Source organism: Colobus angolensis, unplaced genomic scaffold (assembly GCF_000951035.1).
Source record: "Colobus angolensis palliatus isolate OR3802 unplaced genomic scaffold, Cang.pa_1.0 Scaffold132, whole genome shotgun sequence".
NCBI classification, from domain to species: Eukaryota; Metazoa; Chordata; class Mammalia; order Primates; family Cercopithecidae; genus Colobus; species Colobus angolensis.
In genome coordinates this window covers 1,218,289-1,362,467 of record NW_012114400.1, presented here as the reverse complement: position 1 = coordinate 1,362,467, position 144,179 = coordinate 1,218,289, and the positions used below count along the sequence as shown (strand labels likewise).

The window sequence follows — 144,179 nt, the reverse complement described above, 5'->3', positions numbered from 1 at the left end:
GCTAACTAATTTTAGGCATCAGGTCCCAATGGGTCTCTGGGTTTGAGGAAGTTGAGACCATAGTAAAGGCAGAGAGGGCGAAGAGGAAATAATGAACTTTTGTTTTCCCACACCACAAGGTGTCTGTGCCAAGGTAGCTATGTGTGTCAACACCAGGAATCCCCCCCCGGGAGCCAAGAGGAAGTGTCTCAAAACTGGAAGAAAAGGTGTTTCCCCACATCAATCCAGCTTCGGAGACATTCTATTAGTGACATATGCCCCTTTCCCCGCCAGAATGAAACGTTCTGTGTGATAATAACACAGCTTTAAGAAGAGTAAGACAACGTTCTACATTTTTATAAAGCTCCATTTAAAAAAATAGTATTTCCAATTGTACGGTCACCAGAAGTACACAGTTATCAAAAATGCACACACTTCCCCTGGCATCTCCAGCATTGTCAGCTTTTTGTGCGTGGTCTGTTCTGGCATCTCCATTTTCTGCAGGATTATTTCCCTCCTTGCCAGTGCCAGCCTTTCCCTTTTTTCCTTTGGCATACCTTCTCTTCCTTCTTAGTAGGGGCCTTTTGGTGCTTGGGTTCTGGCTGTGGAGAAGCAGGTCTAGCAGACAACCTTGCCAGTCTTCTCGGTGGCTTATCCTTCAATGTGGCTGTATCTCCTGGAGCATCCCCTCAGCCTTTCTCCAGTGCTGGACGAAGGCACTGCATGGTGGGATGCAGTGATACCCGGGCTCTGGTCGGTCCAGGCGTCATTCTCACTTCTTCAAACTGCTGCTCTCTTCTTTTACTAAACATTAAAGAGGATGACAATGGGGCTCAGGGGACAGTGGGGACAAAGAGCATGAAGATACTTTGATACCTTGATCATGAAGGGGCTTAGGAGGAATGATAGTCCCAGGGGACACAGACTAAGACTCAAGCCACCAAAGCCAAGCCTAGCATTTCTTTCACAATTTTGCTGAAGATGTCCTTATCCATTATTGAAATATTTCATTTTACTGTATGCCCTAAATTCTTCTAGTTTGAAGATGTGAAGTTTGAATTTGGGGAATTTGTTATTTACGTTGGGAAAACAACAAGGTGAGAATATCAGCAGACGTTACTATTCCTTGCAGATGTTTAAGAATGTTCAGCCTCTAAGACTGTCTTAGTTGAGATTTCTGGGGCCTCTGTAGTAGGTTAAGCTATTAACCTATTATACTATTATTAAACGATTAACCTGCTACAGAGTTCATCTGGTCCAGGCAGGGACAGCCAATCAGGACATCTTTAGTTGGCCTGATGCTCAGATGTAGCCATCACCGACTGACCAACTCTGGGCTGTCTTCTGCTGTGCAGATCCTGAGTAACCTGGTGATGGAGGAGCTCCTGCCCACTCTTCAGACAGACCTGCTGCCTAAGATGAAGGGGAAGAAGAATGACAGAAAGAGGACGTGGCTTGGTGTAAGCAATGGTTTTGCTCCACAACTGAGCTACTCAAAATGGGAACATTCCTTTCACTTTTCTCTTAGGGCATTTGTTGTTGTTGTTTGATATTTCCTTCCCTGGGTGTAGAAACGCCTACCTCCAACCTGCTCAGTCTCACTTACACGAAGACTAATCCAAACAGACTCCAACTCTGAAAGAAAAATGGCAATGTGTGTGCAGTTCTGTTTATGTTATGATGGTCTGTGATGAAGGCTTCTCCTTCTGCTTGACTCCATCAGCACTTACACATGGCAGAGCCCTGATTTATGTGTTATTCCCTGTTGCAGCTCCTCGAGGAGGCCTACACCCTGGTTCAGAATCAAGTTTCGGAAGGATTAAGTGCCTTGAAGGAGGAATGCAGAGCTCTGACAAAGGGCCTGGAAGGAACGATCCGTTCCGACATGGATCAGATTGTGAACTCAAAGAACTATTTAATTGGAAAGATCAAAGGTCAGTGGAGATAATCCATGGTCTTACTAATTAAACAAGCTGTACACACAGGGATCCACCACATAGCAGGAATGCATGGTTTCAGAGGACAATTAAACTTAAGAAATTGGGTGGAGGTGATCGCAGCTGCAACAGGAGCATGCTGGAGGTACTATTGGGGGCCTGGGCCTTCCTGTGGCAGCTTCATGGACACAAGGCAGAGGAAAGTTTGTTTCTTGCCTTTGGCAGTGCCTGTGTATTCTGATACTGCCTGCACCCCAACCCCCATTGTAGCACCCCCGACACTGAGTTAGACTGGCTTCTGCTCCACCTCCTCTCTGCTGTAAGCTCTCAAAGAGCAGAGCCATGTCAACCTGGTTTACTCAAGTACACCCAGGGCCTGGTGTCATGCCTGGCATATACAGACTCAGCAAATATTCAAATCAGTTAACACATGGATTTTCCTCTAACATGAAAGCCTAAAATTTTGGCTTAGAGTCATACCCAGTCACCCTACAAACCCAATAAATGTGGGTTTGTAGCCCCAACTCCAATATTAGCCAGTCCATGCATACTTGGGGGGATCACTCAACTTCTGTTTAGCTCAGTGTCCTCCTCTGAAATTAGGAGGACCCACAGGAGTGGTGTTGGCAAACTGAAGCCCTTGAGCCATATTGCGCCACCGCCTGTTTCTGTAAATAATGTTTTCTTGGCACACAGCCAGGCACAATCACTTATGTATTGTCTGTGGCTGCTTTTGTGCTACAACAGCAGAAGTGAAGAGTTGGAACTGAGACCTTACGGACCACAAAGGCACAAATATTTACTATTTGGTCCTTTACAGAAAACAGTTTGCCTATTGCCATACAAGAGGCCTTAGACAGCCTCTAAGGAATCCTACAGAAAGAAATTCTATGGTTCTCCATTCTATCTGGGGCCTCTACAACCCAACAAACACACCATACCTAGTGACCTAGTGTCACTTCAGAGGAGAAGCTTGCAGGCTCATCTGTGATTGTTTATCAACAGTCTTGCTAGAGAGTTCTCAGATTATTCACTCACTCACTCATTCATTCATTAGAAACTATTCACTATGTGCTTTCCAAGCGAGACAATGGAGTTTTAGCGTGACTGAGGAACACCCTATTCCTGTGCTCAAGAGGCTTAGAGTCTCGGGGCTGTCTGCTTTGTGGATTATTCTCTGTGGTTCAGGCCCCCTTTCCACTGCAGCCCAGCTTACTTCAGGGTTCTTAGCACAGGTCCTGCTGAGAGGAGGTTTGAGGAGGCACAGCTCCAGCACAGGTGTGTGTCTGTGTATCTCTGTGTGTCTATTTACGCCATCCTTTCCAAAACCAGCTCTACATTAACTTCAGAGAATTTGATGTTTTCTACTATCTGTGTCTCTTATTCCTCCATTAGCACAACTAATCTAGAGTTGACTATATATTGAAATACTTTGTACTACTTAAAACTACCAATGCTCAACTTCTGTGCCAAAATTTCTGCTATCTGGTGCTAAGCTGGGCTTGACCATGGCCATTCTCATGGCTGAAACTAAATCGTCGTCCTTTGCCTAAATCTCTGTGGCTCCGGTGTATCTACTTATGATGGAAAAAGATTTTGCCCTGAATTAGTATTTATTTCCTAAAAGAAGCCATAAAAGAAAGTAATGATTGAGTCTTTTTAAAATGGAATATCAGTGTTACAGCTCTTTTAGAATTTGTCTAGCAAGCTTTCTAGTTTTTTTTCTCAAAAATAAAAAATAAATGAATAAAATGAAATATCAGAAACACATTTTAACCAGGCATCCAGTGCTCCACTTTTAAAACAAGGAAGTGCTCTTTAGGCTGCATTAATAAAGGGCTTTGTATTTCTAAAAAAAAACCTGGGGAGTATTAAATGGTGATCTCTCTATTTCCTCCCATATGACTCTTGGGAGTAAAGCCCCAGAGCTTTAGTTCTGCTGCACAATTATTTCTGCATTCAATAAGCATTTATTCTACTTCTGCTGAGTACAATGGCTGGAATGACTCAAAGAAGACAACGTGATTTTACAAGAAGAGGAGGATACAAAGCATGTCACAGATGCTGAGACAGAAGGAAAAACATGTTCCTACCAGAGGCAGAACAAAGAGCACAGTGGTTCCCAATACGAGCATAGATCCCATTTCAACCTCAAGAAGCTACGTGGGCGCCTCATAATGAGAGCACAGGTCTAGTGTCGGGGGACTGGAAAAAACAGTAATGCCAACAGGTACAATAAGAGTTAACAGTTTCTGAGTCCTTCCAAGGGGCCACTTCCAGAGTTGTAAGCACTCGTAATATAGTAAACTCATTTAATCCTCACCATAATTGCCTTTATGATCTCCATTTTACAGATGATAATATTGAGGTAGAAATTCAGTAACTTGTTGAGATTCCAGAGCTAGTTGTGGTAGAGTTGGGCTCCAAACCCAGGCCCTCTGGCCCTTGCCTTTCAGGCATCATCTCTCTGTTCAGCTCCTTCCTTCACTTCAGTAAGGCTTATGAATTAATGTATCAAACACATATGCATCACAGCAGCATCTCTGCATGCTTGAAAAATAGCAGCGCATACACAAATGGGACATGGAACTTATCCAGCCCCTAAGGAAACACCTGCAGACCCCAGCTCAGGAAGCTGTGTGGGAGTGCCAGGACGTTACGGTGAAATTTGAACTGGACCTTGAAGAGAGGAGTAGGATGTTTACTACGAACAGAGGTAGGGGAAGGAAGGCAAGGTAAAGGAACATTGAATGAAAGTGCAGAGAGGGGGTGCGAGCACACTGTGGTAAGTAGGCATAGAGGGAGAGTGGGCAGAGAGGAATGTTCCCTCCCACAGCCCTCCTGTGCCTATCTTGGCCCCACCCAGCAGGTGAAATCTGCCATCTGCTGCTAGATCTTTATTGCATATTACCCATGTTCAGCATTGTTCTGAAATTTCAATTAGATGCTTTTCAAATACTTCCTCTCTTTAAAGTTAATTAACTAATAATTAATTTATTCTCCTGACAAACAGTTTTATACTTCAGTATCAAGCAAGTCATTTTTGGAAGACTCATAGATTGTGTCATATTTGGATCATACAATTGAAAGCATTTTTTCTTAATAATTCTATGACCTGTGTAATATTTTACATCCCAAATATTTATGAGTGATTTGTAATATTAATAGTATTAGTCATTTTGAATTCTCAGAATAAGAGGCCATGATCTGGTCCTGCACCACTCTGTGAAATATTTCTGCCAGCTGAAATAAGAATGAAGCCATTCATCTCACTGTAAGCAAATTCCCAAGAAGAACTTAAGAAAGACACTTGAATGTTAGCCCTGCTCCTGTAAATTAGGGTGTCATGTTTGTCCAGTCATCGAACATCTCCAGGCCTCACTTTTTTCATCTGTAAAGGGGAGAGATTGGATACCAGCTCCACTTGTGCTACTGTTTTCAGTTCTGTGATTCTATGACAAGGCTCTGTGACCTGCCTCGATCCACAAAGCTAGCCTTTCAGTCCACGGAGCAAGCTCAGGCTTCTTCCAGCTCTGGCCTCCTTCACTCCATTGCGGCTTCCTAGCTGATCCTGAGAATTACCTCTGCTCTGAAAACAATGCAGGCTTCCATGTTCTATCCAGACTGGACCAGGAGCTTCACTGTGCTCTCCCTCTTCTAAATCAGAAAGCAGTACTTTCCTCTGGGGAGTGGAATTATAGTGACATTTTTTCATTCCTCTTCATGTTAAAAATGTACTCTACATTTCTGTCACTAAGCAAGTCATCTTGGTCAGAAAAACCTATTGTGATTTTGTTTTGTCTTGTTTTAATCAGGGATGGGGACAAACTGAATGGAATTTGGTTCCATTGGCCCAAGAAAAGAATGTACTGGAGTTCTTAAAAAGTATTTTGGGCCGGGCGCGGTGGCTCAAGCCTGTAATCCCAGCACTTTGGGAGGCCGAGACGGGCGGATCACGAGGTCAGGAGATCGAGACCATCCTGGCTAACACGGTGAAACCCCGTCTCTACTAAAAATACAAAAAAGCTAGCCGGGCGAGGTGGCGGGCGCCTGTAGTCCCAGCTACTCCGGAGGCTGAGGCAGGAGAATGGCGTAAACCCGGCAGGCGGAGCTTGCAGTGAGCTGAGATCTGGCCACTGCACTCCAGTCCGGGCGACAGAGCGAGACTCCGCCTCAAAAAAAAAAAAGTATTTTGGTGGGGATGGGGGATGGAATTATACTGAGTGATTAATTCCAAGGGAAATGAATTAAAACAATAAATTATGTTTTTAGAAGACAAACTATGCATCTTTAATGATGGTGATTGACAGTAGATAGGTGAATCACCAGCCTTTTCTTCTTTGTATGAAGAGTTGCATGTTCAGAGGGACCAAGCAGAAAAATGCATTTTACCCCAGGGCAGAGGGAAGCTTGGGGAGTGGATAGGTTTGTTCCAGTTCTCAAATGGTCCAGTGGTTTTTCTTTCTTGTGACCACCAGCACCGGGCTCATTGTGCTAGTCTATCATGGCCACTTGAGCTTGCCTTGCCTGTTAAATGGCTCCGTGGGGCACCATTCAGCTCTGGTCTGGCTCCAGTGCCCACAAACCCAGTTTTGCCATATGTCACAGTTTTTTTGGCTATTTCCTACCTCAGCGATGGTGGCCCAGCCGGCGGAGAAAAGCTGTGTGGAGAGTGTGCAGCCATTCCTGGCGTCCATCCTGGAGGAGGTCATGGGTCCAGTGAGCTCGGGATTCAGTGAAGTACGTGCACTCTTTGAGAGAGAGGTGGATGAACTCAGCCAGAACTTCCAGAACACCAAAGACAGTGTCCAGCTGAAGGAGGTAGGATACAGAGCTGAGGAGCTGGGTGTGAATGGTCTGCCTGGCTGCGTTTTCCATGGGGCTTTATCTGCCATTTCTCCCTCCCTTCCTCCCTTCTTTCCTTCCTTCCATTCTTCTGCCCTACCCTCCATTCATCCAGCCTTTCTTCCGTTCATTCAGAACCCCCATTCATCCATCTATTCATCCATCCATCTGATAGTTTTATTGATGGTTTTCAAGTTAGAAAAATAATAACCTGTTTGTACAAGTGAAACAATATACTCAAATATATATAAAGGCAAACTTAATCACCATGACTGATACCTACTAATCCTAATCCACCTCAGCCTCCTAGGCTACCCCCATTCCCAACTCCCTGAATTAACTAATAGAAATAGCTTGGTATATATTTTTGCTATAGTTTTTCTTTATTCATACAAGTATATATCCTCATTTGTAGAATATTGTTGGTTTGTTTTCAAAAATACAGACTCATGATATGAAATTTGATTAAAAAAAAAACTTCAGCCAAATTAAATCTAAAAGAGTTTAATTGAGCAACAAACTATTTGCAAATCAGCAGCCTCTAGAATCCCAACAGATTCACAGAGACACTCCAGGGGTGCCTCATGGTCAGAACAGATATATAGACAAAAAAGGTCAAGTGACATACAGGAATTGGAAGGGAGGTACAGAAACAGTGAGATTGGTTACAGCATGGCCTTATTTGAACGCAGTTTGAACATTCAGCAGTCTATGAGTGGTTGAAGTATGGCCCCTGGGATTGGCCAATACTCAGCTATTGTTACTACTGAGTTAGGTTTTCAATTTTGTCTTACTAATAAGCTAGGTTACAGTTCATCCACAAGGACTCAAATATATAAGTAAGGAGTCCTTCTTAAGCCATAGTTAGTTTGCATTAACAATTCCCCCCTTTTGCAAAGGATATGAACAGACACTTCTCAAAAGAAAACATTTATGCAGCCAACAGACACATGAAATAATGCTCATCATCACTGTTCATCAGAGAAATGCAAATCAAAACCACAGTGAGATACCATCTCACACCAGTTAGAATGGTAATCATTAAAAGGTCAGGAAACAACAGCTACTGGAGGGGATGTGGAGAAATAGAAACACTTTTACACTCTTGGTGGGAGTGTACATTAGTTCAACCATTGTGGAAGACAGTGTGGTGATTCCTCAAGGATCTAGCACTAGAAATACCATTTGACCCAGCGATGCCATTACTGGGTATACACCCAAAGGATTATAAATCATGCTACTATAAAGACACATGCACACATATGTTAACTGTGACACTATTCAAAATAGCAAAGACTTGGAACCAACCCAAATGTCCATCAATGATAGACTGGATTAAGAAAATGTGGCACATATATACCATGGAATACTACACAGCCATAAGAAAGGATGAGTTCATGTCCTTTGCAGGGACATGGATGAAGCTGGAAACCATCATTCTGAGCAAACTATCACAAGGACAGAAAATCAAACACAGCATGTTTTCACTCATAGGTGGGAATTGAACAATGAGAACACTTGGACACAGGGTGGAGAATATCACACACTGAGGCCTATTGTGGGGTGGGGGTCTGGGGGAGGGATAGCATTAGGAGAAATACCTAATGTAAATGACAACTTGATGGTTGCAGCAAACCAACATGGCACATGTATACCTATGTAACAAAGCTGCACGTTGGCACATGTACCCTAGAACTTAAAGTATAATAAAAAAATTAAAAACAATAATAATAATTCTGCCCTTTTGGTCATTTTCTCAAGTTTGAGAGATTGACCAAAGCCTTAGTCATTGATGTTATTAGCACTATCATAAATGTACTTACCTGGTTTTGAAACCCACTGGGAAACAGCAGAACAGTGAGTTTTGCAAGGAGGGAATAAGGACTGAGTAGAGGGCACCTCCTTATGCTGGAACATTTACAGGAGGAAAACAAAACCTGGTCTGTTCTAGGATCTATGTGTTTTCTTAAAGTCCTAGCTTGATTATGTCACATTTAGCAGAAGTGGCTCTATTTTAGTTTGGTTTGGTTTGTTGGGGCCTAGTGCATGAGCTTAGTCCCAAATAATGGCCTCCCATTTAAAATTTTGTTTAAAAATAATTCTCCCTTTTGAGCCAGGTTCTCACTTAGGGGAGAGTGTGACCAAAACTTAGGGCCTTAGCACCACTCTCAGTTACCATCATTTTGGGTTTCTGGTCTCGGCATGTCATTCATATAGGTTATGGAGTCCTCATGGTCACATGTTTCTTTCAGCTTTTGTCATTTCAGTTGAAGAGGGACCATTTGACTTCCTAGAGATGGCTGCATGCAAACATTTAAAACCTTTGAGAGAATACGGCACCCAGGAAGACTATTATTATGACTACTGGGAGGATAATATCAAGAGTTTGGAGTATGCTCCTTACCCAGGGTCCCCATAAACCAAATCACCTAAAATTAAATAGATTAAAGAATGAGCTAGATGAAGAGTCTACTCACTTGACTAGGTGGTCTTTTCATTAATCCCCTACAGCTGAATTTTTATAATCTACATATGATGCATTTCTGCATAGGCCACAAGTGTCAGCAGCTGCATAGGTACATTTCTGTTTAGCCAATTTTATTATTTAGCACAACTTTCACAAGAGAATTTAAAGTCTGTTGTGTAACAACAGCCTATAAAGTAGAATTTGCTGTAGGGCCTATTATGAGAGAGACATTTCTAACTATTGTCTTTTAGTCTAAACCATGGAGAAAGGACCTAACAAATGATGTCCTTCTAGAAGAGTGAAGGCCTCCTGGCAGTGTTCTCTTTAATCCATGATGCAGGTTAAGAGGAGTTTTGACTGATTATGAGGCAACGTATGTACCACTAAAGTTTCTCACCTACATTGGGCCTCAATCTGTCTTCTATTAAAGTATAAGGTTATTCATATATAAGGTTGGCTGCAAAATCCTTCACAGATAAAATTATACCCTATAAGTGCACATAATAGACTCCCTTTTCATTTATATTGTTCATAGAGGCATGCACAAGGAAAAAGTATTCAAAGATCAGAGTCTTGTGATAGCAGAAGTCTTGATCCATGATCTTGGGAAAAGCTGTTCACATCAAGGATGTCATCTTCTTCTGGGGAGAAACTGTCCTGGTTAGTTTAACTTAAGGGGTCCAGTGGGTGTACAGTTCCAGGACTGTGAAGCGACCCTTCTCAGTTGTGAGATTACGAATCCAAGGTTCAAGTCTCCAGAGTTTTGCTGTAGTATGGAGGGCAGTGACAGTCTTTCTGGATGTTTTCAGAAGATATAATCTTCAGGTTCTAGATTATGAAGGGATTGTCCTCAGTGAACCATAAAAAGCTTTCTTTACCTGGTGAAAATACATTGTAGCATAATAATCTACTGTTATAACATCAGCCCTCTTGCATGGGAAAGCTTTTATACAATTAGAAAACATACATTGAAAATGACAGTTGAATGAAATCCCTTTATAAATGTTTAAATGGCCCATCAGATAGCCAAATATACCTGAAGCTTTAATTTTTTTCCCAGGAATATGGAAGCAAATATTGGTTCTAAACTATTTCCGTAATTTATAAGTTACCACATCAGTAGATTCAATTTAGATTATTTTATCTTTTCCATGACGAGTCATGGAATGCAGAACCTTTAATAATAAAAGCTTAAGGACTCAGGAAGGACAAGGTGGCCATCCTGGTTCTTCATGGGTCCATGCTTAACATTGGGCTTATGTCCTCTTGAATACCAGTTGTTTCTCCAATTTAGGTGCACAGCACTGCTAACTAATGGGTTATCATAGGTAATTTGACTTAGACCGTGGAGTTCGTTCAAATTGTATGTTTAAACAATTTTAGTATTGGCTGATTTAGCATGATAATCTAGAGCTTGGTTTTGAAAGGTTTGTCAAATACCACAGGTTTTAAACATTGGATATTACAAAATAGAATCTTAGGTTACCTTCAGTCATTCATTTAGCCAAAATGATGATACAAAAATTTTTTAAAGAATGAAACATTACTCTGATAGAGAGGAGACCACCTTTCCAAATAAGATCCAATGAAGATAGCATGAGGCCAACTGCCTGTCTCCTTTCCTTCCCTTCCCCCCCCCACCTTTTCCTTTTGTAGTTTACTTAAAAGGTAAACAAAAACCTTTCATTATCTTTTAATATTATATAAAAATCCTTTTTAAAAGAGAAAGCCAAATTTTATGTTTCCATTAGTGTATTTTTAATGTTAAAGCTAGTTTTTAATAACATTTTATAAATATATCCAATTTTAATTACTTTGACCATAAGGTAAGATTTTTATAAACCTTTTATAACTCATTAGAATTTTTTTTTCTCAGAACAGAACAATGTTCCAAGAAAACTCTGTTGTGCTTTTATTCCAGTGTCCAATTTAGGGAAAAAATAATAATGCCATTTTATTTAGCCAATATACTCACACGTAGAATCTCTTACAGTTAATTTTTTATAAACCTTGCAGAACATGTTCAAACCTTTAGCTTTATTTAATTTAAAACAATCCTTTAACCCTCTAACCTAGGCAAAAATTTATATTTCCATACCTTCTTATAATCTCTTACAAAAAATACATTTCATTCTCCTTACATACCTTGCATGTAAACCTATTTTTTTAAGTAGGCTGAATTACATATTACAGTGTTAACTCGCAGCAACTTTTACTTTTGGTAAAAATCTTGTTAAGTAAGGGATTTAATTATGTACTAGGTGTGGAGCCTAGGACCCAGACAGATAAGGTCTGACTTATTCCAGAATCTAACTCCATGTGTCTCAGGCCTTACCTAGCTGTAAAGCAGGCAAACTGTACAGTTAAAAGTCAAAGTGGCAGTTTATGAAGCACCTTTAAATTGTACAACATTTCTGGCACAAATTCTTTTTAATAAATTATTTCACAACTTACACAGACCATGTATGACATGTTTAGACTTTCTGACTTGCCTAAACATCTCTCTTTTTAAACATCCAGTCATTTTACTTTAGGACAAGAATTTACCATACAACACCCTCTCTTATATAAAATCTCTTTTCTTTATAACCTTCTTTGCATGTCTAGGGGGCATGGTTAATTCCATGTATCCCCAGGCCTTATTTAGAATTTAATGTCTCCAAAATAAATTGAACAATTTTCAAAAAAGTCAAAGTTGTTTATGACCTTAAAGCATTTAGCAAACCTATTATCTGACCTGCATAATTTAGACAAAATGTCTTTATTTTATCAATAATCTTTAAAGCTGTTTTCATTTCCCAAAAATTCCTGAAGTTACATGAACTAAAAGGTATTTATTTTGCTTTCAATAAAAGTTTTTATTTTGCTTTCAAAATATTTGATGTAAGTGCTTATTTTTGTTTAAGCCAATTAATTAGAGTTCTTTTATATAAACACTATACACAACACATATATAATTACACAGATAGAAGAACATTATACAGTAGTTGTAAGATTTCTCATTTGCTAGTTTTTTAGATTCTTAATTGGTTATTGACTTTATGGTGGAGTCCTTGGAAGAACAGGGCCAGGAAAGGGGTCTCTGGTGCCTCCAGGCTGTTAGAGCTTGAATACCCACTTTTAATTAAGCTGACTTTTAACCATAGCACTCTTTAATAAAGTCTTCTTAAAATTTCTTTTTAACCAATTTTAGCCAGGCCAAATGGCTGATTATTTCTGGCTTTTGAAATTTACCATAGTAGGTAATCTCGCAGATGCTCAGAGAAAGGAAAATTTAAGATAGTCCATGGAGGATAAGAGACTAGACAAGGTTATGCAGATATTCAACCAGAAAGAGTTTGCTTCCTAAGCAGGGAATTGCACCTGGACCACCAGTGTGAAAGGGCAAAACCTTAGCTACTGAAATACAGCATGGGGTAATCTCTACTGCCCTTCCCAGAAGGAATCTAGAGTAGTTAACAGTGAGTTTGCAAAGGCTTTTAACTACTCAAGATAATTTTTAGAGCTAACTATGACATAAACTCTAAAATTCCTGTTCCCTGGAAGGCAAGAGACCAAGAGAAAGTACTGCTATATGATTACAAAGTCAAGCTCCTAAGAACATAAAACAAGATGGAGATAAACAGTGATTTTTACCATTCATTCAACTGTTTTTACAGAGAGAGAAGCCAGAAATCTGACTGGTAAGAAATTCTTACCTTTTGGCCAGCATGCCAGGCTCTGGGCTCCCTTTCCCTGAGTGGCTTTAGTGACCCAGCTTGCTGCACCATCACGCTGGGGTCCAAGCCGCATCATAAAGGAAAATTATTTTTTTTCACTCTGGCCAGAGCAAAATAGTAAAACATAGACATTAGCCACTCTGCTTAGCACCCAATATCAAACTGGCGAGGCTTAAATTTGCCCTCAGATGGCCCTCCTCATCTTTAATCAAACCTCCAACTAGGAGTTTCAAGGCGCGGTCTCTGGGCAAGATGGTTGCCTTGAGTAACGGAAAAGATATGAAAGGAAAATAAGATGAAGGAAAGTATTGCCTGTGGCATTGTGCAGAAGGTGAAGAGCTCAGGGAGGCCAGAGCAAGACCCATTCATTTCAGCGACACTGAAAAGTTCTGATGGCCGCTAGTTAGTAGCGAAAGGATCTTTTCCAGCAGTCTCATCAGCTCTCAGGTTTCCCTCTTTTTGGGGAGGGAGGAAAAAGTTCCTCATGTCCCACGATCCTGTACATGCCTAATCCTGTCACCCACAGCTATCAGCAAAGAGTGTAAGGCAGATTATTCCAAAGAGAATAGCAGTTGACATCCCATAGTGCCAAAACCGTTCCTAGCCAAAAGAGACTTTACTGAGAGCCCTCATGTTAAAAATGTACTTCAGTGCAGCCAGGCACAGTAGCTCACGCCTGTTATCCTGGCACTTTGGAAGGCCAAGGCGGGTAGATCACAAGGTCAGGAGATCGAGACCATCCTGGCTAACATGGCGAAACCCCATCTCTACTAAAAATACAAAAACTTAGCTGGGTGTGGTGGCGGGCGCCTGTAGTCCCAGCTACTTGGGAGGCTGAGGCAGAAGAATGGAGTGAACCAGGGAGGCAGAGCTTGCAGCGAGCTGAGATCCTGCCACTGCGCTCCAGCCTGGGCAACAGAGAGAGACTCCATCTCAAAAAAAAAAAAAAAAGAAAGAAAAAGAAAGAAAGTACTTCAATGCATTGTTGTTCATTTGGAACATTCCACTGTAAGTTATCTTTAGTAAGATTTTGCTGTTTCTGTAAGACTTCACTGCCTCCCAGGCCTAATGTGTAAGCCAGAAGGAACTTAGTTTTCCAGAAATTAAGGAGCCCATTTTTACCTAAAATATTGGCTTTACTCCCAGGTTCTCTTGATTAACTTAGCCAATGATTTTTCCTACCTACGCACACAAGAAAAATGAAAAAAGGGGTAGAACACAGAAATCCCTATGAATTTTCAAAAGCCAAATTTTATAACCCCTACAATATTACTGCTTACTACCAGTTCCTTTCTGACCCAGTCAGATATAAGAGGCCTCTAACTGGATCCAAGCCAGTTAATTCCCGGATCAAATCTGTTCCTGGACCCAGTCCAGTTTCTGTCATAACTACAAACCCAGTTTGGATCAGAAACTTGCTCAAAGAAACTCAGAGAACTCAAAATACAAATCCATGGAGCTCCAAAACCCTAGAGGGAGCTTACCCGCGATCCCCAGCCGCTCTGAGAGATCAATGGACACAGGTGGGACCTGCAGGTACCTTGTGTGTTCACTCAGCTCTCCTGGGGGTCACTAGAAGCTCCACTTCGGATTCTGCTTCTGACACCATCTGATAAAAGAAAAACTTCAGCCAAATTAAATTTAAAGGAGTTTAGCTGAGCAATGAATGATTCACAAAGTGGGCAGCCCCTAGAATCACAGCAGATTCACAAAGTCTCCAGGGGTGCCTCACGGTCAGAATAAATTTACAGACAAAGAAGGTAAGGTAATGTACAGGAATCAGAAGTGAGGAACAGAAATAGTGAGATTGGTTACAACTCGGCATTTGCCTTATCTGAACACAGTTTGAACATTCAGCAGTCTATGAGTGGTTGAAGTATGGCTGCTGGGACTGGCTAACACTCAGTTATTGTTACAGGTGCATACTACTAAGTTAGGTTTTCAATTTTGTCTGACTCTTACAGTTTATCCACAAGGACTCAAATATAGAAGTATGGAATCCTTCTCAGGCTATATTTAGTTTGCTTCAACAGATCAATATTTCTCAAAGTATAGTCCCCAGACCAGCAGGGTCATCATCACCTGGTTGTTTAAAATGCAAATTCTCAGGCCCCACTGATGATCTGCTAAATCAGAAACTCTAGGGGTAGTGCCAGGAGTTTGTTTTAACAAGACCGCCAGAGGTTCTGGTATACCCTACAGTTTTAAGAATCACTGACAAAGATATAAATTGGCAGTTTGGTTTTATACTTGACATATCATGATGAACATCCTTACAAGTCAGTAGATAAAACCAGATGCCTCTATTTCTTTTCCTTTATTCTTTATGCATATGTACACATATATAATTGTACATTAACAGACTCACTTTACAGATGTTTTGGGGTTTCTTATTGCAGCCTGTTTTGTTTTACTTGTCTTCATTCTCCCCCTTCCCCAATGCCACCACCTCCCCTCAAGCAACTCGTGTTAACAACTTAGCATATGCCATTCTATATTTTCCCCATTCTCATCTAACACATAAAACACACACTTAGAGGCTAGACTTTAGATTGCCTGCTTTAAGAAAAATGGGATTATATTTTATATATTACTCTGCTTATCAGTTTCTCATCCAAAAATACCTCATGAAACTGTTTCCAAGGTAACTTTTAGCTCTAAATCTTTCTTTGTAATGGCTGCATGATATTTCGTGTATGGATACACCATGATTTATTCATTCATCTCAATATTGCTGGCATTTTGAATAGAGCTGTAATAAATATATATATTTGTTACATATATATTTATATACATATATATGTATACACACACACACACACACCATATATACCCTGATGCATTTATTTCTATAGTATACATTCTTAGGACAGGATTGCCAGGTTGAAAGTACATTTCTCATGTTAAAAAATGTTTCCATTGCATTTCAAAAAAAGGATTTAAATTTTACATTTCCACTAATTGTGTATGATAGAGGCTTTCTCCCCCATATTGCCATCAGCAATAGGTGTTATCATGTGATTAAACTTTAGCCAATCTGATAGGAGCAAAGTGGGAACCCTTTTTCCCTCTCCTGTCTTCTTAATTGATATTTTAAAAAAATAGACACATTCCATTTTGTGAGGAGCTGCAAGTTCCCCAGCATGCTTTTGATCCTTAATTCCACTTCAGTGGACCTCTCCATAACTCACTTCATAAAGGGAGCAGTATTTTCCCTTTAAAGCATAATGCGAGTGGGCCCTTTTAAAATTCCTGTTTAGAGAAACCTAGAAATCTAGATTATCTCCTCTGCGTGAGCTGAAAGTCAGACAGTGCATCCTATATTATTCATATGTACCTTGCCTCATTCCCCAGTTCCCTCTAGACCCTCCATTTTTGGAACCTTTCTTTCTGCCTTCTTCTGCTCCACCCATTCCCCTGTTTATTTTAAACCTCCAGTATCCCCTTTAAAAAATGATTTTAAAATAAGCTTGGAAAACAGAATGCATTCTGTTGCAACAACATTTGTTGATAACACTTTAGGGCTTTAGCAGGTGAGGTCTGATGCTGGAAGCCCAATGACCTCATTGATTGAGTGCAAACTAGAGTAGGAGGGACACCAGTTCTTCAAACTGGATACCTCTCCCAGTTCAGGGCTCTGCCTCTCCACTTCCCATCCCTTAGCACCTAAAGCAACCTATAGCAGAGGGAAGCCCTGTGGGCCCTGGCAGAGCCTCATACAATTGTGAGAAACTCTGGCTTCCCTTCCAAAGTCCAGGAGTCCAGGGAGCATCCTGACCTCCCTGGGGTTTTTTGAGAGGAGTGTCACTCACTAAAGAAGATTTTGGAAGCCTGGGGGCCCAGCAGCAACCATGTGTCAGAGCCTACCTGCCTGGTTCTTGAGCTCTGGAAGTGGGAGCTTGGAGTTCATCAACAGCTTACAAAGACTGGAGTCCCCCTGGGTGCACCCCTGGGTCTTCCTGTCATCCAGTTGGTGTTTCTGCTGGTTTCTGTCCTACCATTACAGCTACCCTAGGAACCTACTGCAGGAGGAAAATAAGACAGTTGAAGGTGTCACAGATGTAGGGATCTGAGTAGTGATTCACTTTAACATGCATTTGATTGTTTAGAATGTATGTAATATGCAATATGTATGCAATACCACTCCTCGATCTGAGGGTGTTTAATGTTTCACTTCACCAAAATGCAGCATCTAGACCAGCTTATGAATCTTCCGCTGCATTCTGTGAAGATGGAACCTTGTTATACTAAAGTCAACCTGCTTCACGAGCGCCTGCAGGATCTCAAGAGCCGCTTCAGATTCCCCCACGTCGATCTGGTGGTTCAGAGGACACAGAACTACATGCAGGAGGTGGGTGTGGCAGGGGCATCCCTGGTGGATGAGGGTAAACAGAGAGCAGAGAAATGGGTGCTGGCCAGTGAGACCAGCTGCTGGTGTAGCTGAGGGAAATGCGTCGCATCTCTTTAGCCATCATGTTGAGGGAGGACATGTTCAGTCCCTCCACTGGCTTCGTCTTCCTTCCATGTAGGTGAACATCATAGACAAGATATAGCTCAGAAAAATAAAGCAGCATTAATTGATAACTACTCGATTTGTCAAATCAATGCTTTAACCTTGGCTACACGTTGGAATCACCTGGGGGAAATACTGATGTCCAGGCTGGAGTGCAGTGGCACAATCTTGGCTCACCACATGCAACCTTTGCCTCCCAGGTTCAAGTGATTGTCTTGCTTCAGCTTCCTGAGTAGCTGGGACTACAGGCATGTGCCAACATGCCTGGCTAATTTTTGTATTTTTAGTAGAGATGGGGTTTTACTGTGTTGGCCAGGCTGGTCTCAAACTCTTGACCTCAAGTGATCTGCCCACCTCAGCCTCCTGAAGTGCTGGGATTACAGGCATGAGCCACCACACCCAGCCTATATGGCTACTTTTTGATAGAATGTCCCTACCCTGATTCCTACTGCTTCTAATATGCAGCCAGGATTGAGAACCACTGGCTTAAATTAATTCCCTAATGTAATTAAGAGCAAACCAATCAATCAATCAATCATAGCTTCATATTTGAATTACTTGAGTCTGCTTGACAGGTTTCTTTCTTTTTTTTTTTTTTTTTATAAGGAACCTTTTCCCCAGTAACAGGAATGAATAGCACAAACTCCTTCCATATTATGGTGTTTCCTAAATGAACAAGGGATGTGGTCATCAACACTCTAAAGGACACCATGCCATTTCACGCAGATATTCTGAGGAGAGATTACTGTGGGCCTGACACTGTACCAGATCCCACTTCAGGGAGCTTGAGTGAGACAAATTCTTAGATAAATTCACTACGGTGTTGAAGGTATGATAAAGGTATATATTGTGGCCAGGCACAGTGGCTTACGCCTGTAATCTCAGCATTTTGGGAGGCCGAGGCTGGTGGATCACTTGAAGTCAGGAGTTTAAGACCAGCCTGGCCAACAGGGCAAAATCCCATCTTTACTAAAAATACAAAAAAATTAGCCGGGGATGGTGGTGCGCACCTGTAGTCCCAGCTGCTCGGAGGCCGAAGCACGAGACTCGCTTGAACCCTGGAGGCAGATGTTGCAGTGAACCAAGAGTGTGCCACTGCACTCCAGCCTGTGTGACAAAGCGAAACTGTGTCTCAAAAAAAAAAAAAAAAAAGTATATATTGGATGCTTTGGGATCACGGGCTTGGGGAAGAAAGGAGCATTTTTTTTTTTTCATAAAAGTTATGGACAGGATTAAGTGATACATTTTAGCTAACCCTTGAGTTGTGAGGGATGAAAGAGGAAGAAGGAACAAAATTGGGCAACAGTTTAGCAGAAGTCTCTTTCATAATACTGGACCCTGGTGACGGGAACACAGGCAAAGGTGCAGAGAATAAGATACCTGCACTACTTCTGCTTTCTGAGCCATGAGCGTGTCAGCCACTGTCCCCACTCCCTGACCTTCCTGCCTTCCCAGCCCTGCAGAGAGAGGGAGAGATATGCTGCGGAGGGCTTTACATCCACTTAAAAGTGGAGGTGCAGCCAAAAACTAGTTGAAGAAGGCTCCAGCCTCATCCCTTAATCAGTGGCTGCAGGTATCAAAGAATAGAAGAGGAGTACCCACAGGAGATGACAGAACGCTTGCTCAGTCCCATGGCCTTGGGTTTTTCCAACTTCTTCCTGCTCCCACTGTGGCCACGTGACCATTTGTTTCATAGTCTTGGTGATGGGGTCATGTTGCTCTGGGTCACCCCCAGGGTAACAGCCGAGGGGACTCATCTCTGATGGCCCCTACTCTCCAAGCCCACTTAGCCAGGCCTGTGGTTGGTGATCCCAGCCTCTGACTGTTGTCTGTTTCTGTGTCGCTTCTGCTTTCTAGCTAATGGAGAATGCAGTGTTCACTTTTGAGCAGTTGCTTTCCCCACATCTCCAAGGAGAGGCCTCCAAGACTGCAGTTGCCATTGAGAAGGTTAAGCTCCGAGTCTTAAAGGTAAAACCGTTCTCTTGTTTGTGGGAAGCATAAAATGAGAACATGACCCCTGTTTCTTTTGTGAAATGGAAAATACCATGTTCTCTCCTTCGCTCTAATCTTTCCCCACTCCTTCCTCTCCGAAGTCCAGTGACTTGTCAATCTGCTGCGATTTCTCCAGTGTGACTTCCATGCCTCTTCTGCCATCTAGTGACCACTGCTAGTCCTCAGTATCATTACCCACAGCTAGAGGCCCTGTGTCCCAGCTTTCATAGAGATCGAACTCGACAAACATTTATTGGCTGTCCACTATAAGTATTGTGTGGGATGTAAAAATAGGCAAGGCACAGCTTCTTTCTTCAAAGAGGTTACAAATATGGTAAAATCCATTAAACTGGCAAATATTTTATTGAAAAATCAAAACCTCACGGCAAAGGAAATACTCCAAGGAAAAGAAACCTACCATATGAAATTGTTTTAAATGTACTTCAGCGTAAGTGTATATTAAAATAGTTTTAATAATAGGAGCTTGCGCATATGTTATATTTTAAAACCTTTTACTTGATCCCTACAAGAACTTGTGCATTCACTAGAATACGCCCCCATTGTACAGATGAGGAACTGATTCTGTAAAAGCTAATATGACTTAATTAAGCTCAACAGGCTGGTCAATGGTGAGTTTAAGGATAAATGATCATACACCTAGTCCACTGATTTTTTTTACTGCTTTCTAGTTATCTTAAACAGTGCTTTGGAACAGAAGATCAAAGTCCCACAGAGCCTAAGGGTGATCTCTGAATTTCGGACTTGATCTTGATGCTTCACAGGCAAGAGGAAACTCTAGCAACCAATTCACTGATATTAAAAATGATACTGATCATGGTAACACACACAATAATGAAATTGCAATGGAACTAAAAAAAAAGATAGTGTCAGTGTCAAATGCTTTAGCATACAGAAAGAAAGGAAGAAAAATGTAGAAAGGTGTTCAAATATTAGGACCACAAGTTTGAGAGAGATTTTGAGTGCCTTTAGTTCAACTTCATGTTCAGTGTTCAGCAGATTCCCTCAAGGGGTGATCCCACTCGTGCTCCGACACCTGCACTGGCAGGATGCTTTTTGCCTCTCAGGATAGCCCATTTGAGTTCTTGACAGCAAGAACATGCTTTCTTATGTTAGACCAAAGTTCTCACCACTGGTCATTCCAGTTCTACCCACTTCATTCATAACCTTCTTCTACGTGGCAGCCTTTGGTTATTTGAATAAGTTATAATTTGCCCTAAGTTATTATCTCCAGTATAAACACCTTGGTCTCTTTAACCATTCTTCACTTGGCCTGACCATTCTTCTCACTGCCTATGACTGTACTTTGATTTATCTGTGATCCCCTTGAAGTGAGATCTAAGATTAAATCCTGGTCTCCATGTTGGGATGTCCAATGCAGAACAGAGAGAATCATCATCTTTCTTGTGCTGGATACTGAACTTCTTTGGTTAACACATCACAGTGTTTATGAAGCCACTAGCCAGGCCTTCTCTTCCCTTGTGGAAATCATTACAACCCACTGACCCTGCTTTGAGGATGTGGAGTAATAGATGATCATGGACCTACCTGGGACAGGAGTAATAAAGTACAAACTCACCCCCCAATTCTATCCGCAACTTCTTTATAATGCAGAAGTCACCACTCTGTTTTGATCTTGCCTCAGTTTCCACACCTGTAAAAGGTAAGAGTGAGATGGATCATTATCAGTTATAACCTGTGCCTGCAGTGCGAGGGGATTACATGGAAAGATCTCTGAGGCCTTGGAAATACAAGAGTTCTCAGACATTAGGGAAAAAAGAGAGGTGAAGTGGGTGGGTGAGTTTTTTGCACAAGCATAAGTCAACAGATTGTAATGTAACTATTTAACATATGTTTCTTTATTGACAGCAATATGATTATGACAGCAGCACCATCCGAAAGAAGATATTTCAAAAGGCACTAGTTCAAATCACACTTCCCACCGTGCAGAAGGCACTGGCATCCACGTGCAAACCAGTAAGGGGATGAGTTACCCTAAAGAGCTTGCTCTTCTTACCTCTGAAGTTCAAACAAGTTCTTTTGTGATGTGTACTGGCAAACAGCAGACTGGACCAGGGAGGGATTGGCAGACATTTTTGTAAATGGTCAGATAGTAAATCTTTTAAGCTTCATGGACTGCACTATTTCTGTTGCAACTATTTAGCTCTGCTGTTGTAGCACACAAACAGCCATTGACTATATATAAACAGACTTTATTTGCAAAAACAAGATGCTAGCCAGATATGCTGACCCCTGTACTAGACAAAATCCCAAAAGGCAGTGATCTGAATTTGAGTCAAACTAGGGGTTGACATAGAATACCTAAGGATACCGGGTGTTCCTCATTATAGTTTGACTCATAGGTCCAACATGTCCTCTGAAACTTGACCATTGCATCCAAAAAAGATCTTAGCTAACACGATTACAGGATATGTGTTCTGTTAAACCCAGCAATGTTGTTTAGCGAAATCAATGGAACCACTTAAAACCTCTACAAACATTGAGCATCCAGTGAGAGCCATGATTACGAGGGTGTGACTTCATCTGTAGAGCAGAGCAATGGGCCAGCAGAGACTGAAAACAGCTCTGTGAGGAGGTTGTATTTATATCCTCATGGTACAAATGAGGAAACTTGTGTGGTTAAGCCACTGAGCCAGGGCCACAGACCTGGTGACCACCAGAGTGTGAACCCGGTTCACACTTCCCTGTAACATGATAGGCACTCAGGAAATTGTATCAAGTACTGCTACCACTATTATTATTACTACTTCTGCATTTCAAAAATGATCTATTAACCTGGAACAAGGCCTGCTCCCTCTTGGAGCAAATGATAAAGAGGTTTTTGGCAGCTCAGAGAGTCTCCAAGCACTGGAACATTAAAATCCTTTGCATGAGTTATTTTACCACAGACATTTCTTTGGTCATTTTTATAGTCTGTAAGTGTTGTTTTTCTTCAGATCATCATCAGCATATTAGATGTGTTTGGCATTTATTTCTGGGGCATAGTTCTTTAATAGGAAAGGATTTGATTAAGCCAAGGGATTGACCCTTGACCTTACATGGCAGAACAGTTCAGCAGCCAAATGATGATGGTGTCCACTGCTAGGTGGGTTTGCACGCAGATGTTCTGCTTAGAATTTTTTTTTTTTTCAATCACAAAGTCAGTTTGGGGGCCTCAAATCCACCTTCTTTCAGGAGAAAGGTAAGGAGGTTCTCCTTCTCATCAGCGCCCCTCTTTCCAAGCATCAACAGAGTGTGCTGTGCCCAATCTGTAAGAGGCTCTTGTAATTTTTTAATCAGGAGGCAATGATTTCAAAAGAGCCTGTGACCCAGCGTTTTTGGTAATGGAGGATATTATATCAGCTTCAAGAGCTTTTTAAAAATCTGGATTTGCAGAATAGATGAATGAGGGGATTATCTGCTTCCTAGAAGGAGTCTTTATTTTGCTAAAGTGCATTTCCCTTGGCTCTATAAGTAGCAGCTTCCTAGATCTGTGGTACTCAACCTCAGCCAGAGCTATGTATTAGAATTGTCTGGGGAACTGTGAAAAAATGATTCTGACTCCCCAACACCTACCTTCAGAGATACTAAATTAATTGGCCGAGGGAAGTAAACCTATGGCCCTGTTCAACCAATTCAATATTGAAGACCTGTTTTGTAAGTTGGTCACTTCATGACAGTATACATGTCCATAGAAAGTACTCCTTCTCACAGAATTATTTAGCTGGTTGAAAATTTAAAGATCTACTGTTTATTGAGTCAGCAAATATGTATTAGATGTGTATCACATATGATCCAGGCATTATGCCAGGCCAGCATCCCTGCAGTTCTGGAGTTCATGGTAGAGAGTGGGAGACAGGCAAACAGGACGCCATGTGAGGGACACAGCAGTTGCTTCATGGGGAAGAGTTCCAATGAAAGTGCCAAACTCTGCTTCTGCAGCCAGGAAGGACTTCCAGGGTCATGCTTTCACCCAGTCCTGAGGGATGAATGACAATCAGGGGAATAGGAATGGGAGACCACCTGGGAAGGATGAAAGGGTGTTGTAGGCATGAGTCTGTGCCTCTCGTTTCGCAGAGGAAGAGACAGAGGCACAGAGCAGTGATGTGGCTCACCAAGGTCCCATGTCTAGTCTAGGGCAGTCTCCAGTCTCCGGGGCAATGCTTTTCTCAAATCTGTGCAACAGTCCTGCCTCTAGACCCTCTAGGGGTCGTTAAAGCTCATGTCTCTTCAATCCTTTGTCTTTCTTCTTGGTTGGGTTTAAAGGAACCCATTATTACCCACTGTAATCTGGGCTACAGTGCCCCAAAGTCCTAGCACTGAGAGTTGTCTGAGGTGGTGCTTCTGATCACCTGCTGTAAATACTGTCCTTCCAGGCAAGAGACCACAAATCCCATGATAAGTCCCTGATTCTCTAAGAGCCGCATGTGGGAAGATGTGCCCCAGCACCACCAGGTGCAAGGATTACCGAATTAATCTCTGGGATATAATTTGGTACATTTTGATCCCTGCCCTGTCCTCATGCTTATAAAAGGCAAGCCATTTGGAAACCCTTGGAAAAGAGGGATAGTTAAGGGTTGCACCATGCCTGGGCTATCCTAGAAGGAATCAATGAATGTCAGGGCCAGTTGAAGAGAAAGAAATGTTTCTGAAGAGCCCTTGCCTAGAGATTCTCCCAACCCCCAAAGTGGCCCCATTCTAATAAAGTTAAGCGTACATCTACCCTATGACCCAACTTTACTTTTAGGTATATGCCCAACATGAACAAGCCCTTAAATCCACAAAAAAATATATGTACAAGAATGTTCACAGCAATTATATTTATGGTTGAAAATTGAAAAACAATCTCAATTTTCATCAATGTGAGTGCAGATAAACAATTTTTGTTTATCCATATAATGAATACCACTTAACAATAAAAAGGAATGAGCTACTGATAGATGTAACAACATGGATGAATCTCAAAAACAAATGCAAAATAATTATGATTTCATTTCTATAAAGTTCAAGAACAAGCAAAAACCAATCTATCATGATAGGTATAAAATCAGTGCTCATATCTTGAGGGGTACAGACTGGAAAGGGGAGTGGGGGAACTTTGGGGAATGACGGAAATGTTCTCCTTCTTGATCTGGGTTATGGTTACATAAGTATGTTTACATATTTAAAATCATTGAGCTGTAATTATCTGTACATTTTACTATATATAACATATCTTGGTAAAGTGCTGTTGTAATTTTTTAAAAAAAGGAAGAAGGAAACATCTTAGTGATGAGGGGAAAAAAAGGAGGCTCCAAACCTACTATTGAGGCCTTGAGATGATTTAAAAAAAAAATCAGTGCTGTCTTCCCCCATGAAGTGCATAAAATGCATGGCCAGTACAAGGAAAGGGAAAGGAATCACCAATGGCTGAGTGAGTTCTGCACTTTATCATGGACAGTAATAGATGTGTTGAGGTCAGGCATAGTGCCTAGACAATGAATTGAATTGAAGGGAACCCAGTAAAATATTGTTGAATTGAGTAATTTGCCCCTGGGCCAACATTGTCCTTCTCCCGTGACCTCCAAGAGAGGAATCATGAGTGGGAATCGTCTTTTCTGTATCTCCTCTAAGAACAGGCATCTCATGCCTTTTCATCTTTATCTTCTTATCTCTTGCTCTCCAGGAGCTTCAGAAATATGAGCAGTTCATCTTTGCAGATCATACCAATATGATTCACGTTGAAAATGTCTATGAGGAGATTTTACATCAGATCCTACTTGATGAAACTCTGAAAGGTAAGGAAGATTACCTGGTGCTGCAGGGACTCTCCCTCGAAGGGAGCATCCCTGAAACAGGATTCTGTAAGGCTAGTCTGGAGGAAAAGAGAAGAGGAAATGGACATTGGTGAGGTGGGGAGACAGTGAGGAGAGGGAAGGAAAGAAGGAAGGATATTAACCTTCATTGAGCATTATGATTAAGCACACACTAAGCTGGCACTTTAGATATTATTTTCCCTTTTTAATACAAAAATATGAATGCTGTGAGATGGGAATTTTAAGTTTCATTTTACAGATGAGAAAGTTGAGGTTTAGTGAGATTAAATCTCGGGTCTCTCATGAAGAGCTGTTTTCCTCTTGCTATTCCAGACAGAACAAAGGGAAAAGGGCTTTTCTTAGGCACAGGCTTATAACTGTCCCTGCCCCCCACTCACCAAAGCTGAGAACAGGCAATTCCAGCAGCAAGACTTGTTAATGGCTCTCTCAACACATTCCCAGCCTACACTCAGCCGGATAGAAAAAGGTGCAGGGTGATGACGCAGTGTCATGCGAGTCTCAGTAGGACCCTGGCACCCGATATCCTCAGGAATCCCTTGCCTGGGATTGGATTGTGGATAGGAAAACTTGTTAAAAATATGCTGGAGGGCCAGGAATGGTGGCTTACGCCTGTAATCCCAGCACTTTGGGAGGCTGGGGCAGGCAGATCACTTGAGGTCAGGAGTTTGAGACCAGCCTGGCCAACACGGTGAAACCCCATCTCTACTAAAAATATTTAAAAATTAGCTGAGCGTGATGGTGCATGCCTGTAATCCCAGCTACTCCAGAGGTGAGGTAGGAGAATCGATTGAACCCAGGAGGCAGAGGTTGCAGTGAGTGAGATTGTGTCACTGCACTCCAGCCTGGGTGACAGAGTGAGACTAGGTCTCAAAAAAAAAAGGCTGGAGAGGGCCACCATCAAACCGTGGGCCTGAAACATATCTGATCTCCTTTGGGAAGGTCTTAAGTATCACAAAAGACCTTCCTCAATGAAAACTGGCCAAGCACAAGCCCCAGGTCCCAGTAGCTAATTCTAGGGAATCCAATGAAGTCAGGAATATGAAGATGTCGGCGCAGTGTCTACACCAAGGAAGGACTCAGTCAAGGCCACTGCCAGCCCACCATGGGCACCTTTGGGTGATTTCGAAAAAGACTCCTTTCCTCCAGACACTTTATTGCTCTCTGTTAGAAAATTGTCACAATATATTGATTTTGTTAGAGAAGGAAACTCGGCAGCTAGCTGCTGAAAAGTTATGCTGAATACACAAATCTATACTGTCTTTGATATGAATGGCAGCCCTGGGATGTGATATTTTTGATCTGGGTTATGGTTACATAAGTAACCATCTACAGCCCCTGCACTGCCATAAGTAGGAGGCCTGTGGTCAAAAATGTCACCTGCTGTTGTTGTTCTTATTAGAGATTTGCCCCTCTGGTGGCCTTTGAAACTGAGCTAGATGCACATGGATCTTCATTTCGGCCCTCTCCTCTGCATGTGCAGTACCGAGTACCTATTACACATTCAGGACTGTACTGCAAGGTAAAGCAGAGAAGTGTAAGGCCTGCCCCTGCCCTAGAGGATTTCAGTCCAGGTGGACAAACTGAAGCCAGCCATCTTAGCAGCTAATAAAATGTGCTGGGGCCTCCCTGAGGGATATAGGTGATGCTATTGCAGACCCTGAGTGTCTTGAAAACAAAGGCTATAGTTTATTCATCTCTGCATTCCCAGGGCTTGTCTCACGTTAAATGCCCTGCAAATGTTTGCTGTTTGAATAAGTGCTACGGAGGCTCAGAGTCTGGAAACAGTTGACAGTCTTTGGTCATCAGGGAAGGCTCCCTGGATGTAAACTGGGTCTTGAAATAGAGAAATTTGGATAGCCAGAGAGGCTGAGAGAGGACTTTGGCGTCTCAATAAAATCAGAAAATCCAGGCTGACCAGGGCAGAGTGTTAATATCATGTTTTGTTTTCTGATATCTCTCAGTGATAAAGGAAGCCGCTATCCTGAAGAAACACAACTTATTTGAAGATAACATGGCCTTGCCCAGTGAAAGTGTGTCCAGCTTAACAGATCTAAAGCCCCTCACAGGGTCAAACCAGGCCAGCCCTGCCAGAGGAGCTTCTGCCATTCTGCCAGGAGTTCTGGGTAGTGAGACCCTCACTAACGAAGTATTCCAGGAGTCGGAGGAAGAGAAGCAGCCTGAGGTCCCTAGCTCGTTGACCAAAGGAGAAAGCCTTTCTCTCCCTGGGCCAAGCCTACCCCCAGGTGGGACTGAGCAGGTGATTATTTCAAGAGTGGATGACCTCGTGGTGAGTCCTGTGGCGGCAGAGGACACGGCAGGACTCCCGGGCACATGTTCATCGAAGCTGGAGCTTGGAGGGACCCTTGAGGGTGAAGAACCCATCCAGAAAGAGCCAGAACCCATCGCTGCCTCAGGTTCTTTGAAGGAGCTCAGAAAGTTGCTGACAGCGTCCGTGGAAGTACCAGTGGACTCTGCTCCAGCGACAGAAGAAGATACGAATGGGGAGAGTCACGTTCCCCAAGAAAATGAAGAAGAAGAGGAAAAAGAGCCCAGTCAGGCAGCTGCCACCCATCCGGACAACTGTGAAGAAAGTGAAGTCAGTGAGAGGGAGGCCCAAACTCCCTGTCCCGAGGCCCGTGGGGAGGGGTTGTGGGGATTTCCAGAGGTAGGCAGCCCAGCCTCTCCGCGAGCCAGTGGAGGCCTCACTGAGGAGCCCCTGGGGCCTGTGGAGGGGGAGCTCCCAGGAGAGGCTTGCACACTCACTGCCCATGAAGGAAGAGGGGGCAAGGGCACCGAGGCTGGGGAGGCCTCACAGCAAGAGGGCTGCACTTTAGGTTCTGACCCCGTCTGCCTTAGTGAGAGCCAGGTTTCTGAGGAACAGGAAGAGATGGGAGGGCAAAGCAGCGTGGCCCAGGTCACAGGCGGTGTGAATGCAGAGGAGATCAAGGTAGCCCATGTGCATGAGTGTCAGTGGGTGGTGGAGGATGCTCCAAACACGGATGTCCTGCTGTCACACAAAGATGATGTGAAGGAGGGAGAAGGTGCTCAGGAGAGTTCCCCAGAGCTGCCCTCAGAGGAGTGAAAGGGACCATTTGGCTAAAGTCTTTCTCTGAACAAAGCCAAAGGGTTATAGGGGTACACTTAGGGGTTGCATGTTACCAAAGTAAGCTGTTACCAAAAAATGTTTAAGTATTTTCTGAATTTGAATAATAAAACCAGAGGAAATGCACACAGGGCATGAGCAACGGAGGCAAACTTTGTGGAAATGAATTGTTCTACCATGAATTTTTGCTTTAGTATTTTAATAAGAATTACAAAGGCAATGGCGTACTTGGGGTGAGAGGGAGCTGAGGATGTCTGAGGAGGGAATAGTATTGCAGGGAAGACAGAGAAAACAGTAGGATGACAGTTTTGAATATACTCTTTACTTTTCAGTGGTGCAATCTTCTTATGCACTTTAAGGCTTTTTAATTTTGTTTGAGAATGCAAATGTATAGTATAAGTCTAGCTTTACTGTCTACTATGCCTACTTCACCATCGCTTAAGGACTCAGCATTTGTCCACAGTCAGGCTGCAAGAGAGGGTAGGTCATGAACAGTCACCCCTGCTGGCTGTAGCCTCACAGAGGCAATCACGCCCAATAGATTCAGGAGAAGCTAAGCGGAAATGGAGGGCGGAAGGTGTGATCTGTGGGACTCTCTAGGCCTGTTACTCATCCTGCTATAGATTTCTTATTAATTAATCTTGATGATTCTTATTAATTAATCACATTTTCAGGAAATTCAGATGAGGCAAGAAAATTTTATTGGCCTGGGTAAGCCTGAAAGCATTCCAAATTAGGCTTAGACTGTGCAAAGGGCTTAGCTAAGTTATCAAACTTAAAGCCCATCAATTAAACAAACATTATTTGAGCAGTTACTGCATGCCACGCACTGTGTTGAGCTTAGTAATAAAAAAAAAAAAAAGAAAGAAAAGATAAGGTGCTCGTTCTAGCAGAAATTAAAAGGTCCAAGGGAATTTAATCTGGAAGAAAACATATGCCAATTCTCAAACTATGACAGTGGTTTTTTTTCTCTTTCCATTGAAACAGTCCTAGTTCATTCCCAGAAGGGCACAAAATGAATGAATAAATAAAGACAAAAGCCAAGGTATATGCCCTCAAGTTCCAAAGATGTTACCAAAAGCTGCAATCATTAGTTTTGTCATTCAGCAAGCTAACTGAGTCTCTGTTATATACCAAGCACTGGGGATACCATGTTGCAAAAGAACTTTGTTCCTTTCTCTTAGAACTTACATTTTAATGGAAATAGACAAAACACATCTTCTTAACGGATGGTGACCTATAACCATTAATGTTGAAAGTGGAAGAGACTTACTTCCACAAGATTAAAAGGAGTTGTTCTTTTCTCCTTCAGAAAAATACCGGATCATTTCCTAAAATCTCCAGTCCCAGGTATTACATCTTGGTTTCCCTCCCCCACTTTTTATTTTATTTTATTTTATTTTATTTTATTTTATTTTATTTTATTTTATTTGAGATGGAGTCTTACTCTGCCGCTGAGGCTGCAGTGCAGTGGTGTGATCTTGGCTCACTGCAACCTCTGCCTCCTGGATTCAGGAGATTCTCCTCTCTCAGCCTCCCAAACAGCTGGAATTACAGCCGTGTGGCACCACTCCCGGCTAATTTTTGTATTTTTGGTAGAGATGAGTTTTCACCATGTTGGCCAGACTGGTCTCAAACTCCTGACTTCAAGTGATCCACCCATCTCGACCTTCCAAAGTGCTGGGATTACAGGTGTGAGCTACCTGGCCCCTCCCCAAATTTTAATATCAGATCTCAACATATTTGTTGAGAACTTGTTTAGATCATCATTATCAAGTAAATTTATATCAGTTCTTTAGAGCATTTGCTTCACACACAGTTCAACCATTTAACCAGAAATTAAAATATCACCCTCTTCAGCCCTCCCATGAAGAATTTCTAGGTCACAGACCTGAATAATAATATCTGTATAATATCATATTTAATTGTTGCAACTTTTCTTGGAGTGTTTAGATCCTCATGTCTTTGAGGGATCCCACCATAGGTGAAGAAAGTAAAGGCCACTTCTCCCCCAGTCTCTGCTTTCCGCAGTGCTCACTCATATCCTGGCATTTAGCATGGTGTGTTGAAATTAGGTTTACTTCCTGTCTCTCCAAGAGGCTCCTCTCTTAAAGGACAGAAACTAGGATTTAATCATCATCTGTGCTTCCTGCTAGAAACCCACAGCCTTGAATAATGGCTTCCTGCCTCCTTGAGTCACTTTAATACCCCTGGTGCAGAGGACCTGGCATGCATCAGGCTGCTCGGGAAATGTGGGAACTGGACACCCAGAACACTGCTGTGCTGGGGCTATTTGGGGCCTGCTGTTAGGCAGAGAGATGTTTTGAATTGAGCTTTCTGCCCTTGTTGAGTTTTCTCTTAAGTAAAGTCCAAAGTCCAAGGGGCAGATGGCCAGATGCACTGCCTAGTAAGGCAGGAAGCCAAAGAAGCAGTGCCCAGCCCCACAAAGACTGCCCGACTCCCTGAGACGGTAGTGTGGAGTCCCAGCCCAGGTGGACCTCACACCGGAGTTTCCTGGCTTCCTTTATTTGCTGAATGCAGGGCTTCTTGCACCCCCTGGAAAGCTAAGAGACTTTTTCCAACCCTAAAAGAGAGTACATTTCACTGCATTGGATGGATGAACATCAATGCCCTAAATTATTCATCATGTAGGTTAGGGAGGACTGGGCACTATTTGGTAGGATGTACTCCAGAATATAATCAAAGAATTTTCTGTACATATTTCACTAAAGACAAGTTATTGGGTTGGATGCAGTAGCTTACACCTATAATCCCAGCACTTTGGGAGGCTGAGATGGGGGGGTCACTTGAGCCCAGCAGATCTAGACAAGCCTGGGCAACATAGCAAGATCTCATCCTTACAGAAAATAATAATGGTGTGTGCCTGCAGTTCTAGCTACTTGGGTGGTTGAGGCAGGAGGATTGAGCTCAGGAGTTTTAGGATGCAGTGAACCATGATTGTACCACTGCACTCCAGCTTGGGCAACAAAATGAGACCCTGTCTCGAAAAAAAAAAAAAAAAAAAAACAAGTTTTCTAGAATAAGCAGGATAATTGTTAAATTTGAAGATGGAACAGGAAACTAGAGTGCATTTAAAATACTCTGTCTTCATTTTAACAAGATGAATGGAATAACTTCATATCACCATGAGTTTGTTTTGCTTTTCATACAGACTTGTACGGGTCATTTCAGTGGTTTCCAGATTGGAGCAAGGTTATTCTGATCTAAATGAACAGCATGAAAAGCCTCTGTGTGCCACTCTGGGGATCTCTCCTGTGGGCAAAGCCATTAGAAATGCATAAAACCTCGAGACATGGTTTTTGGCAAAAACTCCATGACTTTAAACTAGTTCTTTTACTACTGATCTTTCACAAAGAAAAAATATTTTCCTTGAAAAAAATTGGGTTTGTCATTTTTTCCCTTGTAGCTTTGAGCAGAGACACAAGTGCCTTGCATTACACATAGTAAACTTTTTTTTTTGCATTACACATAGTAATCTTTTCCAAAAAGATTTTGGAGACTACCAGGGTAAGATTCCAACTTGTACAAAAGTTTTCTGGCTTTACATTTTTTATTATAAAAATTCTCAACTCTGGTTTTGTAGTCTTCTATATCGGAGCTAGTGATTTCAAAAGGTTTCGCAATTCCCCAAGACAAAAGTGATTTTTGTTCGTTATAATAAGGTTAAGTGATATGTGATTCATAGCAATTTTGATGTGGAGAAGGGAAGGGCATCACTGACTTAATAATAATAGTTTCACTTGGTGCAACAGTTGGCAACATGTGCCTTCACACTTTATCATAAAGAGATGGGTTTGAGGGTTTGCCTTCTAAAGTCTGCAACTTCAAGAAAAAAAATCGACACCGTGGATTGACTTTTCTGGTCACTATATAAAGCAAATAAACTTAAAACACTTTGTAACCATGTATTTACTCTGCCAAGTGCCTATATTCCAATAAAATGTTCATCCTTGAAGAGCCGACCAGATGTCATTTCTTTGGAAGGAGGCTGGTTTCATCTTTTAAGCAGATGTCACACTTGAGTTGGGAGGTACGGCCCTCTGAAATGAAAAGGTAAGTCACTCTTGCTGTATCATGGAACTTTTACTTTTCTGTTGTCAGAAGGAATCTGCAGGGAAGCCATGTAATGTCAGGAGTAATTATGCTTTGATAATTCATATGCTTATGTCTCCAGGAATTGGATCACATTCATAATACAGCAGTGGGCAATTACTCTTGATGTAACTGAACTACTGTTCAAACTTAAATTTATTTTCAGTGGGTAACATTGAGCAAAACATTCATTCTTTCTGTAATTATATATAAGACAGTATGTATTTGCCATGTCCACAGTTGCTCATTTATCCGTGGATTCATTCATCAAAAAAATAATGACTGGTCACCTCTTATAAGCAGGCACTGCAGTGGGTGGTGGAGAAACAAGTGAACATAGTAGACATGATCCTTGATATCAGCAAACTCAAATTCTCAGTGTGGACCTGGCCAGGGAGAACCCCAAATGAGTATTCACTTCCTCACCTGGCCTACATCTTGTCTATAATCTCACCTTTAACTCTAGTCACACTAACAGCTTCAGGCAAGAGAGGAAGAAACATTGGAGAAATCAAGTCCACCAGTGAGGGGGGCACTTAGTGTGGCAATCATTCCTTCTCCCCCTTCCATACCAAACTTCCAGGATGCAAGAATCACTTTCATTGTGGCCCCCTCAGACTTTCTTCCACTTAGAGCCAAAATTCAGATTGGAATTAAGGGACAGGGAGTTGATTTGAAACTGTTGGCAGAGTTTTTTCTGAGGTCATATGTTTATTGGGTATGGCTTGGACAGGATCCATGAGTCTTGGGAGGGTCAACTAAAGCTATTCTCTCCTCAGCCACACTTGGAGCCGCCCCTGCTTGAACACCGCTGAATCTTTGCCACATTCTTCCTTTTGCTAAAAACATCTGGCTCTCTCATCTCCATCTGGCCAATTCCCACTTTTCCTGTAAGCGTCAGGGTAAGTCAGGCTAAATCCACCCTGCCCCCACAGCCAGTAACACTTTTCTGAACTCTCACCCTAATTTTCTTGCCCACTTCTGGTCATCCTCTCTCACTCTACTGCGGCATTTACCTTGCCTGTGCCTTTGGGACAGGTACCCTGTCTGTAATCTTTGTAATCATAGCGAAGGAATACAAAGCTCAACAGCAAATGTTTAATGCATGTTGAAGGGGCCAGGCGCGGTGGTTCACACCCATAATCCCAACACTTTGAGAGGCCGAGATGGACAGATCACTTGAGGTCAGGTGTTCGAGACCAACCTGACCAACATGGCAAAACCCCGTCTCTACTAAAAATACAAAAATTAGCTGGGTGTGGTGGCAGGCCCCTGTAATCCAGCTACTCAGGAGGCTGAGACAGGAGAATCACTTGAACCTGGGAGGTGGAGGTTGCAGTGAGCCGAGATCATGCCACTGCACTCCAGCCTGGGTAACAGAGTGAGACTCTATATCAAAAAAAAAGTTGAAGGAATAGATAAATAGCATCCACTCCAGATGTAGGAGACAAGTGGAGATATAGCTAATGACCCCTCAGCCTGCCATAAGTGGCTGTGAAGTTGGTAACTTTATTTACCCTCAGCCTACTGGGAGAGTTCCGTTTCAGTGATGAAAACTGACCATACGCTTATGTATACCCACATCTCTGGGAGGAGCTTCAGAGCCAAGTTACCCCCAAGTCAAGCTAGCTATCAATACTATGAGCTGCTTCCTAGTTCTCAGGGCAGTGGCTGCCACTGGATTTTCTTAAGGTCTCTATGATGTAATCAATGCAAAAAGTTAAGAAGGTCACCCTTGAATTGCACCCAAGTCTGCAAAACACAAGCAAATGCCCAAGAGTTCACGGACAGCATCTACCTCTGGCAAGCTCTTCTCTTGTGGATGGGCAGGGAACAGAGAAACAGATATGGTCCCCGCTTTTTAGGGAGCTCAGTCCATTTGGGAAGATTGAGAAGCAAATCATGGTTCTGCAAGAAGTGGAGGAAGGGTTCTGGCAGCACAAATGTAGGGCTGCTCCTGAGTCTACTCAAGAAATGTCAAGTTTGGTTGTTGAACTTTTTTTTTTTTTTTAAGTTCTAGGGTACATGTGCACAACGTGCAGTTTTGTTACATATGTATACATGTGCCATGTTAGTTTGCTGCACCCATCAACTCGTCATTTACATTAGGCATTTCTCCTAATGCTATCCCTCCCCCAGCTCCCCACCACTCAAAAGAACACATGGACACAGGACAGTTGTTGAACTTCTTAAGCCTGCTCTTTATTTCTTGCCTCCTTTATCATAAACCAGCATCCAAAATCTAGCTGCCTACCCTGAAGGTGACTTTTACCAAGACCCCTTTATGGCAGCCCCACACACTCTCCAGGAATCGGGGTCCCTCTAGGAACACTGCTCCAGACCTCCTGCAGATTCCGTTGTGTTTTTCCACTTCTGAACGCCACACAAAGCAGTATACATGTATAGTAGCAAGAACTCCCTTTGTGTTAGCAATTCCAAATTGAGATGAGGGAGTAACAAGACACAGTTGGGGTGGGGAAATGAAGAAATTCCTACAAGATGCAGAGGTGATTTTGAAGCTAAGAAGCGGCTTCTCCTGGTGAGACTTCAACTTTCCCCTCCTTGCTCTCTTTATTCTGTGCTATTGCCTGGACCACGTGGGGAACAGCTTTTGTGTACACTGGTTTGAGAAAGATCATATGAAGGAAGAAAGGAAGGTGTTTCTATTTCCATCTATTGGAGGCTTCACTTTTTTTTTTTACTTGTGTGACTGGTTTATTGAATAATATTAATTCCATGGGATAACAGTCATGAAAGAGTTTTATCTTTCTGCAATTACTAATCTCACATGTGCCCTGCTGAATCTCTTTGCACTGGTAGCAGACCCCTTTATAATATCTTGGGCAGGTATCATAATTTCCTGGTCCCCCTTTCTTTTTAAAAACTTAAAAAATAAACCAAAAGCAACTCAGTGTATTCTAGTTGGAAATTTCCATCTCATTTCTATGTCAAGGCCAAGCTTTCATCTAAGAACTTGGGGTTGGGAGGTAGACTTTAGTTCTTTCATCCCCATTACCTCTGCCCATTTACCACAGGGAGGGGCTTAAGGGTGTGATCTGTCCATCGCTGCCCTTTCTTAAGTTTTGAATCACTAAATATTTTATTCAGTTGTTAGAACAGATGGTGTTCTCCATGTACCATTTGTCAGTCAGGATTCATTCATGGATTCATCAGTAGACATCAATAAATATTTTTAATTAACATTGAATAATATTTATTGATATCTACTAATGTGCTGCAGACTCTGGTAGGCCCTGGGAATACAGTGGCAAACAAAACAATCAGCCCTTGCCTTCACTACATTCAGACTTCTGAGTAATCTTTTCTGTACTAAAATTTTCAATTATTCAACTTAAGGGCTGTTAATATAAATGAGCCTCTCCCACTTCTCAAATTGCATTTTGGAATTCTTCACTAAGTCACCTACAAACTTGGTTTACTTTCCTTGAGATTTTTTATGAGAAAGTTGTATGGCTGTCAACTCACTGTGTTACCTCAGGCTAACCACGTAAGCTTTACAAGAATTCTTTTCTTTGTAGAACGAGAATAATGGCACCCACATGACAGAATTATTATGAGTATTAAAAGAGAAAATGTGTAATAGACATTTAAGCACAGATGAATAAAGTGAGCCTCAGAGAAGTCAAACCACTTCCTGAAGGTGACATAGCTAGTAACTAGTGGAACCAGGCGTGTCATATTGCAATTGATACAAAACGAAACCACTCCAAAACTCAGTACCTCCAAACAGTAAGCTCAGAAGACTACGGGTCAAGCACCAGGTGCCTGGCTTGCTCTCTCAACATGTTTAGGAATTGGCTGGCTGTATGTTGGTCTAGCCTTGCCACAACTGGGAAAACTGGGCTCTACTCCATGTGGTCTCCCAGATTTCAGCAGGCTAGTCCAGGCTCCTTTTGGTAGAAGCAAGGTTGAGAGAGAGAGAGAGAGAGAGAGAAAGAGAGAGATTGACAGAGAAAGAGGAAGTAAAAGACTTTTTGAGAGCTGGGCTCAGAACTAGGGCACTGTCACTTCCTCCATGTTCTATTGGCCAAAGCAAGTCACAAGGCTGACCGAGGTTCAAGGGATGGGAAGAGGTGCAAAGTCATATTGCATTGGACATGAGTCCAGGGAAGCCATTGAGTGGGGCCATCAGTGCAATCTGTCTACCTCTCCAGGATTCAAAGGACTCCTGTTTGCCTCCAAAACCCATACTCTTGTTTCCGTACTGTACTAACTATAAACACTTACATGTAAAACCTTGGTCACTCTCACACACTTCCCCAGTGCCTATTCACTGCTCTAGTCAGACTCACCATGAGGTGAACAAAACATAATTGTTTCCAACTCCAAGCCTTTGACCTATTAAAGAATCTTAATTTTTGTACTAGTTTTGAAATTAAATTTTCTATTGAAAATAACTTTAAAAACTGATAAACATTGTAAGAAGAAAGATCTAAAGAGTTTTTTCCTCCCTAACTTAGCAAAAGAATTCACATCACTTATACACTGCTTCAGTTCCTTATAACGAGATCAGTGGTCATGGTCAAAATGTTAATTATCTCAAGGTCAGTGAGAAAATTTGACCTGTGACAAACATAGTTTATAATTTCAAGTAAAGAAGCACAATTTTCTCCAAGAAACATGCTAATAACAGATGCAGTGTTCTATAGCAAACAATTGTAATGTTCGGAAAAGTTTACAGTCCTTGGGTGATAACTATAAACATAAACCCAATTTTGAAGGAAAACTCTTGTCTCCAAAGTATAGCAAAACAAAAGAAAACAAAAACTGGCTAGAAACTCAGTCCCTGCCACCAAACAAATAATGATCTTACATACAACCTTTATCCTGCCTGGTTAATAATGTTTATGTTTTTGTAATCCTAATAACTGATTTGTAAATATCCCTCACTCCTCTCCTTCACCTGTTAAAATATAACTCCTAGGATATAATATTCTTAAAAGCACTTTACCAGATTTTGCCCTTCTAGTTTTCTCACTAGAATATTGTTGTCCTAGTGACCTACTTCTTTTAAAATTTTACTTAAGGCTGAATACAAGATTTTGAGGCTTAATAACAATTTTATTTTTTATAACAATTTTATTCCCCCTCTTGTAATATGCCATCTCACCAGGAATGCTTTTTCCTTTTCCTGTCTGCCCAACATGTAGACCACATCAGGATTCATATTCTGTTCCTGGCATCATTTCAAGCCTCCTTTCTATGAATCCCATTGGCTATTATATCTGACAACATTGATTTTGGCATTTATGTACCACCAAGAAATTTGTAATAATTTCTCATGTGTTTTGACTCCTGACCAGATGGTAAGCTTTTGGAGGAGAGAAGTTTTCCCTGCGTGTCTCGACACTCAATGTATTCACAGAATCATAAACTCTTAGAGTTGAGAGATATTCTAAATTTCATTCAATGCAAATGCATTCATTGTTCTTGCATTTCTCCTTCAAAATTTTCCTGCTAAGTGGTCATTGCCAAGAATGGGGAATTTACTATCCCCCTAAGGAGGAGCACATCCCATTTTCAGACAAATTTAATAGAGAGCAAAAATATTGCCCTCCCATTCTCCACTCTTCCTCCACCACCATTTCCAACCATAATTTTTATTCCTTAGATCCAATTCTGTCCAACAGGGTTGTATACGACATTCTAATGAGAGCTTTCAAACATCTCCAAACAACTGAGACCCCTTCTTCAGGATCAATATTCCAAAGACCTTCCCTTTTTTTATGTGGCATGGCTTTGAGTCCCTATGTTGAGTGTTTTTACAAATGAATTCCTTGTTTATTCTTATCTTCCTTGAAGCAGTTCCCTCAAATTACCCCCTCCTCTCCCTCAATAACTTCTATGTCATAGTCTAACACATTTTCTCTTGAGGATCATCTCTCCCCAAACCCAACCCAGAGTAAGGTACCTTTTTTCATTTCCTTCCTTGCTGTCTTCAAAGGAATGCAAGGAGCAACTTTTTTTTTTTTTTGGCAAAGCTTTTGCTTCCAAGCACTATAGGAAAATAAATGAGACAAAATAATAAAAACTCTACAAGTTACAAAAAATGAAAAGTTCTTATATTTAAGTTTCCAGGTCTACCATATTTTACCCCTTCTGAGGAGGTAAAAGGAAGACTTGGTTGTCAGTTTGCTACTTATCTGTAAAGGTAGGGCTCACCAACATTCCCCCTACTTCTGACCCCAGCTTGTCAGAAGTAGAATTCCCCCTACTTCTGACCCCAGCTTGTCAGGCCATATGAACCCATTCCTTCAAGAAAACACCTCCCCTCCAGAATACAGTTCAGGAAAAACAAGTACTTCAATGGTTAAATGGTTAAATGTTATATATATGGGCTTCCAGGCTGCAATCTCCACTGGATTATCTTACCTAGGAACAAGCTTAACATTTTATTCTTCCTGTTAGAAAGCTTTTTGTTGTCTTCCGGGCATTTATTAATCAAATTTTCACCAAAACCAAAATGGATATATAAAACAAGAGCTCAAAAAACGTCAAGGATAGAGATAAGGATTTAGAAGTCAATGGCATGTATATTGGTAGTTAAAGCTGTGGGGGTGGATACACTATCTCCCTTGGCTGGGCATGGAGCTCGCACCTGTAATCCCAGCACATGGGGAGGCTGAGGCAGGGGGACTGCTTGAGCCCAGGAGTTCGAGACCAACCAGGGCAACATCTCTACAAAAAAAAAAAAAAAATAGAAAAATTAGCCAAGTGTGGTGGTGTGCACCTGTAGTCCCAGCTACTTGGGAGCTTGAGGTGGGAGGATCAACTGAACCAGGGGAGGTCAAAGGTACAGTGAGCCATGATTGCACCACTGCACTCCAGCTTGGGCAACAGAGTGAGACCCTGTGTGGGAAAAAGAATATCTCCCTAGGAGAATCTGTAGAAAAGTGAGCTAGCAAACTGAGGGAACATCTATGCTTGTGGAGCAGGAAGAGAAAAAGTCAAGGGTAGAAAAGTAGTTTAAAAAAAATTAAGAGTATAAATGATGAGAGAGAAACCAGAGAAGACAACTTGAAGAAAGGAATGGCCAGTGTGTCAAATGTGGGCAGAGGTCAGGTAAAAGGCATGAAATGGGTCCCTAGGCTTACGAAAAATTCATCAGTACCTTGGTAAGACAAACCACATTGCAATGAGATGTGAAGGTAAACACACTCCAGTTTGTCTGCTGTAGAGTGTGTTACCCCAAACTGAATCTGATGTTCTAAGTGTGGTCTGACTGATGGAGTAAAGTGGGATCCTCTTCACTTTGGTCAATCTACTCTGTGTCTACTAATGTAACTTCAGACCAAATTAAGGTTGTGGGGTTTGTTTTATTTTTCGGCAATCCCACTTACCACACCACTTCAATGACTCATATGAAATGCAATCTGCTTAAACCTGATGTCATTTCCATCTGAAGCAGAGGTAACTTATGACTTCCAACTCTGTGCTTGTACAGTTGAGTTTTAAAACTGATTTGGAATTCCATTCAGCTACAATTTACGTTGTTAGCTTCAGTTCTTTGTTCCAGCCTAAGGAAATCTCTATTCTAATTCTGCCAACATTAGTTGTCCTCCTGGCTTTATGTCATCCATAAATTTTATTTACTCATCATCAGTGTTTCCATCTAAGTTATGAATAATGTCAAGTCCCATGCATTCAGGCAGAGTTGGGTGAAAACTGGAAGATATGGCTGAGTCTGAAGCCAACAACAATTGTCAAAATGCTGACACTAGTAGGTATGAAGCCAGGGGAATTAGTGAGTTTGGTACTAAGAGTTGTCCAAGGACGGATGGGCAGTAGATAAGGGATGATGCAGAATCCAGGAACTCAGCCAAATCACAACCCAGAGGAGCAGATTAATACAATGGGAAAATCTGGAAGCTAAAGAAACTGAAGGAACACTTGAAGTCATAACACTCTCAATGAAGGAAATGAATATATGAATACTTTTATTTCCTCCCCTCCATATGCAAGTGTATCTTTCCTTCAAAATTTCAAAGACTTTAATAAATAAAAACATGGTAAAGATAGATCTTCCAGCTCTTTTCTTAGGACCTTCTTTTATGTGGAACTTTTTTTGGATTGGCCAGGTGACCAACTACTAATTCGCCTAACAACTATCTTCTACTTCATTCATATTTCCTTCCTGTCTCCAAGGAGATGAGATTTTATGAGTGTTGGGGGATGTCTTAGTCCATTTTCTGTTTCTATAACAGAATATCAAAGACTGAGTAATTTAAAAAGAAAGGAAATTTATTTAGCTCATGGTTCTGCAGGCTGGGAAGTCCAAGATGGGTAACTGTACCTGGTGAGGGCCTCATGCTGCTTCACAGCCAGATAGAAAAGTGGAAGGGGAAGCCCACATGTATGAGAAAGGAGACCAAACAAACACAAGAGGCAGCCTCGCTTTGTAACAACTCATGGTAACTGATCCAGTCCTGCAAGAGTGAGAACTCACTCACTCTCAGGAGAGAGCATGCATTCATTCCTGAGGTACGTGGTCCCTGACCCAAACACTTCCCACTATGCCCCACTCCCAACACTGCCTCTTTGAGGACCAGGCCTCCAACACATAAACTTTTGGAGGATACACTCAAACCACAGCAGGGAGAACAGGAAAAGAGCATGGTTTTCACTGAGATTCCCATGTTTTATTCCACAATTTGATTTTCTGTCCTGGAATTTCATCAAGGATTAGCATCAATATTATCATTTTTTTTTTTGAGACGAAGTCTTGCTGTCTCCCAGGCTGCAGTGCAGTGGCACAATCTTGGCTCACTGCAACCTCTGCCTCCAAGGTTCAAGTGATTCTCGTGCCTCAGCCTCCTAAGTAGCTGGGATTACAGGTGCCTGCCATTACACCCAGCTAATTTTTGTATCTTTAGTAGAGACAGGGTTTCGCCAAGTTGGCCAGGCTGGTCTTCAGCTCCTGACCTCAAGTGATCCATCTGCCTTGGCCTCCCAAAGTGCTGGGATTACAAGCGTGAGCCACCACACCCAGCCAGCATCAATATTATTTTTAACACATGTTAGCATAGCTGAAATGAAAACAAAATTGATTGCTGGTGAAAATGCAACTGGAACTTTCATACATTGCTGGTGGAGATGCCAAATGGTATGGTCACTTTGGAAAACAATTTGGCAGTTTCTGATAAAGTTAAACATTCCTTTACCATATGACCCAGTAATAATTACTTCTAGGTGTTTACTGAAGAGAAATGAAGACTTCTGTTCACACAAAATATTCTGCAGATGTCTATAGTTGTTGTTTTTATAATTGTCAAAAACTAGAAACAACCCAAATGTCCTTCTGATGAATGGATAACAAACTGTGTTACATCCATATGATGGAATACTATTCAACAATGAAAAGAAATGCTCTGCTGATATGTACAACATCATGGGTGAATCTCAAAACAATTAGGCAGAGTGAAAAAAGCAAGACAAAAAAAGGCGACATAATATATTATTCCTTTTATATGACATTCTGAAAAAGGAAAAACTATAGGGACAAAAAATAGACCATTGGTTGCTAGTAGCTAGGGATGGGGGAGGGACTGACTATGGAGGAGCATGTTAGAGAATTTTGGGGGATGATGGGCCTGTTCTGTATCTTGACTATGATGGTTACCCCATGATTGTATATGTCAGTGCTCATATTACGTTGTTGCAAAAGTAATTGCGGTTTTTGCCATTAAAGGTAATGGCCCTTTGCCTTTAATGGCAAAACCCGCAATTACTTTTACAACAACCTAATAAAACCATATACTGGAGTCACTAAACCATATAAAAGTGTAAGTTTTACTTACTTGTAAATTATACTTGATAACCTGACTAAAAGAATATTTTTTAAATGGCCCAATTTTCAATAATAAAGGAATCATTAAATATATTATGAAACATTTATACAATAAAGCATTACATAGTTGCATTGGACTGTGTTATACTTTCTGTCTGCCTGGCAGCTTACAAATAGCCTTCCTATATGTGGGAAATTTCTCCCCTTACAAGTCTACCTGTTCCTAAAATAGAAGTCATCAGCTTATTTTTCCACTCTCCCTGCAGGTAGGACATGGGTAGTCAGACTCACTCTTACAAAATTTCAGTTCAACAGTCTGATAAGAAGGAGGTATCTATGAAAAATTTATTCTGCTGAGGGTGGTAGATCGTGATAAATAGATATCCAGCTATCAATGGGGCAGTAACAAAGGTTCTAGCAGCAGTAGGACCCCCCAGAGTCAGTGGTGCATTCTTCAAGCCTGATTCTTGGGCCCTCCATAAGATGAGCACATTTGCATTAATTTAAATTTTTTAATTAGTTATTTAAATTATCAAGAATGTTGTCTGCAACCAAAAACGGGAACTGATAGAATAATCATTGAAAATTATGCTTATGACCAGAATCTTACCAATGTGGGCTACGACTCCATGATAAATTCAGTGGTTTAGACCATCATTGAAAAATGTGACTTGTGCCTGTTTATGATTTCTACAACTCTAGTGCAGGTAGGAGGTGGATGCCATCATCCCCAGCAAGATACAGCCTGTGTCAGTCATCCGATGAAGTAGATTCTGAGTCTCTTAAGCTGCAGGAAGAAAAGAAAGGAAAGATAACTGTTTTCTCCAACTACAGGTCTCCAAACTCACGGCTGCAGCTGTGATGAATTTCAAAACACCAGTAAGAGCCATTTGAATCTTTCTGCTGTGCAATTTATTTTCAATCTATCTGGGTGTAGCAACCTTGAAAATAATTGTTTACAAATTATAATAATATGAGAAAGTCTTAGCTATGGTTTTTAGTTTTAAAAAATAGTCACGGGCCGGGCGCAGTGGCTCACGCCTGTAATCCCAGCACTTTGGGAGGCCGAGGCGGGTGGATCACAAGGTCAGGAGATCGAGACCATCCTGGCTAACTCGGTGAAACTCCGTCTCTACTAAAAATACAAAAGATTAGCCGAGTATGGTGGCGGGCCCCTGTAGTCCCAGCTACTCGGGAGGCTGAGGCAGGAGAATGGCATGAACCCGGGAGGCAGAGCTTGCAGTGAGCCGAGATCGCACCACTACACTCCAGCCTGGGCCACAGAGTGAGACTCCGTCTCAAAAAAAAAACAATAGTCACAAGAAGATTAAATATATATACACAGGCAAGAAAGCCTGGAAGAACATTCGCTGGAATGGTAAGAGTTGCTTGGGATGGTGAGATTGTAAACAGTTATGATTGTCATCTGTTTCTCCTCCCTGCTCTCATGTTCCACAATGAAGATGTATTACTATCAAAATCAGAAGAACATGTTCTTGGATCGGGCGCGGTGGCTCACGCCTGTAATCCCAGCACTTTGGGAGGCCGAGGCAGGCAGATCACAAGGTCAAGAGTTAAGACCAGCCTGGCCAACATGGTGAAACCCCATCTCTACTACAAATACAAAAATTAGCCAGGCGTGATGGCGCATGTCTGTAGTCCCAGCTACTTAGGAGGTTGAGGCAAGAGAATTGCTTGAACCCAGGAGGCGGAGGTTGCGGTAAGGTAAGACCATGTCACTGTGCGCCAGCCTGGCTGGCGACAGAGCGAGACTCCATCTCAAAAAAAAAAAAGAAGAACATGTTCTTAAAAATATTTTTAACTTGCATTTAAATTTGGTAAAAGGGTCCTCTGTGTTCTCAGAATCCCATAGGCTGAGGGATTCTCTGGGTGCACTTACTCTGACCCTTAGGCTCTTCAGCAGTGATGTGTAACTGGCAGTGATATATAAATGGAAAGGAAGAAATCACTAGAAATTTTTGCCAAGTTAAAATAGGCTCCCTAAAATAACCATTTGATGAGTAGTATTCTGAACGACTCTGCTACTCTCTGAAGTTCTGACCTTCACTCAGATCTTCACCAGAGTTCCTATGATGATGCCCTGGCTGTTTTTTTGTTTTGTTTTGTTTTGTTTTTGGCAGGTCAGGGCAGGTTGGGGGGACTTTCTTCCCACCATTGGAGCCTGGGCACCTGGGCATGGTGAGATGTGACAGACTGACCAGTTGGAAGTTAGCAACGCACAGGTTATACTTTCAGCTGTGTATTATTGAGGAATCCCCAAGAGGCCTAACATGAACGGCAACTTAATTTAAGCCCATTTCTACTTGCTTGAAATGCCTTAAGAAATTACAAATACAAAAGAGACCACACTTAATAAAGCCCAACATGACATGCTGTGAAAAACACAACATATGGTTATTTGAAGTCTGAAAAGCCTACTGAGTTTTAAATTTTTCATTAAAATATCCTTTGATGTATAAACATGTCCTTTTTGATTTTTTTTTCACAATAGTGGTTTCTAGATCAAAACCACATATAGAAACTTTCTCTTGGTAGGGAAAAAGTACCTGAGATAAAATTGCGAGACTCTCTTAAAGAGTTGAGATTAAACACATGAGCACAAAGCATTTTAAACACATCATGAACAAGACCACCTCATGATTACCCTTTAAAGTTTAGTAAACCCATAGAAATTGGAGAGACACTTCTTTAAATATTTTTTCTTTGTAGTTATATATTACAGTTATCATAGAAGTAGCTACTTTGTTCCACTTAATTAAAACTGATGACCCATCCGGGCCTGGTGGCTCACGCCTGTAGTTCCAACATCTTGGGAGGCCAAGGCGGGCAGATTGCTTGAGCCCATGAGTTAGAGACCAGGCTGGGCAGCATGGTGAAACCCCATCTCTACAAAAAATACAAAAATTAGTCAGGCATGGTGGCACGCACCTGTAGTCCTCACCACATGAGAGGTTGAGGCAGGAGGATCACCTGGAGGTCGAGGCTGCAGTGAGCTGTGATCTCACCACTGCACTCGAGCCTGGGCGACAAAGCCGAGACTCTGTCACAAACAAACACAACAACCAATAAAACCTGATGACTTTTTATAAATTATACACAGCTACTATCAAGAACTATCTATTTTAAAAAGGAGAGGCTGGGTGCGGTGGCTCACGCCTGCAATCCCAGCACTTTTGGAGACCGAGGTGGGTGGATCACTTGAGGTCAGAAGTTCAAGACCAGCCTGGCCAACGTGGTGAACTGGCCAATGTGGTGAAAACCCAACTGTACTAAGAAAAAAAAAAAAAATGCAAAAATTAGCTAGGCATGGTGGCACATGTCTGCAGTCCCAGCTACTTGGGAGGCTGAGGCAGGAGAATCACTTGAACCTGGGAAGCAGAGGTTGCAGTAAGCTGAGATCGCACTACTGCACTCCAGCCTGGGTGACACAGTGAGACTCCAACTCAAAAAATTAAAATTAAAATTTAAAAAAATTCGAAAAAAATTTGTTTGTAGTTAAATCCTTGAGAATAGGGATTATGCACTAAATTTTATTTCCTGCTATCAAACTAGGGTTAAGATGTGAATGATGAAAGTCTTGTGAAGTATCTAAAGTTTGCTTTCTCCTTTTCTACTACCTGCTTGGTCCTTTAACTCTCATCCCTAGGACTTCAGCTAGAATTTGTTTCCCAGTTCTTTTCTCTGTTATATTTTAGAGACACCAATAAGATGTTAACTATCAAGGGCTAATCTTCCTGTCTCAATTAATGCTATTTTGGATGCAAGTAACAAAACTTTACTCAAACTAGCTTAGGCAAAAAGAAGAAGGTTCATTTTATGGTTATAAAATTATCTCACGAAGACTGAAGAACCCCAAATCCATCTGGCATAATTCCCTCATCTTTCACTGTGTCTGTGGCTGTCTTGTCTCCTATTTGTTTCTCTCTGCATCTCTCTCTATTCTCTCCTGACTGCAGTGTAGCTTTCTCTACTTTTCTGTGCATAGTCCCTGAGTTTATTTATCCTTATTTCTAGGAACTAGGAAAGACTAGCTATAATTTCTGAATCTCAATTCAAAATTCCTGAGAGAGAGACTCTTTGAAATCTAATTTTGGTCAGGTATCTACATCTGGTCCAAATCAGCTGCAGTCAGGGGATGAGGTGACATAGTATATATCTGGCCCAGCGTTTTCCAAAGTTACCTGAACACAGAACTTTATCCACCCCCATCCCTGGCTCTGGTGGTTGTGGTCAGGGGCATGTTATAGGGCACACCCATTCATATCCTTCAAAACAGAATTTCTCAAGATGTCATTTTGGGATCTTCTAATTTACCACTTTAATATTAAGAATGACCAAACTTAGACCCAAAGAGGCAGAATAATTTGCTTAAATTACCAGGATAGTGGCAGAGTAGAGATCTGGATTTTGAGCTGAGGAGCTTGACATTTTATACCTTCAGTTGAACCTGGATATCAAGAAGTATAATGGCTACCTGGTCCCAAAAAAAGTCCAAAATCAAGGTGTCAGCAGGGCCGCGCACCCTCTGAATGCTTTAGGGGCAAATCCTTCCTTATCTCTTCCAGATTCTGGTGGCTCTAGGCATTCCTTGCAGGTAGCTGCATAAATCCAATCTCTGCCTTAGTCTTCCTGTGGCCTACTCTTCTGTCTTCTCCTCTTTCATTTCCTTTGAAAAAAATATTTGTCATTATCTTTCAGCCTCACCCAGATAATCCAGGATGATCTCATCTTGAGCGCTTTAACTTAATTACTCTACAAAGAGCTTTCATCAAAGTAAGATCACATTTATAGGCTACAGGGGTGAGGACATGCGCATAACTTTTGGGGCGCCATTATTGAAACCACTGCAAAGGCCTTACGAGGTATCACAAGGTACTTAAAAGGATTTTTTTTTTTTTGAGATGGAGTCTCACTCTGTTGCCCAGGCTGGAGCGCAGTGGTGCGATCTCGGCTCACTGCAAGCTCCACCTCCCAGGTTCACGCCATTCTCCTGCCTCAGCCTCCCCAGTAGCTGGGACTACAGGTGCCCACCACCACACCTGGCGAATTTGTTTGTATTTTTTTAGTAGAGACAGGGTTTCACTGTATTAGCCAGGATGATCTCAATCTCCTGACCTCGTGATCCGCCCGCCTTGGCCTCCCAAAGTGCTGGGGTTACAGGCATGAGCCACTGCACCCAGCCTTAAAAGGATTAAGAGTGGTAAGAGGGAGGGGATGGAAGAATAATGAGTTGGAATTTTTCTTCTTAAAAATAAAGGATGCAGGATTGATAAAGAAAATGTAATAGTATCCAAGAAAATGAAGTATCTTAGTTTCCAAGATGTAAAATTTACATTCCTCTCTCTTCCTTGTTCATTGATTCCAATGATTCCATTAACTCCTTGATTCATTCATCTAACATTTTCTAACAAATATTTATTGAATTAATTAAAGAAAAGTAATCAGGATGCCAAACTTGGAAAGATTAATATTGTCAACAAAAAGAGTCAAACTCTGTAAAATATTTGAAGAGATTTATTCTGAGCCAAATATGAGTGACCATGGCCCGTGACACAACCCTCAGGAGGTCTTGAGAACATGTGCCCAAGGTGGCTAGGGTGTGGCTTGGTTTTATACATTTTAGGGAGGCATGAGACATCAATCAAATACATTTAAGAAATACATTGGTTTGTTCCACAAAGACGGGACAACTCAAAGTAGGGGGTCAGGGGGCTTCCAGACTATAGGTGAATTTAAACAGTTTCTGGTTGACAATTGGTTGAGTTTGTCTATAAGACCCGAGATCAAACAGAAGGGAATATCTGGGTTAAGATAAGAGGTTGTGGAGACCAAAGTTTTATCATGCAGATGAAACTTTTAGCTAGCAGGCTTCAGAGAGAATAGGTTTCAAAATGTCTACTATCAGACTTGAAGTCTGTGTTGAATTAATGCCAGAGAGTATAATGAGGCATGTTTAACCCCCACTTTTCATCACGGCCGGAAACAGACTCTCAGGTTAAATGTTAAGAGTCCTGGCTGCCCATTCAGATAGTTGGGAGGCCTTAGAATTTTATTTTTTGTTTACAATATCAAGCATAAAAACTAAAGTTTGAGAGATAAACACATAGGTTAATAATGTCCTAGTGAGATCAAGTCTCCTGCAGAGGTAATGACTTTGTAGAAGGTGAGGGAATTAGCAAAGTGAATATCCTGGGTAAGAACATTCTAGGCAGAGGGAAAAACTAGAATAAAGTCCCGAAGGCAGGACTGACCTCGACATGTTTAAGGCACAGAAAGGAGGCCATGTGGTTAGAGTGTCTAAGAGGGTGACACAGGACAGAGGTCATAGAGACAGCAGCAAAAGGAAGTTGATTATGAAAAAATGAAAATGTTGGCTTTCATTTCACTTGTGCACTATCTTAGAATGAACAAAGAGCTGAATCAAGTTCTCAGAGTTATCTATTGCTACATACCCAACTACCCCAAAACGTAATGGTGCAAAATAACAACTTTTTCATTTCTCATAATTGGGGGTCAACCATGTGACTGCAACCAACTGGCAGCTTAATGGGTTGGAGAGTCTCAGGTGGCCTCACTCACAGGTCTAGGATGTTGGTGCTATTTTTCAGCTGGACCATTCTTTCCATGTAGTCACCCACCATCCAATAGAATAGCTTAGGCTTCCTTGACCATAGCAGGAGCATTCCAAGAGCCCAAAAGGGAAAGCTGCAAGGGATCTTGAGGCCAGAACTCTGGACTTATACATCGTCATTTTCATCACGTTCTATCGGCCAAAACGAATCATAAGACCAGGCCAGATTCAAAGGGTGACCAAGAGACTCCAGTTTTTTTTTTTTTTTTGAGACAGAGTATCTCTCTGTTGCCCAGGCTGGAGTGCAGTGGTGAGATCTCAGCTCATTGCAACCTCTGCCTCCTGGGTTCAAGAGATTCTCCTGCCTCAGCCTCCGAGCAGCTGGATTACAGGCGTGCACCACCATGCTCAGCTAATTTTTGTATTTTTGGTAGAGATGGGCTTTCACCTTGTTGCCCAGGCTGGTCTCAAACTCCTGACTTCAAGTGATCCACCTGCCTCGGCCTCCCAAAGTGTTGGGATTATGGGCATGAGCCACCATGCCTGGCCAAGACTCCAACTTTTGATGGAGGCCATGTTTTTCAGCCTATCACACAAACGTGCTGCTGTTTTGTTTGCCTAAACCTTTTCTGACAAAATTTTTGAAAGTATGATGAGATAATTCACATCATTTGAATTTTGCTATGCTATCATAAAAATCATTTTTTAAAGGGCTTCATCAATTTTCCCATGACGCTTCTCAATCCTTTGATATGTAAATCACTCTGAGAGAATCTATTATGTCCTAGACACTGGTGCTGAATTGAAAGTAATGTTTGAGTGCAGACTAACTTTTTAGAGGTCAGTTCCTTACTGAATATTTTCATCTTATCATGACTCTTGCTTTCTTCCATAAACTTGTATCTGCAGAATTTTGGAAAATGAATATGCTGATTAAAACAAAACAAAACAAAACAAAACCCTAATGACAAATGAGGATGTGTCAAATAAAAGAGAAAAGGGATTATTCTGTTTGCCCTGGGGAGGAGTAGATTTCAGCTGGTGAAGATGGAAGAGGCTGATAGCTGTTGACAGATCCTTACATATTACCTTGCACTTTTTATTTATTTATTTATTTATTTTGGAGACGGAGTCTAGCTCTGTCGCCCAGGCTGGAGTGCAGTGGCGCGATCTCGGCTCACTGCAAGCTCCGCCTCCCGGGTTTACGCCATTCTCCTGCCTCAGCCTCCCGAACCTTGCACTTTTTAAATGGAATTAAACAGAAAGACATATGGCAAGGATTAGATATTTTAACTACGCTAGAGGAAAAAATCTTAGAAGTCGAAATTACAAAGAGCTAAATTTTTTCCCAGTATGAGAGGAAGGGCTTTCTGGTAGTTGGAATTGTCCAGAAATGAAAGGATCATCATGCAAAGTAGCAAGACATCCATCATTAGAAATTGTTCAGCCCAAGGCTGATGACCCTGGGGTACAGTATCAGTGATCCTGCATTGACTTGGTGTGTGTGGGAACTTTAGGTAGAGAGGCTGTTGGTTTAAAACTCACATCTGTAATCCCAGCACTTTGGAAGGCAGAGGTGGGAGGATAGCTTTAGGCCAGGAGGTCAAGACCAACCTAGGCAACAAAGCAAGACCTCGTCTCTACAAAAAAAAATGACAAAACAAATTAGTCGGGCATGGTGGCATGCTTCTGTAGTCTCAGCTACTCAGGAGGCTGAAGTGGGAGGATCACTTGAGTCCAGGAGGCTAAGGTTGCAGTGGGCTATGATCTTGCCACTGCACTACAGCCTGGGTGACAGAGTGCAACCCTGTCTCAAAAACAACAAAACCCACAATAAACAAAAACAAACAAAAACAAAAAAAAACCTCTACAACCTTTGTTCTTAGACTAGGTCAAAAGATGGGAAAAGAGATCACCTGTTCATTCTCTTATTTAACTTTTAAGTCAGCACTGTCCAAGAGAAATTAGTAATATAAAATTAATATGTAATTTTAAATGTAATGTAAAATTTCCAGTAGCCACATTAAAAAAAGTGAAAAGAAACAGGTAAAATTAGTGTTTGTCATATATTTTATTTAACTCAATACATCTAAAATAGTATCATTTAAACATGTAATCAATGTTAAAACTCATTACATTATTTTTTCATAACAAGTCTTTGAAATCCAGTACCTTGAAGAAAATCTAAAAGTCTATTTACACTTAGGAATTAACTACATTTCAAGCACTCAACTGCCACATGTGGCTAGTGGCTACTATATTGGACATCACAGTTCTAGAACATACTGAAGTGGCATCGTTGTCTGGGGTAAATATCCCTGGTTTGTTGTCTTACACCAAGATTAAGCACACAGACACACAAAGAATGTGTTTAGGAGCAGATGCTTAATAGGCAAAAGAAAGAAACAGGAGAGCAGCTCTCTCTCTCTGGCAAGAGAAAGGGGCATCCAAAAGGGAAAAGCTGTCCTGCTGCAGACTGCAGCAGACTTTATAGGCAGGCTTGAGGATGCGGTGTCTGATTTATGTAGGGCCCACAGATTGGTTCGACCAGGTGTGATGTTTACACAGGATGGCAGGGAAGGCTGGTTGCCCCACCCTAATCTTATTATGCAAATGAACTTTCCACTTGGCGAGTGCCATCTCATTTGCTCCTTATTGTACACGTGGCTGGCACAGAGAAGGGAAGATGAAGCCGCCATTTTGAACATGCCTAGTCCCAGATAGCCTTTTCCTACTGGCACAGCTGCCGGCATTCACTTGTGCAAGCGTCCGGCTTGCTTGTCTATGTCTACAACTCCATTTTACAGGCTGCTCTTTGTTAGAAAAGAAAATGATTTGGGGGCTGCTTTTCATTAAAAGGAAACCTTACTGAGGACTTCCTTACCCTCACTATCTGCCTAAATAATTTCTTTTTAAATCCTATATCAATACCATTAATAAAATCACTAATAACAGATCAGGTGCAGTGGCTCATGCCCGTAATCCCAGTACTTTGGGAGGCCAAGGCAGGAGGATCACTTGAGCCCAGGAGTTCAAAACCAGCCTGGCCAACATGGGGAAACTCCATCTCTACTAAAAATACACAAATTAGCCAGGCTTGGTGGTGCATGCCTGTAGTCCCCAGCTACTTAGGTGGCTGAGACACAAGAATTGCTTCAACCCGGGAGGTGGAGGTTGCAGTGAGCCAAGATTGTGCCACTGCATTCCAGCCCAGGCAACAGAGCAAGACTCTGTTTCAAAACAAAACAAAAAACAAAAAAAAGGAAAAAAAGAAAAAGAAAGAAAGAAAAAAACCCTTCATAAACACACAAAAAGCAGTTTGTTAAATCCAGGTTCCCTAGCATCCCGGAGGAATGGAAGTGATGAAAAAACACTTCTATCTAACTGTTACTACATTCTTACTTCCTTGGGTGACATCTATCATAATTTCCCTGCTTTCTCACCAAAACCCAATATTAAGTAAATTACATAATTTCGCAAACCACTAAATTTTCTTATCAACTTCTATACATAATTTTGCAAACCACTAAATTTTCTTATCAACTTCTAACAGGTTCCACCTCTCCAAAAGTGGAACTGTGAAAAACAGCCCTCTAGTACTTTTATGCTAACCCTGTTATATTTAATTCTTCTTTTATTCCAGGAGCTACTGCAATTACTGATATTATAGCTTTCATTGTTTACTAGCTGTATCTCTCATCACTACAGGAGTTAAGTACTCTCCAGGGAAGCTGCCTTGCACCATTTCCAGTAACATATTATCTCTACACATCTTCTACAGAGGATAAAAGATAAGGAAAGTCATAAAGATAAACCGGGCTGCCTTTGCAACTGTAAAATTTCCCCAAGGCTCAGTCAAAATAATGAGGTTTTTAAATACCTCTCCAAAGAGATCCCACTATTTCTTTACTATTAAATCCCTTTGGTATTAAGGGATTCAATAGACAGACTATATATAATAAGCAAAATTAAAATGAGACTGATTTTCCACAGTTAACCCTTTTTAGAAATCTATAAACATATCAAAATTTCATATTTGCACCATTACTGTAATGATGTCTATAAAACACCAAAGCAAGGGTTTGGCACAGACTGCCAAGCGTCTCCCAGTATTTATCTTCTTCTCCTTTCTAGTTATAGAATCCCTGAGTTTAAGCTGGATAAATGGCTACCCACTTAGAGAATAAAAATCTCAACCTTGCTTGCACTAGATGTGACCAATTTATTGAGTACTTTCCAATAAGATATGAGCAAAGAGGTGGTCAACTTCCAGGTCACATCCTCCTTAAAGGAACTTGCTTGCCTTCCTCTTTCTCTTATCACTTTCAGGCAGGCTGGAAGGTTTATGTGATGCTGGTGAACCAGTGTCTACCATGGAGATGCCTATTGGGGATAGAACAGCAACCTGCGTTCCTAGATAACTGTGGAGGAAAATTGCCTTTCAGGTCTGAATCACGCACCTGCTTCTGAATACTGTCTGGGAGAAAAATACCTTCTATTTCGTATAAACCATTGTTTGTGAGGTCTTTTTCTTCCAGTACTTTCACTTGTATCATAACTAAGAGCATCATCATCATTATCATTTGTACTATTATCCTCAAAACCTGTTTATTAACTATCTCTCCAACTATCTATCTATCTATCTATCTATCATCTATCTATCATCTCAGAGACCATCTCCTTAAAAGACTTAGGTGCTTTTTTTCTCCCTTAAAAGGTTCCTTTGACTACTTGTTTCTTTGGGGGCCATAGTGAGTATTAAATAATACAATAAAGTATTTATAAAATCTTCTTTTTAAACTTAAAACCATCACAAATAAAAAGGCATTATATTATTCTTGAGCTAACAATCCAAGATCATAGTGGGTTAATAATATTTATGCAAACATTAGCCAGTCAATGTGGCCCACTTCCGAGGCAACATAATCCAGGTGACAAGCCCTTCTTCTAGAATGATTGGTCTTTTAGGCACTGTAATATAGCAGTAGGAGGGATAGTAAAGTATAAGGAGATAGATATCTTTTCAGTTACTCCATGGAAGTGGCTTCTTATATTACCTGTGAATAAAGTTGGCCATAAGTATTTGAGAGATTCAGTTCACCAATTTACACAACTTCATAAAATGACCTAATAAAGTGAACCTATCTAATTTCATCTGTGTTTCATTTGTTAACGGAGAGGCAAACCTAATTAAACCTGCCACGAGCATATCATTTTATTGATTTCAACTTTTTACTTCACTCCTCTCAAATGATTTAAAGGACATACTTTTTTAGTCCATTAAACATGAACTGAGTGCCTGCTGCATACAGAACCTACCCTGAGGAATGTGCAAGCAAGATAGAGAACTCTGTCCTTATCTTGTTTGACCTTACTGTAGCATGGGACACTACTGGCCACTGTCTCCTTGAAAATATCTCCTCCTTTGACTTCTGCGACTCTTTTCCCTGTTTTGCTTCCAAACTTTGCGGTCTTCTTTATTACTCTTCTTCCATTTCTTAAATATTAGAGATCCCCAGTGATTCTCCCTGAAACATGTGTTTTCACGCTTATTCTGAGCCTTTTTTCTGGAGACATGAACCTGCTGGAGAATGTGATAAAATTCAGCAGTCTTCTTGGGGGGAAGGCATGTTCCATTTAATTTGAGGGTTACATGGACATCCTGAAGCAATTGGTAGACCTCCTAAGGGTTCTTACCCCTCAGGTTCAGAATCACTTTTCCATAACTTTTAACTACCACCAACGGTGCTTGATGGCTCTCAAATCTTTTATATTTAAAAGCCTACATCTCTTTCATGATCTCCAGACCCACATGTCCAACTGCCTACTTTATTCCTTCCCTAGAATGTCAAGCAGGCACCTCAAACTCATTATGTTCCAACTAACGTTATCTATCCCCCTCTTCCCAATAGTCCCTTATCCTATGGTTTCCATTTTGGCGAGTGGCACCACCATTTAACCAATTGCCAACTTATAGCAGCAGTCCCCAAGATTTAGACACCTTCTGATTTTGCGGAAGACTTTTTTTTTCCATGGATGGGGCAGGGGAAGGGTATGATGGTTTCAGAATGAAACTATTCCAACTCAGATCACCAGGCATTAGAATCTCATAAGGAGTGTGCAACGTAGATCCCTCACATGTGCAGTTTCACTATAGAATTTGTGCTTTTGTGAGACTCTAACTCTGCTGCTGATCTGACAGGAGGTGGAGCTCAGGTGGTAAGAGCTAGCTCACCCTCTGCTCACCTCCTGCTCTGCAGCCCAGTTCCTAACAGGCCACTGATGGGTACCACTACCAGCCGGGGGTTAGAGACGCCTGTATAGAGAAATAAAGGCAGCAACCCAGACTACTACTTCTGCACAAATGTTGAATGACTAAATTAATGAAAGAAGGTAAAGGTAGATCTAACATGATGAAGACAATAGAGATAAGGGAGCTTATTTTCGAATGCACACACAGTTGTGTATTTATTAAGTACCTACTGCATAAAGTGCTATGCTAGGCACAGATTTCATTAAGGATTCAAATTTGACAATATTTTCAGAAAATTGAGAAACATCGGGCTGGGCTAGCGTGGCTCACGTCTGTTAATCCCAGCACTTTGGGAAGCCAAGGCAGGCAAATCCCTGAGGCCAGGAGTTCAAGACCAGCCTGGCCACCATGGTGAAACCCGTCCCTACTAAAAATACAAAAATTAGGCAGGCATGGTGGTGGGGGCCTGTAGTCTCAGCTACTTGGGAGGCTGAGGCAGGAGAATCACTTGAACCCAGGGGTGGATGTTGCAGTGAGCTGAGGTCGCGCCACTGCACTCCAGCCTGGGTGACAGCAAGACTCCAGCTCAAGAAAAATAAAGCCTGTTTGTCAGAAAGCAGTAGTAAGAGGATTTCAAGTGGGAGAAATTACGTAAAAAATTCAATTCACTTATCTCATGACCAAGAAAGCTAAATTATTAATAGCTTCTCTAGCATCTTGCTCCTTGCTATGATATCTTCAGAGGTTGCATCATGGTTTATACGCAGTAGTGATTACAACGGACACTCAAGAAGGTAGGACACTCTTGAGGGTTTTAGGTCACTAAATTTGGCAGCTTTGCCTCCCTGAACTCCCTTAGCTCTGAATTTACATTTCTCTGCTGACACTTACTTTCTGCTTCATTTTATGATGACTTATAGATGCCCTCTCTCTCCTATCAGAGAGGTGTTTTTTTTGTTTTTTTCCCCCACAGACTGTGCATACTCAATTTTGTGCCTTGTATCTGAGAGGTGAACAGTAAGTTATTCATTATTGAGTTAATGAATATTTCTTTTTTCCTTTTTTTTTGAGATGGAGTCTCACTTTGTTGCCCAGGCTAGAGCGCAGCAGCGCCATGTCAGCTCACTGCAACCTCTGCCTCCTAGGTTCGAACGATTACTCCTGCCTCAGCCCCCCGAGTACCTGGGACTACAGGCACCCGCCACCAGGCCCAGCTAATTTTTGTACATTTAGGAGAGACAGGGTTTTGCCATATTGGCCAGGCTGGTTTCGAACTCCTGACCTCAAGTGATCTGCTTGCCTCAGCCTCCCAAAGTGTTGGGATTACAGGCGTGAGCCACCGCACTCAGCTGATCTTTCTTAATGTTAAAAAAACTCTTTGCATTCACTGAGATCCAGAAAAAGAAAAAAATAGAAGAAATAAAATTGAAAAATTAAAAGAAAAAATAAAATTAAGTTAAAAAATTTTAAACTCATTTGAAAGTAATGTAAATGTCCTATAGGTCAAATGTTGTTACAAGTGGTATAAAGTCTGTAATGTTTTCCAATGCAAGTGTGGCGTATTGAATATTTAAATACATTACAGATTTTGTTTTAGGCAACAAGGTGGTAGGGAGCATGCTAATCCATCTTAGAAAGTTATTTGTGAGGCAGGACATTGGCTGGTGGAATGCTGTGTCTGTGGCCAGACTGCAAGGGTTTTAAACTTGGCTGTACAACTTAATGACTGGGAGCCTGAGGGCCTCTAGCTGCCTCAATTTCTTCATCTGGGAAATACAAATCATACTAGAATTTACCGCAGAGAATTGTTAGAAAATGAAAATAAAGAGTACACATACAAAGCACCCAGAATGCTGTTAGGACTAATTAGACACTAGCCGCCATTTTCTTAACACCTTAATAAGAAGAAGGTGATGGGCAGGTGATGCTCATTTATTAGGTTATGAAATAATGGGCTGGGCATGGAGGCTTACGCCTATAATCCCGCACTTTGGGAGTCCAAGATGGGTGGATCACCTGAGGTTAGGAGTTCAAGACCAGCGTGGCCAACATGGCAAAACCCCGTCTCAACTAACAATACAAAAATTAGCCAGGCATGGTGGTGGGGGCCTGTAATCCCAGCTACTCGGGAGGCTGAGGCAGGAGAATTGCTTGAACCTGGGAGGTGCACGTTGCATTGAGCTGAGATCGCATCACTGCACTCCAGCCTGGGCAACAGAGTGAAACTCCGTCTCAAAAAAAAAAAAAAAAAAAAAAAAGAAAGAATGGAACTTGCTTATTTTGAAAATGCAATAAAGACAACTATCCTATCTTCCCAGCTCAAAACATTCCCATGACCCCCTCCTTGTCCATGACACCACAGATGCCCTGTGGGTATTATCAAGACGTAAGTGTTAAATACATTTTATTATAAATTGTGGTATGTCTTCTACACGCTGAAGCTTTTTTTTTTTTGAGATGGAGTCTCACTCTGTCGCCAGGCTGGAGTGCAGTGACGCGATCTCGGCTCACTGCAACCTCTGTCTCCCAGGCTCAGCGATCCTCCTGCCTCAGACTCCCGAGTAGCTGGGACTACAGGCATGTGCCACCAGGCCCAGCTAATATACATATATACACACACACACACACACCACACACACACACACACACACACACATATATATATATATATATATATATATATATTTTTTTTTTTGGGGGGGGACGGAGTCTCGCTCTGTCACCCAGGCTGGAGTGCAGTGGCTGGATCTCAGCTCTCTGCAAGCTCCACCTCCCGGGTTCACGCCATTCTCCTGCCTCAGCCTCCCGAGTAGCTGGGACTACAGGCGCCTGCCACCTCGCCCGGCTAGGTTTTTGTATTTTTTAGTAGAGACAGGGTTTTGCCATGTTGGTCAGGCTGGTCTTGAACTCCTGACCTTAGGTGATCCGCCTGCCTTGGCCTCCCAAAGTTTTGGGATTACAGGCGTGAGCCACCATGCCTAGACCAGAATTAACTTTAATCAGAGAATTTCAGGTTGTCTAGCTGGCCATGCTAACCTCTTCAGATGTTCTTATTCTGCCATTGCTGCCAATCACTGTGACAGCCTATCACTGGCAAGACCTCAGGCAATGTCAGAGGTGGCAAAACATCAGTGGCTGCAGCTTAACTTTGGTGCAGTTTAACCTTATTATTTCAAAGAATAGAAACCATCAGAGAGGAGGGGCATGGAAAACAATGGAGCAGTAGTCTCTAACTGGCATAAATACAGTATAGATAAGCAGTCATGGGATGATGCAGACAGAGGGCTGCTCTTGCCTACACAATAGCACTTCTTAGTTCTGAAGGCCTGCTCATGACTGGGTCACAGGGCAGCATGTCTCTGCCACGGTGAACCCTCAGCTGAGAAGAGGCCAGTATTTCCCAACCCGTACACAGTCATGGACAGCTGTCTTTATAATTTCAGGAAAAGGTCATGGCAGTGATAAGGGATTTTGGATTTGCCTGAAAAAGGAATGCTCTTTGAATAAGCTTTCAGTGCAAACAAAAGAAGTGCTTTTCAGCTAGTTCCCATAATTGATTAATAAATCTAATTTTATAACACAAGTGTGACTTTTATATTATACCTACACATGGTAAAATTTGGGTGCAAAACTATTTTCCCCTCTAGTGTTCTAGGGTAAGTATAAATGGAAACAGACACCAAATTTAGTCAATATGAATGTTCTTGGGCAAATAGGGTTGGCTGAAAACATAGCTTAATTTCAGTATTGCTCTTAATTTTCCTCCTATAATCTTCATTAAATTTTAGGATAGTCTGCCCAATTTTTTGGTGATTCTTCATTTTACCTTCCTAAGTAATAGAAGAGACTTGTATTTCCTGTAATCAGGACTTTCTTTGCCTAGATTGTGCCACCTAATTATACTGTTTTTTTCCTTCTTTATATTCAAAATGGTGTGATGGAGCAAGAAGAGGTCAGGACAGGAACACTGCTGTGTCTTGTTCATATGTCTAACAGAGTCTGACATAGTTGGGGGATGAAGGTCCTTGGATTTTGGAGGCAATGTAGTATAGTTTGGGTGATCATATTATTTATTGTTTAAATTGGGACAGTTTTGAAAATGAAAGGGGGCACTAATCAGATAGGATACTGATATGGTTTGGCTGTGTCCCCACCCAAATCTCATCTTGAATTGTAACTCTCACTACTCCCGTGTGTCGTGGGAGAGACCCAATGGGAGGTAATTGAATCATGGGGGTTAGTCTTTCTCATACTGTTCTTGCAATAGTGATTAAGTCTCACGAGATCTGATAGTTCCAAAAAGAGGAGTTCCCCTGCACAAGCCCTCTTTCTCTCTTTGTCTGCCACCATCCATGTAAGATGTGACTTGCTCCTCCTTTCCTTCTACCATTACTGTGAGGCCTCCTCAGCCATGTGGAACTGTAAGTCCATTAAACTTCTTTTTCTTCACAGTATTGGGTATGTCTTTATCAGCAGCATGAAAATGGACTAATACAGATACCATGAAGATGATGTAAATCTGGTCACAGGCAAATCAGAATTTATGGTCATCTTAGTATGGTAGAAATAGTCTGGACTTATATCCAAATTTTACTACCAATTCCCTGCTTTTGACCTGTGACATAGCCTCTCTATGAATTTCATTTACTTACTTTTTTTTTTTTTTTTTTGAGATAAGGTCTCGCTCTGTCACCCAGGCTGAAGTGCAGTGGTGTGATCATAGTTCACTGCAACTTTGAACTCCCGGGCTCAAACAATCCTCCCGCCTCAACCTCTTAACATGCTGGATTATAGATGCAAGCCATTGTGCCTGGCCTGACCTTTATTTTCTACATCTGTAAAACACAGATATAATTCTCATATGGGGGAGGGGAGAAAGTGCCTTATGTGTTCTTTGTAGATATTATCATCAGTATGATGTCTGCCAATATACCCCAAAATTCTTCAGTATAGACCGTATATTTTGTATGGCTTAGGTTAAATTACACACAAGGTGCAGTCAGTTGCACTAATCATAAATTCATACTCTAAGATGGTAGGCAGTGATCTCATCAGGCAGACTCCTATAGAGGTGGGTCCTACAAGTACATCTGTCACTCTTATCTCTATTAATAGCAAAAATCATTCTATAACATATGTCAAAAGTGAATTTTCATTGTCAATATTAGTGGTTTGTCAGTCATCACAATAGACATGATGAACAGACTCTCATATAATTAGTGATTTCCAAGATACAAAGACTGGCTAAAATATTTTAGAGACATTCTCATTCTTGCATGAACAAATTGTAAAAAGCCAGACGATTAGGGATGGTGTATGAGTTGAAGGACTTACGGTTGCCGGATGCTTATTGTAAGGGTGATGGAATTCTAGCTCTGGAATATTATTCATCTGCTTCCAGTGAATCTTTCATGCAAGGTCATGATTGCAGAACCTAAAAAGACCATGAACTGGGACCTCATCAAACTCACAGAATAGGTATATCACCTTGTCTCTGTTTGCTAACAAATGTTTGTTTAATAAATGTCTGTATGTGTGACAGAAATCAGCCTGACGGTTTAATTTTTAACTTGGTTTAATTGTTATGAAGTTGTTGGGAAATAATTTTCACCCCAACTCCTAGAATTTGACTACTACATCTATCTACTAAAAACAAGCCAGTAGTTTTGCATGATTAAACTGTAATAGTTATTTCACTCTTGTAAACCACTAATCTGATTCTATATCTGGAACCTCTGCCCACTTTTCTTGGCCATATGAACTGAGAAAAACCAAACCAAACCTGAGTCTTAGAGAAACAGGCTTCCAAAAAATGGTAACTAGCAGATCTAAATGTAGAACCCAAGTCAGCTGATTCAAAGTTTAATGTTCGGGAGTAGGCACAAAGCAAATGTGTGTGTGTGCGCGCGCGCACACACACACACGCATGTGCATGCAGAATGAATTGGAGTAGGAAGGAAGAGGAAGTGATGTGAGGTGATGCAGAGACAAACCAGAAGAAAAACATTAAATATTAGAGTGGGGGCCTTGGGAACCCAGAGACTGTGCTAAAATTGGGTGCAAGTCTCCCCAAAAGGGCTAGGAAGGCTCTGAAGATTATATTTGCTTAAGAGCTACTTCTGTAAATAATAATAAAGTCTATTAATCTCTAGCAATGGATGAACAATAGTACATTTTGTGCACAATGAAACTACACTTGCCTCATCATCTAGTGCCAAGAAAAATATGGTGATCTTCAAGACAGCCATGGTATCTAACACCACTCTCTCAAAGTTTTAAGTAGAATCATGTGTTTGAAGGTTGTATACTGATTTTAAAGTATCACAAAGAGATTAATCTGCAAAGAAACCAAGAACTCTTTATTCTACTTCTCATCCACCACAAATCTTCACTACCTCCACTTATTACCTAAAATACTAAAAGCCCTACCTGTAAAGAATCAAACAAAAAACAATCCCAACCAAAAACACTCCAAACTTATCAATACATTTGGAGAAGAAACAGAAATAAGTACTATTTTCATACAACTTTAAGCAGGAGGCCAGGAAATATTTAATTTCAAATATTTAAGGACTGTCAGCATTTACCGCTGAGGTTAAGAAATGCTGGGGATTGACAAAGTTGGACCACTCTGAGGACTACAGGATGAGAAGAGGAAGAAAGTGTGAAAAGACAGTATTATGAGTATGTGTATACAAATACATACATGTGCAATATATGTATATTGTATATGTGTATATATCTATATATGATATAGTCATATACAAAACATACACGTATATGTCTGCAAAGGGAGCTCCTAGGAAGAATGCAAGATTTGGATAACAATTCTAGGAGGAATGTCGGATTTGGATAATGAAAAATGATAGAATCATTACAGAAATAACTTTTAATTCTTAAGTGTCCTAATGTTGGGATTACTCTACCTAATGCTTTTTGACATGATCAACTAGGTACCTTTCACTTTGATCCTTAATTTCATACATCATTAGATAACTAGTAAAGCTATCTTTCTAAATCACTTGGAGGTTGGAGGTAAGATGAGCTTTTATAAAAACAAAGCAAAACTGAAAAAAGTCACACAAACAAAAAGCTGCAAAGATTTTCTGACAATGTTATTCCAGAACGTTTATAACTTAAAATGTCTTGCAAATGCAGCCATTATTAATTTTAAGAGGAGAGAAAAGCACCTCATGTTTTTGTGCATATTTACTCTAATACAGGGATGAGGCTCATACAAACTGTGCCTGAATTCCATAGTCTCTGGAGTTGCTGACCTAGAGAGGGCTACATTTTTGGATGGGGAGCCTGCAACGGCAGCATGAAGTAAGCAAGCAAAGGAAGTAGACAAGATTCAGGGCTGAGGCCAGGCATGGTGGCTCATGCCTATAATCCTAGCACTTTGGGAGGGAGAAGTGGGAGGATTGCTTGAGTCCAGGACTTCGAGACCAACCTGGGCAACATGGTGAGACCCCGTCTCTCTCTCTGTCTTTTTTAAAAAATAATAATTGAAAAACAAAAAAAAGATTCAGGGCTGAGAATAAAACCAGAGCCATGGGTGCTGTTGGAGCAGCTGCACTCACCCTTGAAGCCTACTCTCAACAATGGCAATGTTTCCTCTTTACCTCATAATAGTGATATGGATACCCACTATTTACTGAAATCCTTCAAACTACTAAATATTTTACACACACCATCTCATTATCTTTACAACGTCCCTAAAAGGAAGGCATTAACAATTAAACCCTTTAATCTTTCTAAAAATGCTGTGAGGTAGGTACTATTCTTATTCTCACTTTATAAATAAGGAAACCAAAGCACAAAGAGATTTAGCCATTTGCTTAAGGAAGCCCAGCCAATAATCAGCAGAGCTGTTTTGGAGCCATTGTTCTTGGCCTGAATGGTACCTGTGCAAACTGTTGTTGAATGGTGCTCACCTAAATCTTGTGGCCACACTGTACCAGTAAGCAGGAACTATGCTGATGGTGAAATGGGGATTTAAGAGAGGGACTGGAACACAAAATGTACTCCCTTGAAGAGCCATGTGACTTGATTTTACTTCTGATACTTGAAGTAAATGGAAAATGGCTACTAAATAAGTAACCCAACCAAATAATCACGACACAGGAGCAAACTTTCTTGCCTGAGAGAGTTGGAGCTGGTGCCAGTGAGAGAAATCGGATAGTAATCTGAAGCTGAAGTGATTTTGAAGATCTCAAATCAAGATTGAGAGGTAGAAAAAGCCCTGGGGACGTCTTTGGGGGAGGTGAATCATCTGAATTTCTCATTCTCTTTTTTAGAATTTGAAAAAGTCAGTTGATGACATTCACCGAATATCTTTTTCATGAAGTGCTCTTTCTAAGGCCTCAAAGTCACTAATTGTGAATACAGAATAAGCACTGTCTTTATTTAATGTTTGCAAGATTGGGTTCTCTAGAAGAAAACTGTTCTGTCAATTCTGCATGCTATCAAAGAATAGGAAAAGCAATTTGAAGAATGACAAAATCACCACTCCCAAATTCCATACTACTAAAGAATTCAAATCATTTAGGGGCAACTGCTGTTCTATGACCAGTTTTGCACAGCTGGTCCTAGCTTCCAAGGACTATTTCTGAGCCATAATATTAAAATGGAGCCCCTCCCTATGTTTTTGAACCCATATAGTTCTACCCAGGGCTCCTGTCACTCCCTAACCTCTGACTTATCCAAGCAGGAAAGTGGGCATGCATATTTACATAAGCTATAAGGCTGTGCAAATAGACGTTAACTGGTTAAAGGGCATTTTAGAAATGGCTGTTATTTCTTACCATTTTTGATGGGTTTTATACATCTAAAATCTTTACATATTTAAAAGTCCTTATGCTTATTCTTCTGATGTGCTTTCTACCAGTCTTTTTCCCTCTGTACAACACTAGGCTCTCTCAATTAACTCTTATGTCCTTTTTACCACTAAGTGTGTAGGTTTTAAAATAATGTATGTAAATTTTTCCTACTGTTCATAAAGTGCCAATTAGCTAAGAATTTCTATTATTTTCATTACAGGGTTAAAAATGGTTTCTGTTTGTTTCTTTGTTTTTTGTTTTTTTTGAGACAGGGTTTTGCTCTTGTCACCCAGACTAGAGTGCAATGACATGATCTTGGCTCACTGCAACCTCTACCTCCTGGGTTCAAGCGATTCACCTTCCTCAGCCTCCCAAGTAGCTGGGATTACAGGAGCCTGCCACCAAGCCCAGCTAATTTTTGTATTTTTAGTAGAGACAGGGTTTCACTATGTTGGCCAGGCTAGTCTCGAACTCTTGACTTCAGGTGATCTGCCCACTTTGGCCTCCCAAAGTGCTGGGATTACAGGTGTGAGCCACTGAGACCAGCAAAAAAAAAAAAAAAAAGAAGTTCTTTTTTGAAAAATGCATTTTGTGAATATATTTTTCTTTTATTTCCATGGGCTCCACCTTTGATAAGTTTTATAACTTTTTAGGTCACACTAGATTTTCTACTGAAAGTTGCTGAGATCAGTGAAAAACAGGCTCAATCACTGGCTAGAAATTGAATTTCAACAAGGGAAAAAAAGACACTTATTATTTAGCAGTTCGAAAAAGAATTATGTTCTGGCTTCCCACTATAATCTTTAAAAATGCAGCGTTAACTTGAAAACAAACAAATACGCCAGAAAATGTTAAACATTAAAAGCCAGTACTTCTTTAGTATGTTCTTAATGATAGTTTGTAGTCAATTTTGACTTCTTATAAAGGTTTGGAACATCAGGAAGGTAAAGAAAATTGTGTTATTGCCAATAATTCACTTCAAATTATTGACTACATTTCCATATAACCGAATGTCACTATTTTTCTATTTTATTTGTTCTTAGTTTTCAAATACCGTAGGATTGGTGTTGACCTTTAGTTTGTAATGTTCTCTATGCAAGAGCCAAGACCAACTCACAGGTATTTATTTAGCTAACTTCATCACCAATGCTGCCAAAGAGGATCCAGGATGGAACCAACGTTAGATTGGAGATCCGTCCAAAGAAAGGATAATATTAAATATTGTACAGAAGTGACCTCATGTGTTTTCATAGCATCTATGTAAGTAGACAAAAGGACTATATTATTCCCACTTTTTAGATAAGGAAACTGAAGGAATACAGAAACAAGTATATTCAACATTTATTGAGCATCTACAGCAGGAGAGGCACGGTGCCAGGTGTTTCAGAATATCCTTATGCTATAGTTTGAGTGTGTCCCCCAGAATTTCTGTGTTGGAAATTTGGTCCCTGGTATGGTGATCTGGGGAGATGGGGCCTTTAAGAGGTGATTAGGTGATCAATGCTGCTCTGTCCGGTCTGGGTTACTTCTTGCTAAAGTGGGTTCTTATTCTCTCAGGACTGGATTAGTTACTGCCAGAATGGGTTGTTATGCAGAGAGGCTGCCCCTCGTGTTTCACCTTTTTCACATGTGCCTGCTTTTCCACCATGTCATGATGCAGCGTGAGGCACTCATCAGAAACCAACCAGATACTGGTGCCGGGTTTTTGGATTTCCCAGTCCAGAATCGTAAGAAATAAATTACTCTTCTTTATAAATTACCCAGTCTCAAGTATTCCATTATAGCAACAGAAAACAGACGAAGACAACCTACAAATAAGCTAAAATCAATACTTTCCATGTGGCCAAAATGTAGTGGGTATGCAGACTGTGAAAAACACAATAACAAAGACACAGAATACAATGGAGGCACAGAGAGAGGATAACTTTTTGCTAACTAGAAGGTTCTGGAAAGGTTTTGTGGAGCTAGAATCTGAGCCCAGCCTTAACAGGTGGTGAGTGTTGTACAAAGATGATGGGGTAGGACAGGAGATGGTATGAGCAAAGGCATGGAAAGGATACAGGATAGGAATTATTTAGTTATAATATAGGATTTGAGGGCAGGGCAGACTAGAAGGAAGAAAGAAGGTGTTCAGAGGGTTTGCAGATGTTCTTGAATACCAATTCTGACAGCCATGTATAGAGGAGAGTAGGGTAGCAGGGAGATCATCAGTAACTTCATCATTAAGGCTGCCAAAGAGGACTAGGATGGAACCAATGTAGGATTGGAGATCCATTAAAAAAAAAAAAAGGATATTAAATATTGTACAGAAATGACTTCATGTGTTTTCACAGCATCCATGTTAGTAGATAAAAGCAGAGGTCCCCAAGCCTGGGGCAGTGGACTGGTACCAGTCAGTTGCCTCTCAGGAGCAGCAGGCGAGCAAGCATTATCACCTGAGCCCCACCTCCTGTCAGATCAACTGCGTTAGAGCCTCATAGGAGCATGAACCCTATTGTGAACTGCACATGCAAGGAATCTAGGCTGCATGCTCCTTATGAGAATCTAATGCCTGATGATCTGAGATGGAATGGTGTCTCTCCCGCCCTGTGGAAAAACTGTCTTCCATGAAAGTGGTCCCCGGTGCCAAAAAAGTTGGGGACTGCTGGATAAAAGGACTACATTATTCCCACTTTACAGGTAAGAAAACTGAAGGAATAAGGAAACAAGTATATTCAACATTTATTGAGCCAGTGAACAGTTTAGGAGAGAGGTAATGGAAGCTTGAACAGAGCAGAAGTGGGAATAGAAAGAAAGGTAATAATCTGAAAGATAGAAGAGGTAAAATCTATATAATTTGGTAACTGAATGCACACGGACCACAAAGGATAAGATTGAGTTGACAATGATTCCGATGCATTAATATGAATCAGAAAACATTTTACGTTTGAGCTACCCCCGGGCCAGACATTAGGACATTTCTATTAGGGAGGTGGAAATGTGGGTCTAATGATCAGGACAGACGTTGCTTTGGAAATCAACCACAGAGATATGTTGGCTGAATCCTTAAGAGAAGAAATCACCAAGGAATAATTAGAGTACAGAGAGAAAAAGGACAAAAAGAAAACCTTAAGGGAACACCTGTATTTTAATATAAAGTAGCAAGAGAGTGAAGGAAAATGGGTCAGTCAGAGAAGAGGTAAGAGGTAAGAAGTTAAGTGGTAAGAGGTAAGGTGATAAAAATCAAGGAAGAAACGTTTCCAGAAAGACAGCTGAATGCTGCTGAAGGGACACGTAGGTAATTTACTGTGGTCACAGAGATCACATCCAAGCTCCCTCTGCACCTACCTATTGAATGATCACACTAGAAAAACAATGTGGTTTTTCAAGAGGAACCAACATGTCATTTTACCAATAGTCAATCTGGGACTCAGTCATCAAAATTCATTGCAAGTTCCAATCTCCTTCATTAAACCTTCTTTGCAACCCACACAGTTCTCCTTACATTGAGCTTTTTAGGTAACTATTATTAATCATGTACGAGGACCCACGTGCTTCTTCATCCTTGTAGTACTGCGCGGTGGTTAAATGCCAGGGCTTCCGAATCAAAGGCTGGTTGGATTCTAATCCAGCAGTGTGACGAGCTTTTGTTAACCAATTTTTCTAAACCTCTGTTTCCTCGTCTGCACAAGGGGGATGGTGGTACTTACCCTATCAAACTTGAGGAGAATGCATGAGATAATTGCGAGTAAAAACCTTAGAGCAATGCCTTCAAAAGCTCAATTCATTTTGCTGTTACTGTGTTTTGGAATTTCCCTGAGGGTAGACGACTACTCCAACACTATTCCCTAACGCATGCAGCACTGACTTGGGGGCAGTGCGCCTCATTCAGCCAGCTCTCTGGGAAACAGCTTTATGAGGAAGAGAGATAAACAGTTGACGAGTTTCCCGAGACTCAGCAGCCCACTGAGGCAGGGCTGACTGCAAGGCGCCGAGGAAAGGGGGAGGTGGGACCCCAGCAACCACCGGTGACCTCGGCCGACCACACGTCCCAGAGTGCAGCGCGCCCACCCTAGGTAGAAGCGAGCGACGCGGCTCCGAGTCGACTTGCGAGAGAGCCGGGGAGGAAGCAGTGCACACTGGGACTGGTAGTCCTCAGGGGGCAACTCCGCGGGTCGGAGGCGGGTCGAAGCGAGAGATCCCTTCCCAGTCCCGCCTTTTGTCCACGTCTCACTTCTCCTGGCCAATGCCCTCTCCAGTCGCTGGAGACAGCCCCTCTCCGATGCGGTCTCCATTGGTCCTGAGGCTCTACGGCTTCGGTCCTACCCGGAAGTAACGTTGGGGAGGCGGTTTCCTAGACTACGACACCGGAAAGCTGGGGGAGGCGCTCCGGAATACTGAGGGCGGAGGGCGGTGGCAGCGCTGGCGCTGGCGACCGGCTCGGTGGCTTCGGGAAACAGTTCGGCGCCGGCGGCCGCCGGTGTTACTCCGCATCCCGCCCCGTTTCGGCACGGCTAGCAGCCCCCTGGCCACCGGCGTCCGGCAATGTGTCTCACCGGCCGGGCGTAGCAGCTGCGCGTGCGCGGAACCGCGGGGCCATGAGCGAAGCCGGCGGCCGGGGCTGTGGGTCCCCGGTCCCTCAGCGAGCGCCATGGAGCCTAGTGGCGGCAACGGCCGCGATCTGCCTGGTGTCGGCCACGTCCGTGTGGACGGCGGGGGCCGAGCCCATGAGTAGGGAGGAGAAACAGAAGCTTGGGTAAGGGTGCTGGCAGCCTGGGTTGGGTTTCTCGGTGAGGCTGACCACAGGAGGGGTGCCTGTCATTGCCACCCGGTCGCGTAGTGGCCTCTCCTGTCGCGATTGGAACGGCTGTTGCCTCACGACAACCCTAATGGGGTGGACAGGGTCCGGGGAGGTGGGAGCCGCCGCCCGCGACCTGACCTCGGGGGAGCTGACGAGTTGTCGCCCTGGCCGCCAGTGACATGTGCAGGCTCCTTGAAGCCAGGCGCGGTGTGTCAACGCGGCTGCCATGTCAGTGGCCCAAGAAGGGGCTACAGCCCGCATCGCTGCGCGCTGGAGTCCTGCGGTTGGTTGCCTGTCGACCGAGGCATGGTTAGCTTTCTCGCTCAAGTGAGCTTCCAGCTGGGAAAATGTTGTTGATCTCACAGTAGTTAAGGAAATGATGTTTACACCTGTTACGGAAAAGGGGGCGTTCATGGGAACTTGAACTTTACACATTTTACTATTTCCTTGCAGTGTTTTCTTGCACTGTATTTTCATAATAGAACAGAATGAATGTTTGGGGGGAAATTATTCAAAAGTCTCAAGTATACCTATTCAGTAGTTTTTATCCGTCTTGGAAATGTCGTAAAATTATCAATTCTATTTACACCATTTAATTCAGAGTTAGTAATACATACACGAGGTCCTACACATGAATAAGGAAAAAGCGAAGAACCAGTAGGAAATGGGCAAAAGGCATGAACGGTTAAGCCAGAAGAGGAAATGGAAGTGGTAAACATAAAAAGTTACTCAACCTCCATAAATGTAAGAGATACAGATTAAAACAAGGAGCTAGCTGGGTTTTGCCCATCAGATTAGTAAATATAATACAAAACACAGGAATACAGTTCTGGCTAGTTCAGGAGTGAAAAAGGCTTGGTGACAGTGTACATTGCTGTTAACTTATTGGTAGTCTCTCCTAAAATTTAAATTGTGCACACTCTGATTCATCAGTTCTGTTTCTGAGAATCTACCCTAAGAAAATAAAAGCACTCTTAATGCAGAGATAGATCCAGCCTGGGCAAGAAGAGCGAAACGCCGTCTCGAAAAAAAAAAAAAAGAAGTGCATTTTGAAAGAACAACTGTTCCTTGGAGGAAATGGTTGAATAGGGTACGTTCATATTATGGAATAATATTGAGACATTAAGAAGGAAGTGTGTCACTGGAAGCCTATCCAGAATACATTTCCAAGACAAAAAAAAAAAAATGCAAGTTGTAGAATAATATGTATAGTACATCGCATGTTTTTTTAAAAAAGAAAAAAAATAAGCTCAGAAAAAAGTGGAACGAAGGAGAGTGGTGGAACCATCAGGTCTTACTTTATGTACGTCATTTAAATCATTGCAAAGGGTCTTGTGTTCGTTTCTGAATAGCAATAAAGATCACTTAATGGAAAAAAGTTGAAGTATCAACCATCAAAATAAAATTACCAGTAAACTCTAATAAGTATCTTACATTTTCTCTCATTATGAATTTAATGTATCTTTGATAACTTTTACCAAATACCTCACTGTGTGAGCACTTTACATATGTTATCTCTGTACTCCTTCCTAATTCCCAATGAATGTGATCCACATTTTGCAAATGAGGAAGTTGAGACCCAAGGTTGACTTGTTCAGCCGCAGAGCTACTATTGGTAGTGCCAGTATTCAAACCCAGGCTTCTCTGTTCCCAGAGCCAGGCTCTCTCCAGTGTGTTGCACATTCGTTAGACTTGAAAGAGAAGTATCAAGTCTGTTAAGAACCACAAGAATCTTACTTGACCATCACCATCCTTTCTCCATTTTTTATTAAAAACTTATTTGTAAAAGAGTCATTGGATAAATCATTTTTGGCCAAAATTAGTTTTTAACTGGAAAAGTTCAACCAATTGGCTTGAAATTTCAGCTCAAATTTTGAGATCATTTATGAAAGTGAAATTAGAATTATTTAGGCTTGTTAAGATTGCTCTACCCTTGAATAAGGGTAGAGTAAGAATCTAGAGCTATACATGACAAATACACAATTATATGACTGCTTTCTCCCCTGGGAATTTTCAGAAAACTGAACTTTGATTCATTAGGTTTATCTGTGCATTTTTTTAAGCCCAAATAATGATTAATGATAAAAAGCAGAAAATGCCCCACCCCTTTCCCTCCACGCCCCCCCCCCGCAAACCAAACAGATGATAAAAGACTGGAATTGTCATGAATAGTAAGCAGTTGCTCAATAACTTATACTTTGTGGAATTACTTAACTGGTTATATGTAGTCTTACCCTTCATGGAATAAGCTTTTTGGTTTTGTTTTTAAAATTTTACAACAGGATATTTTGTTAATGTTGTGTTTTCATTAAAAAGTGAAGTAGAAAACAGTCCAGTTTCTATAGCACGTCGGCAGGAGATGTAACTTGGCCTGGCGCGGTGGCTCAGGCCTGTAATCCCAGCACTTTGGGAGGCTGAGGTGGGCGAATTATCTGAGGTCAGGAGTTCAAGACCAGCCTGACCAACGTGGAGAACCCCCTTCTCTACTAAAAATACAAAATTAGCTAGGCGTGGTGGCGCATGCCTGTAATCCCAGCTACTTGGGAGACTGAGGCAGGAAGAATCGCTTGAACCTGGAGGTGAGGGTTGCAGTGAGCTGAGATCGTGCCATTGCACTCCAGCCCAGGCAACAAAAGCAAAACTCCATCTCAAAAAAAAAAAAAAAAGAAAAAAGAAAAAGCCGACTTACAGAAATTAAGAGTGATGTAATTTTTGAACTGGGTCTGATTTCCAATACATTTTAATCCAGTTTTCGAATAGATAAAACCTTATAGAAACTTTTTTTCTGTTCAATACAGTAATTATTATACCATTCTGTATCATTCTGTATTTAACTTTGTTAGGCTTCTATGTGTAAGTCAGAGAGAGCAACGATACTAAATAGCTCCACTTTGAAATATGTGTTCTGAAATTGGCTCATCATATGCTGCATAAATATAAGGATTGGAAAATAGTATGTTCTGCTTGTATGCAATCATGATTTACTTATAATCTTGAAAACTGAATGCTTGTAAAGTTGAGTTAGCAAGTTAAAGCTATGTCATTTGTAATACACATGTCTAGGCTCTACCATTGCCAATTATAGGAATTTCTACTTCTTGGTGGTAATCTTGTATTCCATTTCAGGGAAGAGAAAAAAAGAACTTCCATCTTCCATTCATTGATACAAGTTCCTGAAAGGGATATTTTAAGCTCTTTTTTTTTCCTGCTTAGGACAAGATAAGAGTCTAGAGCTGGAAACCACGAATATAAAAATTATGTATATATAAAAAAATATATAAACTTATAAAGAATTAGTGCTTTAGCAAAGTGGTGGTAAGGTCTTTTTTTAAATAATGAAGTGTTTTTAAATGGTTATTATTCATAAAAAGTTGTCAGGACTTAATTTGTTTACTTCACAAGTTTGAGTGTACTTGATTTTGCTGGTCGCCATAGTCAGGATCTGAAACTGAGGTTTTTCTGTTTGCTAGCTCTATTATTACCAGTATTTCATCATCCATGACTATAGTTTTAAAAATGACAATTGCAGTATAAACAGGAGGCAAATAAAAGTATAGTCAGCAATTTGTTTAACACTTTTTTCAATTCTTGCCATCAATGATTGGAACTTTGGTAAAAGAAAAGTTAATAGGCTGGGCATGGTGACTCACACCTGTAATCCCAGCACTTTGGGAGGCTGAGGCGGGTGGATCACCTGAGGTCAAGAGTTCAAGACCAGCCTGGCCAACATGGTAAAACCCTGTCTCTACTGAAAATGCAAAAATTAGCCAGGCATGGTGGTGGATGCCTGTAATCGCAGGTACTCGGGAGACTGAGGCAGGAAATCGCTTGAACCTGGGAGGTGGAGGTTGCAGTGAGCTGAGATCGTGCCACTGCACTCTAGCCTGGGTGACAGAGTGAGACCCTGTGTCAAAAAAACAAAAAAGGAAAAGTTAATAAAAGATTGTTAAGCTATTTTTCCTTTGCTAATTATTTGACCTTGTCTAGTCATACCATTAACTTGTACTTTTTCCTATAGTCCTCAAGTCCTTGAACTTGAGAGTGCTTAATTGAAAGGCCACTTCCTCAGTCGCAACCTTACAGGTTTTGATTTATTAAAATTCTGGTGTAGTGATCAGACATCTCCATTTTAAACAACGGTTTTGGAGATTTTGTGAAAGAGAATTCACCAAAACACACAAATCTCTTTTTGAGCATTAGTTTTCTCATTTTTGAAGTAAATACTATTTATTTGATTTTTGACAGTTTTTTAGAGTAGAGCACATCATAAAAAGCATCTTTTGAAAATGTGACAAGCATATTAATATGTACTTAAACTAGGCATTAGTGGTTTTATTCAATGTAAGTCAAAGGCAGAGGCTTCATAAAGTGTTGTTATTTCATGTCACTACATACCCGCGTACCTCTCTCTTAGTAGAACATATAGGTGAAGCAATAAATGCAATAATAATGGTTCTTTTTAAGGGCTCTCCAGCAAAATCCCCCCCTTCAAGACAGATATGTTAAATAATTGTGTTAAGAGGTCATTGTTTTTCTGTATCAGATTTCCTTCTCTGATCATGGCATCTATCATTCATTAGTTTTAAGAAAAATTATAAGATGAATTGTACATAAATTACTAGTAATCATTAAAGTTTGGCTCTGTGTGGTGAGTTCATGAAAGCTTGTCTGCTAACTGTTGTAGTTTCTGACCCTGTTTATGTCCCTTTCTACCTAAATTTTTCTTTTGTTTTTATTGGTATGTGTTTTTATGAGGAAGAATTAACTTTTTGAAAGATAATAAATAGAATATACTTACCTTTTTTTTTTTTTTTCCATTTCTGCTTTTAAAATTAGGAATCAAGTACTGGAAATGTTTGATCATGCTTATGGTAACTATATGGTAAGTAGGAAGCTTATCTTTACCTACCATTTATGTGAGTTGATTATTATGTGAGCACAGTCAACTGGGAATTTCGAAACCTACAATACAATTACATTTTTTAGAAGGAAGTTTTTAAAAAACAGGACAAAAATAGTCTTTCTGGTAGTGGTTTTTAGGGAACCAGTTTATTGAACAGATAAGAATAAATTGAAATTAGATTACGAAACTTTGTTGTTTAAATGGCTTCCTTGGGTGCCATCAACAGTGTTCATTGAGTGCTTTATGTAGCTAGATAGTGTGGATATATACATGAAGCTAGTCTTAAAGGAAATTATTCTCTTAATTAAAAAAAGTTTACAATATTTATACACTGAAGAAAACCATTGCTTGAAAGAGAAACTATTACTTAGCGTCTGTCCTAATTGTATCCTCATGGACTCTGCATTGAATATATTTTGCTTTCTAGTTTCCTGATTCATATTATTTAAAAATGTTTTAGGGCTCACAAGATTAAATAGCAGTTTCAGTTTTACAAGATGAAAAGTTCTGGAGATCTGTTGCACAACAATGTAGATGAAATAGCTAGCAAATTTTGGAATTAAAAAAAATTTTGCGTATAAATTGTAATTTGAAAAGAGTTTAATCATATTATCTTGACAAATATCCCTTATAACCTTGTTTTTACATTTTAAAATATGTCAGCAGATTTTCTTCTATGATTACAGCCCATAAAATGTAGTTGGGAAAGTTTGGCAGAGGACTAACTTTAGTTCTGCTTAAAACATTTTTCAACTGATTCTGTGAATCCATTTTTTATCATATATTAACCAAGTATCTTCATACACCAACATCATTGTTATCTATGAACATCTGAATATATATAGTTTATGCATTTTTAGTTTTAAAACATGTTTTATATTTGACAATCCTCGTTCTCTTTTATATTGTAAATTTGGAGAGAGCACATTTTGAGTTCTTAATAAATGTTTTTAGAATATGATGTTTTTGGATGTATTTCAACATTAAAAACACAGTTTCAAATTTATTTCTCAAGACCTCAGTCATTCCCTTAATGTTCTTTATTTATTATTATTATTTTTTTGAGGTGGAGTCTCACTCTGTCACCCAGGCTGAGGAGTATGGTGGCACTATCTCAGCTCACTGCAGCCACCACCTCCCAGGTTCAAGCGATTCTCCTGCCTCAGCCTCCTTAGTAGCTGGGATTACAGATGTGTGCCACCATGTCTGGCTAATTTTTGTATTTTTGGTAGAGATGGGGTTTCACCATGTTGGTCAGACTGGTCTGGAACTTTTTACTTCAAGTAATCTGCCCACCTCGACCTCCCAAAGTGTTGGGATTACAGGTGTGAGCCATTACACCCGTTCTCTTTAATTTTTTTTTGTCACCCACATGTCAACCCTTATTTCTTTCAAAATCATTTATCCCTGGTTAACTCAGTTTGGGCAAAGCATAATTTAACAAATCTAGGCTAATGATTTTGAGATGGCCAAGTGGATCCATGCTATACTCTCAGACCTTAGCCATCTCATAAATGCATACTCATGAATACAGTTCCAAAGTTGAGTAAAATAACATATAGCTGGATAAGTTCAATTTCTCACAATGAATAGGGTCATCTCTTTGTAAAGCATGGTATCTTTAATATCTTGTTCTTTTTAGGTAGAACAGTTATATCAATGGCAGAAAGTTATATCAATACATTTTTTCTAACTATAGAATACACTTAGTAGGTTTGTGACAGTGCAGGTACTGAGGGCAGCTTTCAGAGGACTTTCTGGCCTGTGCCTCTTAGGCCCTAACTGAGTAGCTTTCTGCACAATTAACTACTTGCAAGATCTAAGAGACAGGGATTTCAGCTTCAAAGACTAGGAATTCCTGAAAGTAACATTCTCTTCTATATTTCCAGTGGACCATACCTGTTCACTATAATATGTATTTTAAAATGTTTAACTATTTTACAATATGAGTGACTCTTGCTGTGTACTTGTTCTGTATTCAGTCTGTGTGAGGTCTGTAACCCAATATTTAATCTAGAATTTACACTTCTTCTTTTCAAGTTCTCAACTAACATGACCCAGTTGTAAAATATTAAAGAGAATACAGTTGCCTTGTATTTTTTATTTGAAGTCAGTTGGAAATTTTTTCCAGTCACTATACTCAGAAACACTTTTAGCTTTCTGTAAGGTGAAAGTGTAGAGGTTTTGGAGTTAAAAGGGCTTGAGTTCGAATCCTGTCTCAGCTATTTACAAGTTGGACCCTAAACAGGTTATTTAACCCATCTGATAAACAGGTTATTTAACCCATCTGAGCAGTGTCTGTCTATGTAAAATGAGAATAATTGCAAAGAGTTATTGTAGACTCTAGATATTTTTTTTAAAAGAACAGGAACCAATTTCTTTAATTTTTGATAAATTCACCTTTTTAATATGTCTTGTGCCTGGTACATAAATGCTTAGTAAATTTTTTTGAAAGAACTGAATTGAATTCTTGTGAAGATGAAGTAAAATAATGTGTGTTTTTTTTTTTTTGCATTTGATCATTGTGTTATATCTTTGTGTTTTAAATTCAAAGAAATAATAAACTTAATTGAAAATACAAGTTTAAGGTGAATTTCAGGGTCTGTAAATCTATTTACTTTTTTATAGTCAGTTGCCTACTATCCTAAAGTGTAAAATGGTACATGGCAGGTTTTTAATAAATGTTGAAAGTTTTTCCTCATTTCTCACTAGTTCTTTCTAATATTACTCTCCAGTCTGGTCTACAGTAGAACAATTCCTTTAACCTTGCTTCCCAGGAAAGCAGTGGTGTTTTCCAAAGACAAGCAATATATAGTATTATTAAGAGCAAGAACTCTGGACATGGAACAGGACACCCTGAGATGGCTCTGCCACCTCTCATCTGGGTTACAATGGGAAAGTTACCTAGTCTTCCTGAGCCTGTTTCTTCATCTCTGCAAAATGAAGACAGTGGTTTGCCTGCCTCACAATATTGTTAGAAGGATTAAGCAAGTTAATATAATGAAAGTGCTTAGAACTAGTGTCTGACAAATAGGAAGCATGATGTAAGAATTTTGCTACTGATAATGACTACTACTATTAATTATTATTTATTTCCTGCCTAAGTTGAAATTGCCCTGCTAAAATCCACTTAGCCTGTAACTCAAGAACTCGTTCTCCAGATAGTACATAGAACTTGCTTAAAGCACATACGTTCTTTCCTGTTAGTACATAGAACTTGCTTAAAGCACATACGTTCTTTCCTGTTCTTGGCATGTGCCCTTTGAACTTATTTTTTCTATTAATGCAATAGAAGGTTCTATTAATGCTATTTCTTAATAAAAATGTCCTGCCAGCTTTAGGTAGATGACTACATATCTGCCATCTCTGTACTTAAATCTAGGGATTTTCGGATTTTTATCACTTATTGGCATAACTATTAGTATTATAACGACTACATTTGACAGATCTCTAGCCCCAGTCAGGCTGCAGTTTACCCACAGTGAATTGTACAGATGGCTTTCTCTTTTCCCGAATAACATGAATTTGATGTTTACCTTAGCAGTTCTTGTGTGACCTTATTTAACCTCAGGCCACAGTCACTTTAGGGCTTCTGTTAGCATGTTTTGAGTATTTGTGTTCAGTTTAGTTTACAGATTAATTTAGACGACAAAATGACATGTATTTGGGCCATCCAAATGTAGAACCATTTTGGAGCTCCCAGTGTTTTTCCCATCTATGTTAGACAACTCGAACTGTTATAAGCAAAAAGTATATTCTGGTAAGAGCTCTAAGCATTAAAAATAAGCTTGGAAAGAGTTGGTAAGCACAATTTCCTTTAGTAGAATCGTACCTCATAACCACTATTAAACTTGTTTGTGAAAGCAACAGTAGAATAGTCTTTATTAATCAAACCAAGGAAACTGTTTTAAAATGAACTTCCTGTGCATTTCTAGAATTATGTACTTTTTTTTGGAGTGCCTCTCCCCTACTCCCCAATGTGTTAAAAAAATTTTATTGTCGTAAAATATACATAATATGAAATTTACCATTTTAACCGTTTAAGTTTACAGTTTTGTGGCATTAAGTATATTCACACTGTTGTGCATCCATCTCCAGAAATTTTTTCATCCTCCCCGTGTGAAACTCTGTACTCAGTGTTTTTCTTTAATGGTTCATTCATCAAAAACAGTAATTCTGTAAACAAAGTATTTTAGGCATGGTACTAATGGGAGTAAGGGAGTTGTAAATTTATATTTACCTCTTTTTGTGTAGACTGTTATGGGACTATCATCTCATTGTTCCTTGGCCTTTGCTTTCAGAACATCCTAAAACCCTACCAAAATTACACAAGAAATTCTATAGTATCCTCTCAAAACATTTTGTAATCACGCCCTGATACTCTGCCTAGAATTTTCAGTAGAACCAAATCGTTCCGCTAATTCATCTTTGTTGGGTATAATTTACAGACAATAAAATTTCAAATTAAGTGCACAATTCTGTTTTGACAATTGTATACAATCGTTTAACCACCATCACAATCATGATACAGAACATTTTCATCACCCCAAAAATTTAACTCAAAGTTATTTGCAATAAATTCCTTCTCCCCACCTTTGACCCCTAGCAACCTTGATTTGTGTTTTGTCACTATAGCTTTCTCTTTCCTAGGATTTCATATGAATGGCATCATACAGTACATAGTCTTTTGATTTACTTTTTCATTTAGTGTGATGCTTTTGAGATTTATTCATGTTGTTGGAGATATATTGTAATTCCTATTTATTGCTCAGTAGTGTTAGTTGATTTGATAGAACACAATGTTGGAGATATATTGTAATTCCTATTTATTGCCCAGTAGTATTAGTTGATTTGATAGAACACAATTTCTTTGTCTATTCACCGTTTGATGAGTATTTGACTTATTTTTGGTCTTTGGTTGTTACTGTATTAATAAAGCTTCTGTCAACCTGTGAGTGCAAGTTTTTATTTGGGCACCCATTTTCATATATTTCCCACCTGGGAATAGGATTACTAGGTCATATGATAAATGTAAGTTTAACTTAATAAGAAATGCCAATCTTTTCTAAAATGGCTATAATATTTTACATTTCCCACCAGCAGTGTATGAGTTTTAATTATTCTGTGTCCTTCTACTTGGTATTTCCAGTCTTACTAATTTCAGCCATTCTGTTGGGTGTGTAGTGGTAGTTCATTGTGATTTGAATTTGATTTTTCCTGGTGATTAATGATGTTGAAAATTTTCCCATGTGCTTATTTGCTATTCATATATATATGTATTTATGAAGAATCTGTTTAGATCTTGTGTCCACTTTAAAATCAGGTCATTTGTTCTGTTATTGCTGAGTTATAAAAGTTAATATGTTCTGGATATTAGTCACTTATCAAATATATGCTTTAGATATATTTTCTCCTAGTCTGTGCTTTACATTCTAATTTTCTTAACAGGAACTTTTGAAACAAATATTTTAAATTATGATCAAGTCCAGTTTATTATTTTTCTTTTATGATTCATGCCTTTTATAGCCTACCTAAAAAATATTTGCCTAGCTCAAGGTCACAAGTTTTTTTCTTGTTTTTTTTTTTTTCCAGATGTTCTATAATTTTAGCTTGTTCATTAGATCTATAACCGATTTTGAGTTAATTTTTGTATATGATGTGAGGTAAAGGTGGATTTATATATGTGTTTTTAATGTGGCTATCTAGTTATTCCAGCACCATTTGTTGAAAAGAATATCCTTTCCCTACTGAATTATTTTGACATATGTGTAAAAAAATTGGTGTATCATATATACATGGGTGTGTTTCTAGACTGTGTATTTTGTTTTGTTGATCTGTCTACCCTTATACAAATATCACATTGTCCTGATTACTGTAGTTTTATAGTGGGTCCTGAACTCAGGCAGTTTAAGTCTTTCAGCTTTGTTGTTTTTTTTAAATTGCTGAAGTTACCAGATCTAGGAGCAAAGAGTCAATTTTTGATGCTGCTTTGACTTGAGTGTTTTAGAGCAGAAGTCTGTTACCTCAAAGCCCTAGTAAATTGAGAGTCTGATATGGAGGGTCTGTTATGATTTGTTTTATTTTATTTTATTTTTGCTCTTTGCTTTCAGCTAGGCACATGTTCTACTTAATTTATATAGGACTCTTTTATCATCTGAGTTTTATTTCTGAGTGATAATTATTCAATGTTTCTCATGGCTCTGAGTCATATCAATATGAATTACTTGTCCCTCAGCAATAAACTATGAAGAGAGAGGAGGTATTACTGTGCCTCAAAAAGCCAGGACGTTTGAAGCTGTTAATTTGCCACGTATGCATTACTCTGAATTTGTGCAAACTGTCTGTAGTTTGCTTTGTGGTTAACCCAAAGAAAAAGGTGTGGTTGTATTTTTATTCTTAATCTTGAAACAAAGAGACAAAGTATTTTTACACCTGGTTTGAAACTACCTTATTTGATTATTCTGGGTTGCAGTTGCTATTAATATTTTTATTATCTAGATTAATTTCAGGAATTGAACTTCATATTTAATTTAGAGTTTGAATTTATATTAATTTCAGACAGTGTGTGTGTGTCTGTTACAAAACACTAAAAAACAGCAGTATGAAGTTTTCTACACAGTGTTTAAAATAGTAAGGAACTATTTACAACCTAATCAACATCTGAGTGATGTTTTACAAAGATTCTTTCAAAATACATTAGGAACTTTAAAAAATTTTTGTATTTCTTCTGTTATTTATATGTGTTAAATATAAAACTATAAAGCAATAAAAATGTACATTCTGGGAAATCAGTTCTGTTGGAATTGACACATAAAAGAGTAGTGAGGAGTCTGACACATGAAAAGACACATGTAAAAGTAATTGGGAGCTGGGCATGGTGGCTCATGTCTGTAATCCCAACACTTTGGGAGGCCAAGGCAGGTGGATCACCTGAGGTCAGGAGTTCAAAACCAGCCTGGCCAACATGGTGAAGCCCCATCTCTTCAAAAAGACAAAATTAGCCGGATGTAGTGGCACACACCTGTAATCCCAGCTACTCTTGAGGCTGAGGCAGGAGAATTGTTGAACCCAGGAGGCAGAGGTTGCAGTGAGCTGAGATTGCACCACCATGCTCTAGCCTGGGTGAAAGAGTGAGACTCCGTTTCAAAAAAAAAAAAAAAAAAAGTAATTAGAAATTTATGCTGAGAAATTATATATAATGTTAAAATTACATGATATTGAACTCAGAATTTAGTAGCTGTATGTGGATTCTGATGATATCAAAACATGTGTTGCCTAGAATCCTCTACTCAGGAATGGATCATTACAGAGCACTCAATTTTCTAAATATCTGAAAGCTTGCCATCTTCAATGCAAAGTATTCTTTAGTCTGCTTTAAAAGTTTGGTTCCCCACCCCCCCCCACTTTCTGTGTGTATTTTTTCTTTCCCTTTACTATGTGTTTAGTGTTCCTGGCCACTAGTCTGTATTTCTGCTGCTAATTTGCTATGAGTTTGGAATCTAAATAAGTTGACTGAGAGGCAGTAGGAGAGAGTTGGACGTGGAATCAGGAGTATTTTTGCTGAATTTCACGAATTAAGAATCATATGGGCATTGGCATAATAAAAACAAGTCATATACAAGATACAAAAGATCACTGTAGTCTTAGAAACTTTGCCATAGCAACACCCAGCAAATGCAAGAAGAGTATAGAACTGTATCTTCAAACTTCTGAAGGAAAAGAAAATGGTCCAACCATTTTATAACCATTCAAATTGTTTTTCAAATAAGGCAAAATACAGCCTAACCCAGGAATATCAGAGAACTGCAATACCCATGATGCTCGTATTTTAAAACAAATAAATAATAAAATACCTGAGTACATCAGGCAATCAAGAGATAAACAAAATAAAAAAGAAATTGGAGGAGCCTTAGAAAAATGCTGTGTGTCAACTCCACTTGAATTGTCACACTACCAATTTGGGGAATTACGGTTTCAGAACAGAATGTAGATGTTATAAACCTTCAAAGTCCTTGTTAAAACATCAAAACTTTTCTTTCTAATGGTTATAAATATAAGAGAAATGAAAAAATAGCAAAACTGTTATTTACCATATGGTAATTAAAAATATTAGAAACATTGAAATTTAAAGTGCTTTCATTTTATTTTATTTTTATTTATTTTTTCTGAGACGGAGTCTCTTGTTGCCCAGGCTGGAGTGCAATGGCGAGATCTCGGCTCACTGCAGCCTCTGCCTTCCGGGTTCAAGTGATTCTCCTGCCTCAGCCTCCCGAGTAGCTGGGATTACAGATGCCTGCCACCACACCCAGCTAATTTTTTGTATTTTTAGTAGAAATGGGGTTTCACCATGTTGGCCAGGTAGTCTTGAACTCTTTGCTTAGGTGGCTTACCCACCTTGGCCTCCCAAAGTGTTGGGATTACGGGCATGAGTCACTGCACCCGGCCTTATTAATTATTTTTTTTAACAAAAAACTCTTAATTAAGAGTAGTTTAAACAGTGCTTACCTTTCTGCCTTCTCATTGTATAACTTCAGATATGGAGCAGGTATCTTTTCTATACTTGGTGAATTGGCATACTCCTTTCTAAATTTGGATCAGCTTTAAATATTTTGTCCTTTGCTCTTTCAGTGTCATGAAATATCTCTGAGGATTTCTTCAATGGGAAGTTTTTTGTGGGCATAACATGTTATGTGTCATCTTCAACCTTTATGTCACAGCCACTTAATGAGTGTCAATAACCTGGCCTTTATTACGTTTCTGTGGCTGCTTATTTATAGTCTCTTGAATGGAGAAAGTGACGACATTCCCATGGTCAGCTAAAATTTGTTGATAACTTCATTTATGTTCAATTCAGGTTTCACTTTGCATTGTCACTTTTTATTTTTTTGCCTGACTCTTATCTTTGTTGGCTAATTCCCCTTTGATTTTTCAGTTTTGTAAACTGTTACATAGGGTTATCACGGGGTGACAAGGAGGCAACATACACTCATCTCCGTGTGAACTGAGTAAACAGAGTGATCATTCACTTGACAGACTTTGAAAGAAGTAATGTGATTGATTACCGATCATCATGAGCATGTTATTTACGTAGTGATTTGTGAACTAAAGAGCTAGCATCAAAGTTTGTGTTTTATGTAATTACAGTTAATATATCATGATAACTGAAATTTGAACCATGTTGTTGGGTGTGTAACGAAATTGTAGTAATTGAAACTTGTGCATAGTGAGACCATACAAAGTGAGACTGCCTCTAATAACATAACTGACAAAAATCCTATATTGAGGGGGAGAATTATGAGTATGTTAATCCTATTATTCTTGGCGCAGGGAGTTAGTATTACCTAAAGTTGAAACATGTACTTAACACAATGATTCTAACTATATTATATTTCTCGTAATTATATTTTATTAATTTTAGAGGAATCTTTCAGAAACTGCCGCTTGGTGAAGGAAATATAAAGATCAACAGGTCTTTATTGTTTTATTCTTTTCTGTTAAGACCCGTGGCAAGTAGGTAGAAATGTTCTAGTCCAGTTTCGCAAAAGCAACCACTCAACTTAAAAGAGCCTAGCTCTGGCTCGTGACCACGTATTCAGGGCCACCAGCATCAACTCCTGTGCTCTTTGGGCATTAACGTAACTCCCACTAAAATCTGTCTTTATCCCTAATACCCATGTTGTGATCAGTGCAGCTTTATCTTCTATACTCCACCGTTTAATTTTGGTACTTGAAAATTTCTTAAGCTCAACTATGTGTTAAAAAATAATTTATAACATTGATTTAGCATTTCATTGTGTTTGTAGTGGTAGGGAAGGAAGATTCCTCCATGTACTTCATTACCATCTACACCAGAAATGATCTGTCATGGTCATTCTTAAAAAAACAAAAATCCCAGTAATGCAAACTATAAAGTACCTATTAATAATATTAAGAAATATGTGCAGCCTATAGGATGAAACTGAATTCATAAAAGAATACCTGAATTAATACAGTGACCTACTGTATTCTGAGAAAGGAAGACTCAATTGGTAAAGATACCAATTGTCCCCAAATTCGGCTCTTCCAATTAAAATTTCAGTAGAATTTAAGGAAATTTCAAAGTTCTCCAGAAGGGTAAACTTAATAAAATAATTTTCATATAATAAATTAAAATAATGGTTTATTGATTTTAATGATGATTAAAATTTAATTTTAATTTTTATAATTATTTAAATTATTGATTTTAATTTTAATTATTTTAATGATAAAATAATGGTTTTGGAGTAAGAATAGGCAAATAGGTCTGTAGAATGAATAAATACTACAGAAACATGTGTTTTGTGAAAAGTTTAGAACTAGTGAACCCAGTATTTCAAGCCGTTGGGGAAAGGATGGATGGTTTTAAATGTAGTATTTACAAAATTATCTATTTTGGGGGAGCAAATACAGTTACATTCCTATTTCATATTATAAATGAAAATAGATTCCAGATGGAATAAATATCAATACAAAAAAAATTATAAGAGTGCTGTTTTCAGAGGCTCAGGGTATCCTTTTAAAGCATGCTTGAAAGCCAGAAACCGTAAGGTAAAAGCAAGATAAAGTCAAAAGCCAAACAAAAGAGAAAAATATTTACTGTATGTAACAAACATAATGTATGAGAGGCTCTTTTGGCCAGAAAAAGCAACCAGTAGAAAGATGGGCAAAAGATAGACATTTCAAAAAAGAAATAGCAATGGATAATACAAAAAGATGTTTATCTTTATTAGTAATGAAACTTTAGATGCCATCTTTTACCTAGGAGATTGGCAAAATGTGAACTATTGATCATTTCCTATGTTAGTGAGAATGTAATTGAGTGTAGATTTGTGTCCTCAATTTGTAGCATTTACCAAAAATTAGTTATACATACCTTTGACCCTAATGGGTCTATTTTTAGGTATCTAATACATAGAAATACTGGCATATGTTCAAAAGATACATGCACATAGGTGTTTATTGCAGCACTGTTTATATAGTGAAAAATTGAAATCAACCTCCGTGTTCATCAATAGAGGGATACTTTGAGGAGTGGGCACTGCTAAGGGGATAGACTCTGGAGTCAGGGTACCTGGCTTTGAATTCTGGATCATTTACTGGATGTGTGATCTAGGCTTACTTAACTTCTCTGGGCCTCAGTTTTCTCATCCATGAATTGGAGATAATGGAATCTACTTCAGAGCATTGTGACAATTAAATTAACTAAAATATATAGATAGAATGGTGCTTAGAATATAAGTACTCATTAACTATTAGCTAATGTTATCAGTTTGTAGTTGTTAGAATAGAGTACATCTGTAACATTCTAGTAACATGGGAAGAAAACTCCATGATTTAAGTAAACAAATTTATTGCCATAGCAATAGGTGCATATGGCATGAACACCTGTTCATAAATACAATTTTAGAATAATATATGTGTATGTATTTGAGATGAATCTGGAAGGATAAATGCCAATCTTATCAGTAGTTACCTCTAGGAAGTGAGATTGGGGAGGGGAGGGGAAGCAGATTATCAGTTTTTTAAAGAAATTTTTTTGGTATTGTTTGACTTTTTTCCAAGCATGTATTACATTTCTAAGTAAAGATTTTTGAAAAGATTCCACAGGGTGTAAATTTAATACAACTTTTGACTAACATTTTAGTTTTTAACTGTGAAGAAGTTATGTTCTTAAAATGATGTGTGCTTTCTCTTATTTTCCTTAGTGACTTACTAAAACTTTCCTTGCAGGAACATGCTTACCCTGCTGATGAACTCATGCCTTTAACCTGTAGAGGTCGAGTTAGAGGCCAAGAGCCAAGTCGCGGTGACGTCGATGATGCCTTGGGAAAGTGAGTGTTAGTTAACACAGGGCATGGCATGGCATCTCAGAGTTCCCAAGTCTTAGACTTTTAGAGGCAGTTTACGTATAATATTTCTAGGGATTGGCTAAATTTTAAAGACTGTTTTATGTATTACATTATGCTTCTTTATTCCCTTCTGTTATCATTTATAAAAGATTAATCAGTTTACATCTTGGATCAGAGAAAAGTTAGTTATTAAGCTGCATATAACTTAAAATATATGTAACTTTTAAAATATTTATAAAGTCATTAGCACATCAGACTGTTGATGTTTTAATATTTTCATTTGTTTTCAGAGCTAATGAATGTTTCTATGCATCTTGAAGATGCATAGATTCATTGAACATAAATATTAAGGCTTTTCAGTTTTTTTCAGGGCTTTATAGGTTACATTGTACTGTAGATACATGAAAGTACTAATTTATAGAAACTACCAGTCAATAGAATGTAGATAAGTCTACTTGTACATTCATAAACTATTTAGAATTCTAACGTTTTATATCTTGTTACACTTGTTTCTTAGATTTTCTCTGACACTGATTGATTCTTTGGACACTCTTGTGGTAGGTTTGACTCTTCTTGGATTTATTTTATTAATTTCATGATGTGCACACTTAAGTATTATGAATGTGATCATAACACAGTAAGTATGAAATAGGAGCCTTCAGAATTAAAGATGTTCTGATCTTTGTTTCTAAATAAATCTTTTACACTGTTGAGTTGATGATGTCAAATGGAATTATGTAATATAATGGAGATACCCAAATAATTTATGGGAATGTCAACTTAAGTAATGGCACCTTAATTAGGAAGGTCCTTTTTTCCCCTCTTTGGACAAGGAGGTTGAAGCTATTGGAAAAAAGTAACTTTAGAAAATGCCATTGATGTTGTTCCAAAATGACATGCCACAATGATACCAAAATTGTTAAATTAGAATCCGTATATGCTGTGTTCATAAGCAAAAAATTAATTTTTCTCAGCAGTGATTTTTAGCACCAGCTGATCACTTCTTGGTACTCCTTTTCAACCTCATACAGTACAGAAATTTATTTCTGGTTCAGGACTGTGATGACAGAGGGGAAAGATTGAGTTACAGGTGTCATGATTTCTAAATACAGTATCTTTTTAGTGTTTAACTCTTAGATCATTATGGTATAAAAGTAGGCTTTTGTGAGAATTTTCCTGAAGGCATAATTCCCAACTTCCAGTTAATGTCCCAAGTCCCAAGTGGTGATTAGTCTTTAAAAAACAAAACAAAAAACCTTTGGGTTGTCAGAAATTTTTTGGAACTAGGCTTTTCTTCTCAATGTTGTTTCTGCATTCTTCTTTCACTGCAGTATTTTTTTTCGTTTTTTTAGAACAAAAATTCTCAACTCCAAAAGCAGCTCAGGAGGATCACTTGTGATTTAAAAAAAAATAGCCCCTCCTAAGTTACTCTGATTCAGTTGTTTTGGAGTGGGGCTGGGCATCCCTTCAAAAGCTGTTTCGTTCAAAAATGCAGTTATGATTAAGAAAAATCACGGTGGTTTAGATCTTTTTAGCTAGTCAGGGTTTGAAAGTCACAGCTTCATTTTTCAGAGATTAATGGAATATGCAAACTATATTTCAGTAACTATGAGAAAGAGAAAATACTGTGTGCCTTGCTTTTGGTTTATTGGTCTACGGTTTTCCGCATATAATAGGAGAAGAGAAAATATATACAAAATATCCTGGAAGGCAGATGACCACTTTGGGAAAATCTAAGTGGTGTTATTTATTCGTAACTATAGCTGGCTTATGCACATTAGGTCTATTTTGTTATTGGGGAGGAAATGAAGAGCAGAGCTGTGTACTGGAAAAAATCATAGGTGCATTTAAATTTGTTTCTCATTCTGTAATCTTGGCTTTATCTATAACAGGTTCCCCCATCATTTCTCTGATAGTGCTTAGTTGATTTTCATGAATATGGACCTTAGATACCATGCGTGTTTTAAAAAATATTATCAGAAATGAAGGAGAGCCAAGTGTAGGGGTGTGCACCTGTGGTCCCAGCTACTTGGGAGGCTGAAGTGGGAGGACTGCTTGAGCCCAGGAGGTTGAGGCCACAGTGAGCCATGATTGCACCACTGTACTACAGCCTGGGCAACAGAGCAAGACCCTTTCTCAAAAAAAGAGGGGGGAGAAAAAGTCGTTCCAGGCTATATAACTTTCCTGTGTTTACAAATCCATCTGGCAGCCATTAGTTCTTGTAAATGATACATCCTTCAGTTTATACCATTTATGTATTTTGGCACTGGTTCTCCAAATAGGGTCCCTAGTCCAGCAGCATCAGGATTTCTTGGGAACTTGTTGGAAATACAGATTCTCCAGTCTTATCCCAGGAATGCTGAAGCAGAAACATTGAGAGTGAGACCTAGCCGTCTGTTTTTAAACAAGCTTCTAGGTGATTCTGATGTATGCTAATTTTTTAAAGCACAGTACAATGATGCACTGCTTTGTAAACTTCAGTGTACTACAGGCTGCCTAAGGAATCTTGCTAATATGCAGATTCCGTTCCAGTGGATCCAACATAGAACCCAAGAGTCTGCATTGCTAGTAAACTGCCTGATGGTGTTCAGCAGACCACCTTTGTATGATGCAGCTGTGGTGTGACCTGAGTTCTGTCTTCTTGTGGCAGGAAGTAACAAGAAGTGATCACGTAATATTTTTATTTATGACCTTGACCAAATTGTTTAACTTCTCTGGGCCCCTGTTTTTACACTCAGAAGGGGCTAGAATGGATATTGGTCTCTGTTAACTCTGAGATACTATTTCTTTCTGATCTTTGGTTCAGAGTCAGATAAATAGCCCCGTTTGTTGAAACTGTCTTCAAGAGGAGTCAAGAAGAAAGTTTGATAAAGTCTTATAAATATTTAAAAAATGATACTTCATAGGATCTTTAAATTTCAGTCTTTTCAAGTGGGAATACCCAAAGAAACTTACTATATGTCATCATCATTTTGAAATGTAAAAGTTCATTTTGAGTTTTTATAGCTATCTTAAACATTTTCTTTTTAGTTTAAACAGAAGAATTAGAGGAAATTAAAGGACTTTGAAAGTTTTTTCTACATTTAGAAGGAATGCTATCTTGTACATTTTGTCAATGCAAGTATTAATATTTCTAATTTACGTTGCTTTTACTTTGTGATTATGTTTTCATTTTGTGATTTAGTAATTTGAAAATATTAATGGGACGTGTCACTTGCAACAGTACACACAACCTTAGTGTTTTCATTTTGGTCATAACCATAATCTGTGAAGTAGAATTACTGTTGTCATAGTTTAATCTTTAAAACTGTTCATAATTCCAGCCATCTAGTTTCTGTTGATTGTAATGGAGTCAAGCACTAACATTTTAAGCTAAGCTTACCTTTAAATTCAACATTACCATGAAATCTGTAGAAAAAAATAAATTGAAACAAAGGTAATGGGGAAAAGGATTAGACCTGAGGTTATCCTTTGTTATCAGCTAGGAGCTTAAGAAACTCATTAGGTAGTAGAGCTGTAAAAATGAATTTTCTAGCTAATTGTGGACAAAGAGAACTCTCTACTTTATTCTGCCTTAAAACAAATGTCACTGGGACTAATATTCTTGTTTGTTTTGATTTTGGAGAGAAGGGGAAAAGTTACTTTGTAGTTAGAGAGGTGGTTCAGGCCTTAAAGAAAACACATGGAAGAATCTGATTACAAGCTAGAGGAGTTCAAGAGGGAAGAATTCCCAGGAGATAAACCTAGGGAGAAGAATTAGATTAACAAAGTGATACTAAAATGTATATGTGTATGGAGGGTGAGGATAGTGGAACAGTATGTCTCATTCCAAAAGTGTTAGATGCACTGTATGCACCTGCATTTATTGCTGCCGACTTGATGTGGACTTTGAGATTGAGAAGGGAGAGCAGTCAGTTTAAAATCAGGCTTCATATTATGTTTTAGTCAGGACTTACCCTAAATTTTACTTTTACTGAATTTAGGGAGATACTCTTATGGAATGTTTTATAAATTAGAATTTTTACTGAAAGTATCAAATCAAGTGAAAAAGCACAACAAATTATTATCAAACAAGGAGAGATTAAACAGTTAAGTAAAAGAAAACTACTTTTAATGTACCTAGTCTCTAGGTAACATCTCATGTGCAGCGTTAATTTAGACTGAAAAATCATAGCAGCCTATGTGATGACAGGGGCCTCTTTTGTTGCTCATTGCAAGAATCCACAAAATTCTTAGTTTAGTCAGGATTCTAGATCTGCATGGTTAATAGTTGTAATTATTTTAAGCACTTAAGTCAGACACTCTACTAAAATCATTTTACATACATTATCTTATTTAAGAAAACAACCCTATAAGAGTAGATATTTCCTCTTTTTATAGATGAAGGAACAAGCTCAGAAGTGGAAGTAAGTTGCCTGGGATCGCAAAGATAGTGAGTGAAACAACCAGAATTCAAATCAGGGCGTGACCACAACATTGTATAGCCTCCTTAGTGAACGGAGCATCCATGGAGTGAAGCTAGCAGGGGATATATAGTTTAGGACCAATTGAACATGCTTTGAAGAAAGTGCTTTCTTCTGAGAATAAAAGCAACTTTTAGAATGTATCTGGTGAATAGGATGGTTTTTAATTTTGTGTTGACTTAGAAGCCAAATTCTACTGGAGCTCACCTCATGTAGCCTGGGTCATTAAGAATCCAGTTAACAGGTCTGATGATGGTAGCTTCAAAGTCCTCATAATATTTCAGTCTATGCAAAGAAGTGTATAAAGATGCTATATAATTAGATACTTCATTTTTTTCAGTTTTAGATATTATTACATTTTTATAATATACTTAGAAATATTATTTGTGTATGTCACTACTTAGAGTTTTAAAGTAGACATTTAATAGCTCATTCTAAGAATGTTTCTCCTTGACTTGGTAGAAAAGAACTTTATTTCATAATTTTTTTCTCCTAGGTATTAAATAAAACTAAAGAATTCGAAGATGCAGTGAGAAAAGTTTTAAGAGATGTTAATTTAGATAACGATGTAGTCGTATCAGTCTTTGAAACAAACATCAGAGTTCTTGGGTGAGTACGAAAGACACTAAAGATATAATTTTATTTTATTTTTATTTATTTATATATATTTTTTTGAGACAGAGTCTTGCTCTGTCACCCAGGCTGGAGTGCAATGACAATCTTGGTTCATTGCAGCCTCCGCCTCCCGGGTTCAAGCAATTCTCCTGTCTAAGCCTCCTGAGTAGCTGGGACTACATACAGGTGCACACCACCAAGCCCAGCTAATTTTTATATTTTTAATAGAGACGGGGTTTCACCGTGATGGCCAGGCTGGTTCGAACCCCTGACCTTAAGTGATCTGCCTGCCTCGGCCTCCCAAAATGCTGGGATTACAGGCATGGGCCACCATGCCCAGTCTATAATTTTAATATCAGAAAAGTTTAGGATATATTGTTTATTTCTTGATGGTAATCATGCAAGAAGTTTCTTGTGTTTAAAAGATGTAAGTTGAAACGTTATGAAACACAGAGCCTTATATGTAATCACTCACAGACGTCTCTAGACTCAAAGGTAATATCTGTATGTTGTTAAAAAGGGAATATAGGTTGAACATTAGTCAGCTACATCACAGGTTTTTCACCAGCTTATGTAATTTGTTAAAAATAGCCAAGCACCTCTTCAGGTAAGCCATATGAAACTGAATTTATAAGATTACCTCTCAACAACAGTTTGAAATGCTCTTGGGACTGTTTTTTTTTTTGGAGACAGACTCTCGCTGTATTGCCAGGCTGGAGTGCAGTGGTGTGATCTCGGCTCACTGCAACCTCCAACTCCCTGGTTCAAGTGATTCTCCTGCCTCAGCCTCCCAAGTAGCTGGGATTACAGGCACCTGCCACCACGCCCAGCTAATTTTTATATTTTTAGTAGAGACGGGGTTTCACCATGTTGACCAGGATGGTCTCGATCTCCTGACCTCGTGATCCACCTGCCTTGGCCTCCCAAAGTGCTGGGATTACAGGCGTGAGCCACTGTGCCTGGACAGGACATTTTTTTAAAAAGATGAAATTACAGGATTTATTAGTTCAAGTTTCAACTTTATTTAATTTTTATAGTTTTGATTAAATGTTATTGTAACTCCTTTCTTTTTGTCAAAGTGAGTCTACTCTTCAATTAAATACAAGAAATTGTACATAGTTTATTAATCTAGAGTGAGAGATTTTTATGTTTTAAATAATATTCTAAGTTAAAGACTTCATGGTGATACAACTAAATTTTTAAATTAAAAATTTGTTAAAATATTTGTTAGATTTGTTAAATGTAATATCTAGGATTTTCTTAAGAAAATTTAATCTATTTAAGAACACAAAATACTTCACAACAGGATAGAATATCTAATTTAAAAAAAAATTGATTCTGTAATTGTAATGGTTTGCCATCAAATGAGCAGACAGTGTTAAGTAAATAATGTTTAAATAAGTTTTGTTTTTCTTTAAATATATTAAATTGTATAACAAAGTACCCACACCTGTTTAGATGGTAACTTTTAATTGTCTATAAGATATGGATAATGTTTCATTTCTGTGATCCTAGGGGTCTTTTGGGTGGGCACTCCCTGGCAATCATGCTGAAAGAAAAAGGTGAATATATGCAGTGGTACAATGATGAACTTCTCCAAATGGCAAAGCAGTTAGGTTACAAACTTTTACCGGCTTTCAACACTACCAGTGGCCTTCCTTATCCAAGAGTAAGTACTTCTGAAAAATATGAGTCTTTATGTACTTTCTTTGCTGTTTTACAAAATGAAGTTTTGTGATCAGAACCATTGTTGTTCACCTGCTTGAGGCTGAAAAAAAATGCTTCAAAGCTATATAACAAATTTATATTTTCATTTCAATTAACTGATTATACTTCTAAGTGATGTGATAATTAGATTAGATTAAACTTTAAAAGGTTTTATTTCTAATTTCTATGGGTACATAGTAGGTATATATTAATGGGGTACATGAGATATTTTGATACGATCATACAATGCATAATAATCACATCAGGGTAAATGAGGTGGCCATTACCTCAAGCATTTATCATTTCTTTGTGTTACAGACATTCCAATTATACTATTTTAGTTGTTTTAAAATGTATGATACATTTCTGTTGACTGTAATTGCTCTGTTGTGCTATTAAATGCTATATCTTATTCTGTCTGACCTGTTTCTGTACCCATTAACCATCCCCAATTCCCCATCCCCACCAACTACCCTTCCCAGCCTTTGATAACCATTGTTCTACTCTCTACCTCCATGAGATCAATTGTTTCAATTTTTAGCTCCCACAAATAAGTAAGAACATTCAAAATTTGTCTTTCTGTGCCTAGCTTATTTCTTTCTTTCTTTCTTTTTTTTTTTTGAGATGGAGTCTTGCACTGTCGCCCAGGCTGGAGTGCAGTGGCACAATCTTGGCTCACTGCAGCCTCCACCTCCCAGGTTCACGCCATTCTCCTGCCTCAGCCTCCTGAGTAGCTGGGATTACAGGTGCCCGCCACCATGCCCAGCTAATTTTTTGTATTTTTAGTAGAGATGGGGTTTCACCGTGTTAGCCAGGATGGTCTTGATCTCCTGACCTCGTGATCCACCTGCCTCAGTCTCCCAAAGTGCTGGGATTACAGGCTTGAGCCACCGCGCCTGGGTGCCTGGCTTATTTCATTTAACATAGTGTCCTCCACTTCCATCCGTGTTGTTGTAAATGACAGGATCTCATTCTTTTTCATGGCCAAATAGTATTCCATTGTGTATATGTATAATTTAAGCTTTAATGTGTCATTACATTACAGATTAGATTATGCTGCAGAAGGAAGAACAGATGCTAGACCAGAACTTGAGCACAGAATTATTTGTGTAGAAGATATAATTGAAGCAGTTAGTATGTAGATGCTAACTGTCCAAAGGAGAGGATAGAGATAGAACTCACAGGACAGAGGGAGGGCATGAGGAGGAAGGACAGCCAGTAGAAGGTAAAGTACACAGAGATTTAAGAGGAGAACTGTAATGTAGTGTGGTGTAGTGTACAATATTATAAAATCCAAAGAAGGGAACTTCGAAAGGAAGAAGTGTTCTAGAAAACTTGAGAATTGGGTGCAAACAGAGCCATGAAGTTTTAGTGAATAAAGACGAAAGGATTCAAAGTAGGTGAAAGTAAATAGGAATGAACCACTCATTTTAAGATTTCTTCAGTGTTGGTAGTTAAAGGAGAGTTGGCAGTAAAGTCAGTTGAAGGAGTTTTGTTGGTTTTCCCCTTTAAAGCAGAGGGGAAGAAGCCACTGAAGATGGAAAGAGCTTTTTCTTCTGATTTATTTATCATTCTTTATTAACACTATTACTCTCTCCCTCTTGTCCGAGACAGACACCTCAGCCATTACCAAACTCTGTCAGTTTTTTTTCTTTTCTTATATTTGTCTTACTCTTTTCTCTCTTGGTTTATGCTTCAGAGCACTTGAAAAACCAGTATCACTAAAATCTAGTTTTTGTCAATTTATCTTCAAAAATTGTATGGCTCTTTGTATTGTATTGAGTGTCCCTTAACTTTCAGAATGTTTTATAATTTGGTAGTAGACTTTCTGACATTCTCTCATATTTCCATATCTCAGTGAAATCATTGTTCTATTTCAACCACAACAATCTATAGTGTCCCCAGAGTCTCTAAGTTTTTTTTTTTCATTCCATGCCTTTAGGCTTACCATCTCTGTCACCTGGCATAACTACTCTACCAATGTAAGTCAAATCAAATAAGGCTCATTTCCTCCATCAAGAAGTCATCCTTGACTGGAGATACAGCATGATATAGGGCAATGCTTTATCAATTTAGTGAGTTGTGACTAGCACTTTTTAAAAATTAAACAGACTAGAATGAAATGTCTTCTTATTTAAATTTCTAGTTTGATATTTTAAAGAGCTTTCCAGTGAACATTCATTTTGTTTGTTTGTTTTGAGGTAGCCTCCCTCTATCACCCAGGCTGGAGTACAGTGGTGTGATAATCACTCACTGCAGCCGCCAGCTCCTGGGCTCAAGTGATCCTCCCACCTCAGCCTCCTGAGTAGCTGGGACTCCAGGCATGTGCCACCATGCTTGGCTGACTTTTAAACACATTTTTTGTAGAGGTGGGGTTCTCATTATGTTGCCCAGGCTAGTCTCAGACTCCTGGGCTTAAGAGATACTCCCACCTTGGCCTCCCACAGTACTGGACTCACAGATGTGAGCCATCGTGCCTGGCCTCTGTAGACATTCTTATACACACCTTTTTGCACAGTTTTTATTTCTTCCTTAGGATAAATTACTCAGAGAGGAAGTAATAAGTCACAGAGTAGGGAATGCTTTTTAAGACTTCAGGTACTTATTGCCCAGTTGCTTTCCGGAAAGATTCTACTTTTTTACTTCACAGTGTTGTAAAAGTACATGTGTCATTTTACTGTTACAAACACTGTATATTATTATTTTGCCAACTTAATGAGAAAAAATTGAATTATATTTTAATATGAATTTCTTTGCTTATTAGTACAGTTAAATTTATTGATCTTTTTTTGGCATATTAAAATTAAAACCAAAATTTTTTAAAACAATATATAAACATTTATTTAATTCAGTTTACTTTTAGTAAATACTTTCAGTTTTTATTATAAATGGAAGTGTTAGATTTTGAGGAATCTAGCATTTCTTTACTTTTGCCATAACATGAGAAGCAGGCAAGGAATTAAAACAGAAGATACTATGAGCATTATGGTAAAACAAAGAAACTTACATTATTTTCTTATCCTCTGCAGTGTCAAAATTTTAAAAATGATTTTTTATAATAGAACAATAGAAGAAAAATAACTACTGTCCCCTCCTTTCTTATGCATGCTTAGTATGCTTTGGCCCATGAAAATTTGTGTAATCAGTCTCTCTTAGATAAGCATCTGTAACTGATAGTATTTGCATTAATGGTTTTAACTCAGATGAATGTACTGTGCAGAAATGTTATTCTAAGAGTTAGTGGTCATTTTTTAAACTCATATATAACCTTTAGAGCTAATACACACTTTGTAATGCCATTTCCTCAAAGTTAATTGAAAGCAACCTGCCAGCTTTTCAGATAAGACCTCATTACGAACGTTGAGTACATTATTATATTCATAAAATATAAGGTTAATAAGAATTCTGTTATGATTTATACATATTTTAAGGATTTTCTAGTGTAGCAAAAAGACAGTGTAAACAAGTTTAGTGTAGGTAATTTATGCTTTTCCTTTTAATAAAAAGGTGTCCTTTTAAAAATTGCCTTATGACTCTCAGGAACACAGAATTAGGAGGAACCAGGTCCTAGATTGCTTCATGCTTTATTTTATTCCTGCTTTCATCTCTTTTTGTCTTAAACCTCTCAAGAAAGCAGGACAATAAGCTCCTTGTTACTAATTTCTGCAGTAATAGATACTACACCAGTGCTATCTCTAAACCCAGTCATTTGAGTCCTAGTCAGGAGGACAGGAACCTATCTACCAGCCCCTAGATTACCAGAGGATCCCATAAGCAAAAAACGCCCTGAACCCTTCTTCCCTGATTTGTGGAAATGGTAGTGCCCCTTGGATACTGAAATGCATCTTGGTTCTGCGTTTAAAAGTTCTCTAATACTGGCTGGGTGCGGTGGCTCACTCCTGAAATCCCAGCACTTTGGGAGGCCAAATCGGGTGGATCACGATGTCAAGAGATTGAGACTGTCCTGGCTAACATGGTGAAACCCCATCTCTCCTAAAAATACAAAAATTAGCTGGATGTAGTGGTGTGTGCCTGTAATCCCAGCTACTCAGGAGGCTGAGGCAGGATAATCGCTTGAACCCGGGAGGTGGAGGTTGCGGTGAGCCGAGATCATGCCACTGCACTCCAGCCTGGCAACGCGAGACTCCATCCCCCACCAAAAAAAAGGTGTTTAATACCACTTATCTTCAGGAAGGATGCAAGATTGAAATGAGCAGATACTATAGATAGTTGTGTTAATAAATAGTCCTTTTACAAATTTTATAGCAATCATCTTGTGATACAGTTCAATATACAAACATCTTAAGTATTATTGTACTAAAACGTTAATGATTCAAAGTATTTCCATTTTAAGGGAAAGGGTACTGAAAGTGGGATACACAAATGTTTATTCTTCTCTATTTTGCTTTTGCTTTCTTATGACTACTCTTGGACTTTGTCATTCTTAGCTCTCAGCTACTCCCAATTCAGCGTTATTTCCTTTTCTGAAATTCACACTTTAGCACTTGTGACTTCCATTTGTTTGGCACTTAATTTATGACTTTTCATTGTTAGTTATTTTCTCTGTTTACATATCTGTCTTATTTGCTCTGTCTGGATTTTAAGCTCCTTGAGGACAAGGATCTATTCCTTTGTATATTGTCATAATATCCCCCACATGGTAGGTAAATAAGCAATAAATATTGATTAGTTGATTGTAGTAATTAACACAACTGACCAGAAAATATTTTTCACTGTTGACTCTTATTGCAAATATTTGTAAAATTATACTTTACCTTAGTGTAATTAATGTAATTAAATCTTTACTTTATTATTAAGGACGGCTTCATTGTAAGTCAGTCATTCTTAGTATCAATTTTCAATTTCAGTTCTGTAGATAGGGATACAGGCAGCATAAGGGGGCAGGAGATACTTTTCGTTCTTGTTTATGGTGCAGAACTACCTAAAACTAGCTAATCCTACAAAAGTACAAATGATAGAGATAATTACAAGTTTGGGAGGGGATGGAGGGGTACTGCTAGGCTAATAGCACGTGAAAATGTCTCAAGTAGCACTCTACAAAGTAAGATAAATGGCAGTACTGAGGACAACATTAACAGTGATCAGATCCCCATGTCTCACCTACGTTTCATATTTGTTGTTCGTTTGTTGTTGAGGGGGTGTTTGTTTAGAAATGCCTGGAATCTGTTGATTGGGCACTGTTCAGGCACTAGGTATACCTAGCAATTGATTTATCCAGATAAGTTGAAATATACATTTTTTTGAGCTTCTCTTTATATAGAGTTTGAATAATAACCAAGAGTATGCCCATGATGTTTTATGTTTGATTTTTTTTGTTTGTTATTGGCTGAATCCTTGGCATATACCTCCTTTTTTGTTGGTTATTTGGATTGCTGAAAAATATTCGAATTTTAATCAGTGTCTGCTCAGTTTGGTTCTAGTTAATCCAGGTTCATATTGTGGTATTATTTGGATTTTTTTTTTTTTTTTTTTTTTTAAGACAAGGTCTTGTTCTGTCACACAGGCTGGAGTGCAGTGGTGCTATCTCGGCTCACTGCAACCTCCGCCTCCCATGTTCAAGAGATTTGTGTTGCAGCCTCCCAGGTAGCTGGGATTACAGGCACACGCCACTATGTCCAGCTAAGTTTTGTATTTTTAGTAGAGATGGGGTTATGCCATGTTGGCGAGGCAGGTCTCAGACTTCTGGCCTCAAGTGATCCACTCACCTTGGCCTCACAAAGTGCTGGGGTTACAGGCATGAGCTACCGCTCATGGCCTCTTTGGTTTTCTTTGACTTAATAAATACCCCTTTGAAAAAATTTCCCTTGTGGTGTTAGCCTGCCAGCAAGGTGACACACTCTATATTTCAAAACCCTTAAAACCCGTAAATGGAATTTTAATTTCCTTTCAAATATACATCATAACAATCCATTTTTTCCTCTATGATGAACTAGTTAATGTATAATATAGACTGGTTTTTCACAAATTCTAAACTAACCCTGATTTCTTCTAAGGCTGGTCTGCTTCCCTATTCTTATACTTACTAATTCAAACTGTCCAGGGAACAAAATTGTTATAAAAGATACCTTCTGTGTGTAATTTCCCTTGTAAATATTCCCTTACTTCATGAATATTATGTGCTTAGAGTATATTTCCCTAGATGCTAATTGGAAGGTCACAGAGATCATCAGATTGAATTTCATTGTTTAGTTATTTTATGAATTATTTTCATGATTTTATGTAAGGACTCGACTGAAAAGTAGTTTCTTGTCAGAAAGTCACTATCTTGATAACTGCTAATGACAATTTTCTAATTGTATTCAGATTAATTTAAAGTTTGGTATCAGAAAACCAGAAGCTCGGACAGGAACTGAGACAGATACCTGTACGGCTTGTGCAGGTACCTTGATCCTTGAATTTGCTGCTTTAAGTCGATTCACAGGAGCAACAATATTTGAGGTTTGCTTTTTACGGTCTTTGATATCCTGGGTATTGGGCATAACTAACTTTATATCTAGTTGGAGGATTACTGTTATTTTAGTGAACTTTATGTCTAAATTCCTTTACGTGGGTTTTAATTGTCAAAAACCTAGAACATTGTGAAGGAGCTATGTTAAATCCAACTTCGCATTTTGTTCACCAGCTGTAAAGTATATGTTTAGGTTTAGTCTTAGAAATTTTTTTAGCCATATTACTTAAATGAATTTGATGTCTCCTTGATATTGTAAATGTCTTATATGAAATCCTATGTCCCTGTGTTTTATTTGTTAGACTTCCAGGTGGTCTATTGCACTTCTGAAAGTTCTGGAACTTTCACTAATCTTCTAAAACACAGTGAAATTTTTGTACTTAAGTCTTGATTGAGACTCGAATCTGTAAATTTGTTTACTGCAAAGGAAATGTTATTCATTATCCGAAAGACTTAATATCCCCACATAGTTGTTGTGGACTAGCTATGTCTCTCATTAAAACAATCTCATTATTTAAGCATGTCATTGGAGTGCAGTGTTAACACAAAGCACCCTCTTTTTCAAGCATATGACTTAGGTTAACGTTTAAAAATCCAGCAAATGGCAAACAGAACAAGCAGAAATAGGGACTGTGTACCAGCATTACAGATATTAGATCTGAATGTAAAGAAAACAAATTGACTTTGTGTGTATGTATGTCTGTAAGTTAAAATGTCTCAAGGATAGATTTATCGTGTTTGGTTGGTTAATCTTTTAAACTTAAATTTTTATTCTATATATTGTTCACTAATATTTTCCCTTCATTAAAAAGTGTGGATACTTTTGCGTACTTTAATAATTATAAACTCTCAGATATTGATGCAGTTACAGGTGAGGAAAATAAGGCTGAAAGAGTATGCATCTTTCCATCTTTCCATGCATCACCTACCTGCACAGCTGGTAGGTGATGCATGGAATTGGAATTAGAATCCATGTCTTTCTGAATTTGAAACCCATACACTTTCCAATGAGCTATTTTGTGTTTATGAATAAATCTGTTGAAAATCATGTGATTTTTAAAAAAATTCTTGAATGTGCAGTAATTTACCATCAGAGAAGATGCAGTTGACAAAGCATTGATCTAATACAGGGTTGGCAAGCTACAGTCTGTGAGCAAAGTCCAGCCACTGCCTGTTTTTATTAATAAAGTTTTATTGGAACACAGCCATGCTCAATTGTTTGTTTTTATCTGTAGCTACTTTGGTGCTACAGTGACAGAGTTGAGTAATTGTGCCATTTACTGTGTGACCCATAGCACTTAAAATATCTGATCCTTGTCAGAAAAAGTTTGCTGACCCTTGGTCTAATTATAAAGAGATCTGAATTCTCATATTAGTTTTTTGTCCTGTAATTCAATTTTAAACTCTAGCTAATCTTGAATTTCACTAGGCCTGTTTTCTTAGCTGTAGAGTAAGAGTAGGGAAATACAATGTTTTTGAAGTTTCCTGGCTCTGAAATTCTGCCATTTAATTAAAATTATAACCTTTATAACCTGCTTTGTGGTTGAAAGAAATCAGCATAGTTTGCGTTAGGAATTATATCTATTTTATACTCTCTAATCTACCAAGTGGCAAATTGGTTTAATGACTTTTTCTTTTATGGAAGTCCTTCTGCAGTGCTAAATAGGTTCATGCTCTGAGATTAATTTAGAAACCTACCTGTACTTGCCCTTTGCATTTATATTTTGTGACATCTTTTCATCCAAAGCCAAAAATTTGATCACAGCTCATTTAGTGTCTAGTAGATAAAATAAATGAGAAAAAGAAAAACATGTCATAAGGTTACATGTTTGTTGTTATCAAATATTTAGTAGCGTAGTTGATTTAATAGCTTTTTACTAATGAACTTGCATACCATTTAAAAAGTAGAATCTGAAATGACTTTCAAAGATAGCATACTACCTTTGAAATTCTCTTCCAGTTTTCTAAATAGGAGTATCTAGGGAGATTTTTACTTTGCATTTAAGTGATAGAAATTCCTTTAACAAGTATATCTAGTTATATAAGCAATTAATATAATTGAATAATACATGTGTGTGAATATGAACTTGTGCTACAAGAGTAGATGAAATGAAGAAAAAAAAAAGAGTAGATGAAATGAATGGTCTCAAAGCGAGCCCTCCTCTGAATAGCTTATTGAGAGTCTTTCCTAACTACACTGATTGGTTGAAAAAGAGCCAAGCTTTGAGTTTCAAGGAAATTTGTTTTATAGTTATCTTAGAAATTTAACCTAATTCTTGAAATATGCTATTGGCTTTGAGTTTTGTTTGTTTGTTTCCTATTTGCCAAAGATACTCAGTTCTTCAATTATGCATTTCTTTCTTTTTCTTTTTTTTTTTTAATTACAGGAATATGCCAGAAAAGCTCTCGATTTTCTCTGGGAAAAAAGACAACGAAGTAGTAATTTAGTGGGCGTGACTATAAATATTCATACTGGAGATTGGGTACGAAAAGGTATGTAAGTTAGGCTTTTTAAATTAAGCCTTTGCATCCTCAAAATGGTTGGGAAATACAGAATTTTCATTTGTTAAAGTAATCTTTGGGATACTAAAAAGCATAGGTTCTCACAGGATTGCTGGAATTTTAATTCATTTAGCCCGATTTTCTTTTTTGATGCCAAATGTGACACACTTCTTCTAGATGATTTAGTATTCTGTTTCTTAATGGATATTGCATTGTAGGTATAGGGTATAGATGAAATATAATTTATTTGAAAACTAGAGAACCAGAGTTCCTCAGCCATCTCACATCAAAGTGTGATTTAGTAAGAATCTGTGTTCAATAAATTCTTTTTTTTCTTCCCTACCTCCAGAAATATAGTAGCTAAGAGCGTAGACTCTGGAGTCATGTTGTTAGATTCAAGCTGTGTGATCTTGGGAAACTTATTTAACCTCTGTGTGCCTGTCTATTCCGTTTCTGTAAAGTGGACTGTTAATAGTAATTAGTTGTTCTGTATGAGGATTAAATGAGTTAACCAATGTAAAGTGCTTAGAACAGTGCCAGGCATGTACTACACTTACTATGAAGTAAGTGCCCAGTAATGAGATGTTAGTCCCTTTGATTAATAATTTTACTTCTGGGAATCTAGTCTGAGCAATAATACAAAACATAGAAAACTATTTGGTCCCAAGATGTTCCATGCAATTATTTGTAAGTAGCAGAAAATTGGGAAACCGTCTAAGTAACCATCAATTAAAAAAAGCTAAGAAAATTATTTTATGTCAGTGTTGGAATATTGTTATTAAAATAAATCAGAAGCATGGGAAGGAACATATAACAATTTTTTATGAACAAACAGGATATTGAATTGTACAAAGAGTGTGATTTTATCTTTCTAAAACACCCTGATAAAACAAGCATAGATGAATGGAAATAAACTAGAATATTCTTAAAGCCTCTTTTTTATACATTTTCTCTATTTCTAAAAAGCTTGTTTATATGTAAAATAAAAGGTAACTGCCTATATTTAAATAAATTATAAAATTATTAATTCAAACAAAATAAAATTATTACCTTTATTCAGTATTGTATAAAATTTTTCTGTGTCATCTAAATGGTTTCTGAAACAGATCTGAATTGTGACTTTAGAATTTTGTAATTTTTTTTTCTTTTAAGCCCACCTCAGACCTCAGGTGCAAGTTAATCGTAATTAATTTTGAATTGAGCATAATCATTGCATTATGACACAACAGTCTTATTAGTGGTTCATGCATGGCCCATTTTACTTAGTCATTTCAATAGTGTAATAAGCACCACCTTGTGGATGCACAGACCCAGACACAGCCCATACCCCAGCAGAATGAAGCACCTGCCGTACTTCTGCTGAAGCCAAGTAGTGCAGAGCTTCGGCCGCAGCTCCAAGGATCTTGGCATCCCCACAGTTCACTTTCCTGAACAAGTGAACAAGTAGTAGATAATCTTCCAGGTGATGTATCCACTGGTGTTTATTATGGTTGGACTAGTGTTGGAAGTGGAGATGTCCATAAGTTGGTGGTGAGCATGAGATGGAACCCATACTACAGGAACACAAAACAGTACATGGAAACTCTTATCATGTATACCTTCAAAGAGGACTTCTATGGGGAAATCCTCAATATGGCCATTGTTGGCTACCCCAGACCAGAAGAGAATTTTTGACTCTTTAAGTCAGTTATTTCAGTAATTCAGGGAGATACTGAGGAAGCTAAGAAATGACTAGATGTACCAGAACATTTGAAACTCAAGACAATTTCTTCCAAGTTCCTAAAAGCAAAATATTGAATGGCCACTGATGAAAAATCATCTTATGTATTCATTCACTGCTTTCTAGTATTTCACTGCTTATGATTGTCTAGTCTCATCTTGGTTATATTTTAAAAATCAAATATTTTCCTACATCTGTGAATTAAATAGTACAGTGTAGTTACCATATTGTACTTCAGCTGTTAAATTAAATCCATTATGTCATAACACTAAAAAGACTCATTTAAAGATGAAGATTTAAAGTAACATAATATGTTGATTTAAATGTACCACTAGAAAAGCGTGTCTTACAATAGAAATGACATACATAAATACGGATAAAAAGACAACTCACTAGTTTGAGATAAAAACTATTATTTTCATGGTAAAGTACCAGCATGTATGTGCTTGTATAGCATATATATAAACAGAGAAGGCTTAATGCATTTATAATGCAAATACAAATGCATTAAATAGAAGTTTTGATAGTGTATTATAGACCTACGAGGAAAAATCCAGACTTTGTATTTTTGATATTTTGTGCATCAATATATTGTTACAAATGTGAGAACTGAAATTTCTTTAGTCATTTCCTTGCAGTCACATCATTGTACCATCTTCATTTTTGTCTAGAGTTGGTTCAATTCTAAGTGGTCTAGACTCCACCTATCATTTTTTTTTTATTGGTTAAGACAGTAAAATAAGTGTTTTTTGAATCTATAGGTTTCATTTTTGTGTTAGATAGCATTTCTTCTTTTTAAGAGTAGATATTATTATTGTTCTTTAATTTTTTCTTGGCTTTGGTTCTTTTTTCCTTTTTAAGAAAAAGCAAAACAAGAGACTTCATCTTTAGATTTCCTCAAGATTTAAGTGAATTTACTATTCATTTATACATACTAGCTTCTTAAAGAACACAAGATGCTTATTTTCCCCCAGTGAAACTAAGAGCTAATTAAACTATGAAATAGTTAGAAAATTATTTATTTTAAATGTAATTATCTGTTCCAGGGCAAATCTAAACTGGTGTAGACATATATATGCACAGTGTAATTTAATGCTAATCTAAGGAGTGCTTATAGCTTGAAGGAAAGGCATAAATAAACATTAGTTAAATAATCTATGTAGTATGGATTTTTCCTCCTACTAACTGGATGATTTTGGTCTACTTGCATCTTTTTGTTTATATTGGCAAAATGTTGAAGTCTTTGGAAAATTAGGAAATTAACATTACAGATTGCTTTGGGCCCCCTCACAGAGTATATTGCATCATTGTTCACTTTAGCAACAGATTTGGTGATGATGGAGGGATGAAGTAGAAGTATATAGAGGTAATTTTGAAGATAATTCTTATAAATCATTTTTTTCTTATCTGCATAAATTAGAATTGATTTTAATAATACAAAATATATAGAAAAATGTCTGAAGCTGTTGGAGAAGAGGGAAGCATATGTAATTCAGTTGGATTGTGTTTTACTTTTTGGTATATGAATTTATGGCAAAAAATGCCATTCATGGCTTTTTCATTTCTTTATCAAAATTTTAAGTTAGAAATTATATACATGAAAGAAGACTCAATTTTCAGTGGCTTTATGAAGCAAAGTTAAAAACAAACGTGGAAAAAGTAAAAACATTTGTGTCTTATTTGCCACTAATTATATTCTCTTTAAGTGGGTGAAAGTTCTTTGATATTTTATTGTTACCCTTGCATCTTGTTAAATAACCATTGGTTTTGAGAATCAGGTAGTGTGTTGTTTAGGCGTTATTTAATTGTGTACAGTTTCCAAAGTTTTATCTTGATTATAAGAAGTTACAGTAGTAAGTTATAGTGGTATCATTGTGATTCGTCTGAATGTTTTCAGGCCTTGAAATTTTTACTAAGTGATTTTTTTTTTTAATTTAACAGTTGTTTAATGAAAAATCACATTTGTGTTTCCACAGATAGTGGAGTTGGAGCAGGGATTGATTCATATTATGAATATCTATTGAAAGCCTATGTCTTGCTTGGAGATGACAGTTTTCTGGAAAGATTTAACACAGTAAGTTGATACAATTTTATATTAATTTTATAATTAATTTCATTTGAGTCCAGATTCTGATAGAAACTCCATTACCTAAATGACATTGTAAAAATAATTTTTAAAATGTGTAGTGGTTTTGTGTCAGTATTTGATGATGTTGGACAGGGACAGCATAAAAAGTGACATACCTTCCAAAAAATTAGTTGATAAAGTAGTTTTATTTTCACCTTTTATCAGAAACTTTGCAGATCTGCCAATAAGAGATGTAATAGATTTGAATTTTACCTAATCTTGTTTTGTACAAGGATAAGAATTGATGAAATATGTTACTAGTTAGCTTTTTCCCTTGGATTCCAATTCTTTTTGAAATCTTGAAAGTTTGGCTTAGTTTGATTACACCAAGGATACAGGACTTTGAAAACTTGGAGAAACTAGTGAGTATTCATTTCAAAAGCAAGTCTTACGACTGGCTCAGAACCACAGGCATATTTTTTGGGAAAAGTGGGAGGATTGTTGAACCCATTTGAATCACCTTTTTAACTGAAGCAAACCGAAATGAATATGGCAAACTCATCAATTATATCACTATATTCTTTTAAAAATAATCTGCCATTTCTTTGTTCACCTATCAGTTCATCCATGTTATATGTATGGGATAGTATGACATGGTGATTAAAAGTATGGGAGATGTACTGGTTTAAATTCTGATTGTACCACCTATGGGTTTTGTGACTTTGGGCAAGTAACTAATATTATTTGCCTCTTTCTCATCTACAGAATGGGAGTACTGGTACTAATTTATAGGGTTATCAGGAGGATTGAGTTTATGCATTCAAAGTGATTAGAGCAGTGCCTTTAACCTATGGCCAATTCTCAATAATAGTGATTAAATAATAGGTAAATTTGCAAAAATATTAGTAAAAGTTTTAATAAGTCATTAATTGATTACTTTATAAAATTATCACATAGATTGTGTATTAGATTATAACAAGAATTTCTTGAGGTAAATGGGGACAAATAACTATTTTTGTTGGCTTGTTATTACAACTCCACCTGTTGTCAAAGCTGAGAAATATCTAGGAGAAGAAGACAAAAGAAGGGAAAAAGAGTTTTCTAAGACCATAAAAAGCTGAGATAGCAAACCGTAAGAGTGGCAGCAGTGATTAGCTGCATTAGTTTAGATAGTAGTGAGCGCCAAAATATTGTTAGCCGAGAAGGGATCAGACTTCCAAGATACAGGAAAAAACAAATTCTGTAATATAGAAGCTGGTAGCCATATTCCAAGGGGACCTGTGGGCATACTAACCATGGCCTAACGCCACAGGACATGGAGATGTTCAGTTCCATTTTTCTCAGAAGGTCCCATATTACATATAGTCTTTAATAGTCTGCATGTGAGTTAGAGGACATAAAGGAGTACATATATATTTTGGAAAGATTTCCACCTAAAATAACTTAAATATTTATATAAATTGGTAATTATTTAGTGTTTATATATAAATTCTAGTTTAATTTCTTCACAGTGCTGTTGAATGTATTTAGAGTAGTACCTCTTTTTTCATCTAACTTTCATGAACACATGTTGTGATCTTTTAGCACTATGATGCCATAATGAGGTACATTAGCCAGCCACCTCTTCTACTTGATGTGCATATCCACAAACCAATGCTGAATGCTCGGACTTGGATGGATGCTTTGCTTGCCTTCTTCCCAGGCTTGCAGGTATAAAGAATTCTGCTTTCTTAATATGAACATAAGATGATGATGTTAATTAGGTACATTTTTGATCTTTAAAACTGAACTACAAAACATAGTTGCAGTTCAGAATTGTATTTGTATACATTTTTCTGTTTATGTAATGATTAGAGATAAAATCAGCTCATATTTTATTAGGTAATTTTCTTGTTGTTGATTTCTAGGTGTTAAAGGGGGATATTAGACCTGCTATTGAAACTCATGAAATGTTATATCAGGTGATTAAAAAACACAATTTTCTACCAGAGGTAAGCAAATAATTTTTGGAATAATCTTACACACACACACACACACAAACACACACGCACACACGTACACATACACACTATAAGTTGCTAATTTAAAAATAGAAAATGGCATCTTCAAGGCTTGTTGGTTCTTTTTTTTTCCTATTAAATAGTTTATTTTTGGTTTGTACAGTATTATATATGTTTTTGCTTTTCTTTGTGTGTTAAGAGAAGTCTGATTTAGGGTAATGCTGACATTTTTTAAATTTCATGTAAAAAACTCCCATCTTAGTGCTTCTCAACTCTTCCGAACTTATGCCATTGTAATATTCTCTCATTCTGACTCTTATGTGTACCTACCAGCTAGGGAGATTTTGTGACTTTGTATTTTCTAAAGCTTGTCTTATGAAACTGTATACATTAGATACACTTTTGTTGTTCACACATGTGCCCTGGAAATGTAGAGAATGCCATCTCTTCCTCATGCTGATTGAGAATTATTCTTCCTGGTTTTTATACATTATATTAGTAATAAATATTCTTGCTAGCTTGATATGACAAGATTTTAATAGCATACTTTTTGGCTTTCCAGAAATGTACCATTAAAAATTTCCAAATGTGTGTATGGCCTTGTTCTATCCCTGCTTATTGACTACCCTCTGTGAGATATCTAAGCATTCCACCAACTTAGAAGGGTTCCTAAAGTGTTTGTTTTGGAAAGTATAGTTTTATTAGCCTTCAGGTGAGTAGGACTGTGCATTGCAGAAAATTCATATCCATACAGAATAAACTGAGGTTTCAATTAATACATCTATCACAAATGAAGTTTTTATTTAGTTCCCATAAAAGGTTTTGTTTGCTTTTATTTTTATGTTCTTTTAAAAACCGGTTCATTATGTTATTGAATAAATGTCAAGTAGACTAATTTTATTTATTTTTAAATAATGCCCTGTCTTATTCCATAAAGGATTTGAGGCTGTTACAAAAGAAAATATAAGCTAAAATATGAAATATGTATGCTTGCACATTGCTAAGAGAGATTTAAGTATTCTTACCACAGAAAAGTATGTGAGATAATGCATATGTTAATTAGCTTGATTTAGCCATTTCATAGTGTATACATATATCGAAACACCATGTCATGTGTACCATAAATATATGTCACTTTTATTTGTCAATTTGAGCAATTTAAAAATAAATATGAGACCTAGAGAAGTAATAAGGGGAAAAAGTAGAAGGATAAAAAGAAAACACAATTATGTTGACCACCAGGACCCATGTAGTGGCATTACTGAGTTTCATTACTGAGTTTTTCTGAGTTTTCTAATAGCCAGAATGATCATTTAAAAAATAATCCATTTAATTGGTAAAAATAGCAGCCTTTGCAAAATGAATTATTTCAAGCAATGAAAATTGATGTTTTATTGATGAAAATGTCATGATTGCTATTTTAATTGCTTTTACCCATTTATATATATTCTACATATTCTAGAACTACTTGTTTAATCACTTTTTTTATGCCTTTTGTATGTTGTTTTGTTCAGGCATTTACCACAGATTTCAGAGTACACTGGGCTCAACATCCTTTAAGGCCAGAATTTGCAGAAAGTACCTACTTCTTATATAAAGTAAGAAAAGATACCCCACTTTACTGTTTAGCCCCCATTCTCTGTTGGATCTCTCACTCTTTTATAATAGTAAATGGGTTTTCAGAGTCCCCTTTTAATATTGTAATGATTGGATATATCGTGGTTCTTATTCATCTAGTCCATAGAATTATTGAATGATGCTAGAATTGACATGTAAGGTTTTTTTCTTTAAAAAATATTATGTGAACATTTCTTTAAAGAGAAATTTTATGTTCTAGAGCTGCTTTCTAAAGCATGTCTCTTGCCTTTCTTCAGTCAGGCAGCCTTTCTGAGCATTAGGAATTTAATCTAAAAACTAAGGTTATGTAGTTAAATTTTATAATTGTGTATTTAAGAAATTCTGTAAAGCAGATTCATAGCTTTTTTTCGGAACTCAGTTCTATATAATGTGCTCCAGTGCCTGATACAGTGCCTGGCACCTAGTAGGTACTCAATAAATGTTTGATAAATGAATGGATATGTGGTAATATATAAGCTATATATATATACACACATATTCTCCTTTTTAATAGGCTACAGGAGATCCTTACTACCTTGAAGTAGGGAAGACACTTATTGAAAATTTAAATAAATATGCTAGAGTGCCTTGCGGATTTGCTGCCATGAAGGATGTTCGTACTGGAAGTCATGAGGACAGGTAAAACAATTGCTAACACCCCCTTTCCTTGGAGTCTCTCTGAAACAACACAAAATGCAACTACCATTTAGGATTCAAATAAGCTTAATTCTTGTACAAAGGATAGAGACCTTTGTTCTTTGTGTTTCCTTTTTTAAACTCTGTTGAATAGACTAATTTTAGTATGTTTGAAACGTTTGTATTTTTGTCATAGTGCCTGGCATATAGTAGGTGCTCAAATGATTTCTGAATAAATGAATCAATGATTGTTAAATATCAGAACCTTGGTATTAGGACTATCTAAAATGTTGCTTTTTTTCTTCTTTGATAATAGTTTCCTTTTATATTATGTAAAACATTAGAAATTACCAAGATGAGGAATGATCTGGAATATGATTCCTGTTCAGCCAAGAATTCCTCAAAAGCTGTGTGTACTCTTACACGGTTGCTGACTTGCAGGGGTAGGAAAGACCAGTGGTAGTTTCTGTTTTGTTAGACACTGGATAGATGTAGATGGTATGAAGTATTCAAGCTATGAAAATTGCTCCATTTGAAATTCACAAGTACTCTGCTTATTCTAAGATCACTTATATGGTTATCACATCTCTAAATGAATGCTGAAGCTTGTTTGTTCATTTGGTTAGCAAATGTTCATTCCAGAAATACTTCCTGAGGCCCCTTACGTGCCAGGGCTCTTACTAGTTTTTGAGGATTAAAGATATGAAGATATGTCCTTTCTGTCTTTGAATCACTGAAGGCAGGCCAATAAGTAGACTTTTAAAACATTGTGTATGTGTTATGAAACATATTAAAGGGGCATGAAGCACAGGTTGGGATGTGATAGTCAGTGAAGGATTCCTGAAGGATCCTATGTCCTGAAGGATAAACAAGAATTAGAAGAAGGAAAATGTCAAAGAAGCTCCAGGCAGTGAGACTGAAGACATGAAAAACACAGCACTCATCATCTACCCACAGAGTTGTTTCTTAGTTCTTCATTTAGTATTCGGATAATGGTTAATTAGGCTTAGAATCTCCATCCCTGCTAATGAGCAATGGTTAGGTTCTGGAAGCAGGCATACAAATAATAGCAAAAAATAAAAGCAGATACCTTGTGTATTTGCCTATAATAGTTATTGACTGTTTCCTGCACTCCAGACAGTCTTCTAAACATTTTATGTGTTTAACTAACTTGATCCTTACAACAGCTTTCTGAAGTGTACTATTATAGTCTTCATTTTAAAGGTGAAGAAACCAAGGGAAAGAGAAGTTAGGAAACTTACCTAAGGTCACACAGTTAGTGAGATTAAGTCAGAATTCTAATCTAGGCAGATTGGCTCTTGACAATGATGTTATACTGGCAATTCATTAAAGAACAGTAAGCACCTACTATATGCCAGTCCCTGCACTTAAGTGTGGGGTAGAAAGATAAAATAGAACTAGTCCCTGCACTCCCATGACTTGCAGTTAGTGAATAAGATAGGTGTGTAAAAAAATAATCACAACCATGTGATATGTTCTAAAATACAAAAGCGGTAACAGATTGAAGAATTACAGAGGAAGACATGATTTACTGTTTAGAGTTCCATTTTTCAAAATGTAATATCCTTCTTTTTTTTCCCCACCAGATACTCCTTTTATGACATTGTTTCTGGACCTCTTACACACTGACATTGCCCCATTCTGATTGCATTCCAGTGTATACAATAACTCTTATGGGGCACAACAGCCCCATAACTGTCTGGATTCAGGCAAAGGGTCACTAATTTTCTATGAGGCTGATGAGTTTCCACCCTCTATCCAGTTGAGGACCACTGCTTCATTGACTCACTGTTCCTCAGGGGATGGTTGTGCCTCTCAGATGTATTTAGCCAAACAAAAGGTTGAGAACTACCATTCTTCCTCATATTGTGTTATTAGATGTGCTTTAGATTTTTTAGGAGCTTTATTATATTCAGCTCACAGTGAGCTTGTGATCAACTAGTTTCACATACTTAACTGTATAGTCTGCTGATAAATGAGTGTTCCCCACCCTGTCCTTGAACAGCCAAGTTTTATACTTAACTCAGCAAAATTTCTTTTTTTGTTTTATTTCTAGATTTTGGTCTCGGGGTTGAATCTCATTAGCTAAACTACCAGTTTTCAATGATCTATAGTTTAGATAAGCATGCCTTACATTTTTTTCATCCAAATTGTTGGGAAGAATTTTGGTTGGACCACAGCCAGTGCCCCGTGGCATTGCACTTGAGAGTTTTCAGTTACAGGCTCTTTGCATGCAGTGGTTTATTACCCTATAGGTCTAAGCACTATGCTGTCCTCCAGGATACCGTCATCTACACAGACACAGACACACACACACACTTTTCACAATGGAAATATCTGTATTTTCCTAATAATGGATAATTACCAAAAAGAATGTAAATGGCAAAAATAATAGAAAGATATTTGCTAAGACACTCTCCCCTAACTGCGTAAGATTACTACTGTTAGCAATTTTATAAAGGCTTCCAGGCATTTTTAATGCCTGTGTATTTTTATTTATGTTTGTGTTTATGATTTTAAAATATAAAATAGATCATATGATCTGATACTTGCTAGCTTTGCCCAATTCATATTGTAGTTATCTTACCATGCCTTGTTCTTTTCTAAATGTTTATAAATTGTCTATTCTAGTATTTGCCAATTATCAATATCCTGCTCATCTGTCTACAGTTCTCAAGATAGCATTTGCTCACGTAATAACTGTTGGTCCATCGGAAAAGGTTAAATTATGATAAGTGTATTGCAGATAAACAGGAAAGTGTTTTTATATTGTCTAAAAAGATTAATATCCAAAATGGCTAAAAATGTTTTGAAACAGTACAGGTGAGTTTTTGTTCCAAAATAAAAAATCATATATATGTGGGAAAAATGATAGCTGTAGTTTCAATCTCATATGTATGCCAGGTGCTATGCTAAATAATTGACATTTAATATCTCAGTCTTCACACCAATGTCATGAGTGTATTGTTATATTCCTTTTACAGAAGAATAAACTCAAGCTCATAGTCCTTATATCCCCATGGTGACAGAACTAATTAGTGGAAGGTCTTTCTATTTCCAAAGCCCATGTTCTTTACCTCTTTGTTCTACTGCCTCTCCAACTCATTCTTTAATCATGCTGTTTAAACTTGCATTTAATTTAGTAAACATTTATTGAGTGCCTACTATGTGCCAGTAATTGTGCTTGGCCAAAGGTATGAAATTGTGCAACTTGTCCAGTAAACTAGAAGTTGTTTATTACTGCCAAAACGTATGATGCTTTGGGGAATAGTAAATTAAATTTGATGTTACTATGACTCCATCTACCAGCCATGCTCTTTTCCTGAGAGTTTTAATGTAAACTTTTCTTAAAGTGTTGTTAAAACATTGTAACATTAAATCACTTGTAAAAACACATATAGTTTTACTCTCTTTATTTCTCCACATTCCCTTCTTAACAGGTAAATAAATATTTAGAATGTTACAATTGTAGCCCATGTGACTTTGCATTGTGCTTTTTTCATATAACTTTTTTTTTCTTTTTTTGAGTTGGAGTCTTGCTCTGTCACCCAGGCTGGAGTGCAGTGACACAATCTCGGCTCACTGCAAGCTCCATCTCCTGGGTTCAAGCAATTCTCCTGCTGCAGCCTCCCGAGCAGCTGGTATTACAGGTACCTGGCACCACACCTGGCTAATTTTTATATTTTTGGTAGAGACGGGGTTTCACCATCTTGGCCAGGAAATTACATGCAAGTAATTGCTTTATCTTTAAAGCCTTCTTTTTAAATCACTTAAATAGCTACATAATAGATTCCATCAAATTTATATGACTGTTTCCAGCTCTTTAATTTAGTTGAAGATTCTTATATGATTCTCACTAGTAAAATTTATCAGTTCCCTCCCTGCTGTTGACTCTCTATAGAAGAAATGGAGAACTTTCCCTTATTGAAAGGCCTATAGAAAAATCTTGTCTGCATTATTCACAAGATTCAGTGTATCAGTGTGGTAGACAATTCCTCTGGTCTTTTTCATTAACATGGAATATACTTGGAGTCAAGGTTATTCTGCCCCGGGTAGATTGATACATTCTATAGTTCTTTGAACACCTAAGTTGGTATAGACAGGATTATTAACCTTGACTGTGGCTTTCATATAGTTGGCATTTAAATTATTTTTATCTACTTATATTTATTTGTGACTTTTTATTTTAGAATGGATTCTTTCTTCTTGGCCGAAATGTTTAAATATCTTTACCTGTTATTTGCTGATAAAGAAGACATTATTTTTGACATAGAAGATTATATCTTTACAACAGAAGCTCATCTGTTACCTCTTTGGCTCTCTACTACAAATCAAAGCATCTCTAAGAAGAACACAGTGAGTTTTTAAATTAAATGTCTTATTCTCTTTTTATTTCTATATGTTTTATTTTTCCAAGTGAAAAGTAATCCATGCCTAAAATTCAATAAATATATGTATGGTAAGAAGAAACTAAATATATACATTTTCTTATTTTGTTTTCTTTTATTGCATCCTGTATACACTTATGTATTTCATTAGCTGTTTGCTTTTAAAAATGATGTTAAGTAGGCCAGGCGCAGTGGTTCAGGCCTGTAATCGCAGCACTCTGGGAGGCCAAGGTAGGTGGATCACGAGGTCAGGAGATCAAGACCATCCTGGCTAACACAGTGAAACCCCATCTCTACTAAATATACAAAAAATTAGCCAGGCATGGTGGCAGGCGCCTGTAGTCCCAGCTACTTGGGAGGCTGAGGCAGGAGAGTGGCATGAACCCGGGAGATTGTGCCACTGCACTCCAGCCTGAACGACAGAGTGAGACTCTGTCTCAAAAAAAAAAAAAAAAAATTATGTAAAATAATTATTTCTATTTACATAAAATGTTTTTATATTGTAGAGCTCGGAATATACAGAACTGGATGACAGTAACTTTGATTGGACTTGTCCAAATACTCAGATCCTCTTCCCTAATGACCCATTGTATGCTCAAAGTATTCGTGAGCCCTTGAAAAATGTGGTGGATAAGAGCTGTCCTAGAGGCATCATCAGAGTGTAAGATGTATTATTTTATATTTTCTGATATCAAAGTTGTTTCTTAGTAAATGACAGAGAACTTAGGGAGCATGTATCAACAGCCAAGAAGACATTCACGTAGGCCAAAAATGTTGAGATATGTAGCTATCACTGGTTAAAATAAAAAGTATTAGTAAGATAGTAAAGCTTATTTTGCAGTAATATCTTTTTTATTATTATGGAAACTTTCAATATTTTATGAGCTAAAGTAATAATAGTGGGCAGCATGTAACAGTTTTTAACTTCTGTAACTCATTTTTCATGGAATAGTTTCATCGAATATTTTCTGGCTGGGCATGATAGCTCACGCCTGTAATCTCAGGACTTTGGGAGACCGAGGCGGGCGGATCACCTGAGGTCAGGAGTTCGAGACCAGCCTGGCCAACATGGTGAAACTATCTCTACTGAAAATACAAAAAATTAGCCAGGCATGGTGGCAGGCGCCTGTAATCCCAGCTACTTAGGAAGCTGAGGCAGGAGAATCACTTGAACCTGGGAGGTGGAGGTTGCAGTGAGCCAAGATCACACCATTGCACTCCAGCCTAGGTGACAAGAGTGAAACTCCGTCTCAAAAAAAAAAAAAAAAAATTCCTTTTGTCTATAGTTTTTGTGTAGTGAAAATACAGGTATTTTGTTTTTTTGGGTTTGAGTATTTGAGGGAGTACTTATTCTTGTTAAAATTGTTTGGCTTAATGAGTTCATTTTCTGACGAATAGTTATATTAGAAAGGTCATTACAAGGACTTTTTAAAAATTATTTTTACATAAGTGTTATTATTCACTGATACAAGTGTTGATTTGCTTTTAAAATATTGGGAGAAAAATCTGTGTTTTTAAAGGATAACGTCAGTAGTAACAAATCCCCAAGCAGACTTGTTCTGTACCTTTAAATAGTTATAGTTCTGTTGACTAATACTGCCTTATGTAGATACAATACATATTTTTATAACTAGAAAATGTTATATTTGAAAGCTATACCACTTGTTAACCTAAATTATGTGTAAGAAAATACTTGTTTCCAGTTATTCCAGTTTCACTAGTTCTAAAACTAGCAATTTTGCAAGTAATGTCATTTTTATTTGACCTGTGTTTTTTGCCAATTCTAATTTGTAGTTTTTAAAGCCTTGCCTGTAATTACTTTTAGCAGAGAGGAGAGTTTCAGGAGTGGAGCTAAACCCCCTCTGAGAGCCAGAGATTTCATGGCCACTAACCCTGAGCATTTAGAAATCCTGAAGAAGATGGGGGTGAGTTTGATTCACCTCAAAGATGGGAGAGTCCAGTTGGTCCAACATGCAATCCAAGTAAGACATTGCTACACTAATTAGATACCATGTCTGCCCTGCTTTCTTTGGTCGCATTAGCTTTAATAAGATAATGGATTTCAACTTTCTAAACACTTTAAATATATTGTTTAAAGTGAGAGAGTAAGAATTTTAGGACTTGGAAGTGTCCTGGAAAGTCATCTAATTCAACTCCTTGATAGTATAAATCAATTAAATAAATCAGAGATAGGTTGAGTAATTTGCTGAAGTTAATATAATCAGATGCAGGACTCAAATCTAAGTTTTCTGTTTCTCAGTCCATTGGCTTTCCCCTTTTACTTTTATTTACAACACAACTTCAGAAGCTCGTAATTAGTTTTAATATTCATATCTCCATGTTTTACATCATTTTAGTCTCCAAAGGGCTACTGAATCTTAAGTATTTTATTCATCATAGGCACTTATTTGTCTGTGCCTAGGAAAAATAACATGTCTTTTTGAGACATTTTTATTGATTTTTACTTTGAAAGTTTTTATAACACGAAGTCTTTAAATTATTTACCTTATTAGTATACTGATTCTGAGAAAACCACATAGTTTGCTGAATAATTTTTAACCTAGAACCGTATTCAGGTATCCCTTAATCTAAAATTCAGCCTTCCCACAACCTCATCACACCCTCAAGTTTTCATCTCATCCATATTCTTGCCACATCCTTCCTTCTTTTAAGAGTATTCTTCTTTCTTCCTTATGTTTTATTTGGCCTCAGTGGGAGTGACATGTCTTGTGACATTGCTTTTACTTAGTTAGGCTGCCAGTGGCATAATTACCACCAAGTGACCTCTTAATCCTTTTATGATTTGACTTTTCTGTAACTATTGGCTGAACCCTTCATAAAACATTTTCCCTTCTTGGCTTCCAGGATATTTCAGCAACAAAGTTCTTTCTCTCCTTCACTGTTTATTGCTTTGTAGCTCTCCTTGGCACAACCACTCAATGTAAACAGTTTTCAAGAATCTGGATAATATTCTTTTCTCTATATACTCTTCTTCGACAGTCTCACCTATTTCTACAAGCTTAGCTATCATCTTTATACATATGACTTCTTAGCTAAGTATATGAATCCTGATTCCTAACTTTACTATTAACTTCAACTTTCATCTACCTCTCATACATCTTGCATCTCAATCTCAATCTGTCCAAACTTGAATTATCTCTCTCTTGTTTACTATCTTTCTACCCTCACCTCAACCTGTATTTCCTTCTTTGGTTCTCCATGTCAGTAAAACCTATCATTGTTCTTTAAGTCATCAAAGCTGGAAATTTCAGGACAAGTTTGAACTCTTCTCTGTCTCCCAGTTCCTCTCTATCTTTTTCCATCCTCTAACTCGTATCATGTCTTGTTAGCTTTTCCTGTAAAGTATCAGGAATCATCTTTTTTTTTTGCTATTATAGTCAGTCATTCTTCAACTTTCCCTCTGTTAAGACTCAATTCAAATGTCATTCTAAATCTTTCCCAGGTACACACAAGCAGAATCAATTGTTCCCTCGTCTGTGCTTCTTTTCCACTTTCCCACTTGAGAAGTTTTATCATAGCTAACTTTACATGTCTTTCTCCTCCAGACACAAACTTCTTAAAGGACTGTCTCTCCAATGCCTAGGCAAGTGCTGAGATGGAATAAGTGCTTGACACATATGTTTTGAATCAAATTGAATCTGGTTGTTCACTATTTCAAGGAGGGAAAGTGTGGGTCAGGTATGAGGTTTATTTCTTCAGAGGGAAAGCCAGTGGGGAAAATAAGCGAAGTGAGCATTTGAGCATTTGCTAGAAGTCCAGCTCTCAATCTGAATCAAAAGTGGTTTAGAGAATAGCGAAAGTGACATTGATAAAAACTACAGATAAGTTATTTTCAGAAATATTATTTCCGAAGGTATTATTTTTGAGTACAAATAAGGTCATAAATACTTGGCAGTGACCTAAAGTGAAAGAAGAAGTTTTAGAGTAGAATACTATAGTACAGTGTCTTTAGGAAATCAAAAAGTTGGTGGAAGTTTCCAGAAAGGAAGGATAAAATGAATTTGTTTTTTTATAGGCTGCTAGTTCAATTGACGCGGAAGATGGGTTGAGGTTCATGCAGGAGATGATTGAATTGTCAAGTCAGCAACAAAAAGAACAGCAGCTGCCTCCACGAGCTGTACAAATTGTTTCCCACCCATTTTTTGGCAGGGTAGTATTGACTGCTGGACCAGCTCAGTTTGGGCTGGATTTGTCTAAACATAAAGAGGTACGTATACTTAAAATATAGTTGTTGAAACTGAATTTAAAATATTAAGTATTGCCTCATTTCTTAGTCTCTTCTCTAATTTAGTAGTTTTAATTTATTTAAAAAACCGAAATAGTCTCCTGGATTTAAGTAAAGTAAAAGCATATCTTGAAAACTTTGAGTCATAATTTATGTATATAACATGCTTATAGAATTCTAACTAAAATATTATTCAGATTCTATTCAATTTCTTTGTCTCTTCTCTAATTTAGTACCTTTAATTGATCTAAAAATGGTTTTCAGACTTTCTAAGAGCCACTAAAACCTTTCTATGAACAAAAATCTAAACCAGGAGCTTAATGTAGAAAACAGCTAAAAGCACAGAAGCTCTGGCTCAAGTGACTGGAGAAAGCCTAGGACCCTGAGGTTCTACTTTTGAAGATCATTAAGCTAGTCCCTCCCTATAGTTATAACATAGTTACAATGTAGAAAACAAAGACTTACACAACTAAACAGTTCACAAGTTTGTCTAACTAATTGATTGCAGAGCTGGGACCAGAGCCGAAGTATCGTGACAATCTAAAGCCAATGCTTTTTTCACTAAATTACTGCTAATTTAGACTTTTTCTCATGTGTATTTTAAACTATGTAGAAGCTATGTAGATTGATTGATTCATTCATCTGTTGATTAAGTGCCTACTATATTCTGTTCACTGCTTGCTGTATCAGTTTACAAAACCATTGAAGATCTATGCCCTTATGGAATTTACATTTTAGGAGAGTGAAGGATATTAAAACATCTTTATAGTAACATCTTTAAAAAAAATCAGTTCCTTGGTGGATTTAATTTTTCTGGGGAAAAGAACTGCTTGCAGATTCATATAGACTAAGTCTATTTTTTTCCTCTCTTTCAAAAACTTTTCTTGTTACCAATGATCATTTCAAATTGATTCCCAGCTATTGTAAATGTAGTCAATCTGCCTACAGGTCCCAACTTTACCACTTAATAACATTGTGTTAACATTGTGAGCAAATTACAGAACCTGAGTCTCAGTTTCCCCCTGTGTGAAATGGAAATGTTATTTGTGTTGTTTTGCTCAGGGTCATTGTAAATAACGGATTCTGTAGTTTATGTAAAAATGTTCTATAAACTGCAAAGCACACTCGAAATATTGGTTGAGTACTGTGATACGCAAAATGTTTAAAACAAATTTTATGCTGATATATATTAGATATGTTATCATTAGAAAAGAAATGAGTCTAGTTCTCTCAAAGCTCTAGATATTAAGGTTTAATGACTTGATTGCCATTTGAGAAGATTAAAGTATTTAAGTTGCTTTTATTTCTGACAGACAAGAGGATTTGTTGCAAGCAGTAAACCATACAATGGTTGTTCAGAGCTTACTAACCCAGAGGCAGTGATGGGAAAAATCGCATTGATACAGAGAGGACAGTGCATGTTTGCAGAAAAGGCACGCAACATCCAGAATGCAGGAGCCATTGGTGGCATTGTTATTGGTAAGTAATTCTCCATGTCATTGTGTTGACTGAAGAAGAGATAATTTTTAGGATTTTTTTCCTTTTATTTTCTAAAATTTTATCAAAGAGTTTGTCATATTTTTTTTTACCTCACCTAGACAACATGAAGGATAGGTAATCCAATGACTCTTAATTTCTAGATATCTAACATCTTTTTCAAAAGTCTAGATTTGAGTTTCTGTATATTAATGTCAGTGAAAATACTTGGGGTTAGGTGTGAGGGTGTGGTGGGACTGAGTGGTAAAAACATTCAGTACCATGGATAAGAAAATGTGCCCGTAAGATCCATAACACCTGAAGGGCAGGAATTACACTGTGCCACCTCCAGTGGGGAGCCATTGAAAATCTCCATTACTCCACAAAGATGCAGGCTTTGGAGGCAGACACATGAGAGTACAGCTCCTGGCTCTACCACAAAATTGCAGTGTAACCTTGGCCCAGCTTCAGTTTTTTAATCTATAGATTAAATAGTAGAATATTTTTTGATATAATAGTAGAATATTTTTTGAGCTCCGGTGGAAGTGATAATAAATATATTTCAGGTGATTGTAAGGTTTAAAGATAATATATATAAAATTTCTTGGCATAATAGTGGACATAGGATAATCACTACTATAGCAGTATTTACAGTATTTGTAGCAGGTCTTTATCCCCTTGGATCTTTTTCCGCTGAAATGACAACTTACCACCTTTAAATCATCTTACCCATATGTATCAACTAGTGAGTTTTGCTTTTTTATCTTTCATAGACAATCACTTGTATCATGATAAACAGGCTATGACTATCAGGGGAAATATAAATTTTTCTGTTTTAAAGTAAACAGGAGTTTACATTCAGAAAGAACTGAAAGACATGGGGTCATATGCTGATTGTGAGTTCTTTTGTACAACTTCTCTCACAGGGAAATACATTTTGGATTTCCGTCCCCACCCCTGCCCCCCCACCACACACACACCACGCCCAATAGTTCAGGTTAAAAATAAAAAAAGTTCAGGTAAAACAGAATATTAACACTTATTATGTTGATGTAATGGATGTATGAATTTTATTAATAAACATTAGGAGAAGTCCTGTTTAATGACTTAAATCAGCAGTTGGCAAACTACAAGACTATAGGCCAAATCCAGCTCATGGCCCATTTTTGTAAATAAAGGTTTTATTGGGACACAGTCATGCTAGTTTGTTTGTGTATTATCTATGACTACTTTGAACTGCAGTGATGGAGTTAAGTACTTATAGGAGAGAACTGCAAAGCTTGAAATATTTATTCATCATCTAGCCAGTTACAGAAGAGATTTGCCGACCTCTGACTTAAATCATCCTCTTTATCCTTGGATATTTCCCACACTTAGATTAGTTTTATTGTAATATTTAGTATATTAACCGTCACTATCATTTTGAACATTTCTTACCAAGACTTCAAAATGAAAATGTAAAGTATAAAGTGTAGAACTTATACATTAATATTTAAAAATATTTCTTTGTGTAGTATTTTTGGTTTTTTATATTTTTCAGTGAAGTCTAATTCTCACGATCTTCTATAGTATGCAAGAATTGTCAATTTTTGTTTTGTTTTGTTTTGTTTTGTTTTGTTTGTTTTGAGATGGAGTCTTGCTTTGTCGCCCAGGCTGCAGTGCAGTGGGTGTGATCTCTGCTCACTGCAACCTCCTTCTCCCAGATTCAAGCAGTTCTCCCTGCCTCAGTCTCCCGAGTAGCTGGGATTATAGGCGTCTGCCCCACCACGCCCAGCTAATTTTTGTATTTTTTTTTTTTTTTCTTTTTAGTAGAGACAGGGTTTCTCCATGTTGGCCATACTGGTCTTGAATTTTCAGCCTGACCTTGGGTTACCTGCCTGCCTCGGCCTCCCACAGTGCTGGGATTACAGACGAGCCCGGCCCGTCAAATGTTTTTTTTTTTTTGGTAGCTATTAGTTGGAAAATGCTATACTGGGTTCTGTGGATAAATAAATAAGAGATGATGATCCTTACTCTCAGAAATTTTTTTTTTTTTTAAGGCAGAGTCTTGCTTTGTCACCCAGGCTAGAGTGCAGTGGCATGATCTCGGCTTGCTACAACCTCCACCTCTAGGTTCAAGTAGGTCTTGTGCCTCAGCCTCCTGAGTAGCTGGGATTACAGGCTTGCACCACCACGCCTGGCTAATTTTTGTACTTTTAGTAGAGAAGGGATTTTGCCATGTTGGCCAGGTTGGTCTCAAACTCCTGGCCTCAAGTGGTCTGTCTACCTTGGCCTCCAAAAGTGCTGGGATTACAGCCATGAGCCACCGTGCCCAGCCAAAAATTTAATTTTTAATGAGAAACTTTCTTGTGTTGACTTCTTTCTCCTAAGTTTTTTGTTTCTGACAAAGCATTTTGTTTTTATTTGTTTTAATTGTATGTAAATGAATAAATTAGGAATTAGCTGTTTTTTGTTCAAGGGTTAGAAGTACGAATTATCTTAGAAATCATGTGACTGCAGGAGATAACTAAGTTGGTTTAAGAAGGGAGGTTTTTTCACTACATGGAAATGGATTATTCTCAATGAATTCAACAGTACAAATGCAACTAGGATTCACCAGGAGGTAGAAGTGGGAACTAAAAATCACCAGGATCCATGATAGTGAATGTTTTTCACTTTTCTCTTTATATCTCTACCTCTGGGTTCTTCTGAACTCTTCTTCCCTACTCCTCTTTGCAATTCTGCTTCATTTTCCAGTTTCTCACCAGCTTGCTCTCTCTTTGTTCATCAGTTCCAAAATGGCCATTCTAGTTTGCAGCCTCAGCCCTAAGTCCGTGTCATTTAACTGGGCTGTTTCCCCCTGCCAACTGAAACAGTCTTTCTGTGTGCCAGTTCTAGGTCCCCCAGAGAGACTCAGGGTCAGGTAGCCATCTTTTGTCTAATCGATTATTACCAAAAGAATGAGTCATGCATTCTGTACTTAGCAGGACCTATGAGAGTGAGCACCCTGAGACAGGACAGACAGTTTCTTCTGGGAGATTGGCATGCGAGTTGGAGGTGGTTGTGATTATCATCTCCAGTAAAACAGCATATTGCTAGTACTACTACTATTAATAGTTCTACTACTATTATTTAACCAGTGCAAAACAGCAATACTGTTTAGCTTATAGAGGAAGAAGCACTATAGTCATAACTATTCTTTGTGTGCATTATATAAAAAATAAATGTCCATTTTTAGTTTGGTAAAACAATGTAATCATGACAGTAGTGGAAATTTTCAACAATAAAATTCATTCATAGTTCTGTCACTGTCATCCAAGTCATTGAATTTTTTCATTTTTAGGCTTTTCCATAAGCATATGAAATTTTCATAGTCATAATCATAGAATTCTGTATTCTTCTTTTTTAATGTATTATTACTCTGTGTGTCCTATCAAGTAGGTCATTATAACTTACTTATAATGGTATGCAGTTGTTTACAAATAGTTTAGTAAAATTATTTGGGCATAGGGTTTTTTGCTTCTTTTGAATTATTTCCTTTGGATACAATTCTATGATAATTAGTGGGTCCAAAAGTTATGTTGGTTTTTATGGTTCTCGATGCATAAAATTAATTCTGTTATTGTAAAGAAAGCAGTAACAATTGGTAGATAGATCTTTTTAATGGCTGGATGTTTTGATGTTTGCTGTATTTATTTTCTGGCTAGATGACAATGAGGGGAGCAGCAGTGATACTGCCCCTCTGTTCCAGATGGCAGGTGATGGAAAGGATACGGATGACATCAAGATCCCCATGCTGTTCTTATTCAGCAAAGAAGGAAGTATCATACTAGATGCCATCCGGGAATATGAGGAGGTAGAAGTGCTCCTTTCTGATAAAGCAAAAGATCGAGGTAAGAGTCAAATACCATTTTTTTTTTTTTGTGCAGCTTAGTATTAATTTTGCTAGTTTGATAACAAGAATGAGTCACAAAAAAAATTTTTTTGAGGTTCACTGGGAAAACAAGTAAAATTTTTAGAAGGTGATTTCAAAATATATTTTTGTTTTGGAAATAAGAATAACAAAACATTTATTTTGCTTTGTTTTCTGAGTTAGGATGGTTTTAGAAATATGTTTTTATGTGTAACTTGTAATTTTTGCCATGAGCCTGTTCAGGTGATAAAAATACAAGAGACTACTTCAGGAAAGCCATTTTAACATCTGGAAATGTTCACCATGTGATTTCACTGATACTACATCTTACATGTCTTTTATAAGGAATAAGAAGACATGTATAGAATATTGTATACAATATGATAGTAGTTGGTCTCAACAGGCCACCTGTAATCAAATGACTGCTGTCTTGGTGAAGGCAATAGAAATCTAGCAGCTTCTTCCCAATGAGATCTAAGTTTATCACATGGATATTTGTAAGAGTTACAAATGGCTGTTTCTGAAAAACAAGATAGCATGTCTTAATTTATGAGAGTAGATAGTCCTCTGCAGGCCAAAATGTTTATTAGTAATTTGAAATCTCTTTGAAACCCAGATTACTATATAAATTCAAGGCCTTAGTGGTATTCTTACATAGTTGCACACCCAAGGATAGAGGAGAAATGAGGGAAGGTGAGCCTTCAGATCTTGCTCGTGGTAGCAGTCTTTCCTGTCTGCTGGAGAGACCTGAAGAGAGAGCTAAAGTTCTCCCATACCCTTAAATAGATGAAGTTGTATAATAGTACAGAGTTGTGACATCCCCTGCGGTGTTTGATAGATATGTAGGAAACTGATTCAATTCTGGGTGACTTCCAAGTGGGACATTTAAAAAAAAAAAAAAGTTTGGTGATAATTATGCTAGCATAATCATGCTAGCCTAATTTTGTCTTCTTGTATTGCTTTATTCTTCTTTGAGATTCTTTGAAATGTCAATTATTTAAGAGCAATGGAGTGAACAAGTAGGTTGTTTGTATATAACAATGTATAGATGGAAACAGAACAGAGTACAAAGTTTTCTAATCTTAAATCCTCTGTATACCTGATTTTTTTTTTCCTGGACCCTTTTCTAAACTCAGATCTTCTTGCCTACATATATGCATTTAGGCACATCTAACATAGGCAAATTATTTCATGTAACTTTTTATTATTTCACGTAACTCTTTAATGCATTTGTTTTTTTCCCTCCTTTTTTGTGCCACCACTGGAATTTCAGCAGCAATATTAAAAGGTAAAATGATTCCAAGCTACATTATTAATAGTAGTAAGTATCTTGCATTAACAAGCCTTAAATTATATATGTATATATGTATTGTGTGTGTATACACACACAAGTATATATATAATTTTGTTTCAGTGGATACCATGATAATATCTTGTGTAACATAATTAGATTATTTTCATGTCTAGTCAGCTGTCACATAATAATTTTTAATCGATCCTGTCATAACAAATTCTAATAATTATACATCCCATATAATAGATGAATTCTGATCTGTGTCCATACAAGAGTCACTGTAACAAAGGCATTGTTGTTTTGGTATTTATTACTTTGATCACTTTTTATTTGAACACAATGTAAAATATTTAAAGTATTGACTTGTTTTAAAAGCTCATGTGTGTGTGTGGTACATGGGTTAGGACTACAGGATTATGGTAAAGCATGTGCTTCCTGTACCAGAGAAAGGGTATGAGACATGATTAATTCTACCAGAAAATAAAAATTCTTGGTGAACAGTATCCCAAAGGACCTTGCATGGAAAGGGCATTATTTAAAAGATATTTTTTGAAAAGCTTAGTCTATAAATTTACTGAACTGTGGTTGTCATAGAGTGATCTTTTGATGTAAGTATTGAAAAGCCACCTTTTTGTGTAATAGCTCTTTATAGAACTGTACAGCTATATTAATTAGCAACAAGATACAGTATAATTGTTAATATTTATTAATGTAACAAATCAGTGATAATAGTGTTATGAAATCAACAAATTTATTCACTTAGGATAATATCCTAAGAAACTACACAGTCTGTAGTGGTTATCATTTGTCCTATACCATTACCACATACATCAGTGTTTCTCCCCTGCATCAGAATCAACAGATAACACTTATTAAAAGTGTTGGCTCCTGAGTCCTGCTCCAAATATTGAATCAGACTTTCTGATTCAGACTTTCTGATTGGAAATCAGAATCTGAAACTTCAAGCAAACATCCCAAGTGATTGTGTTGTAGCTTGCTCCTCAGCTACACTTTGAGAAATACTGAACAAGATTCAGAAAGCACCCTTCTTCTGTCTCCCAGCTATGTATCAGGCCATATTGTACCGTCATGGATACTAGTTAATGGATTGTATAAGTGCAGTAAATAACAACATCCTTAAAATCTGAACAATAAAATGTTCTCCAGATTGCCTTTTCTAGAAATCTCATTCCACAGTACGTTTTTCTTTATGAAGTCACACAGTGCTGATTGAGCAGTCCTTTTCATATATTAATACAGAAAACAGAAGCCCCTAAAAAGCCTTCACTCCTGTCTTCTTACTTTGATAATTCCATGCCATATAGACATATCTGAAACTGTTCTGCTAGCAGAAATTTTCTGTTTATCTTAATACACATTCTTCTTTAGAAGCTAAAAAGCATTAGCATTTTATCAAGTGATGTTGCTTCCTGAGGTCAAACCTGTGACACTTCTGAAAGTTAAGCTATCCACACTCTATTGTTGAACAGAATTTTCAGTATCATATAGCTTAGCGTTTCAGTTTTCCAAAATTTCAGTTCATAAAGGTACTTAATTATTCCAACCCTGTGCCCACAAGCAAAGGCAATGTGTTGTTACCTTTAGGTCCAAATTGAAGCAGTTTACAATTAAGAGTAAATTTCCTTTTTTCAATAGTATTTCTCACGGGGAAAAAACATCAGTATTTTTAAGTTCCAATATATTGTCATGCTTGCAACTTAGAGTGTAAGCCTATAGCGCCTTAAGGGCTCTAGACAAATGCTTTCAAGCCACTCTATTTGTGTCTGTCTGGTAAAGAGCCAGACAGAGAATATGGAGGTGGGGGAAAAAAAGGTTCCATCCTTTGCAATGCTCTGATTTAAGTCAGGCAGGGTCACTTTTCCTGATTATTCCCCACTGAACTTGATTGGGATGAATCTGTCCTACAGCTGAACCACAGACCTTAAGTTGCTGTTGGAAAGGATTTGATTCCTAGGAGAAAAATCTTGTACATACGCAGATGAACTCTACCTGGAGAGAAACATCTGAAGCATTCTTCTTAGCAGAATTGATACTTAACCTTCCCTTCTCCAACCAAGGCATGTTTTCTCATGCATTTTCACATTTGCACCATCTCTTCCCTTTTTCTGGAAGTTCCCTATCAATCCGTGTTTCCTCTGTAAGAACATTTAGACATCCTAAATTTCAAATGCCACCTTCTTTATGAAATTTTTCTTAATTCTCCTAGGTAAAATTTAAGGGTGCCCTTTTTAATACAGTTCTACTATGATACTTAAATAGTTCTTTACCTGCTTCTCATCTCTGTATTCCTTGCTTTCAGTAAATATTTAATGTACAGATGAATGAATGAATGAATGAATGATTGTATAACATCCAATCTCTAAGTCTTTACCAAGGTTCTCTTCCCCTTTTATTATTAAAACATACTGGTTTTTTTCCTTTGTATTTTGAGAGTTTCTCCCTTATTTCTTTCTGTGTTTCTGATGTACCATTCCTGAATTTAATATTGTGGTTGTTATGCTCTTAGGAGTTTGATCTCACATACTGGTGAAAACAGGCACCTTAGGATCAAGATTTGTAGCAATCTGGCAGACTTTAACTCTTCTATGTTTTTGTAGTTCTCTAACTGCCATTTTTACTTTCCTGATTGTTGCTTTTATTTCTGGTTCTATAGCTCCTTCAGCTTGCGAAAACCAAAATCTATTCTTCTATGGGCATCTTCTTCAAAGTTCTTCTCTCTCTCTCTCTGCTTCTCTGCATTTACATTTAGTTGGCCCCGGGTGACTTTCCTATAGTGCTGCATGGAATAGTTATTGGTATCTTTTTAGAAACTTTATAAAATTAAACTTGTAACAAATTAAACAATCCAGAGGTGCATTAAAAGCTCTTAAATAATCTCTCATCTTTCCAATATAACCAACCAATGTTAACAGTTTGATGTGTAGTCTTTTATATTTTTCTTCGTGCTTTATACGTTTCTAAATATATATATCATTCAGTAACTTGCCTTTTACAGTTAAAGCTATATTAAAGACATTCCTCCAAGCTAGTAGGATAGCATAACTTATTCTCTTGAAAGCTACATTACGTTTTGTATTATGACAGTACCATGATTTATTGAACCATGTCACTATTAGGCTTCCAAATTATTTCCAGGTTTTTGTTTTGCCACTGTATACAATGGTGTAGGTAACGTTCTTGTACATATCCTCTTAGATATGCATACTTTTTTCTAGAATTTTGAGATTTACTAAAATGGAATGCTGGCAGAAAGGATATGAGTCTTTTTCATTTTAATGGATGTTGCAAGATGCATTCCAAAAAAGCTTGTAGCAATTCACATCCCTTCCAGCAAGATATGAAAGTACATGTTTCTTCCTATTTTAGTCAGCTTATTTCCCTTTATAGGTATATTTTTTGTTTTTTCTCCTTATGGATTGCCTCGTCATACATTTTGCCTTCTTTAAATAAGATTGTGTGTCTTTTCTAGATATTTTATAGGACCTCTCTGTCTGTGTGTGCATTTCTTTTCCTATATTTACATGCATACTCATAAAGAAACAGAGGTTCTGTAAATTATCTAGAAAAGATACACTTATAGAGACAGAGGTTACACACACACACACACAATTTTCCCAACATGTCATCTTTTCACTTTGTTCATGTAACTTTCATAACATTTTTATGTAATCAGAAATATTAATTCCTTTAAGGCTCCTGGGTCTCCTGTCTCACTTCAGAAGATCACTACATCCTATTTTTACATAGTATTTTCCTAAATTCTTCTGGCATTTTTACAATTTTTTACATTTTGGTCTCTAAATCATGTGGAATTTTAAAACATAAGTTAGGAGTCTTACTTTCCAATTGAGTTGTCAGTTTCTAAATACCATTTATCAAGCAAACCACTAATTTCTCCTTCAGTTAAACTACCATCTTTGCTATATATCAAATATTCTTGCATAGTTGGATCTGCTTCTAGACTTACCCTTCTGTTCTACTAATCTGTTTATTCCTGGGACAATAATAAAACAGTTTGCTGTTTTGAGTAAATTTTATTCTCTGATAGGGCAACTCTCCCCTCACTGATTCTTCTTAGAATTTCTTGACTTCTCTTTGACATATGCTGTTCCCTAGAAACTTTAAATTAATTGTATCTGGTTCTAAAATGAAAACAAGAAGTACAAATGAGATTCATTTTGAAATTATATAATTGCATACTTTACATGTAAGTTAGGAAAATGTTAAATATTAAGACTTTTCATTTAAGAATATACCTATAAATTTAATCAAATCTTGTTTTGTGTTCTCATGATGATTTTATAGTATTAAGCAATATGGGTCTTATACCTTTTATAATAAATTTAATTCTGTATTTTGTAGCTTTTATTTTTATTATGAAAAGGTTTAATGATTATATTTTTAGCTAGTTATTGTTACTACAAAGGAGTTATTGGTATTTGCATAGTCTTCTTACCAAATTCTTTTATCAATTCTAATAGTATTTTTTTCATTAGAGTTGCTTTGACAGTATACGATCACAATCGGAAAATACAAATAATTTGATCTTTTTCTATATTTACATTGATTATTCTACTTTCTTGTCCGATTGCATTAGCTACAGTCCCAAAATAATGTTGTATATGTAACCCTAGGAGATTTTTGATCACAAGCACAATCTTCATTGCCAGGTAAAACAACCCTACACCTTTTCCTCTCTTTTCTAATCTGGAATAATACAATCTGGAAAGAAATTTGGAGGTTTTTCTTTTTGTTCTCTCTTGAATTTAGGGAACCTAGGATAAATAAGCTGTAAGTAGCCAGCTACCTTCTCTCTTTGGTCCGCACCATTGGTTTCCCTAATTGCCTAATTAAATTGTACCTTTTTCACAGCTTAGAAGACAGAGATTGTGTGAAACTCCTCAATCTACCCCTCCAGTCCCCTCCCCCACCGAGAAAAAAACCCTAAGAATGTAAAGTTTCAGAGTCAGGTAATCCCACCTCATCAGGGTGAATATATATGCGATGTAGGGGGCAGAAAGGGGTGATCCCTTTCCTCCCCATCATAAAGGGTTATAGCTGACACCCCTGTTAAACAGGTTAACAAGAGAAAAGCGTAATAATTTTATTATGTGTACGCGTGTGCACAGGAGCCATACAGAAGCTTAAATACCCTCTTCTTAGGGAAGAGGAATACTAGGGAATGAAGAGGCCCAATGCTCAGACAATGATTGGTAAAGGATTCTCTTTGCATAGTATCTAGATAAAGTCCCCCAGTTAATCTCTCAGAGCTGTCCCCAGAAGAACAGAAGAAAAGTCTCTTTGGGTGTGGTGAGGACGCACAGTCTCTGCTCTTCTCTGATGGCTCATTTTTTTCTGGTTATTTGATGAGAGTCCTAGGGAGGGATTCTAGAGACAAATTCATTTTGTTTCAAAAGAAGCTTCCTTAGATAAGAAAATTCCAGAGAGATTCCCCCCAGTTGCTTCAGGAAAGAGGATCAGAGAGACAGGGAGGCAGGGGAAGGTCAGAGACAGACTTCGAATCTGAGGCTTCTTTCTGAGACCTTTTAGTTGTCCAAGCATTCAGCATGCAGAAGCACCATATTCTGGGGAATTGTTTTCTGTGCCCCAACGGTACCCACCCACACCTTCCTGCATGTCTGCGTTTCCTTTGGTTTTTCTGGTTTTTAAATAAATCCTCTTCCCTCCCTTCTTTGACATACAAGCTCAGCTCAAGTGTCACTTTCTGAAGGAACTTCTCAAATCTCCTTACAGTTGTCGCTCTGTATCTGTGGGTTCTGCACCCATGGTTTCAACCAACCATGGACAGGAATTATTCAAGAAGAAAAAAGCATCTATGTTGAATATACACGGACTTTTTTTTCTTGTCATTACTCTCCAAACAATACAGTATACCAGTGATTTGTGTAACATTTATATTGTATTAGGTATTATAATCTAGAGATGATGTAAGGTACTTGGGAGGATGTGTGTCAGTTATATGCAAATACTGTGTCATTTTACATAAGGGACTTGAGCATCCAACATCCTTACCTCTCTTTTGTAACATGTCACAGTTGAGTTTTCTATCTATTTTCCGTGATTATTTGTATAATAAACATCTTTTTCTCCTATTGGACTATAAGAGCCATAAGGGCAGGTATAGCATTTGTTGTTGCTCCTCATTTTATCCCTAGCACTATGCAGAATGATCACACGGAAGAGATTTGCTGGCCGACTGCATCACAGAGGCAGAGACTGAACAGGATGTGGCATGTAGGCGTCGATGCTATTTAAGCACTTTCTTGTAGGAACCCTAAATAAAATGCCTCTATTAGTTTCACTGTATATTCATTATAAGAGGTTTAACCCAGTCTTCAGCCTTCCAGTGGATTTTAGAATGACTGTATCTTATAATTCATAGACCTACAATAATAGAATTTTGTAAATAATCTCAGTTCTTGTCTTGTGAAAATATTTCTGATCAATCACATTAATACCCTTAGTCATTCAAAAAAATCTATGTTATCTGCATCGTTATGGCTTACTGAGTAGGAATTTCACTTTTCAAAGGAATATTATTTAAAAATATCGCAATGATATATGCTGTTTAAAATTGATTCTGTTTAATATGTTCTCATGTGTAAGCTTTAGGTATCTAATAAATTTTAGCCATACATTGCAAATCTCTCTATATTTTAATATTATTATTGGTTAGTGTACTTCTTGGCTTACTCATGTCCACTCATGTCAGTCGTAGTTATTGTCATTCCGTCCGGGTTGGAAGAACGTTTATTTTCTAATACACATTTTGCACAGTGAATCTATAGGAAAATGTGACTGTATAAAGACAGTCTTCATTTCAGTGCTGATGCTCACTGTTCTGCATTAACATGATTCTCTTTCACTTTTTATTTCATCTTCTTGCAAAAACCAATATGCTTTGGAAAGTGTAATAGTACATTTTTTTTAAGAGAAGTAGCATGAGGTTTGTTTCTTTCTTACACAGATCCTGAAATGGAAAATGAAGAACAACCATCCTCTGAAAATGATTCTCAGAATCAGAGTGCTGAACAGATTTCATCAAGTTCTCAGGAGGTTGATTTGGTTGATCAAGAGTCTTCTGAGGAAAATTCTCTAAACTCTCACCCAGAATCATTATCTCCAGCAGATATGGACAATGCTGCAAGCATTTCCCCTTCTGAACAGACTTCTAATCCCACAGAAAACCATGAGACTACAAATCTTAATGGTGAATGTACAGATTTAGATAACCAGCTTCAAGAACAATCAGAAACTGAGGAAGATTCCAATCCTAATGTTAGCTGGGGTAAAAAGGTCCAGCCTATAGACTCCATATTAGCAGACTGGAATGAAGATATAGAAGCATTTGAAATGATGGAGAAGGATGAGCTATGACTTGCTAAACAATCTGTTGGTAGGTATTTAAAAAGAAAAGGTAAACTGTGTGTGGTTAATAGACACCCTAATACTAAGCAGGCTTTCTAATGGGAGGCTTTAAGTATGGTGATGAACAACCACGTTCTGACTGGTGTAGTTATGGTAGGAATCTGGAGCATGCTGTGTTAGAATTGACCTTGTTTAAAACTGTTACATCAAAAATGGAAATCCACACTTCCCCCTTCAAATGCAGCACTGCACCACCCTGCAACACCTCAGGCCAGGGGAAGATTACTGAGCATTCCTGGGAAGCAGATTTCTGTAGTCTCTGGATAGACAAGAAACAAAATTCATTTAGTAGTGGAGTGTGGAATCAAAGTTTGGATAGCCTTCTAATTAAAGGAAGGTTGCCTTTCTTGGTTTGGGGGTTAGAGGCTCTTTTGGGAAGATGCATCCGAGTATTGTGGCATTCTGATTATGCTGCCTTCACAAAACACTCTAAGTGACCTAAATGGTTATGAAACAAATGCATTTATGGTGGAAACAGTCTTTGCTCATCGCTTTCTCTTGTTTCATTTAGTGACAAATGATCAAGATGACTTGATTTTTTTTCCTTCTTAACAATGTCCTTTTTATTGAAACCAAAGGTGAAGCCAGTGTATTTTCTCAGTGAGTTCTCTGCATAAAAACTAATCAGTGGGACCAAGTAAAAAGGTCATATAATATATTGTGGAGATTGCTTACTTAATACTTCTGAAAAATGGAGTGAGGGAGAAACGATAATGTTGCAATATGAACCTCCCATTGGGCCTTCCATAGGGAAAGCTATGACTACTCTGAAATGGAACCTAGCATTATATCCTTGTAGGGTAGATTATAAATCTTTTCCAGTTCATTTCTCTTAGGGGTGATTACCTCTAGCCATCAGCCTTACGCCATCCCATGTTTGGTATGCAATTTGAGCCACAAGGCTCATATCGCCAACAGCTATATACATTTTGTTCCATTTTTCTATCTTACAGAGCCATGATAAAACTGTGGTTAGTGATTTAAAATTCCTGGAGTAACTACTGTTTTTCTCCTTTGAAACTTAGGTTTCTAAAGTTGCACCTAAGGAGTCTGTCACATTTTCTGTTGAATCATGGTTTTTGTTTTTAACAGATAATTCCTTCTGATATGGACTTGAAAATTAGTCTATGGTGACCTGTGTTTAAAAGAAAAGTACAGTAACAACTAGCCATATAGCTTAATAAGAATCCCCCTCCCCCCCTTTTTTTGTTTTTTGTTGTTGTTGTTGTAGTCTGGTGCTGGCCACATTTAAGTTTAAAAATTTTTTAAATTTTGTTGTTGATGCCTGTAGACAGCCCTGTAGTTGAAATCATGGCTTTATTCATTTTATTTATTTTTAAAACTTGCCTGAATCAGTTCTAAAGGAATATTTAAGAGACGTAATTTTCTTCTCTTTACCATAACATTACACAAAACTTTTTCCTAAAACACGGTTGTGAGGTACTGGTGAGCTGTAAGTGGAGCTGTTAAAAACAGCAGTGCTGTATTGTAGTTATGTATATTCGTGTACAGTATGTTTAGATCCCAGGTAAACATATTCTTTTCTGAGAGGATAAATACCTGCATTCAGATATTCCAGGTAAATATAATTGAGTCAGGGAGTAGTAAATCTAATGGAGAATTCATTTTGGGGAGGGGGAAAAAGAAGAGTATGCAAGACCCTTATTGGCTTTTAATTATACCTGAGACCAAAATGGATATTTTTAGTCTCTCTGCATGTGAGATTTGGTGTAACAAGATAGAACTATAATATATACAGTATATGGAAGGATAGACATAGTGCTTTGTTCATTTTAATTGCAAGCTGCCAAAATAGCTGAAGCTTAATTACTTGACTTGCCTTGATTTATAGGACTGGGGCTTGGAGAAAATGAGCAGATGTTCCTCTAAGACATTGATTAAAGAAGCCTTATATACATGGATTTGATTTTGTATTTGTAGCTGAAAGCCATTGTTGTCTAAATCTAACTTTTTTAAGTTATCAAAACAACCTAATTTCTTTTCCAACAAGGAGAACTTAATGACATGAAGGATTGTGTGACACATCGGAAAAGTCAGCTTACTGCCACTCTCTTCCTTTGGCCATTAGAGGGAGGTGTTGCCTCATCGACGCTTAGAAGCAAATCGTTCACTTGTTTAGAAAAGTAAATCCTTAAAAAAAAAAAAGAAAGAAAGAAAAGGAAAAAATTTAACCAATTTTTCTTAATACCCAGAAGGAATTATACTCAGTACTTCCCGAGTTAAAAAAAGAGGATATAATGTTCGTCTGAAAAACTCCAACGTTGTAATTGACTCTACATTCATTTACTTACTTGACATACTGCCACAAAGTAGTTTTTTAGTTCATTAAAAATTCCAAAGGCATTAGTTGTTTTTTTTTTAATGTTTTGTTTTTTAGTTACCTTTTATAGACATTTTAGTAACTTGCTAAAGATTCAGGGGATTCTATGAAACCCCAATTTAGAAACATCTGGTCTACCTCAGTTAAATGTTGACTGCTTAGAAATATAGCTGAAGTGATTGATCACCACAGCCATAGAATTGTTTGAGTGAGAAAGATTGATATAATGTTTACAAATCTGGAATCGAGTAAGGATTTTAGCTGAAAGTTAAGAGATATTAGAGCAAGTATTTAATTCAGGTATTTTCAAGTTTTAAAAACCCGTTTACCTACTAAAAATAAAATAGCTAGAGTTTTTTTCTGCATATAAAAGTTCATTGAAATGATATGCCCTTATTTGCAATACTTTTCCCATAAAGTCTTAAGTGTGAAAGAATTGTAATTTACTAGATATGTTTGGTATGGGATATTTTGTTGGGCAGATTTTCTTTTTTCTTCTTAAATTGTAATAGCCTTCCAAAAAGAGTATAATTGTTTCAGAACAAATTAACTCTTGGCGTTATACATCTCCCTTTTTCTTTACAGTATTAGTAAAATGAAAAATTGTACACTTTCTGATTTTAACTTCACTAATATAATTACTCTCAAGAAGTTTTTAAAATTTAAATTACTATCACACAACCTTTTTATAGTAAAGCCAACATTTGTTCTCTCACCAAACCCCATGCCAAATTCATCATGAAGAAAGCTCAGCATAAGTAATTCAAATACTGCTTATAATTTTAGAGAAGGGGGGGGTAGAATTTAGTAAATAGTCCAGCCAGTCGTTTTATGCACAAGGCTTCAGTCAGAACATAGAAAAAAAAAACATTCTGTGAATGAAATATTGTATGTTCAGATTTTATAAAAGACATTTTTAAAAGCCCAATTTACAGCCGTATATTTTCTTATGATGTAATTTATGAAAAAGATGTCTGTACTAACAGGTGCTGTAACACTACTGTTGTTGGATTTTATTGTTTGATGATAAATGTATACAATATTTCTAAGGGAAACTATGTACTGTGATGTAAAAGTCTGGGCAAAATGTATATAATCCTGTATATAATTGTGTATTTGATTATAATTACTGATTGTAAAGATTTAATAAAATATGTAAATATTCTGGTTTAGTTTTAATTTGAATTTTTAGAATCACTGTGTATATCTTTATACTTTTATGTCTTGATATTTATCACTGTTTTCCTTTTTTTTAAAAAAAATCTTTCATTTTATCCTCAGGGGTGTGAATTCTGGGGACATTTTAGGCTGTTGAAACCCAAGTTTGTGGGCTAAAGTAAGGATTTTGGACCTTCTTCTAAGAAATCACTGAAGGGTTTTCAACTAGTCAGTAACATGCACAAAAGTAATGGTAAGTGAATAAAACTCTAGAATTGTATATAAAGTATGATCCAGTGTTTGCTCACTCCATACACATACATACATACACACACACATATATATACACACACATATATAATGACATTGACTCATTTATTCAACAAAGACTAAGTGCATGCATGCCTTCTGTATGCCAGGCACTATTATAGGACCTGGGGTGGTTGTAGTGGACAAATGGACAAAATGTAGTAAAGAAGATAGAAAATAAAGTAGTAAATAAAAAGGACAATCAGTTTATGAAGAAAAAATTATGGTGAGGGGATAGAGAGTGATAGAAATCATGGAGTGAGGGTCTAGTTAAATAGCCAAAATACTAACAGTGGTTATCTTGGATTGTAGGCAATTGCTATTTCCTTATTTGTATATGTCAGTATTTTCATAAGTTTCCAAAATAAACATTATGATTTTAAAAATAAGTAGTTTAGGTCAGTGAAAGAATAGAAGAGAACATGAAAGATACACACCAGGTGGGGTATGGTGGTGCACACCTATAATCGCCTCTCCTCATGAGGCTGAGGTTGGGAGAATTGCTTGTGCCTGGAACTTTTGAGACCAGCCTGGGCAACATAGGAGACCCCGTCTCAAAAACAAAATCACCCCGGAATCCTCCTATCTCGTGTTTCTGCACGATTCAACCAGTCCCATATGTACTGCACACCTACCATGGTCATAAGCAGCATTTGGCTGGGACTCAAAACCTTGAGAGGAGATGAAGTTTACCAAGAAAACTGGGTGGAATAGGAAAAAGAGAAGATCTAAAATAGAGCCCTGAGATTCCTAGAATCTGGGGACAGCAGAGGAGGAAGGACATTTGTAGAAGGGAATGAAAAAGAGCAGTTGGAGAGGTGGGAGGAAAACAAGGCTGGAGCAGTGTATAAAGACCAAGACAGCATTTCAAGGATGGAGTGGCAAATAGTCTTGAAACCCCTAAAAAGTAGTTTCTTGGTTTTAGCAACCTTTTCTGAAGTCCCCTACCCCACCAAATATCCACAGGAGGCAGTGGGTACTTGGTGCAAGGCAGACTGTTGCTGTGGAAGACTGTGGGGCTCCGTCTTTTAATATTTGAGAAAAACCAGAAATTCCAGTGAAATCTTACTTTAAAACATTGTTCGAGTTAAACAAAATATATGTGACAGCAAAGGTCTCCAGTTTGCAACCTCCAAGCTGTCAGATCCTTACCTCCACATGTGTACGTACAAGGAAGACCCCATTCATTTTTAGAGGATCATTCACCAATTTCCAGTTCCAGATTTATCATATGCACCACAGACCTCTTTCAACTGTTGAGATTTTCTTATGTCTTAATAGCCCTGGTGGTAATTAAGTGGCTTTTTAAATGTAGATTAATCTTGATTAATCAAGTAGGTCAATGGAAAGGGGACATCCATTCACCTTCCTACAATTACTCTTCTTAAAAAAAGTTTTTGAGACAGGGTCTCACCATGTTGGCCAGGCCGGAGTGCAGTGGCTATTCACAGGTGAGAACATAGTGCCCGGCAGCTCTGAACTCCTGGCCTTAAGCAGTCCTTCCACATCAGCCTCCCAAGTAACTGGGATTACAGGCGCCTGCCACCACGGCTGGCTTCACCTTTCTACGTTTTCTAATGTCAACCTTTGAGACCATCTTTAACCTGAGGTAATGAAAGTTTCTCTCTTGAATCCAGCTCAGGTCTTGCTTCCATCAATTGGTCTGGCCAGACTGCTGACTCAACTTCACCCCACCTTCTTCCTTCTGTGGTTTCTGGTGGCTTGCTGTCTCCACGCCACATACTCCCCTAGGGTATATCTGTAAGCTTCTACTCAGCTCAACAGTGGTTGCTTCAATTTCCAGAAACACCTCAAAGAGGACTGGTCCAGGCCAGCTGTCTAATAAGCTATATGAACACTAGTATCCTCCTTGCAGTCCTAATAATGAAAGCAACCTACACTTTTCTTTTTTTTTTTTTTGACAGAGTTTTACTGTGTCATCCAGGCTGGAGTGCAGTGGCGCAAACTCGGGACACTGCAACATTTGCCTCCCAGGTTCAAGCAGTTCTCCTGCCTTAGCCTTCCTAGTAGTTGGGATTATAGGCGTGCACAACCATGCCCAGCTAATTTTTGTATTTTTAATAGAGATGGGATTTCGTTATGTTGACCAGGCTGGTCTTGAACTCCTGACCTCAAGTGATCTGACCACCTCAGCCTCCCAAAGTGCCGGGATTACAGGTGTGAGCCATCGCACCCAGTCAGAACCACTTTTTGAACCCTCACTAGGCATTAACATACACTGAGCGCTCTATATGATTCCTTATCCATATGGCAACCTTGCAAGATACCTATAATTTCATTTAAGTGGCTCGCCCAAAGCCACAGAGCAAGTTAGATGGGCCTGGGATTTGAACCTAGATTAGCCTGACTTCTGTAATACAGACTGACTCTCCTAACTATGCACAATTAATCTATTTGAACCAAGGGTGTGTAATCTGGCTGCCATAAAGGCTGACTCAGATACCCTTACAAACAACATTCACCTGCCAGCCAGCCAGCTACTAAAGGGATCTGGGAGTTGAAGGTACTTATAGGACCTGGGGTGGTTGTAGTGGACAAATGGACAAAATGTAGTAAAGAAGGTAGAAAATAAAGTAAATTAAAAGGACAATGAATGTATGAAGAAAAAATTATGGTGAGGGGCTAGAGAGTGACTTCCGAAAGGGGTGGGAAGAGGAGAAAGGACTGCTTACAGCTTCAGGCCTTATGGTCTCTTGAGTCAGAGGATACTCATCAAGATGACTTCAAAATGGTAGATACGAGAGACAAGTCTTGTTTCCAAGGCAACTACCAATTTCTCTGATCCTTGGCTCCAACATTTCATCATCTCCTGTCACAATGACCCCACCTAGGAAACACCTACAAACCACGCAAGAAACCCATGTATGTGTTTTACCAGCTTATCACTGGCCTGGGAGCCGCTTGAGAAAAAGGAAAAGTTGGGCCTCGTCACTTGTCTCACCTCTGCCAGTGCCTAGCTCTTGAAAGCCACTCACTAAACTCTTGTGGGGTGAATTGAATGAAACACCTGGTTGAGAATGAGTGGATGTTTTTCGTCACTTCCCCAGATCACATTTATCCTGAAAGGGCTAGGATTTGCAATCACAGAAATATCAAAGAAACGATGTGCCAGTTTTGAAGACAATTGTATGAAGGTAGTCCTGAAAATCTTTTTTTGTTGTTGGAAGTAAACATTGAAGAGAGCACAACTCATGTAAGGGTCTCAGAATTTTAGAGCCAAAAGATTTTTTAAGTTGTCACAACATTGATTCTCCTCATTGGACAGAGAAGAAGACAGGCTCTGGAGGTGGGAAGTGACTTGACCAAGGTCACACATCTCCACAACTGATTGTACTCTTAGGCAGTGTGGAGGTTCTGGCACAGCTACTTCACAGTCGTCCTCAGGCCTTACAGCCTGAGTTCCTCCACTCTGTTTAAGTTAACATTCAGCCAGAGGGATAATTACTAACATCAGAACTTCAGAGCTGCCCCTGAGACGCCTTGGCAAAACTCTAGGGTTCCACTGAATACAGTGTAAAAACTACTGACTTGGACAATGTATTGTTCCTCATTTAAACTTTTAGCACATTCAAGCAAAACTGTCTTTTAATTCCCTGAAAACTGGCTATTCTGATTAGCAGCATTTATTCTCTTCCTTTCCTGATGAATAAACTCATTAATGAAAGAATACATCCTGTACTTTCTTTTGTGTGTTCATCTGAATTAACCTAAGTGTGGGCAGAGCTCAAAATGCTGAGACCAAGATACAGATTCTTTGCCTGGTGGGCCCTCTTGTGGGTCTCGAAGTCAAGGGTTCCCAAGCTTCGTGGTGATGGCAAAAATGGTCCTCTTTAGACCAAAATCACTGAATGTGACATTTCTAAATTTGAAATTCTGAGTAAGAGCTACAGGAAAGAATGGTAACCTGTTTATCTCTGTATTGGTAAGGCAATAATGGAAAATTCTAGGCTAATCAAGTAAGAGGCATCTCATTTTAAGCCAGTACTTTCTAAACCTCTGTGAGGCTGAGAATGGTGGCTCACACCTGTAATCCCAACCCTTTGGGAGGCCGAGGCAAGTGGATCACCTGAGGTCAGGAGTTCAAGACCAGCCTGGCCAACATGGTGAAACCCTGTCTCTACAAAAATACAAAAATTAGCCGGGCATGGTGGTGGGCACCTGTAATTCCCAGCTACTCAGGAGGCCGAGGCAGGAGAATTGCATGAACCCGGGAGACAGAGGTTGCAGTGAGCCGAGATGGCACCATGGCACTCCAACCTGGGCGACGGGTTGGGGGGGCGGGTACAAAAACAAAATCAATCCTCTGTGAAACTCTACTACCTTTGTAATAATAATGCTCATTAATGGTTGCTTACATTTATCAGGTACTTAGAACTTATGCTTTTGTAAGACCTTTATGAGACAGCTATCTTTGTTATTCCCATTTTATTGATGAGAAAACAGGCTTAGCAGTAGAGTTTTAACTGAAACCAAAGAAACACACTGGCTAAATTAAACAGGCAAGTGTGTGAGGGTAGATGCAGGAAAAAAGAAGGCTCCTGGAAGGTTCCAGTGGTGGCACCAAAGATCTGGGGGAGGGCAGTTGACATGTTCTTAACCTTTATTATGCGTAACAGAAGTCACATGTATCCCACAAATATGAAAATATTGTGCATCAATACAAGAAAAAGAGGACAGACCCTGGAGCCAGACAGCTGACCTTCAAATCTCAGCCCCAGCCCTTACTCTGTATGACCCTGAAATGAATTTCTCAGTTTCCTCATCTGTGAAGTGGGGATAAAAATAGAACCTGTTTCAAAGGATGGCTGTATTCAAAGCAGGTGGCTCATCGCCAAACTCACTGTGAGAACGCAGCGCAATTGCTACCATTGGCTATTGTACAAAGTGCCACATGCAAATATGTTTTCAGTCCCCTCCTCCTACCGTCCCTCCCTCCGGATTGCTGTGCTTGAGTTTCACGTGTAAGTTCTGTGTTAAGCAGTTCTGGGTAACTGCTTGAGGCAGTTTGGGCCAGGTGATGTATCCTTTGACTTCTGATAGCTCTGGGTAGAGATTCAGGAAGAGTATCCACCTGCTGAAACCGACCTAATTGTCTCAGTCTCTCAAAGGATGGCAGAAAAATAGCCCTTGAAACAATAACGAGCTTTCAGAAGCGTTTAGGGGGAGAAAGGATCAAGGAGTGGTCTGAATTGCTTACACAGCTTTTCTGTGACAGGAGTAAGAAATTGACTCTCAGCATGAGACAAAGTGCACATGAGGGAGCGCACGTCCTCAGGACATCAGCCTGTTCTCATGGTCACCGTCCTGAGAATCTCCAGGAGTGGGCCCGCCAAGCGGGGATGCCAGCCAGCTCTCCAGCACAGGGCCTCCAGCTACCTCCTGATAGTGCTGGCAGAGATGGACAAGGCGACAGCCTGGACGGCCGGCCAGAGGAGAACCGCCACCATGGAAAGTGTGTGTTTCAGAGTGTGTGGCACACCCAGAGCCCAAGGGAGGAGGTTGCAAAGTGCCAGTGTCTTTGTACAATCTCCAAAAACCAGAGAAAGCTCAAAATTATGGGAATAGAGGTAAAGAGGACTTTGAATAGAAACAAGACAATTATTCCAATAAAGTGCTGGCTTCACAAGAAAAACAAACAAGGCTGCTTTCCTGGGAATTCTAACCTCACCATCAAAAACGGACATTGCACAACTCATCCCTCTGGATAAGTCAGGAGAGCATCTCGCTGGTGTAGGCTTGGACCACACACAGCCTTGTAGATTCAGAGTAGGGCATCATTTTTCCTTGGTTCTTGAGGCCTGCATCTTGTTGTTGTTGCTTCTTTTTTTATTTTCTCCCAAATTTTCTCTCTCATGTATAAGAACCAGAATTCCTGAGGCTCTAGATACCAGAGCTTGATTAAAAAGTATTTGATCTTGTAAATGCAGAATTAGTTACTCGCTGTGCGACTTTAGCAAGTTACCTAACTTCTCTGAGACTCGGTTTTTTCCTCTATAGAATGCTAGTTTTGTCTGCCCAATATGCTTTCCTCTATGTCCTCTGTTACTGGGCCCCACCCCAACAACCACACGAACACCATTGTAGAAATAAAGGCTTTCATATACAGTTACTTCGACAGCCTCCCTTGCAGTCCTGGGACAGGCTCATTGCTTAATTCTGCCAGTCAGATGCACATACCCTGGACTTTGAGTTGGAGCTTTGAATTCATGGCAGGATCGCACACAATCTGTTAATAAGAGAGTGTAGTGGTAGCCACTACATTCGGTCTCCAGAGACACAGAAACAACACCTGGGCCCTGGGAGGCTGGGGAAGAGGTGATGCTGAGAGGTCTAGGGCATGTGTGTGTGCGTGTGTGTTAGAGAGACAGAGACAGAGACACTTGATTCCTACTCCCTGTGTGTCCACAGAGAAGGTCCTCCTTAAGGCAAACCCCTGGCTTGCCTTTCCGTTACCTGATTGGTGAGTTGGGAGCCAGCCTACCTGTCTGTGGAAAACATCCTTCCGGGTACTTTTGACTTTGTAGTGAAAGCAGTCTCAGGCCTGGAGGGGAAGGAGTGTGTGGATGAGGGGAAGCCCAGGTTTTCTTTCTCTGCCGGTGCTGGGGTCGGGGTGAGGGTGTAAATCTGCCTAACGTCCGAATGAGCTGTTAGCACTCCTGTATTAGTCCATAAATCCATCTGCTTTTTTATCAGAAGGAAACTGTATATGACCATCGTTAATAGAAAAATGGTCTTTGTAACTTTAAGCACAGAATCATTTGTAAACACACAATTATTTAAAAAATAAATGTATTTTTCCATGTACCACTTAAAAGGATCTTCAGACCAGTGGTATGTGAATTTTACTTTGAGAAATACTGTGGTACGCTCTAAGGCCCCTGGTTGTTTTTATTTTTTAACAGAGATAGCCTACTATTGTCCTGAGGTAAGAAATGATCGACTACATTAAAATGAACCTTAAAGAGTATTTATACAGTAACATCAAATTAGTAGCTTCTCATGGCAATTATGCAACTTTCACTTTCTCTTGATTACTATAGTTTCTAGTAACTGTTGAAAACGGGTAGTGTGAGTCCTCCATTTTTGTTATTTTCAGGACTGTTATTTTAAGATTTGTTAGTTTAAATCTTGATGCCCCTTTTCAGCCTATTATAGTTCCTTTGCATTTCCACATAAATTTTAGAATAGACTTGTCAATTACTTCAAAAAACCATAGCCAGGCATGGTGGCTTCAGCCTTTAGTTCCAGCTACCAGGGAGACTGGTGGGGGAGGATGGCTTGAGCCCAGAAGTTTGAAGTTGCAGTGTGCTTTTGATCACAGCTCCAACCTCAGTGACACGGCAATACCCCATCTCTTAGAGAAAAAGAAAATGCCTGATTTAATTTTAATTAGAAATGTACTTAATCTAGAACGGACACTTTTTAAAATGTAGAGTCAGCTGGGCATGGTGGCTCATACCTATAATCCCAGCACTTTGAGAGGATCACTTGAACTCAAGAGTTTGAGACCAGCCTGGGCAATATGGCAAAACTTTGTCTCTACAAAAATTACAACAATTAGCCAGGTGTGCTTATGTGCATCTGTAGTCCCAGCTACTCAGGAGGTTGAGGTGAGAGAATCACTTGAGCCTGGGGAGGTCGAGGGATGGACCTAGGGATGGAAATGCTTGTCATAGTGTAAAATATAGGATTATTTGTATGTCTTCTTTTGAGAAATGCTTATTCAGGTCCTTTGCCCATTCTTTAATCAGATTGTTTGTTTTCTTACTATTGAGTTATTTCAGTGAGCTTTATCCTGCAGTGAGCCATGATTGTGCCACTGCACTCCAGCCTGGGTGAAAGAGCAAGACCCCGTCTTAACAAACAAACAAACAAATAAAAAAATGAGTTATCCATTCTATGAACATGGTATGTCTGTTCATTTAATTAGGTCTTTAACATCTCTCAACAATATTTTGAAGCTTCTAATGTAGAGTTTTTGTATATCTTTTGTCCTGAGTATTTATGATCACCTGGAATTGTTTTTAAATTTTATTTTCAAATTTTTTGTTGATAATATACAGAGATATAATTAATTTTTTATATTGACTTACGTCATACAACCTTGTAAAATTCACTTATTAGTTCTAGTAAATTTTTTGTAAATTCTTAGGGATTTTCTTGCTGTCAAGAAAAGACAGTTTTACTTTTTCGTTTCCAGTCTTTATCAATGACTTTATTTCTCTTTTTGGCTTCATAA

The 144,179-nt window shown here is 38.4% G+C and overlaps 2 protein-coding genes and 1 pseudogene across 3 annotated transcripts in view; all 3 read left to right on the top strand.

The window, feature by feature from the left end:
* The window catches only part of FAM129A (family with sequence similarity 129, member A), a 99,026-nt gene extending 69,605 nt beyond the window's left edge, over positions 1–29,421 (top strand). The window contains exons 6-13 of the mRNA XM_011934172.1: positions 1,335–1,439; positions 1,751–1,913; positions 6,550–6,737; positions 17,137–17,298; positions 19,318–19,428; positions 21,340–21,447; positions 25,136–25,247; positions 27,248–29,421. Coding sequence (XP_011789562.1) covers positions 1,335–1,439; positions 1,751–1,913; positions 6,550–6,737; positions 17,137–17,298; positions 19,318–19,428; positions 21,340–21,447; positions 25,136–25,247; positions 27,248–28,368 — 2,070 coding nt within the window. The 3' untranslated portion in view covers positions 28,369–29,421. The remainder of the gene's footprint in view (positions 1–1,334; positions 1,440–1,750; positions 1,914–6,549; positions 6,738–17,136; positions 17,299–19,317; positions 19,429–21,339; positions 21,448–25,135; positions 25,248–27,247) is intronic.
* A 38,872-nt stretch (positions 29,422–68,293) lies between these two features.
* EDEM3 (ER degradation enhancer, mannosidase alpha-like 3) lies at positions 68,294–135,631 on the top strand. Of its 2 annotated transcripts, XM_011934170.1 has the most exons (21): positions 68,294–68,712; positions 73,594–73,639; positions 85,409–85,509; positions 86,045–86,084; positions 90,487–90,599; positions 92,121–92,274; positions 98,637–98,771; positions 101,169–101,274; positions 104,980–105,077; positions 106,656–106,781; positions 106,979–107,062; positions 108,586–108,669; positions 109,203–109,327; positions 113,536–113,701; positions 114,240–114,394; positions 115,562–115,715; positions 117,770–117,961; positions 119,293–119,458; positions 123,142–123,327; positions 124,621–124,668; positions 131,651–135,617. In XM_011934170.1, the coding sequence occupies exons 1-21, from the start codon at positions 68,555–68,557 to the stop codon at positions 132,058–132,060; spliced, it is 2,847 nt and encodes a 948-aa protein (XP_011789560.1). In that variant the 5' UTR covers positions 68,294–68,554; the 3' UTR covers positions 132,061–135,617. The 2 variants fall into 2 exon arrangements, with proteins under 2 accessions (XP_011789560.1, XP_011789561.1); XM_011934171.1 differs by lacking the exon at positions 124,621–124,668 and having other exon boundaries at positions 131,651–135,631.
* On the top strand, positions 102,620–103,091 carry LOC105506129 (annotated as a pseudogene).
* Positions 135,632–144,179: the final 8,548 nt, after the last annotated feature.

Bases quoted from the DNA above. Each gene is read 5' to 3' on its own strand.
- EDEM3 (XM_011934170.1), top strand. From the start codon at position 68,555: ATGAGCGAAGCCGGCGGCCGGGGCTGTGGGTCCCCGGTCCCTCAGCGA. The intron at 98,772-101,168 runs GTTTGCTTTTTA...TTTTAATTACAG, and splicing joins CAGGAGCAACAATATTTGAG to GAATATGCCAGAAAAGCTCT. The intron at 106,782-106,978 runs GTATAAAGAATT...GTTGATTTCTAG, and splicing joins CCTTCTTCCCAGGCTTGCAG to GTGTTAAAGGGGGATATTAG.